Raw genomic sequence first — 144,179 nt, forward strand, 5'->3', positions numbered from 1 at the left:
GAGGGTGGGTGGGGAGGGAGGAAGGGAGAGAATTTGGAACTCGAAGTTTTAAAAATGAATGTTAGAAATTGTTTTTATGTGCAACTGGGAAATAAGATATGCAGGCAATAGGGTATAGAAATCTATCTTGCCCTACAGGAAAATAGAAGGGAAGGGGATAAGGGAAGGGTGGGAGGTGATAGAAGGGAGGGCAGATTGAGGGAAGGGGTAATCAGAATGCATACCATCTTGGGGTGTGGGAAGGGGAGAGATGGGGAGAAAATTTGAAACTCAAAATCTTGTGGAAGTGAATATTGAAAACTAAAAATCATTTAATGAAAAGGAAAAAAAAGAAACATGCTATCCAACTCCAGAGGAAGAGAGATAGATTCAGAGTTCAGACTGAAAAGTACTTTTTCTTTTGACATGGCTAATACAATAATTTATTTTGCTTGACTATACATACTTATAATGGGTTTTGTTTTTCCTACTTTCTCAGTTGGTGCAGGAGGGGAATGTAGGAAAGAAAGAATTCAGAACTGAAAAAATACAATTGAAGAAATTGGAATCTAGCAGTTGGTGGCTGCATGCTTCATGCAGTGTGTGGGGTGAGAGCTGTTTGGCTGAGGAGAGCTAATTACTTCCTCATCATGATGACTTCATTCTCAGTTCTGAGGCAACTTCGCTGTCTCTCATTGATCTGTTGTATCTCCAAGCAAGGTTTATTTCTTCAAGCAGTCCCCTTTCGGGTCTCTGCCTTTGTTCCCACAAGTAACATCCCAGGGGATAGCAGGCAGTGGCAGTGACTCAGGACATAGGACTACAGAACAGAGGGTAGCCTGGATCCTCTACCACCTCTCTGGGATCTCCTTTCTCCTTGAACTTACATTGTCTCTCATTAGGCTCTTTTTAAAAAATATTAATTAATTAAATTTTAGTTTTCAGCATTCACTTTCATAAGTTTTAAATGTTTCTCTGCTTCCCCAAGACTGCATGCAACCTGATATAGGCTATACATATACATTCTTATTAAACATATTTTCACAGTCATGTTGTATAGAATAATTAGAACAAATGGGAGGGAACACGAGAAAGAAAAAACAAAAAAGAGCTAATAGTAGGCTTTGATCTGTATTCAGACTCCCTATTTCTTTCTCTGGATGTGGATGGATGGCCTTTTCCATCATAAGTCTTTTGGAGTTGTCTTAGATCCTTGCAGTGCTGAGAAGAGCTAAGTCTATCAAAGTCAGTTATCACACAGTGTGGCTGTTACTGTGTACAATTTTCTCCTGGTTCTGCTCACTTTATTCATCATCAGTTCATATAAGTCTTTCCAGGTTTTTCTGAAGTCCCCCTGCTCATCATTTCTTACAGCAAAACAGTATTCCATTACATTCATATACCAAAGTTTTTTCAGCCATTCCCCAGCTGATAGGCATCCCCTCAATTTCCAGTTCTTGGCCACCACAAAAAGAGCTGCTATAAATATTTTTGTACATGTAGGTCCCTTTTCCATTTTTATGATTCCTTTGGGATACAGCCCTAGAAGTGGTATTGCTGGGTCAAAGGGTGTGCACAGTTTTATAGCCCTTTGGGAATAGTTCCAAATTGCCTTCTAGAATGATTGGATCAGTTCACAACTCCACCAACAATGTAGCAATGTTCCAATTTTCCCACATCTCCAGCATTTACCATTTTCCTGTTTTGTTATGTTATGATAGGTATATTGTGGTTAACTAAGAGTTGTTTTGATTTGCATTTCTCTAATCAGTAGTGATTTAGAGCATTTTTTCATATGATTATAGATAGCTTTAATTTCTTCATCTGAAAACGGCCTGTTCATATCCTTTGGTCATTTATCAATTGGGCAATGACTTGTATTCTTATGAATTTGACTCACTTCTCTAAATATTTTAGAAATGGGGCCTTTGTTAGAGACACTGGTTGTAAAAATTCTTTCCCATTTTTCTGCCTCCCTCCTAAACTTGATTGCTTTGGCTTTTTTTGTGCAAAAGTTTTCACTTTAATGTAATCAGCATTATCCATTTTGCATTTTATAATGTTCTCTTTCTCTTATTTAGTTATAAATTCTTTCATTCTTCATAAACATGACAGATAAACTATTCCTTCCTTTCCTAATTTGCTTATAGTATCAGCCTTTATATCTAAATCGTATACTCATTTTGACTTTATTTTGTATATGGTGTAAGATGTTGGTCTGTGCTCAGTTTCTGCCATACTATTTTCCAGTTTTCCCAGCAGTTTTTGTCAAAAAGTTCTTATCCTAGAAGCTGGGGCCTTTGGGTTTATCAAACAGTAGATTACTATAACCACTGACTACTGTGTTGTGTGTACCTAACCTATTCCACAGATCCACCACTGTATTTCTTAGCCAGTACCAAGTAATCTTGACGATAGCTGCTTTAAAATACAATTTATGATCTGGTATAGGTAGGTAGGCTCTTCTTGAACTTGCATGGTCTCTCATTTGCTCTTTTCCCCTCTCTTAGGAAGAAGGGGTACTGAGTGTTCACTCACGGTATCTTAGTTCTCAAAAGGTTCAAGTAGCTAGGTACGGGTAAATTTCTACTTTCTCTCCTACTTCAGAAATTTTGTATTCCCTTGGAAAATCAGCCATATTACACTTGATATATGGAATTACACACCACAGCATCAAAATTAACATTAGTACTTAAGAGAATAAGAATAAGCCCATGTGTACCACCTATAAATGTGGCACAGAAGGATGGGAAGTTATATATGTGTGTAGATGACTATACTTTGAACCAAAGAAGTGGTGTGATACACTCTGCTAAGAAATCAAGAAGCGCTGGATTTTCTATCAAGCAGCTAGAGGTTCTCATTGGCTGCTCCTAGGTTCCTGTGGCAGAAGATGAGAACTCTGCTTTCATCTGCTTGGCTGGATTTACCAGTTTGTGTGTATTCCCTAAGCATCTTACCCTTTCTAAAGACTAATGAAGTAAATAATTGGAGATATAAATTAGATGCAAAGACGACATAAAATTGAAGCTATGGTGGTAACTAAAGGACTAAATGGTCAAAGCAAATGGACAGGCATCCATGTCATTGGGAAGACCATGGAAGAACACAAGGAGAAACTGATTAAGGTCTTGGATTGTCTAGATCGAAGTTTCTTAATGTGGGATCAGTGATCCTTTTTATAAATATTTTGAAAATTAAATTTTAATATATTTGGCTTCCTTCATATTTCTACATATTTTATGTGATGCATTTTAAAACATTATTCTGAGAAGGAATCCCTAGGCTTCATGAAACTGCCAAAAGGGTCAATGACAAAATAAAAGTTAAGAACCATAGTCTAGAAGAAAATGGTTTGAAGCTTTCCATTGACTAGTGCCAGTCTTGTCACACTTCTGTCAAATATATAGGTTACATGGTATCCCAACAACTTTTGTGAACTGACCTATGGAAGACAAGTGCTTCTGACTTGGCCATGCCCATAGAGCCTTTGAGAAGTAAGGAGTTTTCTTGGATTTGGCAGGTATTATCACAAAGTTGTTAAGATGTTGCCACTGCTAAATGACTGAAAGACCTCACTTGTGCATAGATGACTAAAGAGGCCCAACAGAAGATGGGCAGGAAATACAAAGTTGTATTAATATCCACAAAGCCCTTTGGAGAGTGATAGACAAATAGATATGAACAAGTTTTAGAAGACCACCTCTCAATTCAGCAGTGCTGGACTATACAGATCCAAACAAGCTTTTAGTCCTACTCGTACAGAAGACAAGCTTTTTGTTCTACAGCCCAGAAGACATGGGCAAAAGTTATAAGAAGGCAATGGGCACCACAAACCAGTCACATTTGCCAGCAGAGATCTGAATGACAGTGAGACTTATTACACCATAAACAAGATGTAGTTCTTGACTTTGAAGCGGGCTATTGCAGAGAAGTTTAAGGACCAAGAATATGGACGGACAATATGGAATAGACAACAAGTAATCATAGCTTAGATTTTGATTGACCTCACTGACTTACCTTCTAATCAATGACAAGTTAAATAGTGCTTTCGAGGGATGGGTAGCAGCATTAGATAATTACATATTAGCATATGCTACCAATTAAGGTGGACTAATGTGAATACAGACACAGTGTCCTGAAGACCACAGAAGATCGAAGAGAATGTGAAACATCTCATCAGAAAAACAAATGATCTGGAAAACAGATGGAGGAGAAATAATATAAGACTACCTGAAAATTACAATAAAAAAGAATCTTGATATAATATTAAAAGAAATTATCAAGGAAAATTGCCCTGAAGTTTTAGAACAAAAAGTCAAAGCAGAAATAGAAAAAAATCCACCTAGATCACTACCTGAAAGAGATCCCAGGAGGAAAACTTACAGGAATGTTACAGCCAAATTTCAAAGCTCCCCATTTAAGGAGAAAATATTGCAAGCAATAAGAAGGAAACAATTTAAATATCACACAGCTACAATAAAGATTACACAAGACCTAGCAGCTTCTACTTTGAAGGACATAGGTCTTGGAATACTATATTTTGCAGAGCAAAAGAGCTGGGGTTATGACCAAATGTAACTTACTTGGCAAAGTTAAGTATATAACCCTGTATGGAAAAAAGGGACATTTAAAGAAGTGAAAGACTTTCAGGTACTTGTGACAAAAAACAAAACTTAAGAGAAAATCTGATATAAAACATCCAGGAGCAATATAAGGTAAACATTAAAGACCAATTGTAAGGGACTAAATATGGTCAAATTGTTAATTCTTATATGTGAAAATATCAGCACTTTTATGACTATCATCATTATTTGGGTAGTTTGAAAGAAAGGCTTGGGCTGAGCTGAGTATGATGGGGTGCTTCTAAAAAAGCTGTGCAGGGAGAATAAAAAAGGACTAATTATCTCTTACAAATGAGGCATAAAAGGAAAAACTGACAGAAGAAGCTAGTAGAGAGGAGGGCAGGTAGTGCTTGAACCTTACCCTCATTGGGAATGGGTTAAAGAGGAAACAACATATATATCTAGAAGGGTATAAAAGTCTTCTAAATTCAGAAAGAAATAAGACAGCAAGGGGATGGAGTGGGGAGAGGATAAGGGAGGGATTCTTGGAGGTGTGGATAGTTTAAAGAGTACGAGGGCAAGGTAGTGCATAGAAGTAAAGCAGAAGATTGAGGAAGGGAATAGGGAAAGAAGGATGGTGAAGAGAAACAGGAAGGGGGAAAATAGACAACAAGTAAATAGCTTAGAATGTGAAAGGGATGAATTTACCCATAAAATGGAAACTGATAACAGATTAAAAAGTTGAATTCAACAATATGTTGCCTTCAGGAAATTCTATAAAAATGAGACAGATATACAGAAAGATAAAATAAAGGTCAGGAGTAGAATTTATTACATAAAAAAAGCAGAGGTAGTAGTCATGATCTCAGGCAAATTTAAAGCTAAAATAGATTTAATCAAAAAAGAAAAACAGGGAAACTACAGTATGTGTCATCAATGTTATTTAATATTGCTTTAGACCATTTAAAATAACCAGACAGTATAAAATGCTTGAGAATATACCTGCCAAAACAGACACAGGAACCATATGAACATAAACATAAAACTCTAAATAATGGAAGTAATAGTTATTGTTCATGGGTAGGTAAAGCCAATATAATTTTTAAAATTCCAATTTTACCTAATCTATTGATTTAATGCCATCCCAATTAACTTACTAAAAAATTATCTTACTGAGTCAGACAACATAGTAACAGAGTTCATTTGAAAGAACAAAAGATCAGGAACTTCAAAAAAACCGGGGAAAAAAGATGTAAAGGAAACAGATTCAGTAGTATCAAACCTTAAACTGTATTATTAGGTGAAAGCATTGTTGAAGTATAAAATGGATAATTTTGATTGTTTTAAATTAGAATTTCTCTTGCTATCAGTAAAACCTATGCCGCCAAGAACAGAAGGAATGCAGAAAATTTGGAAAAACTTTCATAGACAATCTCTCAGATAGGATGTGGTTGGGTTAGAATATTGCTCTGGTGTAGGAAATAAGCTGGTTGATCTAGAAAAACATGGCAAGACTTAGACTTATGAAGGAAGATACTGTTACCTTCAGAGAAACAGATGAGAGGAGGAAATAAGCATAGCAAGGTCTTATATATATATATGTGTGTGTGAATGCGTGCATATGTGTATGTTTAAAATGTCTATGTAAATGTATGTATGTGTATATATATATGTATATATATATACACACACATGTGTGTATAATACATACATATAATTCGCTTTTAATTGTAGCCTTCTTTAAGGTGGGATGGGGATGAGGGGAAAAATAAAGTAAAAAAGTACACAGCAGAGAACAAAAGAAAAACTACAAGGAAACAAAGAAAATCCAGGCAACTTTGAAAACAATGTGTAGTATTTATTATATAGGCTTTCTTGAAATAAAAATTTGTTTTATAATGAACCCTCTCATGTTTTACAGTGTACATGGCAATGCTTTTTTCTTTTCTCATTTTGTATTTAAAATACATTTTAAAAGTTTACAAAATAAAACAAATCAACAAACCTTTTCAAATAACATATAAACCATCCAATCAATATATTGGTCCACAATTATAATTATACTCAACAAACTGACCAAAGTGAAGTCAAGTGGACTTGCAATATTATGCCATTATTAATTCAAGAAGCAATTCTCTAACAATTACGAAGGTAACAATGAAACAAATATGCAAATAGCAGTAATGACAGTATTTCATTTGCAATCTGAGAGGCAATTATATCGCATTTAATGTCAATATTGTCATCACAGAATTCAGACTTTCACACATAAATTCAACGTAAGAATGCAGCCACTGAATGCAATGAGAGGAAATTACAGATTAGAGAATTATCAACCAATATGATAAATAAAAATAAAAAAGATCAAAGCAAAATAAAAAGACAATTTTTTTCAGGATGAGCTTTTTTTTTTTAAAAAAAAATTCTTTTTTTAACATTTTCTTTTTTAAATTTTGAGTTTCAGATTCTCTCCCACCCCTCCCCCAGCCATTGAGAAGGCAAACAATATATCAATTATACATGTGAAATCATGCTGAACATATCAAAAGAAAATTTTAAAAATGAGAAAATTATACTTCAGTTTGCAATCAGAGTTCAGTTCTCTCTCTGGAGATGTACATTTTTTTCATCATGAGTGAACTTTCACTTCTAATAGTGGTGGCACACTTCTGGCTAAAAGCCACTTTTCTGGGTTTAGCATCCTTTCTCCCTAGCCCTGCCCTCTGAATTGTGATTCTCTTACTCAATGACCTTGCCCCTGCTGTAATGGGCATGTTTTTTTTAACTTGTTCAGGATGAAAAAATGGGAAAAGAGAAACCTGCCTGAAGGCCCATCAGGTATGCCAGGTATATCCAGCATCAAATAATTTGCCTCATTTTGTGTCCAGATTAAGATTAACTTTTACTTTTCTGCTTTGAGGAAACTACATTAGTATGTATTGATATAAACCATGATTCTCGAGGACCAAAGATGAAGCATGTCCCCCAACTCCTGTGAGAGAGGTGATGGATTTAAAATGTAAAATATGATTTTGGGGCCATTTTTGGACACATCCAATGTGGAAATTTGCTTTGCTGGACTAGGCATATTCATTATGAAGCTTTTTTTTTTGCTTTCATTCTTCCCCAACTTTCCTTCCTTCCTGAAGAAATCTTCATAAGACGATCTTATTTCCCAATACTTTGATTCAATTACAAAACACACATATAGTCATTTTAACCACCTGCACAACAGTCCACAGAACATTAAATGTAAAAGAATAATAGCAGGATATCAACCTATCCCAGGACCATTTCTATCTGAACACTGCAGAACTAAGATGAGAAGAAAGTGATAATAGTAACAATAATGTTAAGAGTTGACATTTAAATTTACTTTAAATTTTGCAAAGTGCTTTATATACATTATTTCATTTATCTATTAGGTATCCAATTTTTAATAATTTACATTGTCTTTGACTTTATCTTAAAGTGAAACTGTATTTAATCTGCTTTGTATAAGCAATTATTATAATTTACAACAACGGAACAGTGATCTCATAAATGCAGGTACTTCCTCCACTGGTGTAGATTGTAACCAGCAGTGCCTTTCATCCTATGCTTAATTACTGTCATGCTACTTTACAGGTTGCCCATAGGAGGTCAGCCCAGTGGATTAGAAACCTTCCCCTAGATTTTAAAATGTTCCAGCTGGCTACTAGTTACCTCTGGTGCTCACTATACAACAACTTTCTTTTGCATCCACACATGTCCTTAATAGTGTAATTCATGTCACTTCTTACACAAAGTGCATCCTAGGTGATACTCTGAAGGTGCCACACATCCTTCTATTGTGCTTTGGGTTACCTGACATTTTGATTCTTATGAAATCATGGTTTGACATGAGTCATACCCCTATGGCATTATCAGGATGTTAAAAACATGGAGTTATGTAGCAAGACCAATTTGCAATGACTGAAAATGCTGCAGAAATCTCCAGATGCAACCCAGTCTTCTCTCTTCCTCCTTTTCAATTCAGTTCAAGTTATCAACAACCATATATGCTTACAGTGTGCCAGGTTCTGTACTTAGTTATGGAAATACAAATACAAGAAGAAAGACAGTGCCTGCCCTCAAAAAGCTTAAATTCTAATGGGGGAAGATAACACATACAAGGAAGCTGGTGGGGAGGTGTGTGGGGAGAAAAGAGATAAATGTAAGGAGTATGAGATGGACAGAAATGAACGCATGGTTAGCATGGACATCCTCCTTAAAATGGAGTTTCTGAGAGGAATCATACAATCAGAGGGAGACGCTTCAGGAGCAGAGGGTACTTCTAGTATGTGAAGTCCAAGGGTGAAGTGAACTTCCAGGGTGAAAAGGTTTCTGTGGTATGGTAGAGAAAGGCCAGATAGTCAAGAATACAGTCTGAAGAGTATTAAAACTCATATTTCAATTCAACAAATATTCAGTCTACTGCCAGGCACTGTAGGGGGGAGTACAGAAAGAAATATGACAAAACATTTGACATTTATGTTGATCCACTATCAAACAATACAAACTATTACACCAAATGGTAAATGAAATGTAATAAAATACAAATACAGAATGCAACTTTAAGTGTTAGGAGAGGATCATAGTGATCAAAAATATCATCGAGGAGGCAGAGCTTGAGACAGATCTGTTGAAGTCAAGAGGAAGAAGTTGCAGGGAGAACATTCAAGACGGTAGGAAAAGCATGACCAAAAGCATAACAGTAAGGATAAGAAATAGGAAGAGACATTTAGAGATGGAGCAAACCTCAGAAATCATCTAATTGCAGCCCCTTAATTTGACTGATGAAGACACAGAAGTCCAAAGACATTAAATGATTTTGCCCAGGGAACATAGGTAGCAAATAGTGGTGTTGAAATTTGAACTTGGGGTGTTCTGACTTCACATCCATTCATCTTTCCACAACATCACAATGTCTGGTTGAGTTGCATGCCCTGTTGTTTTGCCATTATGTGATGTAATGCCATAAAGAGACAAACCTGATTAGAGTGGAAGGGTACAGACTGGGGAGTGGTGGAAGATAAGGCTAGATTGATTTTATTTCCTCTCTTATAAGTACAAATGCCAATTACAGAAAATAAAATAAATCATCATACCATATTATTGCATATGCCTTTTATTAAGAAAGAAGTAATATTATTCAAAGCAATAAAGTTATAAGAATCTATCAAAATATATATACAAATATATGTAGTCAAAATTAAATATGTACATATCATTAATAAAATGAAAACATATATTATTCTCTGAAAAAATACTCATCATATCAAGGTTACTTAAATTTTGCTATGTACATAAAGGTCAAAATTAATTTTTCACTAAGGTGAAAACTATTCTGACAGCTTGTACTCCTCACTGTCCTAACACTGTCTTACTTTTACCAATCTGGATACATTGCATCTCTCCTACAAGACAGGGACTGCATTTGGTTTTTGCCTTTTCATCCCTGATTGCTTGAGTAGAAGAGGCCCTGCCTTTTCATCCCTGATTGCTTGAGTAGAAGAGGCCCTCAGGAAATGCTTTTTCAATTGAATTGAATGGAGACTCCAACATTTCATTTTCAAGTTGTTCTCTCTTCGCTGACAATTTCTGCTTCATGGAGCTCTTTGGTTTGTGGCTCATGTGCATCAATGCTCCCTTTTAAGAAAAGTAAGCACCCTCCTATTCTCTTGGGCATTTGTTAGTGTCCCACTGTCAGATGTGAAGCATGTCTTGTAGCCCTGAAGATGCCCCTTTCCCCACTCAATACAGCATAATGGAAGCTAGAGTCATTGAATTGTTTAGTGAAAGAAATGAAATGTTAATTGGGAATCCTGCTGTACTTTTTTATATTGCACAAAATATATTATTATACTAGTTCATTGTCTGAAGTTTTCAGCGGAGCAGTAAAAAAGAAAAATCCTTACAAGTTATTGCAACAGAGGAAACAGGGGGTTGGGTATTTTGTTTTTTTGGCACATGTAACCTGTTCCAGAAAAAAGGCAGGCGCATGCACGTCCAAGTAGTTATCAAGTAGCTTTTGTTGTGAATTGTCATCTTCTGTTTCGTTGGTTTTCTTCTGTCTACTGGTGCCTGCAGTGGAATTGGGTAGAATTCAAGGTCACTTGCTCACGGTGCCATGGTGCCAGCATAAATACAGTAGCTTCTGCCATGGAGACAGATAACTGTGAGCAGATAAAACACTTGGAGAATGCAAATGAAAGTTGATCAAATTGTGGGGCTTCCATACCATTACAGTTGTTTCAGTGCCCGTTGGCATTCACGTTTAAAATTTTCCTCCAGCAATTCCTAACATCAGATATCAATTTTTGTATTAAGCATAAACATTTATTCTGTTTTCTTGATTCCTTGGAAGATTTTTCTCCCTATAACGACAAATAAAAACTTCTATAGCTGTCATCTTCACATGCAACACAAGTTATTTGTTGTCGTTCAGTCATTTCAGTCATGTCTGACTCTGTGACCTCATTTTGGTGATTTCTTGGCAAAGATACTGAAGTGGTTTGCCATTTCCTACTCTAGCCCATCTTATAGATAAGGAAACTGAGGCAAACAGCATTAAGTAACTTGCTCAGGTTAACAGAAGTAATAAGTCTCTGAGGCCACGTTTGAACTCAAGAAAATGAATCTTCCTGGCACAATGCACCATCTAGCTGTCTGTGATTAAATATTTTTTCCTCTCCTCAAATTATCATGTGAAGGCAGCTAGGTCATGCAGTTGGGAGTCAGAAAGACCTGAATGCCAATCCTACTTCAGGTATGTAACAGCTGTGTGACCCTGCGTAAGTCACTAAACCTCTCTCAGCCTCACTCTGTCACTTGTAAAATGGGGATTATAAGCGCTTACTTCCCAGGGTTACTGTGAGGGTCAAAGGAGGTTACATACAGAAAGAGCTGCTGGGTAAAACTTAAGGTACTCCAGAAATGCTAGCTATTATTTTTGTCTTTATATATCTAGTAATAAGCTTGCATTTGTGTAGCACTTTAGGTTTTCAAAGACATAAGAAGGAAAAGCAATAGGAACAGGGACTAGCACTGCGATGTCCCTGATACAGGCAAAACTCAGGGGAGGAAACTCCCTTTGGTTTGCAACTTAAAAGTCATTTATACCTATGCAGATATAGCAACACATACATGTATACACATATATGCACAAATATATGTATAGATGGTTACAGGTAGGCACATATATATATGTGTGGGTGAATGCATATACTCAGGGACAATATGTATGTATGTATGTATGTATGTATGTATGTATGTATTGTGACCACTATGTAGAACAGGTACACAGGTAATCAGTCCGACCATGGTACCAGTGAAAAACTGCTCATTTCCAGGAAAAGTTACACTAAGTACAGAGAAGTTAATTTCTGAGAGAACAGCCAGCAGGTTACACAAAAGTACCACTTTAAAGTTTAGGTATGTATAAATTCCATATATATCTATAGATATATAGATATATCTATATATCTATGTATATATATAATATATATGTATGTATGTATACACACATACACATATTTATGTGTCTGTGTGTGTACATATACACACATACACACATATGTATATGTAGACACACAGAGACACGCTTATCCTAAATAAAGGCTGAATAGCTGAGAATGGTCATGGAGGAGGGAGGATTCTTGGAAGATGGTGGAGTAGGTCAGAAAACTTCAGGCTCTCCAAGTTTCCTCCACAAAAAAACGACAACATCTCAAAGTGAATGTAGAGCAGCAGAAATAAACAGAAGTCATGGCAAGGCAGCAGTCCTAAGACAACATAAAACCCCAGGAAAGACTGAACCTCCAGGGATGGAGGCTTGGCCTGTATAAAGTGCAAACACCTCCAGGGAATCAATAAATAAGCCCTGGGGCAGCTGGGTTGGGAGGCAGCCTCAGCAACTTTCATCTCATGAATAGTGTTGGGGTTGGAAGGCTGATGAGGAGAAGACTGAAGGACCTTCCATTGTCAAGGGACACCAAGCACAGCTGTGCTGACTATTCAGGGTCTAGGCTGCTACGGGGGAGAAGGAACTAGCACACACCTGGACAGTGGGGTGGCAGAGGGGCAGGGACCCTGCTGGCTGTGGGCACTTACAGGAGGGCAGAGACCCTGGTTTTGGTTCCAAGGCAAAGTTGCAGCCTCTGGAGGGACCACAGGGAGCAAGAGCTTTTGCAGGACAGTGTGGCTAGAGGCCCTAGCTTTATGGGTGGAGAGGAGTGCCCAAGGATGGGGCCCCAGAGAGAGCCCAGAAAATAACAGTAAGAAGGACCCGAGGCCTGGGGCATTGTTCCCCACACGTTGGGAAGAGAACCTGAATATCAATAATAAGCTGCTAAAAATAAAATAAAAAAAAAATAAAATAAAATAAAAATGAATAAGCCAATGAGAAAGAACCCAACCAGAGAGTGCTACCATGAACTTTCATAGACAACCTCTGAGATAGGATATGACTGGGATGGAATACTGCTGTGATATAAGAAATAATGAGCTGGCTGATTTGGAAGAATTATGAAAAGACTTGGACCTATGAAAGAAAATACTATCTACCTCTAGAGAAAGAACTGACATCAAAATATGCATAGGATGGTCTTACATATATGTATACATGAATATATATGCATATACATATATGTATGTGTATGATTATAGATGTGTATGTAGATATATATATATATACACACACACACACACATATATCTATATAAATAAAATATATTTGTCTTTAATTGTAGCCTTCTCTAGGGCAGGGGGTTGGGGGAGAAAGGAGGGAGGAAAAAAAAGAAAATAAAAAGTACACAGCAGAGAACAATAGAAAACCTAGAAGGAAGCATAGAAAAGCTGGGCTTCTTTGAAAAACATATTACATATGTTTTTGTGAAATGGAAGGTTATTGCCTTATATTGAATCCTCTCTTATATTCAACTGTGTAGATGGAAATGTTCTTCACCACCCCCCATATTATATTTAAGTTTAAAATGAATAAAAAAAATTTTTTAAATGGTCATGGATGAACTGCACAGGGTTGAAAGCTGCCACTAAAGGGGCGGAAGGGAGGGCCCCATGAGAGCCCTGCACGGACAGAAGCAGGAAAAATCACGGATCCAGATTTCTGTGGAAGGAGCAAAACAGGCAGGGGGACAGAAGACAAGTTCTACATTGGATCTACAGGAGGCTCCAGGTTGGCAGACAAAAAGCCTGAATACCATTGTAGGCCATGGTCATTCATGCTTTGTACAAGTCAGATTTGAGGAAGGAAAGCATGACTATTTTATGACCAATTACCACGTTAGGAAAAGTTCTCAAAGATAAATATGGAGTAGGAATTTCTATGTTCTTTGTAATGAGGACGCCTGAGCTAAGTCAGCTATGCTATATAAACATCATTGCTATCACTTTTTTTTCTATGACACCAAAGATGAATGTTAAAAACATAAAAATCAATGAGAAAGAAATTTCTCCTGTATTTTTTGGAACATGTTCTTTTCTTTTGTCTTCCTCCCAAGTTCTCTTTGTAATTTAAAAGCATAACCAGTCTGAGAAAGGTTGCTAAGCCCCAGTCAGAAACTTGAAAGCAGTGATTTTGACATGTAAAATGTGGCATGTTCTCTGTGGGTTAGAGATATCATAGGGGCACTTTGGGGATGATTGCTCCCACCCAGGGTGAATCCTGAAGGGTGTAAAGATTCTTCAGGTAGGCAGACTGTTTCAAACAGGCTGTTGTGGGAGCACCCTTGCTCTCTTAATCTCTGGCTCAGTTTTTAAAATTTTAAGTTTGAAAATAATGCAGTTCAAAAAGGGCTCCTCTTAATGAGGCAGGGTTCTCATTCCTTATATAAAATCATATATAATTCTTTGTAAATTATATACAGAAAAACAAAGTTAAAAGAAACACAGGTATGGGTTTCTTTTGAGAAATTAGGATGAAAATAAGGATATTAACTCTTACCAGGATCCTAAAGCAGGGTCCTCCTGTCCTTTTCCCTGTTCCGTTCACCTAGGGAAGAAAAATATGTCATGGTCAAGATATGATGCAGGTCACAAAAAAAATTGTATGACAGAAACTGAAAAAGAATGCAATTCAAAAAGTGCCCCTTTAATGAGGATGGTTTTTCAGCTCATAAATAAAATCACAAGGAATATTTTATGAATTATATACAGAAGAACAGAATTGGGGTGAAACATTGACATGGATTACTCTCCACAGGGAGTATGATACAAGGCAAGAGCAATGGATTTGAAGTTAGAGGACCAAGGTGCAAATCCCATTTCTGTCATTAATGACCTACGTGACCTTGGGGAGGTCATCTGAATTCTATGGTCCTCTGTTTCCTCATCCAAAGAATGGGGTGGGGGAGAAGGGTTAGACTATATGGTCTGTGAGGGCTTAAATTTATAATCTTAGGAAGGAGGCCGAATGAAAAAAGAGAAGATGAATTCTTACTGAACTCTTGGTAGGAGAGACTTCACTAGTAGAATGGATTCTTCCTGTCTTTCTTTCTACTTTTTTTTCTTTCTCCTAAAAACAAAACCAAACCAAACCAAAATGTGCCATAGTTAAGATACTGATCATCAAACTTTGACTTTTTTTGTTGCTCTTTCTCTGATAAGAATGGCATCTCATATTAGTTTAGTTCATAGTCCTGGTGACAAAATGTTAACTTAAGTGGCTTCTCATCACCTTTAGGATCAAATACAAAAGCCCTGTTTGGCATTCAAAGCCCTTCATAACCTAGCCCCTTCCCTCCTTTCCAGTCTTCTTACACCTTCCTCTCCAACATAAACTTTTTGATTCCACAACACTGGCCTCCTTGCTGTTCCATGAATAAGATGCTCCATCTCTTGGCTCCCAGCATTCTCCCTGGCTGTCCTCCATTCCTGGAATGCTCTCCCTCCTCCCCCTAGACTACTGACCTGCCTGAGCTTCTTTTTAAGTCCCAACTAAAATCCCACCTTCTACAAGAAGCCCTCCATCAGCCCTTTTTAATTTCAGTGTCTTCCCTTCCCTGGCTCCTCTTAATTCCAGTGCCCTCCTTCTTTATTTCCTATTTATCTTGTATGTAGTTTTCTTTGAACATATTTGTTTGTATATTGTCTCTATCCATTAGATTGTAAGCTCCTTCAAGTCAGGGACTGTCTTTTGCCTCTTTTTGTATCCCCACTGCTTAGCACAATGCCTGGAACACAGGAGACTCTTAATAAGTGTTGACTGATTAATGCTGGAACAGGCCAGCGAAGAGGAGCAGGAAAAAGAGGAACTTAGTCCCTGGGCTATTTTCTGTAGGCTATTTCCCTGGGCATTCCAGTATTATTTAATGACAGTAATCAATGAATTATTTCTTGATCCCTCATGATGTGCCCAGCGCCATGACAGGTGAAATAAGTACTTCCTATGAGTTACAGGGAAGAATTATAAGATGAGATCTCTGGGTTGCAAATCAGTTGGAGTTCAGTTAGAGAGGCAACTCTGAGTCACATAAAATAAGAAAACAATTCCAGAATGGATTCTGAGGAACCAACACCCTTCCAGCTAAACTGTTACCTAAATTTTATTTTTATTTTTTTGTGGTTTTTTGGAAACGTGACTTACTTTTCTATTACATGTTCTTGGACTTTTTAATTATTATATAGAGATGGCTATGGTTTTGTGGATTTATTTTGTGTCCTGCCACTTCACTGAAGCAATTGCTTCAGTGACTTTATTTGCTGACTTTTGGAGTTTTCTAAGTAAACTATCATGTCATTTGTAAATATAAACAATTTTTTCATGCCTTTGCCATACTTTTAATTTTTTCTCTTCTTTAATACTATTGCTAGCATTTCTAGAATTATGTGAAATAACAGTAGGAGAGGGAGATCCTTGCTTTACATCTCTATTTTTAGGAAAGCTTTTTAGCATTTCTCCATTGCACATAATATTAGCTTTTTGTTTTAAATATATACTTTTTATTGTATTGAAATTGACCATTCTATGCCTTTTTTTAATTGCATGAATGAGTGTTGTGTTTTGTTGAAGATTCTTCCCCCCTGCATCTATGGATATAATCATAAGGTTTATGGTATTTTGGCTTCAATAAAGTTAGTTATGTCAATTATTTTCCTAATATGAATCAAATTCACATCTCTGGAATATATCCACTTTGGTCACAGGAATACTTTTTTTCCTCCTTTGGCTATATTGCTAATATATGCTGTTGAAAAAATTTATACCAATATTCATTAGTGATATTGGCTTTTAGTTTTCCTTGCTTTATCCTTACCAAGTTTAGGTATAAAGGTATTTGTCAATCAATCAATAAACATTTATAAGATGCCACCTCTGTGCTAGGAACTGGGGATATAAACACAAAAAATAAGAAAGAAACATTTATAGCAATCAAGGAGCAATCAATTCTATAACAGGAGATAAACTAATATGCTTTACAGAATAAGTATTTTCTGACTTTAAAAAACAGCTTTGTAGGTTTTTTTTATTTTTCCATTTGTGTAGAATAGGTGTTAGTTACTCTTAAAATTTTTGATAGGACTTATTATACGTTAATGCATCTGGACCAGAGGACTTCCCCTCCTCCACCTCGGTAGTTCATTTATGATTTCTTCAGTTTTATTTTATGTGAGTAGTTTAAGATCTTTATTTCATGTTCTGTAAATTTGGATATTTTATATTTCTATAGGTAAGCTTCCATTTATTTTACATTTTTGGCTTTGGACCATATAACTGTGCACTGTTGATTCTGATCATTTTTTTTCTTTCTTCTCTGCTGTGACGTAACCTTGTTTTTCACTTTGGTAATGTGATTTTTTTTCCATTTTTATTCTTATAGAGTTTGCAAAAAAGTTTATTAATTCTGTTAGTCTTTTCAGAGAACCATCTTTAAGTTTCGTCATTTCTACCATCATTTGTTTTCCATTTGATTTATCTAGTTTTCAAAATTTCCAATTTTGTGCTTACTTTGAGTTTATTTTTTATATATTTTAAGTTGCATACTCTATTTGTTCTTTTTATTCCTATTAATTTATGTTCCCAAAGATATACTTTTTTCTTCTAAGAACTTCACTTTCATCTCAGAAATTTTGGTGGATTTTCTTACTATTACCATTTTTTTACATAGCCATTATGAATTTCTCTGATCCATTCTTTGATTCACTCATTATGCCGGATGTCTTTATTAGATCTCCACTTAGGTCTCTATCTTTTGTTTGTATTCTTTGTATTAATTACTATTTTGTCGCATTATTTTCCAAGTATTTGATGAATATTTCTCATTTTAACATTTATTTGGAATTTCTCTTTATCCGTATTCTCTTTTCAGTCATTAATTTGTTACTTTTTAAAAATTACACTACTTTGATGCTAATTTATTCCCAATAGAGCTCCCCTATTCCTGTTACCTGTCCTATCCCAAGTTCCTTGAACAGGCTTAAATTGTTAACTTCTTTTTTTCACTTATTTCCCTATCTTTTGACCATTTTCAATCAGCATCTAGTTTAAAATGTCTTGGCTTCTTCTCTCCTCTAATCTCTTGAGATTTTTGTTTTTACAACAGTTTTCTTTTAATTTGGACATTTTAAATTATGCTTAGATTTGTAGAATACATTATTTTTGGGTGCAGTTTGAATTCCTTTGCTTTTTGGAATAAACTACTTCATTCTCTCTGATTTCTTGTGACTACCAAATAATTATAGGTTATTCAAACTAATGTGAAGTTTTTTTTTGTTTTGCATTTGAAGGTTTTTCTCTTGGCTACATGTACAATTTATTTGTTGTTAGAATTATGAAATTTAACTACTATATGTCTTAGTATTTTTCTAGGTAACAATCTGTGAATTAAATTATTTAGTACTTTGTTGTTTATAATAAAAGATGTCTGAACAGTTTTATTTTGTTATTTCCTGAACTATAGCAGTTTTTTAAATATCACGTTATGTTATTCTGGGAGATACGTGATCCCCAAGTTAATCCTGTTCATGCTGTCTTAAAGGTTAGTTTCTTTGCATTGTAAAGTCGTATTCCTTAAACTTGTTGCCTTTTGCTTCTCTTCCATTTCATTCACTTTTTCTATTTTCATTTTTCATTCACTTTTCTATTTTTGTGTTCCGAATCTGTTATTTTCTCTCAAACAGAATCTACATTGGTGACAATTTCCACCATGTAGTCAATGTTTATTCTGTCTTTGTAGTTTTGAATTCGGCATTGAGAAGGCTGATTCTCAACTTGATTTCAATCCTAATTTTTTTCAGTGTTCTCTCTGAAATTCCTTGCTCTTGTTTCATGGTCTCTGGGGAATCCTCAGGATTCTTACTTTCTTTGGTTTTACTTTGTAATATACTTGTTCAATGTGTGCTGGACTTTCTTTTTTCATTTTTACTTAGCTTCTCTGTTGGTTTATCTCACTGTGAGCTAGATTTTTACTGAGGCATTCTCCTTTAGCCCTTTTAGTTTTTCAGGCCTTCCCTTTTATTCCTAGTGACCTATGTTTTTTCTCATTCTGTGACCCTTCCATATCTTCCATTATTGCACATGTATCAAAGATGGGTATTTTCAGCCTCCCCACTTTAGGAATTATGGGGGTCCGCTTAGTTCTTTTTCTAGAGTAACTTCTCTGTGAGGAGGACTGAACCTAGGTGAATTTCTACTTCCCTTTTCCTTTCCCTCAGGCAAAGAATCTCTTTTCCCTCTTAATTTGGCTGTCTACCATGCTTCATGCTATCTATGTCTTCCTCTTCTATTCTAGGTGCTTTTTCTTTCTTTCCACGGTCTTTACTGACTCAGTATCTGATGCCTGTACTGGGAGGAGGTGAAGTTTTAGTTGAGTCTTCTCAAGGTGTGACCCTGATGCATAAGCCTAGGATGTAGCTCATGCTGGCTATGCCTGTATCATGAAGAGCTGGAAGATGATAACTCTTAAAGGGTGCTCTAAGTATTTAAGATCTCTGAGATTATTGTCAAGGTTTTAAAGAAAAATTATTTAGAATTTCTAGCTTCTTTCCTTGTAGATTCAGCTTCAGTTACTCTGTATCTTAAGCATGATTTCTTTTTCTATTTGATTGTGGGGATGTTTGGGGAAAACAGCTACTCAGCCGTCTTGCTGATCACTTGATTTTTTAATGACATCCTGCATTTGTTACAAAGCTTTTGCTTTTAGTGGGCATAAATGTTGCTTCTTAAATACAAAATCACAGAATTACAATTACTGAATTTAAGACTTGGAAGGGATCTCAGCTGCCTTTTAGTCTAATCCATATCTAAATGGAATCTCAAGTATAATATACCCCAAAAGTAGTCAACTGACCTCTCCTGAACATCTCCAAGAAGGAACTTATCATCAGAGCTGTCATTAGCAACACATCACTGTATCTTATTACTCTTTCTCTCCAATTAGAACAAGGTAGAGGCTAGAGCTATATCTGGTAAGAATTTAATGTGAACTACACCGTATCAAGTAAGGGAAGGTACAGGATCATCTCTATGAAAAAAATTAAAAGCACTGGAAGTTTTTGTCTTTGGTGCTTTCTTTTTTTGTTCCCCCAGTCCACTAGCACCTCTTAGTACCCTCTTTTTTCATGCTCCATGAAAAGAAGCCTCTTCTGTTGCTCTTTGGCTATAAATATTTTTGGGCTCTTACCCCATCATTTGCCCCTGGCTATAAAACTCAAATTATGTTCATGCTAGGTACTAAATTATATTATTATATTGATCTAAAAACGGCTACTTTTTTGTATGCTGTTATACTGGCCAAGCATCCTTTTATGACTGTGTGCTTTATTTGTTTCTTATGTTAAAGACTTGAACTGATATGTTGCTAGGGAAAAAAAGGTGTTGTCCTTTCAGCTTCTTAGGAAGCCCTAAAATCAACTTCTCTTGAGGCAATAATTTAGCTTTCCTCCTAAGGCACTGAACGGGAGACAGTGACTGGTAAGTTCATCTGTCCTCCAGATACTGAGAATAAGGAGAGGGAAGATGCTGGAGTCCTTTGGCTTGTAGTGTAGCATCCCTGCTGCTGCTCTTGATTGCTTTGGGTTTCTGGACCCAAAGATTTCTAAGCATGTGATTTCAGGAATAAGTGGTGCTGCAGGAATGGAGAAAGGCAAATACTGTACTGACTCCCTAAAAAGGGAACAATATAGCATCTATACATACCAGTGTATTGTTAATGCAATGGGAAGTTCTTTCCCATCTATTAATAGGCCCATGTGACCTGCCTGGGCCTCAGTCACATGAGTCTGAGCCTGTGGTGGGAGGAGCTTGCTGAAGGGTGGGGCAGGAAGGGGTGGAACAAGAAGTAAGACAGAGCAGTCACAGCTGGGAAGGAGAGAGCAATCAGAGGAGCTAGCGCAAGTGAGAGGGAGTGATTTTGCTTAAGGGAGTAGTTTTGTGTGGAGACCTGACAGAGGGAAGGCTTGGGGATGGTGGTGCCCCCTGTGTTGATAATGTGCATAGATTTCTTTGTTGCCATGATGGATTTGGCTCTCTGGTGTTGGGATTTGGCTTTCTGGTGTTGGCATAAATTTTTTGGTTTCACCTTCAACGAAGAGAGTCTGTCATATCTTGCAACTCAAACCTGGGAATTTGCTTACATGTTCATAACATTTGCTGTGGGTCCTGAATTGGGGATATAACCAGTGAGCATGAGTTTGATTCCTGGCAAAATTCTAAGAAATATTATTAAAAAGATGATTAGTGCACACCTAGAAAAATAAACGGTGATTACAGAGAGGCAGCACGGCTTCCTCAAGAACAGGTTGTTCTAAACTCACTTATTGTCTTTTTTTAAAAGGTTATTAGAAAGTTTACCTGTATTTTAGCAAATAAGAAGTTTCTCAAGCTATGCTTGTGGATAAGATGAAGGGGTGTGGGCTAGATGTTGGATTCACAACTGGCTAAATGGTCAGGTCCAAGCAAAAGTCATTCAGGGCTCAATGACAACTTGGAAAGGAGTTTCTAACGGAGTGCCTTAGGCACTTCATGGTCCTATGGTCCTATGATGTTTAAAATGTCTGTCAACAATTTGCATAAATACAAAGATGATCTACCTGTTAACTTTCAGATAATACAAAGCTAGGATTGACAGGGAACAATAATGACGGAATTAGGATCTGGAAAAAATGACAAGTTTTAACAATAGTTAAGATCAAATAAGATGAAACTGAATTGAGATGAATATAAAGGCTAAAGTTTGGATTAAAAAATCTTCAAGGTGCAGATATGTGTCTGGTTAAAAGTTCATATGTAAAAGATCTGGAGGTTTTAGTGGCTAGCAATCTCCTTTTAAGTCAATAACACGATATGATAAAACCTAATTCAACCTTCGAATAGATTAAGAGAGGTGGAATCACCAGAAATAATTCAAAGGTGATAGTTCGACTGTTCTCTAGCCTTATTAAATAATATCTGCAGTTCTGTTCCTTACAGAGAAACAAGCACTGGCTTTGGAGTAACAGGACCTGGCTTCAAATGACAATTTATATAGTTTTAAGTAAGTCATTTAACCTCCCTTAGCCTAGTCTCAGCAAGTAGGGAGAGACAGCTTGCAAGAGACAGGTAGGATGCCTGCCTCAGATAAATGACTCTTAGCTTTGTCAACCGAGCTTTCCAGATAGACTGCCTCCCTGTTAAGACTATATATGTGGCTGATCACTGTCCTGAAGCTGCAGTATGTCTGACTGGTGGTTATCTTAGTCAGGGCCAGCACCATGGGTATTGTCATTAGAAATTGACAATTTTTTGGATAGCAGTAAAACTTCTGGCTCTAAGATGTATTCTAAAGTAATTTTATAACAAAGAGAAATAATTCTCCTGAGGAAGGAAAACAGGAGTTTTTCATCAGAGAATCAATGTGGATGCATAGAAAATTTACCAATCAAATAGATTTTCAAAAAGATACACACAGAACATAAACTGAGGTTTGTCAAGAAATTCTAAGCTTTTTTTTCTTTTTTAAAACCTATATTGAAGAAAAGAATTGACTCAGAAAAGGGCTGGGTCTTCTTGAGGTGAAGGAACTAATAACTGACAACAGAGAGAAGATAGAAGCTACTCCATTATTGATTTCTTTCTATTTTCTGTGCTAAGGAAAATGACCTTTGCATTAAAAAGACAGAAGAAAATGGTTTATTGAGAGTTGATGCCCCAAATAAGTAAAAAGATGGATAACAAGAGAGAACTTATTTTCCCTTGATGGATTCAAATCATGACTTCACAGGCCTATATCCTGGCATAGAATGAACTACATCCTTGGATGTTGAAAAAACTAGAGGATGGAGCTGGTCAGCCCCTGTCAGTGATATCTGAGAGATTGGTAGAGAAAAGGAGAGTTATCAATGAACTATTTTTACTTTATTTTTAAAATGGATAGAGAATTGAATTTGTAAACTGTAGGCATGGAGTTGGATTTTAATTACTAAGAAAACTCTAGAATATGTTATTAATGAGATGGTTGGTTCTCATACACACACACGTATATATGTATGTATTAAAAAGATCCATTCTCTAATGGATAGGTGGTCAAAGAATAAATAGTTCTTAAAAGAAAAATCATAAAATAGTGAACAGCTACATGGAAGACTGTCCCAAATCACCAATGGTAAGAGAAATAACAATCAAAACAACCCTGAGGTTTTGCTTCTTGAAGCAAAGTTGACATAAGATGGTCGCAGTCAAAGTTAGAAGGGCTGTGGAAAGATAGGCACATAGTGGTGGAGCAGTGAATTGGTCCATATCATTCCTGAAAACAATTTAGCTTTATGCCAAGAAAGTGACTAATACCCTCTGAACCAAAAAGATCCTTCTATGTCTGTATTTCAAAAGATCAGATACTGAGAGGGTCTATATATGCCAACATAATCATTACAGCACTTTTTGCATTGGCACAAAATTGGAAACAAAGCAAATCTGAATTTATAAAATAAATTATTGTCCCAAATGTAATGGGATATTACTGCAACTTAAAAATGATAAATATGAAAAAGTCAGAGAAAAGCGTGGGTAGACATATGAACTCATACAAATTGAAGGATGCAGATGTGGGAAAATAATATACATGACACCACTTGCTAATGTAAGTGAAAAGAACAGAGGAACAAAGGACGTTGAATGCTGGGTAACTGTAATGAAGAAAATGAAGAAAAGATGAGAAAACAGTATTCTTTTTCCTCTTTGCAAAGGGCAGATAGGCATGGACCATGTAATATACTGTTAGACTTGGTCAATGTGCTGATTAGTTTGCCGAACTGATTTTTCTTTTCTCTTTCTTTTTTGCTCTTTGTCACAAGGGATAATTTTCTGGAGGGTGGGGGAGGGAAAATTCTGGGGGAAAAGGCAATATAAATAATTTTTAAAAAATAAAGAAATGGTTACAGAATGTTTAGAAAAAGAAGGGGTGATCATAAAGAACTATCATGATTAACATTTTAATTTAAAGTTTTGAGTTCCAAATTCTATCCCTCCCTTCCCTCCTCCCTTCAACAGTAAGCAATCAGATATAGGTTACACATGTGTAATTATGTAAAAATTTCCATATTAGTCATTTTGTACAGGAAGACTTGAATAAAAGAAAAAAGGAAAGAAAGTGAAAATAGCATTTTTCAGTCTGTATTCAAACAATATCAGTTCTTTTTCTGGATGGTGGATAGAATGCTTCATCATTAGTCCTTTGGAACTGTCTTGGATCATTGTATTGCTGAGAATAGCTAAGTCATTCACAGTTCCTCATCAAACAATATTGCTGTTACTATGTACAATGTTCTCCTGGTTCTGTTTACTTCACTATCAGTTCATCTAAGTCTTTGCAGGTTTTTATGAAATCATCATGCTTGTCATTTCTTATAGCACAATAATACTCCATTACAATCATACACTACAGCTTGTTTAACCACTCCCCAACTGATGGGCATCTATTTAATTTCCAATTCTTAGCTACCACAAAAAGAGCTACTGCAAATATTTTTATACAAATGGGTCCTTTTCCTTTTTTCTGGATGTATTTGGGATATAGACCTAGCAGTGGTATCACTGGATCAAAAGGTATACACAGTTTTAGAGCCCTTTGGGCATAGCTCCAAATTGCTCTCCAAAATAACTGGATCACAACTCCAACAATGCATTAGTGTCCAAGTTTTCCCACATCCCACTTATTTTTTAGGATTAGGTTATTTGATTTCCTATTAAACTTTAATCTCTTTCCATTGTCTGTTATTGAATGTAGTTTTTATTGCACTATTATCTGAAAAGGGTGCGTTTTTAAAATTTCTGCTTTTCTGCATTTGGTTGTGACTTTTTTACGTCCTAATACATGGTCAATTTTTCTGTAGGTGCCATGCACTACTGAGAAAAAGATATATTGCTTTCTTTTCCTGTTCAATTTTCTCCAGAGATCTTATCATATCTAACTTTTCCAGAATTTTATTCACCTCCTTAACTTCTTTCTTATTTATTTTTTGGTTAGATTTATCTAGTTCTGAGAGGGCAAAGTTGAGGACCCCACTAGTATAATTTTACTATTTCCTCTTGTAACTCATTCAACTTCTCCTTCAAAAATTTAGAAGCTATACCATTTGGTGCATATATGTTTAGTACTGATATGACTTCATTGTCTATGGTACCTTTCAGCAAGATATAGTTTCCTCCTTTATTTCTTTTAATTAGATATATTTTTGCTTTTCCTTTGTCTGAAATCGTGATTTCTATCCCTGCTTTCTTTGCTTCAGCCAAAGCATAATAAATTCTGCTCCAGTCCCTTACATTTACCATGTGTACCTCTCTGCTTCAAATATGTTTCTTGTAAACAATATGTTGTAGGAGTTTGGTTTTTAATCCATTCTGCTATCTGGGTGAGTTCATTCCATTCACATTTATAGTTATGATAACTGCGTATTTCCCTCCATGTTATTTTCACTTAACACCCTCTCTCTTTTACTCCCCACTCTTTCCCTCTTCCCAAGTGTTTTACTTCTGATTAACTCTCTTTCCCAATATATCCTCCCTTTTATCAGTCCCTCCTTCCCCTTCTATTATGCCCATTCTTTTTTTTTTTACTTCCTTAGCAGGTAAGATCGATTTCTATATTCAACTGAGTGTGTATGTTATTCCCTCTTTGAGCCAATTTTGATGAGAGTAAGGTTTAAACTTTGCCCATCACCTCCCCGCATATTCCTCTCCAATATATCTCCTTCCTGCCTCTTTTATGTGGTATAATTTATCCCTCATTCAATCTCCCTCATCCTTCCTCCAGTGCAATTTTCTTTCTTACCCCTTTATTTTGCTTTGTTTTTTTTTGTGGTATCATCCTATCATCTTACATCTACAACCTCTTTCTATATATACTCCTAATTATTCTTATAGTAGTAAAGTTCTTAAGAGATACAAATATTATCTTGCCATATAGAAATATAAACAGTTTAACTTTATTGAATTTCTTATATTCTCTCTTTCTTGTTTCTTTTTTTGCGTTTTTATGTCTTCCCTTGAGTCTTGTATGTGGAGGTCAAATGTTTTATTCAGTTTTGGTCTTTTAATTAGGAATGCTTGAAAGTCCTCTATTTTGTTAAATATCCATTTTCCCCCTGAAATATTATATTTGATTCTGCTGGGCAGGTGATTTTTAGTTGTAATCCTAACACCACTGCCTTCCTGGGCAGGTGATTCTTAGTTGTAATCCTAACACTACTGCCTTCCAGTATATCATATTTCAAGCCGTGTGGTTCTTTAATGTGGAAGCTGACAAATTCTGCATAATAGCTCCATTATATTTGAATTGTCTCTTTTTGGCTACTTGCAGTACTTTCTCCTTGAACCAGGAGCTCTGGAATTTGGCCATGACGGGAATTTTCATTTTGGAATCTGGTCTTTCAGGAAGTGACTGGTAGATTCTTTCAATTTCTATTTTGCCTTCTTGTTCTAATATATCAGAACAGTTAGATAATTTCTTGAAAGATATTTTCCAGGCTTTTTTTTTGATCATGTCTTTTAGGTAGTCCAGGAATTCTTATTTTATCTCTCCTGGATCTATCTTCTAGGTCAGTTGTTTTTCCAACGAGAAATTTCACCATTTCTTCTTCTTCTTTTACTTTTTTATTTTCTCTTTTTGGGGGGGGAGGAGGGAGGGCCAGGCAAATGGGGTTAAGTGACTTGCCCAAGGTCACACAGCTAGTGTATCAAGTGTCTGAGGCTAGATTTGAACTCAGGTCCTCCTGACTCCAGGGCCAGTGCTCTATTCACTGCGCCACCTAGCTTCCCCTATTTTGTTTTATCATAGCTAGATGTCATTAGCTTCCACTTGTTCAATTCTAATTTTTGAGGAATTATTTTCTTTAGTGAGATTTTGTACTTCCTTTTCCATTTGGCCAGTTCTATTTTTTAGGTAGTTATTCTCCTTGGTAAATTTTTGTATTTCTTTTCCCAAGCTACTGACTCTTTTTTCATGATTTTCTTGCATTACACATTTCTTTTCCCAACTTTTCTTCTACTTCTCTAATTTGCTTTTTAAAATTCTTTTTAAGCTCTTCCAGGAATTCTTTTTGGGCCTGAGGCCAAAATACATTTTTCTTTGAGGCATCACATGTAGCCATTTTGACACTATTATTCTCTTCTAAGTTTAAGCCTTGATCCTCCCTGTCACCATACTAACTTTCTATAGACATGTTCTTTTTTTTGGTTTTCCACAAGAAAAGTGTAAGATTGACTTCCAGTGCCAAGATGGCAGAGTGAGGAAGGAACCCTCTGGAGTACTCCCAAATTTCCCTCCAAACAATTAGAAAGCCACCTCAGAATTAAGTTTTGTTTTGCTTTTTTGTTCATTTTTTTTTTGCCTTTTTTTGTGACTTGGTGTTTTTATGTGAGAGTTGGCTCTGGTCCTGCACTGTCCAAAGCTTTTTGTGCTTGAGCTTCAGGGCTTAGCTGCTTGCTTTCACTGAAGGGTAGGTTACCTTTCTAGCTTGTATGGGGGTAGGGGGTGTGGGGGGTGAAGCCTACCTGTTGGCCTCCCCTGGGTGTAAGTGGCCTGCGCATGGGTGGGGCCTTTCTGCTGGGTTGCTATGGAAACAGGGCCTCTCTGTTAGCAGGCCCCAGGAGGTGAGGTTTTGCTATTGGCTAGCCTCATGGTGGTGTTTCACTATTGGTCAGCAATGGGGTCAGTGGGGCTTGTGCTAGGGCTGGGGTTGCTGGGGTGGGGCCTTGTTGTGCTGCCCAGACTGCTCACCTGCCCAGGGGCCTGCTGGTCTGCAGGGGAGCAGGGCTTACCCAGGAAACTGCCCCAGCCTTGGAGCCCTGCTGCAGGCCCCCTGCTGCTCTTGGACTTTGGCTCACTCAAACCCCAGTGAGACCAATCCTTCCTGATGTGCTGGCATCATTCCTCCCTGTTCCCAAATCACTTCTGAGGTGGCTTTCTAATTGTTTGCAGGGAAATTTGGGAGGGCTCCAGAGGGTTCCTTCCTTACTCTGCTATCTTGACATTGGAAATCAATCTTACACTTTTATTGTGGAAAACATGGACAGGTGTGGGTTATATGATATACAATTAGATGGATGGAATGGGTTCAATGGCCAGGCCCAAAGAACAGTTATTAGTCATCGTAGTAGTAATTTAGATCTGAAGATCTTTCCCACCCATTAATAGGCCCTGTGACCTGCTTTCCTCACAGGAAGCCTAAGTTACATGGTGGGAAGAGCTTCCTGACAGGAAAAGGAAGCTATGTCACAGGGAAATGCTGAGAGAGAGAGAGAACAAGTGAGCTGTTACGGCTGTTAATGACCATCGTAACTGTTAGAGCTGAGGTAACCCAAGTCGACCTCTGATAGCTGAACAGAACCTGTACTATGAGTTTGTTTTTGGGAAGACCCCAGCAGGGGGTCAGAGAGGTTTTGGGATGGTGAGGCTCCCTGCTGTGATATTATGTATTGAATGCTTTACTGCTGTGATGAATTGGGGAGATGGTTTATGGAATATGGTTCTCTGGTGTCTGAATAAATGGTTTACCTCTTCTACCTTCTATGTGGAGATTCTCATATACTTCGCAATACAGAACTACAGCGGCATTTTGACAATTATCACCTACATCGTTATTATTGCCTTACTGATACAATCATTCCATATGAACTTGTGGGAAATCTCCAGTGTTCAAGTAGTCTGTACTTAGCCTTCTGTTATTTAACACTATTATCAATTATTTGGATAATATAGATATCATCCTTTATAAAATTTGCAAACAAAGCAAAACTAGGAGGATAGTTAACACTATGACAGTCAGGATTTGAAAATATCTTGACAAGCTAGATCAAGGGGATGAATCAAATAAGATGAAATTTTAATAGGGAAAAATATGAAGGTTTACATTTATTTTCAAGAAACTGACTTCATAAGTACAAGATCTGAGGGTTTTAGTGGATTGAAATGAGTCACTGTTGATACTTGGCAACCAAAAACGCCTATCTGAATTTTGGCTTGATGAACTGAGACAAAGCTTCCAATAATAAGGAAGTAGTGGTCAAATTCTACTCTCCCCTGGTCACAAGATATCTGGTGCACTGTATTGAGTTCTTAAACCACAGTTTAGAAAGGACATTCATCAGCTGAAGGACACTCAGAGGAAGGCTACCAGAATGGCATAGGGCCTCAAATCCATCACAGATGAGGACTTGTGGAAGGAAATGTAGGTGAAACAGAGGCATGGGGGTGGGGCAAGGTGGGGCAGGGTGGGGCATGACAGCTGCTTTCAAGATCTTGGGGGAAGAGAGATTAGACTTGTTCTGTTTTGCCCCAGAAAGCAGAACTACAAACACGTGGAAAGATGAATTGACTGAAGGGGAGGCAAATGCAAAGATGTATAATTAGAACCGATGTCAATAAGAAACCTTCTAATAACAAGCTTGCTGAAGGCAGAATGTGCCGCCTCTTTACAGTTCCCAGATGCTGGAGCAAATACTGTACCATTCACACAAGTGGGTTTGTGTTGGGAATTCTTTTTTGACTGTGAGTTGGTGCAGATGACCTCTGTGTTAACTTCGAACACTGACAATCCATGATTCTGTGACTCTGCTATACATTCATATCCCAGAACAGGTAGGATGGAAGTACAAAAACAAAGAATGTGCTGACACAAGAAAATCTTTTCTATGATTTTCCATTATCAATACTATTGTCTGAACTCAGATAATGCCAGTTAAGATCTCCACAATAAAATATTTTCATGTCCTCTTTGTTATCTTCACATCAAAATCTTTACCTAACATGCCCTGATCATATTACAGCGCAGTTACAGTTTTCTGAAACTTGAAATGCAAAAACATTCCTTAAAAAGTTCAAAACAATGGGAAAAGAGTATCAAAAGTTGTTGGAGAGTAGTACTAAGTAATATGAGGGTAGTAAAGAGGAGTAAATGAGGTTAATGCCGAAGGAGTATTTAGGAAATCAGGAAAATGGAGTTCTATCCACACTTAGCTTATTAAGACTACAAATATGGAAAATAAGCACACACATGCACTATAACCTCCAAATGCCACCTAAATGTGCATTTAAAAGTATTTTAGATTACTTAATATGTAATAATTAATTGCTAAACTTAGTTATGTGTATTATAGAATCAGTTATAATGTATTATTGAATGAATTGAGCATGTTGTAGTGAAACGAATGCTGGACAGGCAATTAGAATGACTTGGGTTCAAATTCTGCCACTTACTAGCTGATTCCAAGCCAGCATACTATTCACTACACCATGCTCGTTGCTCAAGTGTCTCAGAGCTAGAGTATGGTAGCTTTCTACCACTGAGGGGCAGTTTCTTTTGTTGATAAAAAGATATCACTCAACTTACCTCATCACATTTGCATGGCTTCAGCATCTCTAATGCATGATGTGAATATGCTTCTAAGTAATCGTTAAAGTGCTCACTGATATTAGCCTTCACAAGTTGCTTCAACTTACATGTCACATGAACTATAAACATAACTTCCTATTAAAGAGAAAACGGAGAAGTTCTGTCATTCACCTTAGGTCCTCAGAAATTATTAGCTCCGCTAAGGATTCTTGAAGTCCAAAGCTGCCACAATTAGTGATGGCTTCCTCCCACTTTTGTTCTTTATTCCAATAAATCATGTCACTCCTAAAACCACCTGCTCAGTAGACAGCAGCAGGCAATCCTTCCAAACTGATTTAAAAATTACATAATACTTAAACAAATTCTTCTAGTTTTGCTTCCCTATGTTAAAGTATTGTTGCTTAATCTGAGTCACCAAATGATAGTGTTATTAATTTTTAAAACATTGTAATCAAAAGAAGACTTTGGGAAGTAGTAACAGTAACTGCCTACTGGGTTGGGAGTCCTCTCTTCTTCCTGTATTCCGAGCTTCATTCTTCTCCTCCCATTTCTAAGCTCCCTAAGATATAGGTAGTGATCTTCCAACAATCAAGTAACAATTCAAATCCACTGTAAATGAGATTGTTGAAAATTTTAACTTTTCAAAAAATAGTATATAATGTAAATCTTATACAGAATTTATGAAGTGAATTTCGCAATGATGATTTGGAAAAAAAAAACATCAAAAATGAGTACTTAAAAAAAACCCAGATCTCTGGAGGTTTTAAAAAATCACTATTATACCTGTTAGAGGAGACAGTGGTTTTAAAGTTTAGAGAAAATGTTGATGTTTAGAGAAAAATTTAGAGAAAAATTTTCGAAAGCAGGCATCTGAGTTGTACTCATGAAATCAGTACGTGCATGTATATGTAGCTATAATATTTTTATTAATAACAACAAACTTGAAGGACTGCAAAACACTTTACCTATACTATTTGAACCTAACAATTCTGTGAGGTAGATGCTATATTATCCCCATTTTATAGATGAAGAAACTGAGGTTGAGAGAGGTTAAGTGACTTGCCCATGGTCACACAGCTAGTACGTGCAAGAGGCAGGATTTGAATCCATATTTTCCTGTCTCCAAGTCCAATAAATACTCTATCTGCCATACCATGCTGCTCTCACAAGTACTGTCCTGTACAATCTAAAGTTTAAGACACATGACTTCCTTGTTGGTATTTTCAGGTGAAACACTGTAACTTGAGATACAGCAAGCAAAATTTCTACCCAGTCAATACATGACTGCTGATAGATTAAAACTATAAAATAAATCTAAACTACATGTAGACAGAATTGTAGGAATTATGTGTCTAAAAGTACAAATTCCATAAGGCCTACTAAATAAATTGTCTGATAATGCTAACGTTAAAAAAATAAGAAAAAGAAGAAATCTCTAGAGAACTGATTCAGAAGGACATACAAACTCTGAAAAAAATTATTTACCTTATTATCATCACATGTGTGATTTTTTAATGAGCTATATTCTTTATTCGAGCAATTGCTAGCATTATTTGTCATTTTCTCCTGTAACAAATCATATAGAAATGGCATGGTTAACATGAAAAACCTCTAATTAGTAGCAGTTATAAAGTAACAATTTATAACTGATTTTAAAATTATAACTTTAAGGAAAATGTTTAGCAAAAACCTAAATATGCAGGTATATAACAGAACAATCAATTGGGTGAAACATGTGACAAAGTGCCTATATTGGTGCTTATTAGTAAGATAAAGAGCTATGGAGGCTTTAAATTTTAGAATCAAGACTGAAAGGACCTAAAGTCATCACATATATCTCCGTGCCACAAACTTTCAAACTATAATTATAGGAAAATAGAATTAAAGAACTTCCGGCCAATAAAAGTAGTTAAGCAAGCAAGGATTTGGTGGATTACTTCTCTGGCATCTTTAAAAAAAAAAGGACAGAATTATTTGTCTGGGATGTAGGAGTATACATATGAATGATTTTGTTAAGTCTTATTGTCACTTCTAAATGGGATGGTTCAAGGAAAAATAGGCTTCAAATGAAGGAGGGATTTGTAGGAATGTCAAATCAAGTTAACAAACATTTAAGGGCCTACTATGGACCAGGCATTGTGCTAAGCAGTGGGGATACAAAGAGAGGCAAAAAACAGAACCCTACGCTCAATGAGCTCACAGTCTAATGGGGGAGACAACATGCAAACAATTATGCACAAACAAGACACAGATAGGTTAAATCGAAGATAATAACTAATAGCACATATCTCATGCTTTAAGTTTACAAAATGCTTTACATTTATTAAGTCATTTGATCCTCACAACAATCCATTTTACAGAATAGAAAGTGGAGGCTGAAATGTTACACGACTTGCACACAGTCATACAGATAGCTGAATGTCCAGATAGTATTTGAACTCGGGTCTTCTCGACTCCAAGTCCTAGATTCTATCTACTATGTCACCTAGCCACCCCACAAGGGGAAGACACTAAAGGTTATAGAGATATTAGGAAGAATTTCATTTGAAGGAATGACTTATGGAGTTGTACTCTCTCCGTTCAGCAAATTGGATACATTTCCATCGTGATAGACTACTGGGTAGAGATCCTAGAGGCAGGGCTTCTGTGGAATTAAATTCAATTTGACAGATATGATTAAGTGCCTACTATGAACCAAGTATGATGTTAGATGCAAGGAACAGAAAGACAAAAATGAAACATTCCCCGACGTCAAACAGTTTACTTACTAATACAGTGGAAATAAGGGTTGGGAATGTAGGTAACACATACATATAAGGTAAATACAAGATCATTTGTGGAATCAAACACTTTAATGAACAACAATCCCCTCAAGGAGTCATGCACCTTTTGTTAAAGACTTCCAAGAAGAGAGAATTCCAGAAGTGGTCTATTCCAATTCTGGATAGTTCTGATTTTTAGGAAGTTTTTCCTTACACTGCACTTGAAGGAAGCAAGAGCACAAATAATTGTTAAAGTTGGAGAAGAGGATGATGGAAGTCTTCATGAATGAGTGCTGCCCTCTGATCATACACTCCCTTTCTGATCCTTCATCTCTCTCTGTCCAGTGCTTCCTTCTCTATAGCATACAAAGAAGTTCAGATTTCCCTGATCCTTAGGACAGAAAATAATCCTTTGTTTCTGCTCCTTTTTCACATCCAAACTTTTATAAAAAGATGCTTATACATATTACCTCTACTTCCTCACCTCTTATTCATGTCTTGACCCTTTTCAATCTAACATTCCAACCTGAAACTGCATCTGAAAGACACTCTTGGCCAATCCTTCCTACTCTCTGTGTGCATGTGTGTGTGTGTATGACATACACTGAGGTTTCCTTTCCTGTTTTCACCATTCCTTTTCAGTTGTTTTTTGTTAAAGCCTCATCCTGCCTCCTTTGTCTGGGCATACTGTAGGATTCTGGGCCCTACTGTTTCCTCTCCTCTTCTCTCTCTCGTTTCTATACAGGTCACTCCCTAATCTAGATATGCAGTACACATCTCTCTCTGAACTCCAATCCTACATCAACTACTGTCTGGACAAGTCCACCTGAATAATCCATAACAACCAATCAAAGTCCTTATTAAGCACCTGTATGTGGTACTGTGCTGGGTGCAAAAAATGAAACAATCCCTACTCATAAGGGGCTTAAATTCTAATTGGGGAGGCAAAATATATATTGCATAAATATAAAGTTACTAAGTACAAATATATATACCAAGTAGTTGAACATAGGCATCTCAAACACAAAATTTCCACAGGAGACTGTGGTTTTCTCTTAGAAACTTACTCCTTTGGCAAATGTTTCTATTGGTCTACCTGTTCTCAGTATCTCCCCTTTCCAAACCACATTCCACATGGTTGATAAATCGATATTCCTAAAGGACAGGTGTGATCATGTTACTCACCTTATCAAGAAACTTCAGTGGCCCTCTATTGCCTCTAGTATAAAGTACAAATTCCTTTCTTTGTCATTGAGAATCCTTCACAATCTGACTTCAACCTATCTATCCAGATTAAATCGCATATTGCTTACTCCCATTCACACACTGCCCATCCCAGCTAAACTTACATGGCATTCCATTTCATCCTCTGCCTTTGCAGGAAAGTTTTCCCTCCTTACTCTCATCTCATAGAATAAACAGGTTCCTTCTAAGCACAGATTGGATTCCCTCTCCTACAGAAGGCCTTTCCTGATTCCTCTCTCTGCACAGTTTTTAGTGGGACTACCACCTTCCTACTTCTGGATAATGTAGCCCAAGATCGCATTAACCACTTTGGCAGCTATGTGACACCATGCATATTGAGCTTAAAGTTCAGCAAGAAAATGCTTGTTTAGTTATACTTCCCCTATTGTTTACTGGTGAGATTTTTGAATTCCAAGGAAAACTTGTTAGCCCTTCTTCCTTTTAGCTACAACTTCCATCTGCATTCTGGCTTTCTTTAGCAAAATAATGTCAATATTGTTATGGTTCAATTCTTTTAACAGAATTTTCATTTGTTGATCACTGGGCAAAAAGGTAGATTAACAAATAAGTTGATGTTTATAGATGACCCCCAATCTGTGGCTTTTAGCACCCTCTGAGCTTTTTATTTGCTATTCTACCCTTGTTACTGGAGCAACTAACCTACTGGTGATGACCCTCTCTGAACCTAGTCTTGATTTTAGACAGTGGTCTGTTGCTGGTACCATACTCAAAGCTTCTTCACAGTAGTAGAGCCTGCTAGAGCATTTGCTAGGTTGGTGTACCCTTTGAAAACATAGGGTCACCTCTAAACCATGATGAGGCACTGCAGTGAGATTTTGTGAAGGAATACCACTCCCAGTTAACCAGTTTTTATATAGCACTTTAAGGTTTATAAAGTGATTTCCTCTTAGCAACTCTGGGATGTTGGAAACCAATAATAAATATCAATCAACATGTATTTACTAAGTGCCTACTATGTGGTAGGTATCACATAAGAAGCTGAGGATATGAAAACAAAAATGAAGAGGTTCCTATCCTCAAAGACACCAGGGTGCAACAATATACATGCATCCAAGAATATGGAAATACACATGTAGAGCAAGGTAAAAATTTTTTTTGGTGGGAGGTGCTGGCATTTGGGGAGATCAGAAAAAATTTCATGTAGAAGATGGTACTGAATTAAGTCTTGAAAGAACCCTTCAAAGAGGCAGAGATAAAGGAGAATCTTCCAGAGATGCAGTCTATATAACCTCTGCAAAAGAATGGAGATGGAGGAGGTAGAGTGTCCTGTGTTACAAAAAGCAATAATACCAGTTTGACTAGTTAAAAGGATGCATGAAGGAGGCTTGATTGAAGGAACTGGGTATGTTTAGCCTTGAAACGTGAAGCCTGAAGAGGTACATGATAGATGTCTTCAAGTACTCAAAGGGCTGTCATATGGAGAAGGGATTAGACATGCTTTGTTTGTAAAGGGTAGAACTAGGAACAATGAGTAGGGCCAACCTTTGGCTACATGTCAGGAAAATGGACTGAAATGCCTCAGTAGGCACTGGGTTCCATCCTCTGAAGGTCAGCAAGTGCAGGCTGGATGACCCCTTGTCGGGTATGTCATTATGGGGATTCCTTTGGTGAACAGCTGCTGAGGAAGTTTTCAATGCTCAAACTCTGTGATTCTCCATGACTCTTAGGCGAAGATGACTGAGGCTATGAACCTGAATGACAATGAGGATGTTTTTGCCTTTGACATCAATAATAAAGTTAAGGAGTTTGGAAGGAAAGATGTGTTTGATTTTTGGATGTAGTTTGTTTGAGATGCTTGGGGCCATCCAGTTTGAAATAAGTAACTGGTTATATGGGACCAGAACTTAAGAGGAAGACTAAAGCTGGATCCAGGAGTCATCTGCATTGATATAGTAATGAAACCCACGGAAGCTGATGGAAAGGGAGAGAGAAAGAGGGGGAGAGAGAGACAGGGGGAGGGGGAGAGAGAGAGGTGGGGAGGAGAGAAGGAGGAAGAGGAGGAGCAGAGAAGAGAGATACAACAAATGTCTATTGTTGAGTCATTTTTCATTCATGTCCTACTCCATGACCCCCCATTTGAGGTTTTCTTGGCAGAGATACTGGAGTGGTTCACCATTTCCTTCTCCAGCTCATTTTACAGATGAGAAAACTGAAACAAACAGGGTTAAGTGACTTACCCAGGGTCACAACTAGTAAGTGTCTGAGGCCAGATTTGAACTTAGGAAGAGGAGTCTTCCTGATTCCAGGCCCAGCACTCTATTCACTATACCAAAAGTTAGAGAATGATAAATAGATAATGATCTAGGAGGCAGACTGAGGAGAGGTCACATATATAGCTGCACTAAGACAGAGCAGTGTCACCAAAAATGCCAGAGGAGAGACTATCCAGGAGGAATATCAAATCAAATGTTGCAGAGAGATCAAGAAGGATAAGGACTGAGAAAGCTTCAGATTTAGCAATTAACAGACAATTGGTAATTTTGGAAAGACTCATTTAAGTTAAATGATGAAGTTGGAAGCCAGAATGTAAAGGGTTGAGAAGGGACCACTAAGATATATATATATATATATACACACACACACACACACATATATATTCCAACTCTCAAATTCTATGATTCCATGACAATGTGCCATACCAGGAATTCTTAATGTGAGGTCCATGAGCTTGTTTTGAAAAGTATTTTGAGAACTTTATTTCAATATAGTTTCCTTTGTCATCCTATGTACTTTATCTTATGCATTTAAAAACATTATTCTGAGAAGGGGTCCATTCTGTTAAAATGGCCCATGACACACACAAAAAGGTGAAGAACTCTGCTCCATGCAAAACAGATGTTTGATAATGTGTATTGGTGCTGACTTTCTGTAAGGACTTCTCTCAACACCAATCTTGGTTTTTGTTTGTATTGTTTAATATCACAGGACTGTCACAGTTCATATAAAAACCTGTCACATCAAAATCACATCCTTGGCGTCAACTGGATAAATTCGTTAGCTGTCCTTGGAAGGCATTTAAGTCATATAAATTTGTAATCTGCCAGTAGTTTCCTTAGCACTCTAGTCAAAAATTAAAATTAATTTATATAAACCCAAAATAGTACACTTCTGCTTCTTTGATCCCGTGACTTTCTTTTCTGAGTATACTGCTTACCACATTCGAATCACTTAGTCATAGAACTTTTACAGCTTGAAGGACCCTAAGAGATCATGTAATTTAAATCTCTTTCTTTTGTAGTTACTTGCATATAACTTTGATGTTCTCCACTAAAGGCTAAAATCCTTTACAACAGGGGCTACATTTGTTTGTCTTCATATTTCTAATAATGCCTAGCACAATACTTAATAAGCACTTACTCAATAAATGCTAAAGTATTTATTTAATGAATGAAAAATGAAGGGGAATTTGGAAATAGGATTGGCTCCATGGCCTAGGTTATGTTCAATAAATGTTTTTTTTCATCTCTCTTCATTGTTTCTCTTTTTCTACTTTACTGCCTCCCAAATGAAGGACTGAAGTATGATTCTTGGGACAATACTTCATCAGATCCATTCACATGGTTTCTTCTTGCAATAGACAGAACAGTGGTAACAAACTCAAATGAGAATAGGTTGGTGGAGACCAAACCAGACATAAGGTTCCCTGCAACCATATATTGACTTAGAAAAACATATATTAACATAATCTACACTCTATTGCAGTTTTATTTATTTTGTTAAGTATTTCCCAATTATATTTTAATCTGGTTTGGCCAGCTGGCCACATTTGTTTCCTCTGGTGTACATCAGAGCCCAGCCACATCTTCTCATCCTATTTAGTCCCTGTCTTCCTGTACATCCTCCACAAAAAGTCTACCAAAAGTAGGAGGTGGGAGGTCTTCTTCTAGGTCTCTTAACATGTCATTTATTAGTGTGACACTTATTGGGTCCATTTGCTAACCCTCCCTCTTACTATGTGACTGCCCCCTCTCCTTTTCCAAGAAAACCTTTCCTTAATATCTTTTTGCTACTCTCAGTATTAATCAATTGAGAGCATTTATTAAGTTCAATTATGTGTCAGAGATTGTGCTAAACACTGTGACCACAAAGACGAAAACAAATCAGTATACTCTCTAGGAACTTACATTCTAACTCAAGTAATCATTGACCATATGCTGCAGTAGCCTACTTGCAACCTTCATACAGAATCTCTTCCTTTGAGCCATCCACAAGGTTTGCTTCTTTGAAGACTGTGGCATATCTTGATTTACAGTCACAGCATCACTGGGAACATCACTAGGAAAATAACTTAATGTGCAAGTTGGGATGGGGGGGAAGGTAGTTATTCTGACTGTCCACTCCTACAGTGGAAGCCATCACAGAAAGCACAAGGGCAGCTATTAGAAACATCGAGGTATTAATGTGATGATATACTGTGTCTATGTTATGAAGTGTGAAAATTTCATTAACTGGATTAGAAGGGTGGGGTTAGGGGACTGGCAGGCTGAATATTGGTCAGATCCATTGAGATCTTCAAATGGCTAAGCCTGCAAAGACCTTGAGTCATTTAACATGATTTAAGAGTTTAAGAGTATCCAGGCACAACAGCTTTATGGAATGGGTTTTGCTGAGTTACTGTTGAGTTGTTTCAATCATCTCCGACTCTTTGTGACCCCATTGGGGTTTTCTTGCCAAAGACACTGAAGTGGTTTGCCATTTCCTTATCCAGTTCATTTTACAGATGAGGAAACTGACACAAACATGGTTAAGTGTCTCCCAGGGTCACACAGGTAGCAAGTGTCTAAGGCCATATTTGAACTCAGGAAGATGGGTTTTCCTGATTCCATGCCTGGCAATCTATCCATTGTGCTACCTAGCTGCCCCTGGAATGAGATCACCGAAATTATACAACAGGAGATGGGCAGAGGGGGTTTGGAGAATGGGAGATGCTCTCTGCCTAATCTGACATAACATTTAGCAGGAGGAGACATACCATCCAGTATTTTGAGAGTTTATCAATTTGAGCAAGCCCAGGAAGCAGCCAGCAGCTTTACAAGAGATACATACTCTTCAGACAATCATAGACATCAAAAGGCAGGGACTTAAGAGAGGGATTATCTTGAAGGAAGGATCATGATCCCTTAGTAGTAGAGAAGAGAGAAGGCCATGGATTCAAGATAGAACTAGCCCTGGAAATGGAGAATCAGGCTTCAGAGGGAAGCAAAACCAGTGAGCCTGGCAGAAAAGTGAACTCAGTGAGGAACTGCATGAGGATGTCATAAGGAGAGAAATGATACTGGAGAGCCATGAGTCGCCCTGGATACACAGACTTCCTTACTACCTTCCTTACTGTCTACCACTACGTGTGCCTCACTACCACTCCAAGTTTGTGACCACTCTTCTCATGAGCATTGTGTATACTTGTGAGACAGTATGTCCCAGACTTACGGGAAAATATTTTGCAATGAATTTTGCTGTGCTATCTTAATAAAAGACTTTGCTTTGAGCTACTTTGAAGTTTCCAGCAGACTATCAAAGGTAATCTCACCAGCAAGGGTTTGTGAGCTATAGTTTTGGGTGCAGCCACTTATGGGGTGCCCAGGTGAGGGACTCAGCAATCAGAAGGGCCCCAGGGTGGAGACAATTCTAGTGCGGAGAAGGTAGCTAGCCATGATGTGGAAAAGTCTGGCCTGTTATCCTGGCCTAAAAGGCCCTGCTCCTGCCTTAGTACCTATCCAATTCTTCCCCTCCTTTGAGCTCTAATTCAGGTCCTATTTGTTCCATAAAATCTAATCATTTAATTATATTTCTACCTTGTGCACTTAGGAAAAAAACAGAAACAAAAAACTTTGAACATGTATACATTTTATTCATTCAGTTCCCAGTGGTAGAAGCCCTGTCCTGTACCAAACAGACATGGTACAGTTAGTACTCAGTAAGTATTTGCTGAACGAAAGCAAACAATGGCTCTAATCTTGCACAAGTGATGGTTGATATCAATGCTTATGGTATTAAAAAATGTTCTACTGCATTTAAAAATATCCTTTAATGCTTAATCCTGTGTTTTAGAAAAGTCTTGAGGTAGAAATTCTGCTTATAGTAACATTATCCACGCCCCAAACTATAAATGGTTATCCAGCTTTGATTGAAGACTTCCACCAAGCCTGAACCTACTGCTTTCTGAAGCAGGCCATTCCACTATTGAACTACTCTCATTATTAGCAAACTGTCCAGCGAGACAAACCAAAACCTCTTTTTCTGTAACTTTTATTCTGAGCCTAATCCCTTTTCCAGATGGAAACTGCTCCAGTACTTGAAGACATACATTTAGTAAGTACTTACTATGTGCTAGGTGCTGTGCTAGGCACTGAGGTCACAAGGCAAGGCACAAACGTGGTCCTGGACCTCAAGGAGAAAACATTCTGATGGGGGGAGACAATTGTAAGGTTAATGGGGAATAAGATCTTCCCCAACCATCAACAGGCCTCATTTGGAGCCCATTAAGGGAAGCTTGCTTGCTTGCAGGAAGGCTTACACACCTTTTTAATTTCTAATTAGGCACTGACCCTAAAGAGTATATATTCTGAGAAGTGAGCTTTTACTCTGGGAGCTCGCTTATGAGAAAGATGTTGTGATTCCCTGGTTGAGACTCTCAGTGGCCGTATGTTTAGAGCTCCCAGACTTCTCCGAGGTAAAGGCTCTCTCGATTCAGTGGTAGATATAAAGCTTTGATTCAGGCAATAAGGCCTTGTCTGTTGGTTTTTATTTCTCTTTATGTTTTTTTCTATGTAATTAAAGAAGATCATTGACCCCTTTTAAGTTGCTTTCCTTAGTAAAGCACATCTAAGAACCTGTAGTAGCAGCCATCCTGGGTATGCCCGTGTGGTTGCCGTTACAACATGCAAAACATTGTGTATATAAAAGACATCTATATCTATATATAATGTAAATATATACATATATGTATACATACATATATTTGTGTGTGTGTCTATGTGTATATATGCGTGTGTGTGTGTATGTGTGTATAGATCTATCTATCAGCTAGGTGGTGCAGTGGATAGAATGCTGGATCTGGAGTTAAGAAGACTCATCTTTGTGAGTTTAAATCTGGCAGAACGCATTAGCAGTGGGAGGAATTAGGAAAGACTCCTTGCAGAAAGTAAGATTTGAGCTGACTTTTGAAGGAATCCAGGAAAGCCAGGAGACAGAGGTGTGGAAGAAGAGCATTCTATGCACAGGGGAGCATTAAGGGAAAGGCAGAGTGTTGAGATGTAGTGTTCTGTGTGAGGAACAAGAAGAAGGTAGTGTTAATGAACTGTAAAGTTTGTGAATGGGAATAGAGTGTAATAAGGTTAGAAAGTTAGGGAGGGGCTGCATTATGCCAAGCAGGATTTTAGAATTGATCCTGGAGGTAATAGGGAGCAACTAGATTTTTATTTATTTATTTACTTCCTACCCCTAAAATAAAATCTTTCCTTCTCCAGGATATACACTTGCAGTTTCTTTAACTAAAACACAATATCCCACATGCATTTTCATGCTTTCTTATTCTTTTCCTCCAATCTGTTTCAAAATGTCAACCTCACAAGTATAAAACAGGTGAGTGGGGTATAGCTAGATAGCAAGTTCACCTCGAAAAAAGTTGTAGGTTTTAGTGGACTTCAAGCTCCTTATGAATTAACATTGTGATATGGCATTCGGAAAAGCTAACACAATCTTATGTTACATTATGAGAAGTACATGGATGAATGTCTTTGGACACAAAAAGCACAGACTAGGATCTGATCTCTCTCTTAGTCTAGTTCATTCCTCACAACTCTATGCTCCTTCTTGTACTTCGTTCTGATAAAAGTATTAAAATGGTTTACTATCTGTAATTCAAGTCAACACAACTTACTATGACAAGATTTATAGCTTTAGTGCTGCATGGCCTCAGAGGCCACTCCCCTCATTTTAGAGGTGAGGAATTTGAGGCCCAGGAAGATTAAATGACTCTCACAGTGTCACACAAGTTGTAAATCCTAATGAAACCAAGTCCTTTGACTCCTTCCATCATACCATACACTTCATGGCTCTTAAGGGTCTACCACAAGCGTTCCTGGCCCAAATCCATTTACATGTGCTAGATGGTGTCTTTTACACTACTTCTTGAGTGTCAGACATAATGGGCAATATTCCACAGCTACATACCATGAATCTTTCTATTGCCTTTTGAGCCACCACCTGCCATTTTGATTTTTCTAAGATTTCCATGGTTCAAAGCCATACAGCATCTAGGCGAGCAGTGATGTTCAAAAGATAGAGCTGTTGTGGCAGGAGAAGTGTGGAATGTTTGAGAACAAAGAGCAGTTTCCCAGATGTAATCCTGGCTATTTGCCACTAAAGCCCAATTTTGATGACTCACAGTGCTTTGGAGCTTACCTTGTGTACTCAAAGGCTAGGCATGTTCTGCAATACCTTGACAAGCAGAAAAGTCTTTTGAGCATGGGCCTAGTGATAGACAGTTATTTCTTTTGTCCAAGAAGCAAGATAAATAATTTCAAAGTGGCCCATTACATCAAGGCAATGCAATTTTCAATCATGACAACTCTTGAAGATCATCTACCAAGTCACAGATGGGGGTGAACACACCATCAAAGTCACAGATTCCTGAACTACTGAAGAAGTTGCAGACTTCTCCCTTTTATTAAATTCTGGGCCTATCTCATTCCCCACTTTCAGTGCTAACTATAGATTTAACAGAGAGGGGCTCTGTAGTGGTCTGAGGCTTAATGAAATTAATACCATGTTTTCTGAAAGTATTAAAACCACCAGAGGAAGTGTACTACCATATTGAATGAATCCTCTATGGAGAATTTATTTTTTTTGACAGGGCAATTGGGGTTAAGTGACTTGCCCAAGGTCACACAGCTAGTACATGTGTCAAGTGTCTGAGGCCAGATTTGAACTCAGGTCCTCCTGACTCCAGGGATGGTGCTCTACTCACTGCGTCACCTAGCTGCCCCTTCTATGGAGAATTTATGACAAGATATGGAGAAGAATTATATCGTCAACCAAGCAATCAATCAATAAGAAGTTATTAAGTGCCTACTATGTACCATCATCGGTACCACAGATACAAAAATGAAATTGTCCCTGCCCTCGAGGAACTTACATTCTATTGAAAGATGAAGCATGTAAATTTATAAGAATTTAAAACGTAGACAAAATAAATTCTGAGGTAGTTTTGAGAGGGAGTGCACTAGCATTTGAGGGGGGAGCATTAAGAGAGATTTTCATGCAGAAGGTGGTTTTTGAGCTGAATCTTGAAGGAAACCACAGATTCTGAAAGGAAGAAGTGGTGGAGGGGAAGAGTACATTGCACAGGCATCAGGAGGAGCCAGTACAAAAGCCCAGAGATGGGAAAAGTACTGTATATGTAGGAAAGTAGAAGGGCATGGCTGAATTGCAGTGTTTGAAGAGGAAAACATATATATATATATATATATGTGTGTGTGTGTGTGTGTGTGTGTGTGTGTGTGTGTGTGTGTGTGTGTGTATATATATATATATATATATATATATATATATATATATATATATACACATACATAAATACTAGTAAGGCAACAGGGAGAGAGGGTGTGGAGAGATGGAAATGCCTAACAGAGAAGTTTATATTTGATCCTAGATCTAATAGGGGACCATCTAAATTTATTAGTAGGGGGAATAACATGGTAGAACCTCACTTTAAGAAAGTCACTTCAGTGGATGTGTATAGGATGGGTTGGAGTGGGATGATGCTTGAGGTAGGGAGACCAAAGAAGGCTATTACAATAGTACATGTGAGAGGTGATGAGAACCTAAATTAGGTGGCTTTTGTGTGACTTGTAAAGGAGGATATATATGAGAGACACTGTGGAGAGAGAAATGATGAGATTTAGCAACTGATTGGGTAGGTGGGATGAGTGAGAATGAAGAGCTGAGAATGACACTGAAGTTACAGATCTAAATGACTGGCAGGATGGTGATGCTCCTGTGAGTAATGGAGAAATTCAGAAGTGGTTGGTTTTGGAGAAAAGCTTAGTTCTATTTTTGATGTGTTCTGAGATGCTTACAGAGTATTCAGTTTGAAATATCCAACAGGCAGAGGGAGATGTGTAATTATAACTCAGGAGATAGACTAAAGTTGGATATATGGACTCAGGAGCCTTTGGAACAGAGATGGTGAGATTACTTAGTGAGAGAGTATGGAGAAAAAAGAGGAGATGGAATAGGACTGAGCCTTGGGATATAACCACAGTTAGCGAGACACGGCTGTTGAAGGGATAAAGGAAAATGAAGAATGATCAGAAAAAAGAGGAAAAACCAGAAAAGAGTAATGCCATGAAAACCCTGAGAGGAAAGACTGCCCTGAAGAAAAGGCAGTCAACAGAGAGGTCAAGGACGATAAGTATTGAGGATTTAAGATGGCATGGATGACTAATGAAATCTATATGATTGAAAAAAGAGAGAGTACCCAAAACAATGAGAGCATGGCTCCACTGAGATTTTGAAGAATAAAGTCCATCCAGGATGTCTGGGTGGACGAAAGACCCACTGTCACTGGGGCAACCCACCCACCCCCAGCCTTTGTTTTCCTCCTTTGACTCTTCTTCTGGATGGATCCACCTCAAAACCATTCAAGCTGCTTTACTGCTCACATGGCCTGGATGAGATGGAAGTTACAAACTCTATTCCTTCTAAGGAGATGAAGGACCACTGAGTCTTACCTATGCCTTGCCACTGTTTCCTAATGTCGTCTAGACTTTATCATATGCCCTGATGTATGCTACTGATATAATTTGAACCTTGACATCAGCCACCACTTCTGCATTTAGGATTTATGAGCCTTTCCATCTGCTCTCGTGAATTTTCTTTTCTGTCCCTAATTAGGATGTGAGCTCCTTGAGAGCAGAAACTGTCCCACTTCTTAAATTTGTATTTCCAGTGTTTAGCAGACAGCAATGCATTTTAATTCATCCATCTATCCATTCATTCATTTATTCATTTATGATACTGTGATATGTTATTCAAGCAACATTAAAAATATAAAGCAGCATAGGATTCATTGGTTAAATGAAGCTAACATTTATCTGCCTCAAAAGAATTTACTCACTGTTACCAACTTAAAAGGCAGTGTTGTGTGGTTTATAGAGTTGGCCTTAAAAGCCTAGGTCTTCTATATCTAAATCGCTTTTCACAACAAACGAATGGGACAACTAACAAATAACAAGTATTGATTCACATACTGCTAACAACAGCAATTCTAATCTGTGTCTTACAGTTATTTCACTTTCTTGCAAAGAAATATACACCACCACATTTTAAATATCTAAGGACCAATTTTAAAATTATTAACAAATAAAAATATTAAAAAGACAAAACAACTACATACCAAATGTTGAATGTTGACATGTAAGACATTCATATATGCTTCTATTGTATTATTTTTATCTTCAATCTCACAATCGGAAGAAGTTGCTGGCAACAGGACAAGGATCAGTGAAGGAATTCCAAAGATAGACCTAAAAAAAACTAAATTTAACATCACATAAGAATTTTGTGTCATAAGCCAATTTCCACATTCCATAAAGTGAAATATATGCTATGTAGTTACATAATTCAAGTGGAATTTATCTATTTCTGATAAATAAAAGTCCATCTTTATTGGCAGAGATCATAAAGTTCTCTTTACAAATCAATCCATCATTATGAATAGGGCTGCCATTTTGGAATGTAGCTTTCTTTGACTGCAACTGAGCAGATATGATTTACTCAGATTAGTCTGATTAGGAATGACAGAGGCGAGGCAATCAATGCTTTTCTTAGAATCCAATGCCTATCTGGAACTGAAAGATAAATTCTAGGGATAGGATGTTAGTTTAGTCTTTTTAAATTTTTTGGTTATCTATCTATCTGTATGTACATGCACACATATGCACAAACATGTGCATATTACATATGTATATGCATGTATATGTACATTCAATGTGTATCTCTCTCTCTCTATATATATATATATACACACATATGAGTACACCATACATTGTTATCCCTTCCACGTTGTGACTTTCTCCATCACAGTTTTTTGATATATTGTGGGTTGGCAAAAGAAATTAAATGGGAATTTCTTGAGAGTGTTGTAGGAGCCACAGATGACACACGAAGCCCAGCAGATAGTACAGAAAAAGTTTAGAAACTCAAAACTGCATATAATATATGTACAGTATTGTATAACATCAACACATTTTATCTTTAATACCAAGATAGCTCAGACTTCTTCTCTGGTATGAAGGGAGGACCAAGAAAATTTACGAAGATCTTCCGGTACCACACCCCTAACTTGTGGAAGGGATAAACTGTGTGTGTGTGCCAGGCACTGTGCTAAGTGCTTTACAATCTCATTTGATTCTCACAAGAATCCTAGAAGGTAAATGCTATTATTACCCCCATTTTACAGTTGAGGAAACTGAGGCAAACAGAGGTTAAGCGACTTGCCCAGGGTCACATAGATAATAAATATCTGAGGTTGGATTTGAACTCCATTCTTCCTAACTCTATGCCTGGCTCTCCATACAATGAGGTACCCAAATTATTTGTTAAAAATACAAATTTTTTAAAAATTTCGGTTAGTACTGGGAACAAAAAAATGAACTTAGCTGGTTGTTTTACAACTACTTTCGGGATGATACTGCTTATTGTTTCCTTTCAAAGTGTATGTAGTTTCCTATTAAGATGTGGGAATGCATAACTAACCTTGCGGCCTTCTGGGCTTGTTGAAAGTTTAGTCTCCATCACTCATTCTCATTTTTTGAAAAGGGCAAGACTAAGCTTATATCCTTTCTCATTAGTTTGAGCCCTGTAGAGCAGAACCTTGGAAAAATTATGTTGCTAGATCTTGGGAATATTGACTAATATTTTAAAGAACATCCTTATGAGTCATCTAGTATAGTCTTTACCCCCAGAAAGAATTCAGAAAATGACAATATGGAGGATGTGAAGCTTAGGGAAACATTACCCACAACTGGGAATTAAAACTTGATAATAATGATCAAGATGATAATAATTAGCTGCTAAAATAAAACAGTAAAAATGAACCTAAACATAGATAGCTACTTTGCTGTTAACGGAAATCTGGTTTCACATTCAGAAGAAGATAGTGAAATAAAAAAAAATGCCTACCCCAAAGAGTAATGTCAAATGATCACAAGCCCCAAAAGAAGTACTGGAAGAACTTAAAAAGGAATTCAAAAATCAAATAAAAATGATCGAAGAAAATTATGAAAAAAGTTAACCAACTGGTAAAAGAGATATAAAATAACTCCTTAAAAACTAGAGTTGAAAAAGTACAACTGAATGATGTTATAAGACAACAAAAAATAATAAAACTAGAAAAACTAGAACAGAATCTGAAAGAATCTCATTAGAAATACAACTGATCTGGAGAAAAGATTGAAGAGAGACAATATAAGAATTGTCAGACTACCTGAAAGTTATCATCAAAAAAGGAATTTGGATATAATATTATAGAAATTATTAAGGAAAACTGCCTTGAAGTTTTAAAACAAGAGGGTAAAACAGAAATAGAAAAAAATCTACCATTTACTACCTGAAAGAGATCCCAGGAAGAAAACTTATATAACCAAGTTTCAAAATTATCAAGTCAAAGAGAAATTACTGTAAGCAAAAAGAAAAAAAAACATTTAAATACTGTGGGAAACCAGTCAGGATTTCACAAGTCCTAGCGGATTCTACACTAAAAGACTGTATGTCTTGGAACATTAGATTTCGAAAAGCAAAGGAGCTGGGGTTGCATCCAAGAATAACTTACCCAGCAAAGTTGAGTATAATCCTGAATAGAAAAAAAAAATGGATATTTGATGAAATGAAAGACTTTCAGGTATTTGTAACAAAAAGACCAGAACTCAATGAAAAATTTGATATAAAAGATCCAGAAGAAATATAAGAAAATCGTTAAAGATTAATTATAAGGCACTGATAAAGGTCAAACTGTTTACTTATGATATATGAAAATGTTATCAGTATTCTTAAAACTTATCATTACTAAGGTAGTTTGAAAAAAGGTTGGGGCTGAGTTGTTTATGATGGGGTGATTCTAAAAAAATAAAACTGTCTAGGAAAAGGTAAAAAGGAACAATTATTTTGTAAAACAGGGCATGGAAAGAAGAACTAATACAGAGGAAACAGGTGGGAGTGGAGGTCTGGTAATGTTAGGAACCTTACTCTCATCTGTGTTGAAGAGGAAACAAAGTATACATCTTCAGACGTTTAGAAGTTTGAACATCTAGAGAGCTGAGAAAACTGAGGGACAGGGTTGGGGAGGGACTTTTTAGAAGGGTGTATAGATTAATATTAAAAGGGTGGGGGGGAGAAGGTAAGGAAGGGACTTTTAAAGAGGGGGGTAAAATAAGGAATAAGAGGGTAAGGGAAAAAGAGAAGGTAATAGGGATATGGTAAAAAGAGAAGCTGAGAAGGAAAATAGTGAGTAAAAGTGAGATGGAGGGAAATTCACAAATAGTAATTATAACTTTGAAATGTGAATGGGATGAACTCATCCATAAAATGGAAATGGATAGCAGAATGGATTAAAAATCAGAATCCAACAGTATGTTGTTTATTAGAAACACATTTAAGAATGAGAGATACAGAGTTAAAATGGAGGGTTAGAGTAGAATTTATTATACTTCAGCTGATTAAAAAAGGTAGGGGTAGCAATTAGGATCTCAGACAAAGTTATGGCTAAAATAGAATTAACTAAAAGAGATAAACAGGGTAACTTCATTTTGATAAAAGGTACCATAGACAAGGAAGCAATATCAATACTTAAACTACGTACACCAAATATTATAGCATCTAGATTTGTCAAAGTTAAATAAATTACGGGTGGAGATAGATAGTAGTACTATAAAAGTAGGGGAATTTAATCTTCCCTTTTCAGAAATTAATGAATCTAACTGTATGTGAGGAGGATTTTGTTATCCTTTTAGAGTTTAGTTTCTCAGGATCCATGGCCCTGGCAATGTCTAGTTTTCAGGTGTTAGACAACAACTCCCAAAATAGCTCCAAGGATTCTAGATAGTTATTTCTAGAATCATAGTGACAGGTAGTCCTACTGAGGCTGTGCTGTGAGATATGGGAATGACATAATTGATATTTATTACACTTTCACAGAATGACAATATTGCTAAAGTTAATCTGTGAGCTTAATGTTGGCAAGATGCCGTCTTTGTTTGTTGCCCTATAAAGCAAGTAGGTCACTGGTCAGTGAGCAGGGAAGCCATGGGTAAAGCATAGAGGAATGTAGGTAACTACCTCAACTGGCCCCCTTGAGGCTTGAGGGGATTTAGGGGTGTGCACAAGCGTGCCTGTCTTGACTGACCCCATTGAGATATGGGGGTGGCTGCCCCCCCTTTTCACCATTAGGGAATGCTGTAAGAGTTGAACTTCTCAACAACCCTTGTGCGAAGACTAGACTAGAATAAAGCTGATTATTAACTCCTCTGAAGCTTTCTGCCTATCTGACCAAATCAAGAGTAAACCTGTTAGAGGCTGGAATCTGAAACCTTCAGTGCCTCCCATGTGTTATCTGTGAAACACTAACAAAAAAATAGACAAGAATGAAGTTAAGGAAGTGATAGCATTTTAGATAAACTGGATATGATAGCTATCTGGAAAGAACCAAAGGGAAATAAAAAGGAATGCATCTTTTCTTGGCAGTTCATAGTACCTTTACAAGGACTGACCATATATTAGTACACAAAAAATTTATAGTTAAAAGCAGAAATACCAAAAGTATCCTCTTCAGATCATAATGTAATAAAAATTATATTTAATAATGGACCAAGGAAATATAGATTAAAAAGTAATTGGAGATTAAACAACCTAATCTCAAAGAATGAGTGGGTTAAGGAACAAATCATAGAAACAATAAATAATTTCATTAAAGAGAAGGACAGTAATGAGACAACATATCAAAACCTATGAGAAACAGGAAAGCAGTGATTAGAGGAAAATTTATATCTCAAAATGCTTACATCAATTAAACAGAAAAAGAACAGACTAATGAATTGGCTATGCAATTAAAAAAACTAGAAAAATGACAAATTAAAAATCCCCAATTAAAAAACAAATTGGAAATCCTAAAAATTAAAGATGAGATTAATAAAATTCGTGTAAAAAACCTATTAAATTAATAAATAAAACCAAGAGTTGGTTTTATGAAAAAACAAATAAAATAAACAACTGGTTAATTTGATTTAAAAAAGAGAAAAGATGGAGAAGGGAAGAATTTATGACCAAACAAGAGATAGGGAGCGTTACGAAATGCAGAATGGATAATTTTGATTATATTAAATTGAAAAGTTTTTGTACAAACAAAGCCAATGCAACCAAGATTAGGAGGGAAACAAAAAATTGGAAAAGAATTTTTACAACCAGTGTCTCTGATAAAGGCCTCATTCCTAAAATATACAAGGAACTGAGTCAATTTATAAGAATACAAGTCATTCCCTGATTGATAAATGGTCAAAGGATATGAACAGGCAGTTTTCAGAGGTAGAAATTAAAGCTATCTATAGTCATATGAAAAAAATGCTCTAAATTACTATTGATTAGAGAAATGCAAATCAAAACAACTCTTAGGTACCATATCTCACCTGTCAGATCAGTTAATATGACAAAAAAAGACAAGTATAAATGCTGAAGAAGATGTGGGAAAATTGGAACATTAATACATTGTTGGTAGAGCTGTGAACTGATCAAACCATTCTGGAGAGCAATTTTTATAACCCCAAAGGGCTATAAAAATGTGCATACCCTTTGACCCATCAATACCACTTCTCGGGCTGTATCTCAAATAGATCATACAAATGGGTACAGGACTCATATGTACAAAAATATTTATAGCAGCTCTTTTTGTAGTGGCAAAGAACTGGAAATCAAGGGAATGCCCATCAATTGGGGAATGGTTGAACAAGTTGTGGTATATGAATGTAATGGAATACTATTGTGCTATAAGAAATGAGGAGCAGACAGACTTCATAATAACTTGGAAAGACTTATGTGAACTGATGCTGAGGGGAGCAGAACCAGGAGAACATTGCACATGATTACAGACACACAGTATCCGTAAGGATTAACTTTGATAGACTTGGCTCTTCTTATCAATGCAAGGTTCAAAGACAGCTCCAAAAGACTCAAAATGGAAAAAGCTGTGCATATCCAGAGAAAGAATTATGGAGTCTGAATGCAGATTGAGGCAAACTACTTGTTCTCCTTTTTTCCCCCCTTCTTTTTTTGATTTTGTTTCTTCTTTCTCATGATTCATTCCATTGGTTATAATTCTTCTTTAGAACTTGACTATTGTGAAAATATGTTTGATGTGAAGGTATATATATAGAACCTATATCAGATTACATGCCATCTTGGGTGGGGAGGAGAAGGAAGGGGAGAAAATTTGGAACTGAAAAACTTGTGGAACTGAAGGCTATAAACTAAAAATAAATAAATTTAAAAGGAAAAAGAGAGAGAAGAAAACCAAATTCCTGGTATCAAACATGAAAAGGGTAAATGTATACTACTAATGAAGATGAAATTAAAGCAATTATAAAAAGTTATTTTGCCCGAATATAAGCCAATAAATATAACAATTTAAGTGAAATGGAAGAATATTTACAAAATAGAAATTGCTCATATTAGAAGAGGAGAGGAAATAGAGTATCTTAAGAGCCCTAGTTCAGAAAAAGAAATTGAACAAGCCACAAATGAGCTTCTGAAGAGAAAAGCACCAGGATCAGATAGATTTACAAGTGAATTCTATCAACATCTAAAGATCAACTAATTCCAAGATTAAATAAATTATTTGGAATTATAGGTAAAGAAGGGATCATACCAAATTCCTTTTATGAAACAAATATGATACTGATTCCTAAACCAGGAAGAGTAAAATAAAAAAAAATTATAGACCAATTTCATTAATGAACATGGCTGCAATAATCCTAAATAAAATGCTAGCTAAAAGTTTGCAGCAATATATTACAAAGATGATACATAATCTATTTGTATATAATCTAACATCTTCATTTTACAGATGAGGCAACCTGACTCCCAGATGGGTAAAGTGATTTGTCCAAAAAGTGGCAGAGGTATTATTTGAATCCAGGTCATCTGATTCCAAATCCAGTAACCTTTTCCTTGTACTATTCTGCCATCTGTGTGGAGCCAGGCAAGTTCCCCCAACCTCTCTATTCCCCAGGTTCCTCACTTATAAAATAGAGATAATAATAATTACATTATGGATCTCTCAGAATTGCTAGAAAAAACCACTCTGTAAACTTTGTGTGTTATTGGCACTGTTAATACTCATCCCCTCAGCTCTCTCTGTGTTTGGCAACTTTTATTTCCTCTCCAACTTACCACACCATCTGAAGGAGGTTGTACCTCCACCACAAAGGTAAAAAGTAGAAAGAAATACTATCATCTGAAATGCTATATTCAGCGTGCCTAGCATAGGGTATGATGCTGTTGGAGAGTGGAAAAGAGGAGGAAGAGGAAAAGGATAAACAAGAAGAGAAGGGAGATTTTGCAGCCCTTCCAAATCAAATCAATGAACATCTATCAAGCATGGAATCCTACCCATGACACTATATAAATTATTCTTTTCTGACCTGTAGTACGTTGACATTTATGTAACCCCAGGGAATTAATTATTAACTATTAAAAGTATTGGGACAGTTTCTCAAACACACGACATTGTAACATATTTTCCTTGTGTTCACTTCTAGAACATTATTAGAAGTGCTCCCTGGATAATTTAGTGTCATGCTACTACAAATTAGGTATTTCTATTTTTTTTAGCTTAAGGGCAATTAAGCAAGATGGATGAGTTGGGGACATGGGAGTTTAATCTTTCAACTTCACACCTTGATCTTTATGCAATCATTTACTTAAGACCTGCCGTATTAGTGGTTAACAAACTGATCCCATCTACAAGATGCAATTCTTTGAAAGGTAACTGGACTTCAGAGGTTAAATAACTTGTTTTGTTTTTATAGGAGTACCACACCCATGTCTGATCACATTATTCTACTTTTCAAAAGCTTTTAGTGATAATGATACTGATTTTAATATGATTCCAGTAAGTAAGGTCTAAATTCCTTAGTGCCAGTCAAGACCTTCCAAAGTTTGGCTCTAACATATATTTTAGGCTTACATCATAATATTTCTCCTCAAGTGCCCTACAGTCTAGCCAAACTGGACTATTTATGTCTCTTCATATCTTATCAGCCTTATTAGGGTCCTTGAAGGCAGAAACCATGTCTTACTTATATTTTCTCACATTGCTTAATGCAAAGCACTGGAAAAAGCTTAATTTTGCTATGTGAATGAATGAATGGGCAGAGCCCCACTTGTGAGGGCCACTGTGCCTTAATAGTTTAGGACCATAAAACTGTAGATGTAAAGCAAGAAAGGACCTAGGTTTATATTTACAGATGTAGATCTGGAAGAGTCTTCTTTATTTTACAGAAATTAAGTGACTTGTCTAGGGTCATATAGTATGTTTCTTGCAGGGGGGGTTGGATCTATGCCTTTCTGCTCACCCCAGATCCCATTCTCACTCCATTATACAATGCTGCCTCTGATCTTAGACTTAGAGTCAGAAGGTAACTTAGAGGGGATCTAGTCCAACTCTTCATTTTACAGACTGAGAAAGTGAGGTTTAGAGGGGTTAAGTTCAGATAAAGGTATCTGTCAGACAGCAGAGCCAGAATTTGAAATCAGGTCCTCTTGACTCCAAAACCATTGTTCTTTCCATGGTAAGACTCTACCTGATCAAACTGATAAACAAACCCTTTGCACCTTTGTTCCAACCTTAGAGGTGACACTAGACAATAAAGATCGATAATACGAAAGACTTTAAATGTTGTCTAGTCTTATCCCTTCATTTTACAGATGAAGAAACTGAGGCCCTGAGAGGTTAAGTGATTTGTCCAAGGTCACAGATTTGACCTTGGTCCTCTGACACCAAATTTGGCACTCATTCCATGACACCATTCAGCTTCTTATACAGACTGCTACTGCATATTTAGCTGTCAACAAAATTGAAAGGAACTCCTACAATGTGGTTGGGCAGATGTTCTAGAACCTTGACTCTAACACCCTGACTCTTAGCAAAATATGGCAGGGTTATTTCTCTAGGATGGGCAAATTCCCATAATGGAGAACATTTGGCAGACTTTCCAGGCTTGTAACAGTTCCTGCTTTCTGCTGCTTGACATCCTGGCTCCTTCTCTCCCACCTCTCCCCCTCACACCTCCTTTCCCGCATCCCTTTCTCCTTAATAGAGCGTAACATTAAGGTCACTACACAATAGTTGTTCTTTAGTCATTTTTCAGTCCTTACTCTTTGTGACCCTTTTGGGGTTTTCTTGACAAAAATACTGAAGTGGTTTGCTATTTCCTTCTCCAGCTCATTTGACAGATGAGGAAACTGAGGAAAACAGGGTTAAGTGATTTGCCCAGGGTCGCACATCTAGGAAGTGTCTGAGGCTGCATCTGAACTCATGAGGATGAGTCTTCCTGACTTAAGTCCCATTACTCTACCCACTAAACCACCTAGCTGTCCTAAGGTTAAAACACACCACTTCAGACAGTAAAACCCAACTGAGAATTCTCAGCTATTCCCTAAGAGGTGTATTAAAACACATAAGCAGACAAGGGAGATTACTGTACATCTTTTCTAGTAGTCAGAAGTAGTTTTTGGTGATAAACTAAATAGATAAAAATGGTTTCTGGTCATTCTTCTGATCTTGAAGGATGGAGAAGAATTGACTGTAGACTTCCTCTACTCTCTAAGATCACCCATCACTAAGACAGTGTACATTCAGATGGAAGATTTCCTTACAGCTCCTGAAAATGAAAGTGGGATTCCTAACTGACATTCCACCAGGATGCTACAGGGAGTTTTTGTCATCTTCTATAAAGGAGAAATTTCACTTAAAAATCATAAATAAGTTGTTCATCACTGTCTGTCTGCTGTCACTGGCTTCCTTATGAATGAATCAACATTAAAAGTGCCCTCTCCCTTTCAAATTATCTTGTATTTCCATGTCTTTGTAAATGTTACACGCCTCAAATAAAATGTGTGCTCCTTGAGGATATAGGCTATTTTTCATTTTTGTCTTTGCACAGACAGCCCCTAGCACAGTGCTTACACATAGTAGGCACTTAATATATGATTGTTGAATTAAATAGAATTGATTGAATTAGCTCCTTTCATGGCCCTCTCCCACACAGATGATGAAACTTTCAAAAACTTTTTGTGACTATAATTCTGAAAATATGAATGCTAAATTAAGCATCAACTTAGCATTTTTTTCAATTAATCACTGTGTTTGGTGACACTCCTGGGCTCACTACCATGAAGACAGTAGCTCATAGTCCTTACAATTTGTAATTTGCAAAGTACAGCCCGCAGACCAAATCTATCCAGCCACTATGGCCAGTGAGCTAAGAATGATTTTTACATTTTTTAGAAATAAAGTTTTATTGTACTTAAAAGTACAAAAAGCATTCTCAGCTAGTGGGCTATACAGAAACTGATGAAGGACCCTTTGGATCTCAGGCCTTCGTTTACCAACTCCTGCCATAAAAACCTGTTCATTTTATGATTAGTAACAGCCATGACCAATTATGCACAGTCACATAGCATGTATGACACTCTATAGACGTGTGGAAATAAAAACACTAAACTGGGAGTTAGGAAACAGAGGTTCTAGTCCTAACTCTGACATTAGTTACTTATGTAAACTTGAGCAAATAATTTCCCCTCTTGAAGCCTCAGTTTCCTCATCTGCAAAATGCAGGAAACATAGATTTATAGTAGGAAGGACCCTTTGAGGACATTTAATCCAACTTTGTTATTTTAAAAATAAGGAAACTGATACCAGGACAGGTTAAATGATTTGTCTAAGGCAGAGGTTCCCAAACTTATTTGGCCTACTGCCATTATCTATTTCATGATCCATTTGGCCTATTGCCCTCTTTTCAAAAAAAAATTACTCAGCGCTGCCCTGTAAATCTATTTTCTTTAACCCCTTAAAAATTTTTTAAAAATTGCATCATTTCAAAAAATATAAAATATATTTTTAAAAAATGATACATCTTAAATTTAATAATGTATTATAAATTTGTGGGTCTTTTCCTGCATTGAAATGTTGATGACTGCAATATTGTATCCTATAACCATATACTATTGCATTGTAAACAAGTCATTACACGCATATATTTCTGCCAATGCACGCTGGACTTTCTGATAATGTGCTCTTCCTCTACTGTCAACACTTGCTTGTGAAGACCTGTTGGTGGACTTGACCACTGATCAGTTAATAATTTGCATTTTATGTGTTTATTTGGAAAATAATGTAATCACTACAACTCTGAACTACATTACACAACAGATGAAACATGTACGAATGGTTTTTCAAAATTTTCTTCTTTTTCTCTTCTTTCCTTTTTTTTCCTTTTTTTTTTTAAATGCAATTTATTTATTTAACATATTTGGTTTTCAGCATTGATTTTCACAACAGTTTGAATTACAAATTTTCTCCCCATTTCTGCCCTCCCCCACCCCCACTCCAAGATGGCTTATATTCTGGTTGCCCTGTTCCCCAGTCAGCCCTCCCCTCTATCACCCCCCTCCCCTCTCATCCCATTTTCCCTTCCTTTCTTGTAGGGCAAGATAAATTTCTACGCCCCATTGCCTGTGTATCTTATTTTTTAGTTGCATACAAAAACTTTTTTTTGTTTTTGAACATCTGATTTTAAAACTTTGAGTTCCAAATTCCCTTCCCTCTTCCCTTCCCACCCACCCTCCCTAGGAAGTTGAGCAATTCAACCTAGGCCACACATGTATTATTATGTATAACCCTTCCACAATACTCATGTTGTGAAAGGCTAACTACATTTTGCTCCTTCCCAACCCATCCCGCTTTATTGAATTTTCTCCCTTGACCCTGTCCCCTTTCCAAAGTGTTTGTTTTGATTACCTCCACCCCCATCTGCCCTCCACTCCATCATCCCCCCGCCTTTTATTTTTTTTTTTATCTTCCTCCCTCTTCTTTCCTGTGGGGTAAGATACCCAACTGAGTATGTATGGTATTCCCCCTCAGGCCAAATCTGATGACAGCAAGGTTCACTCATTCCCCCCTCACCTGCCCTCTCCCCTCCTCCCATAGAACTGCTTCCTCTTGCCATCTTTATGCGAGATAATCCACCCCATTCTATCTCTCCCTATCTCCCTCTCTCAGTATGTTACCTTCTCATCCCTTAATTTCATTTTATTTCTTTTAGCTATCTTCCCTTCAACCTCAACTCACCCTGTGTCTGCTCTCTCTCTTTTACATATATATATGCACATACATACACATACATACATATACACATAGATACATACATACATACACATTCACTTATATATATACATAAACATATATATACATAAACATATACATATATATATATATATATACATATATATATATATATATATGCATATTCCCTTCAACTACCCTAATACTGAGGTCTCATGAATCATACTCATCATCTTTCCATGTAGGAATGTAAACAAAACAGTTCAGCTTTAGTAAGTCCCTTGCAATTTCCGTTTCTTGATTACCTTTTCATGCTTCTCTTGATTCTTGTGTTTGAAAGTCAAATTTTCTATTCAGTTCTGGTCTTTTCACTGAGAAAGCTTGAAAGTCCTCTATTTTATTGAAAGTCCATATTTTGCCTTGGAACATGATACTCAGTTTTGCTGGGTAGGTGATTCTAGGTTTTAATCCTAGCTCCATTGACCTCCGGAATATCACATTCCAAGCCCTTCGATCTCTTAATGTAGAAGCTGCCAGATCATGGGTTATTCTGATTGGGTTTCCACAATACTCAAATTGCTTCTTTCTGGCTGCTTGCAGTATTTTCTCCTTGATCTGGGAGTTCTGGAATTTGGCAACAATATTCCTAGGAGATTTCTTTTTGGGATCTATTTGAGGAGGTGATCGATGGATTCTTTCAATTTCTATTTTGCCCCGTGGCTCTAGAATATCAGGGCAGTTCTCCTTGATAATTTCCTGAAAGATGGTATCTAGGCTCTTTTTTTGATCATGGCTTTCAGGTAGTCCAATTATTTTTAAATTATCTCTCCTGGATCTATTTTCCAGGTCAGTGGTTTTTCCAAGGAGATATTTCACATTGTCTTCCATTTTTTCATTCCTCTGGTTCTGTTTTATAATATCCTGATTTCTCATACAGTCACTAGCTTCCACTTGCTCCAATCTAATTTTTAAAGTAGTATTTTCTTCAGTGGTCTTTTGGACCTCCTTTTCCATTTGGCTAATTCTGCCTTTCAAGGCATTCTTCTCCTCATTGGCTTTTTGGAGCTCTTTTGCCATTTGAGTTAGTCTATTTTTTAAGGTGTTGTTTTCTTCAGTGTATTTTTCAGTATTTTTTTGGGTCTCCTTTAGTAAGTCATTGACTTGTTTTTCATGGTTTTCTCGCATCCTTCTTATTTCTCTTCCCAATTTTTCCTCTACTTCTCTAACTTGCTTTTCCAAATCCTTCTTGAGTTCTTCTATGGCCTGGGGCCAGTTCATGTTTTTCTTGGAGGCTTTGGTTGTAGGCTCTATGACTTTGTTGTCTTCTTTAGGCTGTATGTTTTGGTCTTCTTTGTCACCAAAGAAAGAATCCAAAGTCTGAGACTGAATCTGGGCGCGTTTTCGCTGCCTGGCCATATTCCCAACCAACTAACTTGACTCTTGAGTTTTTCAGTGGGGTATGACTGCTTGTAGATTACAGAGTTCTATGTTCTACATTTGGGGGGGAGGTGCCAGCTCTGTCAGAGCCGCACTCCTCCTTCCCCAAGGACCCCCAGTCCAGGCTGGGCTCAGATCTTCGGCAGGCTGTGCACCCCTGCTGTGATCCGCCACATAATTCCCCCCACCAGGTGGGCCTGGAGCCGGAAGTAACAACAGCTGTAGCTGCCCCACCTCCGCTGCCCCCGGGGCTGGAAGCCGAACCGCGAACTCCTTCCACTCCCGCAGCTTTTCCCACTAACCTTCTCCGTAGTCTTTGGTGTTTGTGGGTCGAGGGGTCTGGTAACTGCCACAGCTCACATATTCAGGGCGCTAGGGCCCCCTCCGCCCGGCTTCTGGTCTGGATGGTCCATGCCGCTCAGGCTGGGCTCTGCTCCACTCCGTTCCCAGCTCCCAGCTCCCAGCTCCCAGCTCCGTGTGGAATAGAGCTCACCCAGAGACCATCTGGGCTGTCCTGGGCTGGAGCCCTGCTTCCCTCTGCTGTTCTGTGGGTTCTGCCCTTCTCTTCTTTCCTTAATGCTTCCACCATCCCCTTACTTTATTCAATGCCCTGCAATTGTATCCAAGGCTACTATTCCCCTGGATTGTTCCAGCTCCTGCCAGGGGGTGGTATTACTCACTTTGGGAAACCATGGAAGGTAACCCAAGTAGCAAGTGAGAAAGACAGGATTTGAACCACAGTTCTCTGCCTCTAGACCACTGTTCCATGATGCCTCCCAGGGCGTGGACAAGACGATGCCTAACGTCTATTCCAGTCCTAACATTCTATGGTATAATGATAGTTTCTGCATGGAGGGAGAGCTACTTTTTCACATAAGAAGAATTCTTTCTTTCATTTTTCTGATGCTCACTGGTCCCAAATGTGCTCCATCAATAATCAAGCAACATTATTGACAAAGCCTATTAGCACTGTGCTAAGAGAAGTTTTTGAATTAAGAGCTCTAAAAAGCTGGGTCCTATCCTCAAGGAGAAAACTAGGTTTTTGGGGGGGCAAAAAGCAAAAACGCATGGAAAAAAGAAAGGGAAAAAAGACCTTATAGGAAGGAGTGTCTAACTGTATGGTATACATGGTAAATGCTCTAGCAGGCTACGTAAATACTTGGAATTCCTAAAGCAAGGCTTTTTAAGCTGAGATCCATGGATTCCCAGTGGGTCCATGTATAGATTTCAGGGGTCTGTGAATCTGGATAAAAAAAATTACATCTTTATTTTTACTAACTTCTCTGATGTGTCAATCATTGTAAGACTCAGAGCTAAATGGGATCATTGGATTACTGATTTAGCTTTGGAAGGGTCTTCAAAGCTGTTGAGTCCAGCCTTCTCATTGTACACAGATAAAGCAACTGTGGCACAGAGGAGCTAAATGGTTTGGCCAGGGTCACAGAGCTCCTAAGTGTATTGTGTGAGATGTGGTGCCCTTCAGATGCTCTAACACTAGCCACAGCTGCCCCACAGTGCTGATGATGTTTCCCATCTGCTAGCCTTCCCCTTTAACTACTCATTTTCATTGTACTAGAACTCTTTCTTTTTTTCAAAACATATTATGAAACATGTTCTCTACATTTACTCTATCCCTCTGCAAGGAGAACATTTTTTGTTTTTACTAGTCCAAGGGGCATAACATGCCCAGAACAGAAGACTCTCCAGATTTGTGGTTTTGTAATTTCCAATTCTAAAAACAGCTACTCTGTTGACTAGTCCATGGAACCAATGTGCTAGAAGTTCATGGTGCAGCTCACCAGGGCTAATTTCTATTGTTAACATCTTTCAAAGTGGTTTCCTCAATTAAAAGCCTTTTATTCACTCCCCATAAGCCCAATGCAGTGTTTACATACAACATTGGCATCTTTTAAACACATTGCTCATAACTGAGGCCATTCCTCTTTTTTTCATCTCTATTTGCATTCTTACTATGTCACTGTGAATATATAGCCATAATTAGATCAAACAATTGTTTTCTTTCCAAATTTTACTTTCTGTGTTTGGCATTAGGATCCAGAAGATTCATTTACTGTAATCACATACAACAAAGGAATAAGAAGCTTGGGGCTCTGGGTGTGAAGTCACAGCAACAAAACATCAGAGGCCATCTAGTCCAATGCCATCATTTTACTGGCGAGAAAACTGATGCCTTGGCAGGTGAAATGACTTCCCCAATAGGCTGTGTCAGAGGTGATATTTGAACCTGAGGATTCTCACTTCAGCATCAGCACTCTTTATTAAAATTCCTACAAAAATGATTCAGCATAGAGACATCTCTTCAAAGGCAAAGTTCATTACAGGAGATTAAGCCATAGACATTTAGACAATGATATGCACTAGTAAGTGCCTAGCTAAGTCCTACCTGCTCCTTGTGTGACTAAGTTATATAGATCAAGTGATTCTAAGTTTGGCTCCATACTCTCCCTAGCCTCCTTTTCATTTTGTTTGTTGTATTATTCATCCTTGACATTAATTCAGTTAATTAAATGGTAAAATAAAAGAAAACAATTGAAGGATTTGCAGGGGGGAAGGGTGTGTTGGTAAATCATTCAAGTTGGGACTTGCTTAAAGAAAAAAGAAAGTGTACTTTTAAGTACTTCTAACTGCATGTTGCTCTTATCCATCGACTATATTAAAAACTTGATTACATCAAGTTTTCCATCTTCAACAAAACAAGAAAAAGGAGAAAGAGGAAAGAACAAGATTCTCAAAACTCCACAAATTATCTTGATTCCAAATGGTATCTATCTGCCCCACTGTTATGGAAGTATGTCCTAGATTAGCTGCACACTTCTTATTACATTTGCTTTCAGAAAACAAGAACTTATAAATATTTTTCAAATAATGTTATTTGGTACTTTGACAAAAGTCTGCAATATGTGAGCATGGGTACAATGATGGAGATCTCTTCCAACCGTACATTTCTAAGATTCCATGAAATAGTCTTTTTCATCTTCCTGCCCCAAATAAAAATGTCCAAGTTACTGTGGGAGATAGTGTTTTGAGTGGTGTTATGAACAGCTCTATCCTGTCATCCTTTCCAGTTCCCTGTATCCCTTCCAGTTTCAGTGTCCCTGTCATCCTTTCCAGTTCCTTCCCTATCTTTTTTTTTGGCGGGGTAACACACTCCCATATTCTCAAGTTATTCCCTCCTCCTGCTTTTCCCTCTTCTACCTCCTAAGTCAAAAAAGAAAACAAGAAATTTTAAGTTGCAAACTATCCTAAATGATAACGGCAGGAAAAATAGTATTGAAACTCATTCATTTCTATCATTATCCTCCTTATTGGGCATAGGATACTAACCTTTCTTAACAATTGAAAAAAATCCATATATAGTACTCGACTAAGTCCAGATTTGTCTCGTATGTCAACATATTCACAATGACAGCATGTATTTTAACCTCTTCTCCTTCTGTCTATTTTATAACAGAGTCAAAGTCACAAATGGATTTCGGGGCCGGTCAGCAAAATTCTCATTGGAGATTTGGAGAAAAGGCTGAGACTTGAGATTATGATGAATTTCTAATCTCAGTAGGAAAAAAAAAACCGCTAGGATTCATATTTCAGATTAACTTCCATCACACACACACACACACACTCTCTCTTCTTTTTTTTTTTTTTATGGCTACCCAAGAGCCTCCTCCTCCCCCAAAACATAGACCTACCTTTTCTCACTGGATGGTTTTGATGCTGTCCTTTCAATCCACACAGTTTGTTAGATCAGATGGGGTGCAATTCTGACCTAAAGAACTAGCCAGGAAATGAGAATGATCCATGCCTGCATTGTTTCCTTCATCCTCTCCTTTGAAGGCGATGGGACTTAAACTATTCCACTCCCTGTCTGCAGCGCTATATCACCTTTCTTTCTCGCCTGCCCTTTCTCCTTTGGGTGCCATAAAGCTGCTGGCCCTTTGTACTGTCCGTAACAGCTGTCAACAGAAACAAGCCAGCCTGGACTCTTTCCTTGCCAGTTTTATCCAGCCTCCTCTTAACTCTTCAATCCATTCTAGCTTTCAGTGGGAGGAGGGGGTGTAAAATTCCGAATTTCATTCATGCCTCTAACTCTGTCTCCGATAAGGAAAACCAGTACGCTGCATGATTCTGCCCCCACTGCAAACCTCGTGGCTGGGTTCCGGGCAGCACGAGCCAAGTACAGCCCTAATCACGAAAATCGCAATTCTATTAGGGGAAAAACCCGGGATTTTCCAGTGACCTGCCAGAGTGGGGTTTAAAAGGGCGCCTAGGGGAAGCGGTGCTTTCATTTCGGCGGAGGAGCAGTCGGAGAGCTGCGTCGGGTGCCAGTAAGAAAGTAAGAAGGGACGGGCGCAAGGGGGCAGGACGCTGGTCTGGTTCGGCGTTGGGTGTCTGGTGTTGGGACTGGGGATTGGGTTAGGAGAGGGCGAGGGGCTGCAGGCTGACCCCGCCGTAGGAGCGGGGGCGCCCGTGAGCTTTCTCTGGGCAGGAGGAGCAGGCTGCCGGAGGGCGCTGCTCCCAGCTGCCCTTTGCTGCCTGCCAGGGGAGGCGCGGCCCCAGGTGCCAGAGGTTGCACCTCGCGCGCACGACCGCCCGCCGGGAACGCCGGCTGGGAGGGAGAGAGCCTGGGCTCTTGGAGAGTGCAAAGTGCAAGGTGAGGCTGCAACAGAAAATCGGTGGTTCGGGGTGGGGACTGCACGAAGCCGCCCGGAGCCCCGAGGTGCCCGGGACGCAGTACCTGTCACGCTTACCATGGAACATGGTCTGCGTGCGCTGCAGGAGCCAGCTGCGGTCATGTTGGTGGCAGCAGAGTCTCATGGCCCATGGTGGCTGCCTGCCTCCGCCTCCTCCTCCGCCGAGGTTCACGAGAGTGTGCACTGGGCCACACGGGCTCTACAGCTGGCTCGTCTCACCCACGCCGCGCCCGTCGTTTCATCCATCCCGGGGGGCGGTGCACGCCACCAGCGGGCTCTGGGCTTCGCTTGCTTTTTCCGTGACTTCCGTGTGCCTGGTCAGCGGTCTACTTTCAGTTTCTACTTTGGGGCTTGTTCTGAGGGAGCAAACTTCGGGTTCATCCCTGGAACGCCTTCCTCCCACCCGCTCCCTTCTCTCTTACACTCTTCCCCTCTCTCGTTTCTTCACCGGCGTGGCCGGAGCACTTCTGGCGACTTTCCAAGCGACTAACCCCAAGAGAAATTGTTGGCACAGGAAAGTGATGGCCCCGTTAGTAATCAGAGCGATCCGGGTCAATCTTTCCAGATGACCTCTCTCACATTAAATACTAGGAGGTTATGGACTTAGGGTATCTGTTTTTCCTGTAACCAAGGAAACTGTTTGTACAGCATGCAGGGGTGGGATCCCAAGATCAACTTTACCAGTCTGCTGCTGATGCTTTGGGAATTCCCAAGCTGTACAGTAAAAAGGGAAGGTTGAGTAGGATTGCGTGACTGATGTTGGTTACACTCTTTTCTCCACCCTTAAACTATATCACTTTACACGCTGAGTTCTGTACGTGTATCCACTAATAGCTCCAGTGCCTGAGAGGGACTTATGTCTCATCCCGAACATATGGGTGTCTTTGGTTCAAGAATCTTAGTCCAAAATAAAGTGAACAGACAACTCTCTCAAAGACAAATTTTTCTGAATTAACTTTAATTGAATCACTGAGATGTTTGTTAATTTTTTTTTTGAGTTTTGAAGCTGCTTCTGAGTAGGGATTGTTTTATCTTTTACATATCCAGTGCTTAGGACTATCCTAGGCTCATTGGTAGGCACTTAATAGATGCCCGTTGATTGATGTGGGCAGAAGGTCAGATATCTAAATACTTAGTAACCGAGTGCCATTGTAGTGGAGAGAACACTGGATATGGAGTTGGGCTATATGTATTATAATTCTAGCCACTTATTAGTTGTGGGATTCAGGAAAAAGCAACTGGCTTTTTCCTGTCTCAATTTCCTCACCTAGCAATTGAATTCAATTTATTTAGATGAACTCAAGAGGCAAATTTGACTTCATAATTATTTCTGCAACTTGGTGTCTTTGAAGGTATGTGCCTTATTCAAAGAAACAGGATAGGTAAAACGTAGGAGGAGGGGAGAATGGTACTGTATATTAGGGCATTTTTTTTGGTCAAGGCCTTGAAGAACCAAAGTGGGGTAGCATTTGAAATAAGATTAATAGGAGAGGGAGGAAAGTGATATTTTAATAATTTTATTAATGGTCTTCCTGGACAGAAAGAGGAAAAAGATGAGGAATTTGAAAAAACAGATCCCAAGCTTGTCACAGAAGCATGACATGGTAGTGGGGGTTGAGGGGAGAAAGACTTCAATTACCTGGGAATAAACTCTAACTCTTTCCCTGTCAAAAGCAGAAGTTAATAATTTCTTGAGTTGTCTTAATGGTAATTTATGCTTCAAAAGGTGGAGGAACCAATCCGGGTAGATTTTATTTTGGAATCTGATATATAGTGACAAGAACTGGTTGCTGGGATGGAAATTATGGGAACTTTTGGGGCATGGAAATGATAGAGTTTCTGATGCAAAAGGAGAAGAAAACTGAGATGAGTTTGAGATTCATCCAACATTTTGAGAATACAGATTTCAGATCCTTTCAGAGAAAGGGTAGACAATATACCGCTGACTCCAATTCTATGGAAAAAGTGAGGCTGGTTAGAAAAAGTGAGAAGCTGGCTAGAATGAACTTCTGAAAACAGAAAGACTTCAAGGAATGGACAAAGGGAAATGATTAATGAGACTGATGTGAATGTAAAAGAAACTCACCAGCCAACTTGCTTTAAAATAAAGGATATCTTTTGTTTTTATGTTACTTAACATATCCAAATCCATATGTCCTTCTCCTTTCCCAGAGTGCTATCCCCTATAACAAGGAGTTAAAAAGAGGTGTGCATTGAGGGGGGCGGAGGGCGGGGAAGGATGAAGGGCAATTCAACACAATGTACCAAGATATTGAAAAAATCAAACATTATATGCAGTGTTCCTCACCCATAGCTGACTTGCCTTAAAAAGACATGTAAAAATAAGAAGCAAGAGAATAAATACAATAGAGTAGCATGATCCTGTAAAAATAGTGTCTTGGCTCAGAATGAGCCAAAAGGGAAACGAAGGATAACAAAACAGGTTTTTTTTAAAAAGCTGTGTTTGGGAAAACAGATTCAGAAAAGAGTAGTACTGCTGTTGATGGTGGATGGGACAATGAATGGCAGAGGTAAAACTATTGAACTCTTTTTCTTCAGTTTTCTTTATGAAGGAGAGTAATCTTTAGAATGGAAAAGAAGGAAAAAATATTATTAGAAAGTTGATCCCCAAAGATAAGTAAGGAGAGAGTAAGAAACTGCCTGACTAGATTTAAATTTGCCTGGGTTACCGAGAGAACCAGCAGATGTGATTGCTGAACCTCTGAAAGATCATAAAGAACTGAAGAAACAAAAAAAATGAAAAAGGGCAAGTTTTATCCCAGTTTTCAACATAAGAAAGAAAACAGAATCTTGCAAACTCTGCAAGGAGAAATGATGCATGCAAGTTTGACTTCAGTGCCTGGATCATTCTAGAATGTGTTATCATCATGGAAAAGGGAGTAGTGATCAAAAAGGGCCTGCATTACTCCAGCAAAAACACGTCATACCAGACTCCATTTAAAAAACAAAATAAAACAAAACAGTACTTGGAATATACCTGGCATTCAATGAATGTGGATTGATTGGTAGGATGTAGAAAACATAGAGATGAGAGTTGGATAGTAGGATTAGGTAGATGGAGCAGACCCAGAGAGTTTGATGTGAGGTTAGCAGAATGGCTTCAGAGGAGTGCCCCAGAGATCTCTGCTTGATCCTGTGCTACTTAATATATTTTTTAACAATGACTTGTATAAGGTCATAGATGGCATGTTTATCATATTTACAGATGACACAAGGCTGGGAGGGATAGCTAACACATTGGATAACAGATTCAGGATGCAAAAATATTTTGACAGGTGAGAACATTAGGTCACTCTGGATAAGATAAAATTTAATAGAGGTAAACAAAGTCTTACACTGGGGTTCAAAGAATAAATTCCCAAGTATGAAATGAGGGAGTTATGGCTAGATAGCATTTTATCTGATAAACATGGGGTTTCTAGTGAACTTCATCATGAGTCAACATTGTGTTAAAACAACCAAGAAATTTCCTGTGATCTTAAGCTGCATTTGGAGAAGTAGAGTACCCAGAACTAGGGAAGTGATGGTTTTCTCTGCCTTGGTCAGAACACATCTGGAATATTGCCTGCAGTTCTGGCTACCAAATTTTAGGAAGGATATTGAGTTGGGAAGGAGCCTGAGGAAGGTAAAGAGTATGGTAAAGGATCACAGGATCATGCTATGTGAGGATATGATGAAGGAGCTGAAGATGTTCATTCTGGAGAAGAGAAGGCAGGGTGTACATGATAAAACTGTCTTCACATATGTGGAAGAGGTATTAATCTTGATTATTTTGGCTCCAGGGGAGCAGAACCAAGAGTAGTAGGCAAAATTTGGCAGAGATCAATTTAGACTTGATGTCAGGAAGCCCTACCCTGCCCTCCTGTAATTTCCTAACAATGAGAACTATCTCCAGTTTAAATGAATGAATTACCTTAAAAGGTGGTAGATTCTCCCCTCCTCGGTGTTTATAAGCCTTCTGGATGCCTATATGTTAGGTATGATGTAGAAGTGATTCTGGTCTGGGTTCAAGTTGGACTAACTAGATAGTGGTAAGGGCCGTGGGCTTGTCTTTTTGAGTTGTCATATTTTCCAGAAACACTGGACCCAGAGCAAGCAAGCAGCCCTTAATGTCTTAATGCATCCAGGATGAAGCCCCAACCCCAAGATGATGTAAGTTGTTGTTTGCACCTGAAGTTGGATTCCCTGTGTGTCCTTGGGAGGCAACACAGGTGCCAGCTAGTCTGTGCCAGGCTGATAAAATGCTTGTGCAGCTGGGGTCCTTTGCAGGACCCTCCTATCTTCATAGTTTAGTGGTTCCCAAGGGAAAGGAGTGAAGCTTTTGCCATCACCTTGCTCCTGCCCATCAGGAGGTCTTTTCCTCCCCTTTTCCCTACCTTTATTGCACGTTTCCCCTCCCATGCCATGCCCCTTCCTGTTTTCTCCTCCTCCTTTTGCTGTGCTGTCATAAATATGCAAACTTCTGTAAGGACTGTGAAGTCTTTGGGTTCCACATGCATGGTTTATTTCTCTTGTAATAAACCTGGTTGTCACATAAGTCTTGTGATGTGATTGCTTTTTGACAATGGTTAATGAAGTCTCAGCTCTGAAATTTAGTGATCTATAAGACTGGATGGACTAACCACTTTAGAATTCTAAGGAGGGGATTGGTTTATACCTGTGGGAAACACAAGGATGAAGAAATAGGTGTGGAAGGAGAGACAAGTAGAATTAATCTGGATGTTCCTTGGGGGATAAAAGGGATTGGTAGGGAAAGAAATGGTGCATAAAAGTTAATTACATTCAGAAGATGGTATAGTAAAAATACATGGCACAAAATATTCCCCCATAACCTGAGATGGACTCCCCATACATTTAATGTCCATAGTGAGAGTGGTTCCGAAACAAAGTAAAAAGCTGCACATTTGTAGAGAACACATATGGTAAAGGAGTACCTCCTACTCCTGGCCCTGGAAGTCTTTTGTCAGGGAGTGGCATCTTTGCTAGACTGGTCATCTGATGTTGAGCCAGTCTCCTTTTCCTTTGGGTTGGGCTACTCCACTGCTGCTGGTAATATTCTCCCCACTTTCCGTTTAGAGGAGAAGGGAAAGTGCCAGCAGTTTCCCAGTGACCTCTCCAGACTTTGCAATGAAAACAAGCTGCCAAGATTGCTGCCCGGGCTCACCCAGTTCAGAGTTGCTGTTGAGTCACCTCCTGAATTCTGTGACTACTGCTGTCGGCTCTGTTGGACTGTTGAGTCTCTGGGCTCTTCTGGCTTCCAGCTTTGAGGGAGAAGATGCACCATTCTAAACTTTCTTAAAGTCTCAAAGGGAAAGAAGACTCTGGGAAGAAGCCAACATGTAGAGGAGATGGAACTTCAATCATATCCCTATTTCTAGCTTAGTACTCTAGAGACTTTGGGGAACTTCCCTTTGGGTGGGATCTAAGGCTCAGTTGAGCTGAGTTATCTTGCTCTCAGTGGGAGAGCTCATTCACTCTGTATTGTCTGGTATATATTCTCCTATGTATATTTGATCTGATTTCTGTTTTTCTATCAACTTGGATAACTGGGTTTATCAGCTACTTACCATGTATGTTCATTGTGGAATTGGCATTTGGTGGGAAGGAGATCAAGCCTTAGATACTTAGCTTTGGCCCTTCTTTTCTTGTTAAGGGGAAGGAAGCAGGTGTATCTCTTGAACATCAAAATTACTTCCCTTAGACTAAGAATGTTTAAGGGAGCAGGTAGAGATAATTCTAGTTTGGTATCCCTTCTCTCTAAGGAGAACTGAGTGGTCAGCTTCTGTACCCAGCTTCTTGTGTTGCCTTTGTTCTCTCTCCCTTGCAGGAATCAAAGTGTGTATTAGGGAAGGGAAGGGGAGGAGACACTGAAGATGTCTAATCTTTTTTCCCTGTAAGCCACATCTAGATGGACAGTTGCGAACTCAAATAGCCTACATAGGGAAGAACCACAACACTCCTACATGCCATCTACCTATACTGCTCCTCCCCCCACCCCAAAGGCATTAACAGTTCCTGCTCTCAAGGAACTCAAAGTCTAATGGATCTTATCCAAACTAAGCTTCTATCTCACAGCCAGGGTCTGGAAACAGACAAAAGAAGTTTAGTTTGGAATCTTAGAAGATGTCTTTATATTCAACAGAGGATTCTTAGGATTTCCTGTCAGTGGGTGTGGATGCCCCATTTGCCCATAGATTGTGGGAACAGCTGGTAGTTTTTAAGCCTTTTTAGGAGAAAGAAGAAGTGCAATAATAGCTTGAATCCCTAAGAAGATTTGCATTGGGCCTGGGAATTGCCATCCTTTAAAGTGGAGGTTATGCAACTCTGCCTGCTGAGGATTCAATTGGACAGGATTTTGTAGCACGATGTGACTGAGGCAAATGAATCTCAGGATCTCACTTCTTATCCTGGAGCCAACATGAACTGCTACCACTTCTTTTTGTTATTGAATCTCTGGTACCCAGTTTTAGGAATGATTGGTCCCAGAGATAGAGCCCTGAAGCTGAAGCCCTTTATTTACAGTTAGGCCCCACCTTCAAAACACAAATCACCTTCTCTGACCTGTTACCAGAAAGTAATTGCAAGTCATTTGAGATTTCTGATGAAATCTGTGATGAAAACTGGTATAAAATAAATTATGCCATTAGGATTATATCTGGCTCTTAGAGATTAATGATATAGTATGCTATGAAGGAACTATATTTTCAGTTACATGGGTACTACCTGCAACTTTTCTAGTTTTCTTGAGTTTAATTTTGCAGGATAATCTATAGTAGTTCTTGACCTAAGGTTTGTGAACTTGTTATATCTGCATGTGTCTCTATATATCCTCTAAATTTTTTATCTGTAGTTCTGTATATCCATATCTATTTATCTATATTATAGCTCTGCATATCAGTATATAATCATATAGCTCTATATCTATATAAAAACATATGTATGCAATTATCTGTATCTGTATATATTTGTATACCTATATATATGCCACTCATGCAGATACTTTCATATATTATATCTATATGCCATGTGCATGTGTATGTATAGCATATGTACATGTATAACATGTGTCACACATGTACATGCATATCCTATATATTTAGGTGGCATATATAGAACATCGGTGTGTATACATGTATAGTATGTGTATCCTATGTGCATATTTTACGTTGTGTATTTGTATAACATCTGGCATTTATAGTACTGTATTAACATGTGATACATATCTATAGCTGAAGTTGCATTTTGATATGACTGTCTAATCCTATACCTTTTATTTTATTGTTTTAAAAAACAATACTCTGAGAAGTCTGCTAGACTGCCAAATCTTAAGTTTGCTAGACAGCCAAAAGAGTCCACAATAGACACACAAAGGCTAAGAACTTATGATTTAGTCTAAACTCATTTTGCATAAGAGGAAAGTGGACATTATTGGCTTAAATGAGATGAAAAATTGTTCACCTGTTGGGTAGCCATTGGATGAAGAAGCTTCTACAAATTTGACTAGGTTGGTCCACTCACAGACCCATATTCTCAGCCTTTCCAGCTTGGTAAGGCCAACCAGAACTTGTACCCTGACGGCATAACCTCCCCAAATTGAAAGTAAAGATTGTTGCATTTTTTGCATTTCTATCTTCAGCACCCAACAAAGCGGCTCCTACGAAGTAGGAGTTTAGTATCAGGTTACCTCCTGGATATTCAGAAGCATACAAGAAGGAAGACAGCAGTATATCAAGCTAGATGATTGAAATTCTAACAGGAATTCTTAGAGTAATAGAAAAAAAGAAAGGATCAAAACTAGGATCATGATAAAAGCCTGGTTGCTCAAAATTTAGAGTGGATCTTTGACCACAAATGTCTAAGGATGGAAAATTAGCATTTTATAGATGGATTCAAAATATCCTAAAGTTTCAGAAACTAGAGAAATGTAGCTCTTACTATTACGTGTGCCAGAGTCTTAAGGCACCTATGTAGAAATCTTTAAAAGATTCAATCTAACAAATATTATGTAAGCTCTGTAAATTTTAATTGATAAAAATTTGGAACCCCAGCAAAGCTATCTCTGTACGTGTTTAGTGTAGTATTGAGTTGCAAAACTTAGGAGAAAATGGCATTTTAAAGAAAGGGCTGTCACTAAATCAACAAGCATTTATTAAGTGCCTGTTATGTGTTAGGTGCTGGAGATACAAATGCAAAGACTGAAAAGAATCTCTTCTCATACAGAGGGTATATTCTAATAGGGGAGACAACAAGTATAAATATACAAAAAGTATAAAAGTAAGGTAAATAAATATAAATATATGTGAAATAATTAAATACTGGGTAAAATGTCAGTCAGTCAATAAACATATTAAGTATTTGTTATATATTAGGCACTGTGTTAAATACTGAGGATACAAAAGGAGGCAAAAAAGAGTCCCTGCCCTCAGGGGGCCCAAAGGGGAAGACCTGTGCTTTAGGAAAATCACTTTGGTGGCTGAATGGAAGATCTATTATTTGTGTGGGGAGAGACTTGAGTCAGGCAGACCTATCAGTAGTAGGTTATTGTAATAATTCAGGTGTGAGGTGATGGAGGGGCCTAAATCAGAGTGGTGGCAATGTCAAAGGAGAGAAGGAGGTGTATTTAAGACATGTTGCAAAGGTAAAATTGACTGGCTTTGGCAACAGATTGAAAATGGGGGTGGAGTGAGAAATAGTAAAGGGTTGAGGATGACTCCTAGGTTGTGAGCCTGAGTGATAGGAGCATGGTATTGTCCTCTATAGTAATATTGAAAGTAGGAGTTGGGGAGGTTTTAGGGGGAAAGATAATGAATTCGGCTTTGGATGTGTTAAGTGTGAGATGTCTACTGAACATCCAGTTTGAGTTGTCTGACATGCAGTTGGAAGTGTAAGAAGTATTAGCTTTTGGGGAAAGCTGGGTTGGATGAAGAGCAGTAGAGTTTGGGGAAATCAGGAAGGGTTCTATGCAGAAGATGGTAATTGAGCTAATTCTTTAAGGAAGAGAGATACTCTGTGAAGCAGATTAAGAAGGGGTGAATATCAGGCTTACAGGACGGTCAGTGTAAAAAAGTGGAGATGCAAAATGGAAGAAGAGAGAGGGGCAGTTTGGCTGGCTGCCAGAATTCAGAACTCTCATATAATAATGCCCAGTGAGGCTGGAAAGATAGTTTGAGAAAGTTCTGAAAGGCTCTAAAATGTAAACAGAGGAAGCAAAAGGAAGACCTCGGAATTGACAAAATAAGGAAGTAACATGGTTAGAGCTGAGCTCAATGAAAATTATTTTGTCAGCAGTGTGCAGAACAGACCGGAATAGTGGGAAACTTGAGTCAGTGAGACTAATTGGCAGGCTTTTGCCAACACACAGATGAGAGGTGATGAGCGCCTGATAGTTCTGTGATTGGTGAGAAGGGGTCATATGTAAGAGGTGCTGTGGAGGTCGAAAGGGCAGGATTTGACAACTAATTGGATCTATGGGGTGCAGAAGAGTGAGAAATAAAGGATAATGCTGATGTTAAAAACCTGAGAAGCTAGAAGTATGGTGGTGACAGAAGAGGGGATGATTCTGGGGGATAGATAATGAATTCTGTTTGAGACATTCAATTTGAAATGTCTAATAGGTAAAAGATGATGTGGGACTAAAGCTGGGTATATGCTGTATCTTAATAGTTTGAGCCTCCAAGACCTAACTTCCTTAGATATGCAGTCACTGTTTACATGTAGACAAATATCACATAGAAAAGTTCAAAATCTAGTTAAATAAAATTTATACTGTTCAGTGTGATCCCAGCTGGTTCCATCTAGTTTCAGAGTTTATCTGTGAGAAAATAACTGATATAATGAAAAGGTCATTAAATTGAGAGTTGTAGACCAAACCCTGCTAATAAGTAGCTGTATGATTTTAGGCAAGTGACTAAACCTTTCTTGGCCTCACTTTCCATCTTTGAAAAATTCGGAGACTGAACTACAGTTTTCCCTTCCATATCTTGGGGGTTAGAGCATGGTGCACCCCCAATCTGGAAAATACATGTAAATTTTTTTGGCCTTCCTTTCGTACCAGAAAAGAAGTCCGAATTTTTTTCCTCCCTCCCTTCCTTCCCTCCTTCTTCCTCCCTCCCCCCTCACTCTCTCCCTTCTTCCTTCCTCCCTTTCTTCCTTTCTTTTGGAATATTTACAGCACCTTATAAACTCTGGGTTATGGCTCTGTGTCATCTGCTGCCCTTCGCTTGTCATCTATATCTTTTACAGAACTCCCCCAAAATTCCCATTTAATTTCTAATGCTGACCTGTGATAAGTTGAAACTTGGTGGGGAAAGTAGTGATGTGGAAGGGATAACTATAAATGATCTCCAAAGTTTTTCCCAGTTTGTCGAATCTAATAAATCACCAGTTGTTGGAACTCAGGATACGTTTTACCATAAAAAATTGTGTAAGTACATATATATATATATATATTTATACATACATATATATACATATATATACACATATATATATACATATATATATACATATATATATATAGCTATCTAGTTACTTAATAGTGCACGCACAAAACCAAAAGTAACAGAACTTCAGACAGCATTGGAAGGGGACAAGAGAGCAAATACCTTTTCTTTTTTTTCTTTTTGGTTCTTGTTTATTGTCCATTACCTTGGGGTCTACTTAGTCAAATGATAAGGTTTGATGTTAGATTTTATTCCTTCTTTTGTACTTTATTATATTTATTTTCAGTTGATATTTATTGAATCTCTTTTGGAAGTATTAAACTGCTACTCTTCGACTATCTATTAACGTGTATTTATAGTTTATTTTCTGAGGCCCCCAAGTTAAAATGTCTCGTAGTTGTTGTTTTGTTGTTGTTCAGTCGTGTCTGACTCTTTGTGACCCCTTCCGGGTTTTCTTGGCAAAGATTCTGCATTACCTAGTCATCCTAACATGTTGTACAGCAAGTTTTATTCCCATTTTCTTGATTAAAAGCAACAGCAACTTTTTAGTACTATTCAAACACTGAGGTAAGTTTTCCAATCCCAACTGCTGTTTGATATCTTCCCTTTGGCACAACATTCCTTTTCCCTTTGTCACTGATAGAAAATATTATTTTCAAATCCCTCCCCCGAACTCTGATTCCATCACTGATTTGTCTAAGTACATGTTATGGCAGCTTCTGAAGGAAATATGTAACCAAAAATCCCCTAAAAACTGGATTCTGAAAGGAAATGATCTGTGAAGCATTTAGCTGCTGTAGTGAGAAACGCTACATTAATTTAGTGGCCCCAGACTGAGTATTATCTTGCCAAAATATTACTGAAATGTGTTTGTCTGAGGAAGGAGATTCTGGAGTCAATGAATGGCATAGGCCTAGGAGGGATGTGGAAAGTTACATAATTAGATTGGGAAAGTACATGCACACATATGAAGAAAATAGAGCAGGTGGTAAGAGATAAATAGAGTTCAGTGCCAAAAAGGAAACCATCAAATCAGAGGCCCCTGAAATAATGGATTTCTTTAATTCCTTGCTGATCCTTAAAACGTTCAATAAATGGAGGCTCTGAAGGGCAGTAGCAGTGCTCTACAAAATATTCTAGTGACCTGTGACCAATGAGGTTTTCCCAGTTTTTATTTTTTGGATTTTCCCCTGTTGACCTTCCTGCTCAGATGACTTCTTTTGTAACTCTCTAATATATTTATCTTACAATATTGTATATTATTGCTGTTTGTAACCACATTGTATCTCCTGTTACACTGTTAGCTCTCTGCAGGCAGGGATTGTGTCTTCACTAATCATAGCTCCCCCAGTGTCTAGCACACTGCTTTATACCCAGCAGGCACTTAAGTGTTTTTTTAATTGAAAAGCCAATACTTTCTGGTACAAACATAATAAACTAATAAACAGATAGCATTCAGGAGGCACTGCTTTGTTTCACATTGAATTTAGAGGTAGGTTGACCAGAGACTTGAGTCATGATTCTTCCACTGAACTAAGATGAACTGATGCCCTGTACTTCTGAAGAAATAATTAGCATATATTCCTTTCAAATGGCCAGGGTGAAATCCTTTACCTATTTACCCAGGTACTTATTTTATGAAGAAATTGCATCTGAAGGCCTTCTGTGCACCATCTAAACATACAAGCTTTGACTTGTGCTTACATAAAAATTCTGCTGCTATAGAGATATTAGTGCTGCCAACCACTAGTTGGCATGTAATGATAAGAAATCTGCCTCAAGTAGGCCCAATTTGACAAATATTTTAAATCACATTTATTCGTGTCAAGGTTCCTTATTGAACCATAAAGCGTTCTCACATTTCATTTTTGACTGTCTTCTTAGAAAGAAATCAAGATCAATATGCAATTCTACTAAGAGTGAACACATGAATAAAAAAGCACTTCTTAGGCACTTACTGTATGGAAAGCACAAATACAAATGGAAGAGAGACACACTCTGCTCAGCATAACCAACTTCTACTACTTCCTACCTATGTGACTGTTGTCAAGCCATTTAATCTTCTGGGGTTCAGGTTCATTTGTAAAACCAACGAAGACAGAGAGTTGGTCAGGATAACCAAAGAACCTGATTCTGTGACTTAGGCAATGAGGAGAACAGAGCCTAAAAGGTTCATGACTTTTCTAGAGACCAGAACATTGAGTTATTTGCTTTTTTATTCCAGAGGGAAAAATGTCTTCACACAATGTGGGGGAAAATTCAGTTGAATATCTATTCAATAACTGGTATTCATAACTTTCTTCCTAATACTTACACATAAACATGTTATACAGAAAAGATTTTATTTCCATATTCTTGATTAAAAAATGTCATTGTTCCAAACATCGAGATAACTAGATTTATAATCCTACTTCTTTTACTTGATATTTTCTTTCTGACATAGCATTCTTTTCCCCTTTGTCACTAGTAAGATAATTGTTTTCAAAATCCCTCTTAATCAATGAAATGTCAATTGATCTAATTGTTGCACTATTTATTTCTCTCAAAAATGCATATTTTGATTCATGGAAAACTTTCAGATCTCTAAAGAACTCACTATGCTAGGATTCTTTTTAAACTGTAGGGGTAGAGTAGGATAGGAGTAGAACATCTACTCCTTATTGAGATCAGTTTTCTCTGACAACTGAAATATTTGGAACCAGGTCTTTGTCCACTGAAAGGCAATTGTATCTCAGAGTATTGAGTTATTTGAGATGTTTCTTCATTTCAGTTTGGCAGTCTAAGTGGCTTGTAATGTGAGCTCAGTGAGAGGGTCCCTACAACAGAGACACGGTTGCGTTTGTTTTCATGAGAAATGAATCCCATGAAGTGATTGCACATGTACCGATCCCACTTCATATTTTCAATGGAATAGAACCAATTATCATATTTTACACAATTATAACCTAAAATCTAGCTTATGCAGGAGACTGATGCTTTTAGGACTACATCTTCTATTTTTTCTGCAGAAGCTAGATTTTTAAGTCTGAAATTTAAAATCAAACCTAAGGATTTTCTGAATAGGTAAGGCAAATAATAATAAACTAACATTTGCATGTCACTTTACATTTTGCAAAACACTTTACATGCATTATTTGATACAACAGCTCTGTGAGGGAGGTACTATTATCCCATTTTACAGTTGAAGAAACTGAGGCGTAGAACAGTTAAGTCACTTGCTCAAGATCACAATTAATATTTACAAGATTTGAACTTGTCCTCTTAATATTAAGTCTAGCACTTTATCCATTATACAACCTATTTTCCAGATACTGAAAATCTGAAACGAGAGACTATTGAGACTCTCAAGAAGGCTATATCTAGAAAGGGCTAGGGGACACAGGTCAAGTATGCTTCTTAATGATGTTTTCCTGATCTCAGTCTTACCCTGGATCTCTTTAGGTTCATAGACCCTTAATAAATACATTTTGACTGGAATTTATTTTAGTAAAATCTTATCCTTCCCTTTCTCGTCTGAAATCCTCATAGGAGATTTTAATTCTATGCAGCAAGTGTGGTTTAAGGGTTTCTTATATACAGAGTACTGAGTTAGGAGTTGCTGGAGAAAACTAAGATGAATGATAGCCCCTGCTTTCAAGAAACTTAGAATCTGGTGGGGGATAAGATAAGTCCAAAAATAACTTGAATACTCATCAGTAAATATCTCAAGAAAAGTTAACAGTGACAGCAACAACAATAACAGATTCTAGAAGTTTTAGAAGTGGATCGATTCATGTCTAGGAATTGAGGGTAGGGGGTCAGGAAAGGCTGCATGAAGAAGGAAGCATTTAAAAGAGACCTTCAAAGATGGGTAGCCTTTCCCATCAGTAGAGGTGATAGGGTAGGTGTTTTAGTGGAGGAATCCCATGAGAAGAGAAGTGGATCAACATTAACCAAGCATTTGGCATTTTTAGTTAATGTTTCATTTGACTGGAGCACAAAGGATGTACAGGGGAGAAGGGAGAGGAAAAAGGCTAGAAGGAGATATTGGGACCATTTCTACATGGTCTTAAATATCAGACTGAGACATTGAGACTATTTGGTAGGTAACAGGCAGTAACTGAAGGTATTTTAGCAAGAAATTGATAGGATCTCAGTCATCATAGATTACCTGTGCTGGCAAGTTGGAAAGTTTGACTTTTTTCCTGTGGTATTTTTTTTTATTGTTTACTTGAGACTCTTCCAGTGTGGTATCATCAAGTAAAATGATCTGGAAAACTGCCTTGCTTGGATTCAACAAGACTAGTTCAAACAGTGCATGTTTCCAACGCACATGCCCCCCAGAAATCATGCAAATCTACATGGCACAGTTTGTCCCAGCAATGAAGTGTTGTCCTGATCAAGATAAAGGCCACATGCATGATAGATTCATTTTTAAAACCAACCCACCAGTAAATGCTCCTATTAATTAGAGCCAACTCTCTACAGATGACTATGTATGTATGGAAAATCTAGTTAACCTTCTTGTCTGGTCCTCTATCAGCTGGAACTCTCTGTTAACCAGGGACTTTGGTGAGACAGTAATACAATCTGGCCTAACCCTGGGCAAAACTTCAAAGGAAGGAATGTTGGTTTCATTATCCTCTGATTTACCTTTTCTACCTTCTGCCAGGTCCAGACAGCTCTGACTGTATTTTCTCCCTGTTCACAATTATCCACATAAGCCTTCTTTTTCCTAGTACTCCATACTCCAAATTGACCTGATGTGCCCTCTCTCCCCATAGCTTCTCAACATCAAAACTCTCATTCCAGCTGAGTAAATTTATCCCCATTAGACTTGGAAGGAACAATCTTATCACTTGAATATACATTAGGATGTAGGGAAGCATTTTGATTTATCTTCTATCAGAATGAGCAGGGTTTGGTAGGAAGGTTAAAGTAAAAAGTTTTTTTAAAAAAGTTTTTGGATTTATTTAAAAAGCTGTATTGGGACCAATTAGACCTAGAATATGTATCTATATCCATGTGTACATTATATATGTGTGTGTGTGTGTGTGTGTGTATACACACACATATATGTGTATATATACATATACATTATATATGAGTATATAATATATTTACATGCATGTATACATACATGTATACATTATATATGTGTGTGAGTATATTATATATTTCTTTGGTGACATCCTTTACTTAATTTCTCCCTGGTAATTGCTTATATCTATCTATCTATCTATCTATCTATATGTGTGTGTATATATATATGTATATGTGTATATACACACACATATATTTGTGGATAGGCTCTCTCATCCATTTAACTGTGTTATAATATGGAAATAAGCCTTCTTTATCCTCTTGGTTTTTCCTTAGGTCAGTTTCTTTTGAGTTGTTATTTGAGTTTTTCAGGAGGTTCTGCTAGGTTCTAAGTCTAGTTGGTTTTAACACAGCCTTTAAAATAAATCCCCGAACTCTTTTTTTTGCATTAGCCTTCACAACCAGACTGCTCATTTTGATAGAAGACAAATCAAAATACTTTCCTGCTAAGCCTTTTATAGCCTACTGTGTATTAATGGAATAATTGAGATAAACTTATACAAGTGGAATGAGAGTTTGAGAAGGAGAAGGTATAAGGAGAGAGGCATGTCAGATGAGTTTGGAGCATGGAGTTCTGATGAGGGCCTACACCAGGATGATGGCAGTGTGAGAAGAGAGGACACACATAGAAGAAATGTTGCAAGAGCAGAATTTATAGGACTTGGTAACAAATTGGACATGGAGAGTGAGGAATTAAGAATGAAACCTAGGCTGCAAGCCTGGGTAATTGGGAGGGTGCTGGTGTTCTCAACAGAAATATAGAGGTTCAAAAGAGGATAGGGTTTGGTGGAAACATAATGAATTCTGTTTTTAACCTGTTGAGTTTAACATGACTATAGGACATCCAATCTGAGATGTCCAACAGGCAATTAGTGATGTGAGATTGGAGATCAGAAAGAAGGTTAGAGCTGTATAAATTATTCTGAGAATCATTAACATAGAGATGATAATTGAATCCTTGAAGGCTGATGACAACATGAAATGAAATAGTATAAAGGAAGAAGGGAAGAGAACCCAGGGCAGAGCCTCGCAGGATATCCATGACTAGTAGGTATAATTTGGATAAATATCTAGCAAAGGAGACTGAGGAGGGAACAGGCAACAGATGAGCCAGGGAAGAGCAGTGTCATAAATAGAGTAGAGAGATGATCAAGGAGAAAAGGGTTACTAATGGTGTCAGAGGCTCCAGAATGGCCAAAAAAGATGAGGACTGAAAGAAGGCCATTGGATTTGGATCATTAAGTGTAGCACCCAAGGTTACACATTTTCTTAAATGGTGGATCTTGTACTCATAAATCCAGAGGTGAATAGAATCTTAGAGGTGATTTGGTCTCATTCTTTCATTTTATGGATAAGGAAATGGAAGCCCAGAGGATTGATGTGATTTTATTCATGGTCTTACAGGTAACTAGAATTTGAACCCAGGTTTTTGACTCTAACTCCAGAGACTTGCTGCTGCACCACACTTCCTCCAAACTGAGGTAGTTGGATTCCAGTGCAGTGTGGTTTCCAGTATACCTTTGTAGCACATGCCACTTTAAGGCCAGCCTTTGAATGGACCAGAAGTGCTCGTTTATAGCTATTTGCAAAGTTTACAAAGCGTGGAGGAGTAATGAACACACTGGACAATAGATTTAAGTTCTAGAAGGTCTCCACAGGGCAGTATAATTGGCTGAATAGTTTTCAATTAAATGAAATGCAATAGCACTCAATCTAATGTCTTACATGTTAATTTACAAAACTAGCAGCACCAGTATAGGATAGGGAAAAATGGGGCTAAGTGATCATTCATGTAGAAATTACTGGGGGCAGAGGTAGCAGGGGGAACATGCGGGAGTTAGTGGAGCTTAATATGAGTCAATAGTACAACATGGTAATTATATTAAAAATATTGCGATTTTAATCTGCTTTAACTGAAGCATAATGTTCAGAATAAGGGAGATGTGATAGTCCTTAGCCTTGGTCAGAATTTTCACAGGGAATATTCTGTTTGTTCTTGGGTATCATAAGCTGAAGCATATCCGGAGGAAAATGACCAGGATGGTGAAGAGATTTAAAACCATACCATGGAAGAATCAATTCAAAATGGAAGAGGAGAGGGAAAGAAGATTGACAGCTCTCTTCAAATATTTGAAGAGCTGTCAAGCAGAAGACGGATTAGAGTTATCCCCTGCCCGCAGAATGAGTAGTAATGGGTGGAAATTGTAGTGGGCATATTTGGGCTCAAGTCAAAGGAAAGTTTCCTAATGATCAGTGCTTTCCAAAAATGTTATGAGTTGCCTTGAAAGTCTTTTAATGGACATTATCTTCAAATATTTGAAGACCTTATAATATAGAAGGGGATTAGACAAATTCTTATTGATCAGAGAGGGTAGAACTAAGACCAATGATTGGATACAAATTTAGGCTTGAAATCAGAAAAAAAAAAAACTACAGAAGTAAAATGGATAGTCTTATGTTAATGAGGTCTCCCTTACTAGATGTCTTCAAGGAAAGGTTGCTTGACAACTAGATGTACAGGGGTTTCTTATTCAGATATGAATTGGCTTAGATGGCTTCTGAGGTGTTTTCCTACCTTTGATCCTGTGATTCTGTTATGATTTCCGGTAATGTTAATCAGAAGCTAATGTTAACAATACTTTCTTGTTGGCTAAACATGATAGGCAGTCTTCTTAAACTTTGGTCCTATAAATTTGGAAATATTTAAACATTAAACTTAAAATAGATTGAAAATGCTGTATTTATAGTACTAAAGTAAACCTTGGGTTGAACATTTTTTATTTGCTTTCATGGGAAGTTCATTGGTAAAGTGAAAGTTGTTTGTCAAATGTTTTTAATGACAGTGGTTTCTAGGCAGTATTGTAATCAAATAGTTGCCAATGTCTTGGCAAATGAAAAGTTATATTGAGTAGAAATGAGTAAATCCATCAAATTTGTTTTAGAAACAAATGTGGGAGTTTGGTTATGGAGTTTTGTAAATCAAGAAGTATTTTCCACTTGGGAGTTATGAACTGTCGAAAAATCTAATTTTTTTAAACTAAAATTCTATTAATGTGTTAATGTATGGCTATGAGAAGAGGAATAAAAAAAAATCTCCAAAGAATTGAAAAGGAATAGTACACAGGGAATAATGGAGAGACTGAGGGGAATGAGCAGATTGCCGCATATATAATCAATGAAAAAGATTAAAGAACAGATGTAACCAGTAATACCAAGGAAATGTGTGAGGTGAAAGAAAAAAAATGGAATGATATCATGGTGTGTTGTTTTTTGTTTGTTTGTTTTGTCCTTCGTCCTTGAGGAGGACCATGACATCAGGAAGACGATACCATGACATCAGGAAGACGATGCCATGACTCACAACTGAATTGGATTTGAGTGACAGAGGGCTGTGTAAAGTCACCAGCCTCACTTTCTCCTCCAGAGCCATCTGGGTCCAGTGGCCAGATATGGATAAGGAAACCTGGAGATGGCCCTCTCATGGTGAAAGTAAGAAATGACAGGTGGACAGTTTGAAAGTACAGTTGGTACTCTCTCAATATAAGAAGAAAGTAAGGGGATTGTTCGACACATTTTGGTGTATGTCTTTTGGCCCACTTTTGGGAGGCTAAGCACACTATGGAAAGGCATGGATAGGTCACAATCTGCCTCATCAGAGGTAATATGCAAATTTAGTGAGATTGACAGATTCATTGGAGTATCACACTATTGATTCATTTTGTTTTCACTAAAAGTACTTAACACAGTGCCTGGTACATAATAGGTACTTAATAAATGCATGTTTCCTTTCCTTCTCTTTCATCCCCGTTCCTCTCCTCCTCTCTCCCCAAGAAGCTCTGGATCTAGTTCCATACCTTATGCAGGTACTCAGCATCATATCAAGGTCAACATTTTCTCTACCAGTCTAGAGTCACATCTTTACATACAGAGAAGCATAAAAACATATCCTGTGCTTAGACAAAAGCCTGATTGCATTCCTTTCCTGGGCTGATTTTTTTTTTGTAATTCCTTAATAAATCAGCTAGGTCAAGCTGTAATTATATAAGATAAACAACAAATATTAGTGCTTTAAAACAGCAAGGTTGATTTTTCTGGCATCCCAAGTGACCAACCTACTGTACTAATGAAAACAAGAAATAAAAAAATTAAAATGGACAATATAGAACTCAATGACTCCATGAGACATCAAGAAATATTTCAACGAAGTCAAAAGACTGAAAAATAGGAGACAATGTAAACAATCTCATAGCAAACAAAACAAACAAAAACCCTCCACTGACCTAAAAATCAGATTGAGGAGAAAACGTTTTAAGACTTAATGGGCTACCTGAATGCCATGACCAAAAAGATCTTAGACATCCTATTTCAAGAAATCTTAAAAACTGCTGAAATCTTCTAGGATCGTAGGGTGAAGTGGTAATAGAAAGAATCCACTGGTTAGAGATTCCCAAGTGTAAATTCCCAGGAACATGATAGTCAAAATCCATAACTTCCAGATCAAAGAAAACATATTGCAAATAGCCAGAGAAAATAATTATAAAGTATCAAAGAGCCACAGTCAGTATCACAAATGATTTAGCAGCTACCACTATAAAGAAGTAGATAGCTTAGAATACTATATTCCAGAAGGCAAAGAACATAGATCAAAAATATTTTACCCAGAGAAACTGAGTATAATCTTATAAGGGAAAAAAATGGATCTTTATTTTTGATGAAAAGAGCAGAGCTGAATGGAAACTTTAAAGTTACAATAAGAGTTAAGAGAAACATAAAAAGTAAACATGTATAAATAACCACAAGGGACTGACAAGGATAACTTAGATACATTCAGATGTGAAGAAATGATACACGTGTCTCCTCTGAGCCCTATTATCATCATGGATGATAGAGGGAGTCATTAGACAAGGTCAAGCAAAGCTAGCTAGCTATAACAATATTATCGATAGGCTCTTATACGATATATAACTCAACTATAAGCATTAGTGTGTATATATATATATGTATACGTATATATATACACACATATGTAAACATTAAACAGATGTTGCTATAGCAGATTGTTGTTGGGTCAATTTTCAGTCACGTTCAACTCTTTGTGACCCCATTTGGGTGTTTTTGGACAAAGATATTGGAGTGGTTTGCCTTTTCTTTCTCCAGTTCATTTTACAGATGAGGAAGCTGAGGCAAACGGGATTAAGTGACTTTCCCAGGGTCACACAGCTAGCAAGTGTCCGTGGCTGGATTTGAGCTTATGAAGATGAGTCTTCCTGACTCCGGGCCTGGCTCTATCCACTGGGCTACCTAGATGCCCTGCTATAAGCATAAACACAACACACGGAGGGGGAACCTGCAGCTTTGAGGCCACATGTGGACTTCTAGGTCCTTGGGTGTGGCCAAGTTTTGGAGAATTGTAATGACAATTTAGATCTGAAGATCTTTCCCACCCTTTAATAGGCCATGTGACCTGCTTGTGTCACAGGAAGCCTAAGTCACATGTGGTGGGAAGAGCTTGCTGAGAGGAAAAGGAAGTTGTGTCACAGGAAATGCAGAGAAAGGGAGCAGTTAGAGCTGAGGTAGAGAGCAGATGTGCCGTCTGTGATGTGAGTGATTGTTGGTGGGAAGGTTATGGGATGGAGTGGTTCTCTGCTGTGACACTGTGTATTGAATTCTTCGCTGCTGTGATGGGTTGGGCTCATTGGTTTTGGGATCTGGTTCTCTGGTGTCTGAATAAATGGTTTACTTCTACCTTCTATAGGAGAGCCTCTTATATTTTGTGATACAGAACCACATGGGCATTTTGACAGTGATTGACTATGTTGTGATTATTGCCTTGCTAATGCAAGAACAAATCCTTTTATTAAGGGGATTTGTTCTGTGACTTTTGGATTCAGTCCAAGGGCCGCACTTGAGGACCTAGAGGGCTACATGTGCCCGTGAGGCCGTGGATATCCCACCCCACCCATAAGCAAATATGTCCCCAACGTGCAGCAATTAGCATGAGCAGCAATGGACATGTATTTCCATGCAAGGCACATTTCACATGATCAATTGGTACTTTGTCACCTGGATGCATGTCTAATCATTTCCTCCAGTTCACTTCCAACGTCACTTAGTCAAGTAACTGGTCTAATAAGAAATTCCGTGTAATGGAGGTAAGGACAGAATTCATTCCAGCAAGTACAGCAGCACTGAGGTGGGAGCCAGAGTGATATGGTTAAGGAGCAGAGCTAAGTCCAGTTGGGTTGGGCTGTACAATGGAGGAAGGAGAGTGATGTAAAAAGAGGCTAGAAATGTAGATTGGGGCTAGGTTGTGAAGGGCTTTTAAAAGCTAAACAGAAAAGTTTATACTTGATCCTAGAGAAAAATGGGGAACTCTGGAGTTTATTGAATGGGGAACTGAGTGGCTTGCACTTAAGAAGGATCGTTTTGTCAGCTGTGTAGGGGATTGATTTGAATAAGAAGGGACTTGAGGAAGGGAGATCAGTGAGGAGGCTATTGCAGTAGTCTAGGAAAGCTGTGATCGAAGTCTAACCTAAGGTGTTTGCTGTGTGAGAGGAGAGAAGGTGATTGATGTGACAGATGTTCTGATGATAAAAATGGCAAAGTTTGGCAATTTGATGGAATGTGTAGGATGAGTGAGGAGTCAAGCCTAATATTATAATAATGAACCTGGAAGACTTGAAGAATGGTGGTACCCTCAACAGAAATAGAGAAGTTAGGTGGAGGGATGAGTTTTTGGGGAAAGATAATGATTTTAATTTGGATATGAGTTTTAGAAGTCTATGGAACATAAAATTTTAAATATATAATAGGTGGATAGTAAATTGGAACTGGAGGGTCAGGAGAGATAAATTGGTTATGTATGTGTATGTGTGTGTATGTGTACATGTATATACACACAAACATACACATATACATATATACATATGTATAGTTTTATATATATATATATACATATATAGTTATAGTTACATAGGAGTCATCTTTGTCAAGAGTACAATTAAATTCAAGGGATCTCTCATCAGTCACCAAATGAAACAATATAAAGAAAGAAAATCTGGCTCAGGATAGCATCTAAGACGTATGATATGGATGATGTTCAGCAAAGAAGACTGAAAAGGAGGAGTCAAATAGGAGAAAATACTATCACAAAAAAAGAGAGAGATAAGTAAGTATGCAGGAGGAGAGGTCAACAGTGTGAAATACTGTAGAAGATCCAGAAGGATAAGAACTGTGAAAAGACCATTAGATTTGGCAATAAAGAAAGTATTGATAACTTTGGTTTTTAAAATGTATTTTTAATTAACAAGTATTTATTTTCTCTCCCTTCTTCCCATCTTCTTCTCCCCTCCCTACTAAGCAAAAAGAAAAAGGAAAGTGAAACACTCTTAGTAAATATGCTTAGTCAGGAAAACAAATTTCCTCATTGGCTATGTCCAGAAATGAATTTATCGTTTTATATCATGAGTCCGTCATCTCTCTGTCAGGGTTTCGTTAGCATACTTTATCTTTGGTCTTCATATTTCATCATCACATTGCTTAGAGTTTTCAAATCTTTCAGAGTTGTTTTTCATTACAATGTTGTTACTTTTTGAATTGTTCTTCTGGTTTTCCTTCACTCTAAATCTGTTTATATAGGTCTTCTCAAAAATTTTTTTTCCTGAAGTGGTCCATTTTGCCATTTCTTATGGTATAATAATAATTCCATTATGTCAACAGACCATACTTTGTTTAGCCATTTCATAATAAAGGGTACTGTCTTAGTTTCCAGATTTTTTTTTTTGCTTCTACACAAAAGACCTGGTATAAAAATTTTTGTACATATTGCTCTTTTTTCTTTTTTTTAATCCCTTTGCAGTATAGATCTAGTAGTAGTATCACTGGATCTAAGAGTATACACGATTTAGTAACTTTTGGAGTTGTTTTTGTTGTTGAGTCTCTTTGCAGTCATGTCTGACTCTTTGTGACCCCATGTGGGGTTTTCTTGGCAGAGATACTGGAGTGGTTTGCTTTTTTCCTACTCTAGCTCATGTTACAGATGAAGAACTGAGGCAAACAGGGTTAAGTGACTTGCCCAGGGTCACATAGCTAGTCAGTATCTGAGGCCAGATTTGAATTCATGAAGATAAGTCTTCCTGATTCCCAGTCTAGTGCTCTAGTTCAAAATTGCATTTCAGAATGGTTGGACCAATTCTTAACTATCTCAGCATTGCATTAGTGTGCTTATTTTCCTGTGATCCCTCCAATAATGACATTTCTCACCCAGGTGCACTCACTTCGGATGTCTTTGGCTTCTCTACTATGCTCCCAGTAAACTCATCATTAGGAAATTTCATTACTTTGCAAGATCCAAGCAGTCATGTTACTTACACCTCATCAGTACTGTCTGCCCCTCTGATTGGAGAGTGGAGCTGAAAACTCCTCCAATTAAGGAGAGGGAATAGGATTGACATTTCTTCATTTCCCACCAGGTACTACACATTTTGGACTCCTTTAACTTCTCCACTAAGGTCCTCATGCAAAATCTACCCCACCCCAACATTTTTAGCTTTCTTTTGTGTTTTTTTCTTTCCCCATTTTATTGGAAGCTTCTTGAGGGCAGGAGCTGCCTTTTTCATATTTGTATTACCAGTGTTTAGCATAGTGCCTGGCACATAGTAGATACTTAATAAATATTTGTTTACTATTAAAATGTTTAATGACTACAATTATAATTTTTCTTTTTAGTCTTTTTTTGGTCAATTTGATGGGTGTGACATAGAACCTCAGAGGTAATTTAATTTGAATTTCTCCAAGTATTAGTGATTTGGAATTTTTGTATATGGTTGTTGATAACTTGGATTTCTTCCTTTGAAAACCACCTGTCTAGGATATGACAGAGATCCACATTATCTGAGGACTGTGTCACATTACCACCCTTCTGTCAAGGTTTTCCAGTACATTGAGGGGTTGAGAAGGGCCTCTCATCTTTTCTAATGGTCGATGTCCTCATGGATTGCATTCCCCCAACTTTTGAGATCCAAGCACCTCAGTTCCATTTAACTACTTAACAGATTAATGTTCACAAAGATGTATTTTCTCCAAAAGTCTAGTCAGAACAAAAATACAGGCATTTCTTTCTAACATCAGGGAGCATAATCCTATCTATACCATTTTGGTCTCTGGTGAGGGGAATTAGCTTCACAGTTTATCTTGGTTCCTACATAACATTAATCCTACCAGTTTCCAAATTCAAATCCTCCTCTAGGCTTCTTTGGATCCTGGCTTCTCAGGTCTTTTCTACTAGACTGGTTGCAACATATGGCCTGGAATCCTGGGATCCAACATCCCAGTAGCTCATGCTCCTGGGTCAGGGACTTTACTCTCTGCACCTAGAACTGAAAAAGACAAATAAAATAAGATCAAAACCCCAGACCCATTTCCTGAGGTCACACAACATCAGGGAAGAGGGGAATGTGACACTCAGACCCTTCTCCACTTCATGTCAACCCTGCTGTGAATGAATGAATGAGTCCTTCACCTCCCCATGGGGCAGGAAACAGAGATTGTCCTCAGTCATAATGAATTATACAACCACTTCTGTCTGTGCTGCCAGTGGAATGAGGCTGCTCTCATAGGACGCTTTTCCAGGAGAATGGTCCCTCCAAAATTAAGCCAATATAAAGAGAAGTTCATTTATGTGAGGAAAGAACAACTTATTTGTCTTGCATAAAGCAAAGTTAGATTATAGACTAGATTTTTTAAAAGCAACAGCTACCAGTAGAATAGTGGTTCTAAACCTTTTTTTGGTCATGGATCTTTTTAGCAATCTGATGAATGGTACTATGGTAATTTGTTGCTTAAATTTATAATTGGAGGAAATATTAAATTTTTGTTAGAGGTTAGTAAAACTAAAGATGACATTTTTCCTCATTCAAATTCATGGCCTTCTTGAAATTTATCCACAGATTCCTTTCTGGGGGCTCCAGAGACCCCAGGTTAAGAAGTCCTGGCCTAGAATTACTGACTACAAAAAATAATATGGTGGTGGAAACAGTATTGGTGCTGGAGTCAGAGGCCTTGGGCTGAAATCCTGCTTCTGCCCATGTGACTTTGGACAAGACAGTGTCCTATACCCTGGTTTCTTCAATTATAAAATGAGGGGGTTGAACTATATGGCCCACTGAGATGACTCTAAATCTCTGGCTCTGTGATAATTCAGCAATAATGAAGATCTTCCCAGAATATAATCAACCACATTTGCTGACAAAAGGCAAAAAAGCAAAAACTAAGAAAATATGAATAGGAACTCATCAGCAAATCAAAGTTGTTTAAGGAATTGAGGGAATTGGGCAATGCTTTCTGAAATGTCAACTCTCAGCAGATTAAGTATTGCTAAGACAGTCTAGCAAGTTTAAGTCTGTATTCATTGGTAGGATTCTATTTTATTCTTGATGTCTGTGAGGGACAACTTTAAGTATATATTTACATATCACAGGTATCAAAAGGTAGCATTAGTTTAACTTGGTGATTTTACATATCTGGTATTGGAACACTTGATGTTGGGTCACCCTGGTGGTTTGTACCCAGACCTATACTAACACTGATACTGATGCTGATGCTGATGCTGACACTGATACTGACACTGATACTAGGCAGGTAGGTGGCACCTGAGTCAGGAAGACTCGAGTTCAAATTTGGCCTCAGACACTAGCTGTCTGACCCTGGGCCGATCACTTAACCTTATTTACCTCAGTTTCTTCATCCGTAAAATGAGCTGGAGAAGGAAATGGCAAACTACTTTGGTATCTTTGCCAAGAAAACCCCAAATGAGGTCACAAAAAGTTGGACATGACTGAAAAACGACTGAACGGTGATAACAAAATAACCATACTGACATCAAAAATAACAAAACATTTACATAGCACTTATTATGTTCCAGGAACTGAGCTAAGGGCTTCACAATTATTATCTCCTCTGATCCTCACAACAACCTTTGTAAAATGTTCTCTTTTTCTACTCTCCTTTTCTGGAGTGGTCCTAGTTTTGAGTTATAAGAAAAATCATCCTTAGGAGCACTTAGGGACTATTGCTCCTCAAAGGTAAAATGAGCAAACTGAGACAAACAGAGGTTAAAGTCCCAGAGGTAGTAAGTGTCTGAGGTCAGATTTGACCCCGGGTCATCTGGACACCAGGCCCAGAACTCTATCATTGTGCTGCCTGGCTGTGACTTAAGCTGCATAATTTTGGAGCCAGGATCCCAAATATTGTTAGACAGGGTTCAACCTAGGAAATCCTGTCTTATACTATGAGAATTTAGGCTACTTTTTCTCACATTCATTGGCTCCTTAAATTCTTTACTTCATGAGCTATGGGAACAGACTTTCTTATGATTCACAACTAGAGTCTCTACAGAAAGGGGAAGTAGAAAAAGAACCATGTGAATCAGGTATGGGATAAGTAATTCATTCTTAACATATGGAAGGAATGAAGACTAACCAGGGGGCAGTTATAAACACATATTAATAGAAGTGCATTCAGTAACCTCACTAATAGCTATTGATACCATGTTATGAGACAATGATAATTAAATTTGATCACAACATAAGGCAGTTTGTGGCATTGCTGATTAGGCATTTTATATTTTACTTGACTGCCCAATTACTACCAGAATTTGCTCTGAACTTTGTGATCAGTGGCATCTGCAGTCAAGGGCTTCTGCTGCCACCACAGTAAACCATTCCTCTGCCTCCATTCTGGTGGAAGTTGCAACCCGGCACTAAGAAAGTCCCAGATCTTTTGAATTCACAAGGTCACCTCCAAGCCTTTGCATGTTCATCTTAAGGTTGGTCTTAGTTACTTATCCAGAAATGGAAAGAAAGAGGTAGCCCTAATTTAGGCAGCCCTAAATTGCCTATCATACTTGTATAGGAAGGACGTGTACTTTAGCTGGGATATGCTCATGGCTACAGGAGGACCAGGGTTGAGGAATAGGGCCAACCGCCACTTTCCCACCAGGCTCCCCAGAACACAAATTAAAACTCCTTGAGGATTTAAAGTCAGAAAGGAAGGCTGAGGGAGGAAGAGGCCACTTTGTTTTGTATACCTACTGATTTGTCAGCTGACGATTTACAGCTCTGCAGCCAACAAGGGAATTCTTCTTTATCTCACCGCTCAGGCCTCTCAATGATGAGTCATATGTGATTAGAAGCAATCCTCACCTCCCTTAGCTTCTTTGTGGCCACTTGGAACCAGGAATGATGACTCTGAGGATACTCAATGGTGGAGTGTGTGTGGGAGTGGTGGGGGTGGTGAAGGGAGCATAGGAAGGAATGTGTGTATATTATTATTATTGTTATTATTTAATAGGGCCTGTGATTTCATCTGTGTGGGAAGCTCCTCTATCAATGCCAATTTGCACCTTCTCTGCAATTTGATCTTAGAGAGGAGGCTAGAGACAGAGAGAGGTTAAGTAGCTGACTTATGCAGATTCACACATCCAGGATTTGGCAGAGGTGAGACTTCCACCCAGATCTTCCGCATTGGGAGGCCAGCTCTCTATCTGTTATGCTAAACTGACCATTGTGATGATAATCTAGGAGCAAAGAAATGCTAAAATGCCTAGTTGTAGTATGGCAGTAACCCCAAGTTTTCCAATACCATGCCATCATAGGATAAGCTCTAGGAGGTTCTACTAAGTTGGATCCCATTGATTGTACCATTTATTTTATTCCTTTTTCCCCTCCTCCATCTTGTCTACAAAAATAATGAGCACTTTTGCTAAATGCTTTGTTAAAATCTAGGTAGCTTCTATCCACATGAGTCCTGATTTTTACTAACAAAAAAAGAAAATGAAATTAGTTTGGCAGTACCTAAATTATAGCAAAGCACTTGATGAAGTTTCTCTTGTTACACTTGTGGAAAAGATAGATGTGAACTAGAGGATGCATGTGTGTGGTGCATGGCGTCAGTGATGTACATGTAGTAATGTGGCTTCAGTGGTTGAAATTGTTAGACTTGAAGAGTAATCATTAATGGTTTGGTATCAGGTAGGAAGGAAGTATCTTACACAGCACCCAAGAGATCTGTGCTTGGCTTGTGTTGTTTTTAATATTTTTATACTGGGTAAATCACTTAACCTTCTAGTACTCCTAGGAAACTTTCTAAGACAATAAGATCTAGAAAAGTTGCTGACCAGCATTGATAGAGTAATTTTCTTACCCAAGGGAGTTCTTAAGGAAATTACTCATTCAGTCCACATCCCTATTCTTCATCAAGGACTTGAGGTGGTACTGCATAGTAAATTAAGCATTGCACTAGAAATTAGAGGAACCCATCTCAGATACTTGCTAGCTATGTGGTCATGGGCAAGCCATTAAGTGTCTCTTAGCCTTAATATCCTTATCCATAAAATGGGAATAATAATAGTACTTAATCCTATGTCACAGGGTCATTATAAGGATCAAATGAGGTAACTATGAAAGTACTCAGTGCTTATAAGTGTGAACTATTATTACTTTATAGCTAGCATATTTCTTACATTTGCTCATGACACAAAACTGAGAGAGAGAGCCATGCTGTCTCATCTCAGAGGCACAATTTAAGAAGATCTCAATGGGCTAATATACTGAACAGAGCCTAGCAAGATGAACTTCAATAAGCATAAATGTAAAGCTTTATACTTGGGTGAAAAGAATCAAGGTTTTAAATGCCCAAATACAAGGTGGGGGAGTCATGGCTAGATAGAAATTCATCTAAAGGGGCTCTAGGAATTTTAGTAGATGTCAAGCTTGATATAAGTCTAATGAGTTTGATAAAGCTAACAAAAATTAGCAAATATATGCTTAATATAAGAAAAATTTTCCTTCCTTCCTTCCATCATTCATTCTCTCTCTCTCTCTCTCTCTCTCTCTCTCTCTCTCTCTCTCTCTCTCTCTCTCTCCCCCTCCCTCCCTCCCTCCCTCCCCCTCTCCCTGTCCCTCTTCCTCTCCCTCCGTCCCTCCCTCCCTCCTTTGTCCCTTCCTTCCAACAATTAGAGCTATCTAAAAGAAGAATGAGTTGCTTTGGCAGGAAATAGGTTTCCCCTCACTAAGGGTCTTCAAGCAAAAGGTAGGGTACTTGTCCAGTGTGTTGCAGAGGGGATCTTTTAAGTAAGTATTGAACTTAATGATCTCTGAGATCCCTTCCAGTTCTGAGATTTTGGTTCTATGGTGATTTTCCAGCTTTGGTCTTCGACTTATCAATTAAAAGAGAACAAGCCAATTTAGTTAAACAAACCAAACTATCAGAGGGATCCTTTGTAGAGCTAGAGAAAATAACAGTTCATTTGGGAGGAAAAAAAAATCTAGAATATTAAGGGAAATCTTTTTTAAAAAGTAGGAAGAGAGGGGGAATAGCATTTTGAGACCTTTAACTATATAATAAAATGCAGTCATCAAAGTCATTTGGTGCTGTTTAAAAAAACAAGGCAAGAAAGAATGAGAAAAAAATCAAACTCAATAACTCAGTGCTCAATAAACATGAAATACAAATTACATTGAAAAGAACTGCTTTGATAAAGTAATTTGACAAGAACTGTTGGGAAAACTGGGGAGCAGCAGTCTGGGAGGAATTAGCCCTAGACCCAATTCCTTCCCCAATAAATATTCCCCGATAAATTCAAAATGGATATAGGACTTAAATATTAAAGATCATACCATAAAAAGGAGAGAAGCAGAATATATACCTTTCATAGATATTGATAAGGATTACTTCTTAATGAAACAAGTGAAAGAGGTAATTAAAGACAGTAAAATAGGTAATTTTAAGTACAAGAAATTGGAAAGCTTTTCTACAAACAAAATCAGTGCACCTAAGATAAGAAGGGAAGCAGTCAACTGGGAAAAACCTTCATATCAAATTTCTTGAATAAGGGTTTGATATCCAAAATATATAGAAAGCTAATAGAAATATCTAGTTCTAAGCCATAGACAGGGATCATGTCCTTGCCTTTCTTTGTGTCCCTAGGGCTTAGCACAGCATTTGGCACAATAGTAAATTCTTTAATAAATGCCCGTTGCCTGACTTACAGCATGAATAAAAAGACTTATGGAAAAAAAAATCTCTTATGAACTGATGCAGAAGGAAGTAAATAAAGCCAGGAAAACAATATACACGATGATTGCAACAATTTAAATGGAAGGAGCAATTGTTGCAAAATATAGAAACTGAATATTGGGAAATGACAAGGAACAAACTTGTCTACTAAGAAGAGTTATGAAAAGGTACCTCTCTCAATCTTTAGTAGAGGTAAACGATCTGTGGATGTGGGACATGGTTGAGAGTTTTTCAGTGTGTTGACTGATTCATCCTCTTTTCCTTTGTTACAAGGGGTAGCTTTCAAGGAAAATGAGGGGAACGGATATAGAGGAAAATTTAGGTAATATAAAAATGAAACATATCAAAATTTATTTTAAAATACTTCAGAAAGTGGACAAGCCATTTCTCTTTGAGTTTTAGTTTCTCATCTCTTATGAGTATGCTATAATTTATATGTAAAAGGGAAATTCTGAGGATTACTGAGCTCATACCTGCTAATTATTCTGAACTCTGAAATTTAAACAGTGATCTTATCTCTTGTATTTGAGAGCTCACATGCATAAATAAATATAGGAAAGATCTGTGATTTTATTAAGGTGCAGAACTCCTGCAATGGGAATTCTTTCCATGAACATAATTTAAAAGAGAAGTAGTAATGAGTTACTTGAGACACAGAGAGTTTAAGTAACTTGTCCAAAGTCATGTAGCTAGTATGTCTGGAGGTGAGATTTGAATGTTGGTCTTCTTAACTCCAAGCCTAGTTCTTAATCTACTATGCCTTGCTGCTCAGTTTAAGAACTTAGCTCGCTGAAAATTTTTTTTGTTGCTACAGTACTTCAGTTCTTCAGGGATGTGTGATTTCATCTTTGGCAGTTCTTCCTCCATCAGTGCAGAACACAACTCCTTACACCCTTAGCTGATATTTGATAGTTGATGTAGATGAAACATCCATTACTTCTACAACCAAGATGAAGCATTGGAGTAAGACTTGGAACATATGCAGTACTCATGGATGCATGACTCATATGTATGACTCATGAAAAGAAATAACTTACTGATCCCTCAATTGCTAGTGCCTTCCTTCTCTATCTTGTATTTATTCAGGATATAAATACAACCCAGAGTTCAAGCCTCCAGCATTTGCTTAAGACTCTCCAACTTGTATAAGGGGCAGAGGCAGTGAGAGTTTGTAGTTTCCAGAGAGGACATGGACACGAGTGGGTAACCGGAGAGGCCCTAGGAGAGAAGAAACTGGAAAGAAGCAGAAACATAGAGGAGCTGGGGTCTTGCTTAATCATATACACACCCATGCATATATGGGTATATGAATATATACACATATGTAGTACATATATACAAACATACATTTTATAGACACATACATTCATATACACCTGTGTATACACATATGTACATATATACAAATACATGTATCCTCCAATAGAACGTAATTATTTGAGGAAGGGTACTTTTCTCTTTTGGGGGAGGGGTAGAGTTTATATCCTCAGTACCTAGCATGGTGTCTAGCATATAGCACATGCTTAATAGATGCTTGTTGATTGATTAAGATTTACACTAAAATATAGTGAGGGAAAATTAAAAAGAAATTGATTTATTTTCTATATTTACTCCAGGAGGATCATAGGCAGCCAGATGGATCATCTTTCCCACCTCCCACATAAACCTTTTTACTCCTTTTGGGAAAGAGAAACAAATAGAATTCAATATATGGATGTCTGTGTGGAAGGGTAAAGAATGGAGTGGTTGGCAAACTTCTTTCATTTCCAAGAAATGTCCAACAATCACAATAATAGTCTCCTTTACCTTCTAACTCCTAGTTCTTCCATGAGTCACCTTTAGTAGTTCTGAGATAGTTCCTCCTAACCAGACACCTCAGTTCCTTTGATGTAAGGCTATCAAAAGAGGCTTTCATAAATAAGAAGTTCAAGAATACCTGACATCCTCTATGATTCCAACCAGAGGTCGATGTTAGGTAGTGGAGAGACAGCTAACCCTTCTCTGCTATCCTGATCTCTGATACAGTAAGATTTTAGAATCTTCTATCTATTTTCTAGAGAAGGCTCAGACACCCCCTCAAGGATCTAGAGAAGAGAAGTGTTATCTTTCTTTAATTATTTGGTTGGTTGTTTTGTGGATGGGAGTGATGGTGGTTAGACTCGTTCTGTTTGGACACAGATGGCAAGACTAGAAACAGTGGATGAATAGATGCGGAAGATCCAGTGGGGTAGATTTTTGTTTAATTGTAAGGAAACATTCAGGGGCATACTGTGGCCAGCTCTAACTTATTCTCAGAGAGCAGATTATTAACTTTTTAGTATGAATATTTATACTTTTGAAATCTGCAAAGGCTATGTATCTGGGCTTGATTTATTTTTTATTGATTGTCTGAACTTAAGAAAATGATGCACAAAATGTTAATAATACAGATAAAATTTAAAAGGGAGGGCTTGTTATTAAACATCTACCAGCACACCTTTAACAGAGTAGTAATGGTAACAATAATAACGCAATAACAATAATAATAACTGACATTTTTATATAGCACCTACTACCATGCTGAGCATTTTACAAATATCTCATTTGCTTCTCACAACTCTAGGAGGTAGGTGTTATAGTTATATTCATTTTTCACTTGGAGAAACTGAGGCAAACAGAGGTTAAATTACTTATTCAGGGTCCGCCAGATAAGTTTCTGAGGCCATATTTGAAATGAGTCCTTCCTGATTTAAGGCCAGTGTTCTATCCATTGTGCCACTGCATGGCCCCTTTCCAAAAGTGGAATGGACCAGCTCAGGAGGAAATGGGCTCCTCCTCCCAGAGGGCTTTAAGTAAAGACCATATTACTGTTTGTTGTGGATTTCTATTTAGAGACAGTCTGAACTGCTTGACTTCAGAGATCCTTTTCAGCTCTCACCCTGTGATTCTGGGTATCTGATTTGTTTGTGGCATGGGAATTTGGGCAGAGGTAGAGTTAAAGTTTCGAAAGAGTCACTCTCAACTTTAGTTTGCTTTTTGTGGGAGAGCAAGTAGTAGAAATTAATTTTCCCTAACTCATTCAAAGCTTCAGAGGATTTCTCTCATTAGGTTTATGGTAATCCCAGTCATAAGATCATAGAATTGTGTATTGGAATGAGAAAGGACCCTATTCTAACCTCGTTTTACAGATGAAGAAACTGAGGACAAGAGGCAAAACAATTTGCCTAGGTTCATACAACTAGTAAGCATTAAAATCAGGATTTTAAATCCTTTTAGTTCAATACATCTTTATTTTCACTTTACCACAGAGCCCCAGTAGACTTAGAAAGGTATTAAGATCAATATATAGTGTCTTTCGTTCTTAAGAAATGAACTTTCTCAGAGCCTATTAAGCTATTCAGATACTAAAAATTACTTTCAGGTATGATAGTGTTTTCATGAGGTAGAGTGGAATGAATCTGAGTGTTAAAAAACTTGGACCATAGCTCTATCTCTGACCTGAACTCACCTTGGGGGCCTTGTCCAGACACAATCCCTTTCGGAGCATGTCTCCTCATGTATGGTAAAGGAGTCTGGCTAATCGTTTTGTAAAGTCCCTTCCAATTCTCAAGTTCTCCCTGTGGAATGCTGACAATATTTTATTTAGTATAACCACTAGAGGGAGCCAAAATGATTCTTGGATTCCAAAAGGAAAAACAAAATGAATAGGAAAACCTATGGATTGAATTGCTGAACAGCAAGCAAGAGTTCTACTAGCAAGTATTTCATAATTCCAAGGGATCAAAGATCAAATCTCTTGTCCATGTTACATAAAACCAACTTACTGTCAGGTGATTACATTAATGGTAACAAAATAAAAGTAGTCAATTAACATTTATTAAGCACCTACCATGTGCCAGGCTCTGGACTAACCACTTAAATACATATTAAAGAGTGCTTTTTTTCTTCTCAGAAGTTCCAAGTGTTACATGTATTTTGAGCTTAGTCGACCCCTTCACATGGAGGACAATGTTGGCAGCATATTCTTCTAGAAGGGAGGTTAGCAGGATAGTACTTCCTGAAGCTGTCCCTCTCCAGGAGAGTAAAGGGAGTCAGATGATTGTGTTTCAGAGAATTGGAAATATTTACTAGTATCTTGTTATTATCCTCCTTTATCTTGCTGTATGATCTGAGAGTACTCAGTAGCATTGCCCAGCTTGTTATTCTATATTTTTGTCTGTACCTGTGATTTCCATTAGTGTGAGGGGACTCTAGAAATGTATATTACCAGAGCAATAACTAGGGCATGCTAATGAGACTTTGGTTCAGAGTGGGCTATTGTCCAAAAAATTTGCTTCTGGTTGGGAGATTTACAGGGCCAGCTGACAAGTGATTATGGTTCTCTAAGGAAGAAAGTAGGAGTGGGGCCTGGTGGTGTGATGAAGCCTGGTGGTAGGGTCTGGGGAGTGGAACCTGATCTTCCCCAGGCAGAGAGTTAGGCCAGTAAGGCTCCTGGGATCCAAGCTTTGGCCCAGCCTACAAGGAAAACTCATAGCCTATCCTGGCCCATCCAGTGGTCTTCTTACACAATGAGCTCATCCCTGCAGTGCTAACAGAGGTGGTCTGTTAGGGGCCACTTTGCAATAAATCTTGCTACTGGGGGAGAAGGATAACCTGGGGACCACTGGCAGTCTGGAAAGGGCTCATCTTCCTCGACCATGGTTGGACTGTGGAGAAGAGACTCTCCACATTCTGGGGACTTTTGTTTTCTCCCAAAGTCATGCTCTCCTCTGAATCTCAAACTTTGCCAAACCCCCTAGAACTGGGCAGCAGGTTGAAAGTGTGGTGGCCTACACAGGAGGGGACTAGAGGAGATTCAGGGATTCCAGGTACCTGTAGGACCTTTACTGTCATAGGGAGGATGAAGTACTTCCCCAAGACTAGGAATTCTCTGCTACCTGTTATTGTGGTCTGCACTGAGAGCCTTGAGAGGAGTGGTATATGGGAGATGTGGGTATTTGAAATAGGGCAAGATGGAGGTGTGTGTGTGTTTGGGGAGAAAGCCAGCTCCTGAGTCCCTGTTGGAATGCTTTGCCTCCTTAAGAGTCGCACTGCCATCTCATTCCCTTGACTTTTCATTCATTTAATCCTTGACCCTCATGAGCATTTTCTTCACAATAATCCTTGTGTGTGTAACTAATACCACTTTACAGAGGAGGATGCTAGATCACAGAGGTTATTAAATTCGTCCGTGGCCAGACAATTCTAATGTGTCTGAACCACAATTTCATCTTTTTTTTAATCTGAATTCGGCTCCAACACTCTTTCCACGGTTTCTCATCATATCAAATTTGTTCATAGGATCAGAGATGAGAGTGTCATAGATACAGAACTCGGAGAGACCTCAAAGATTGTCTAGTCCATTCCTCTTATTTTATGGTTGAGAACCAGGGTGATTATTATGTGACTATGGTTATCATCTGAGGTAGGATTTGAGCCTGGGTCCTCTGACACCAGAGCCAGTTCTGTTCATGTTCAGCTATTTTAATAAAGAGTTACTTTTTTAAAAGGATAATGAGGAATGGCTGAACAAGTTGTGGGTATATGATTGTGATGGAATACTATTTTGCTATAAGAAATGATGAAGGAGGATAGTTTTGGAAAAACCTGGAAAAACTTTTAGGAACTGATACAAAGTGAAGTGAGCAGAACTAGGATAACAATGTACACAGTAACAGCAATATTGTAATGATGTTCAACTATAAAAGACTTAACTACTGTGATCAATACAATCGTCCATAACAATTTCAAAGGACTCATGATGAAAAATGCTCTCCACCCTCAGAGAGAGAACTGATGAACTTTGAGTGCAGATTGAAACATATTTTTTTCACTCTGTTTTCTTGCTTTTTTTTCCTTCAGTGTGGCTAATATGGAAATGTGTTTTCTTTGACTTCACATGTATAATGTGTAACATCGCTCACCTTCTCAATCAGTGGGAAAGGGGCTGGATGGAAAGAGAGAATTTGGAATTCAAAATAAAAAAGAATGTTAATAAATAAGTATAATTTTTAAAAAGGATAATGAATAAGAAAGCATGATAACCTCTCTGCTAACCATACTTGCATATGAAGTCTAGTTCTTTAGACCACAGGGACATGATCAAGTCAACTGACAACAGTTTCAGGTACATTTAAAAGTTTAATTATATTTAAATGGTTTGAAATGTCGATTATCCACAGGAGTTTTGGTGTGGAAAGCCATTTATCATGCTATTTTAATGCCCATCCCTGCATCACACAAATAAGCTTTAGTGGCAAAAGGCCACTAAAGGAAGAGGGAACAAAAATATTTGATTCTGACAGTAAACCTATGGGGCAGGCAGAATAGATATTATTATTCCCCATTTTAAAGATGATGGAGCTAAGGCTCAAAGAAATTAGATAACTTGTGTATTTACATAGACTATCAGCGATAGAACCAGAATTAGAATTTAAATGACCTAAATGGAGGTAAAGAAGGTAGAAAAGTGAGAGGATGGAAAACTGCTGTTTCTGCCAAAGTGTTTCACTTTATGGTAATATATTTAATTCTCAGTAGGCTAGTTATGTAAATTGGACAGTTGTAAAAAAAACATATTCCTTCCAGGTCAGTCTAAGTTCCACACTTCTTTAAACTCCTATCTGCTCCCAAGTGACAACACTAACACATGGAGTGATAAGCTTATTAGAAATACAATGACTATTTAGCAGTCCTTGGTTAAGAAAAACCGACCTGATTACTCTATTTCATGTATTATAAACCTCTTGTTATTATAGCTCTACATTTAGAAATATTTGGATGCTAATAACTTCAGGCTATGTGCATAATTGAAAAGCCTTATGCAAATAGAATCACAAATTAAATACATAAAAATCCTAATGTTGACTTACACTCATCTACCCACCTTAATTCATATCCAGTGCATGAATGGGCTGTTTAACAAGCTATATGTTTAGAGAATGACTATAGCATTAATTTTTTTTAAATGAGCCTTTTTCTCTTCCTTGAGCTTAGGAGGGTGCAAGAAACATGCCCTACCAAGAGGAGAAAATGCTCCTTAGATCCCCTTCTAACCAGTTTTGTAAAAGCTATTCAAAAAGCAGGCCAGGAAAGATGCTTGTAGTAAAGAAGCTTCAGTAGACAGATAGTAAATGATGTTGGTTGCCTAAATTTAACTGTTCCCTATTTGAATAATCCTCTTATGAAAGAGGGATTAAATCTCTTACTGCATGGAAGAACTAGGAGCAATGGGGAAAAGATACAGGACAACCCAAAAGCCAGTGCATTTTTAAGTGAGTGGTGTTTAAAACTTTACTATGTCTTTTGGAACACACCGTATAGGAAGGCAGATTTTGGCTAGATATAAGGAAAAAGTCAAAACAATTCCAAAGAGAAACGGGTATGGAACAAATGATATAATGCAAATAAAGGATTTTGCAGGCTTAAAGTGTTATCTATACTACATGTGAATGATGATGGTGATGATGAGGATGGTGATAGTGATGGTGGTGGTGGTGATGGTGGTGGTGATGATGGTGGTGGTGGTGGTGGTGGTAGTGGTAATGGTGGTGATTATCCTCATCACTGGAGGTCTTCAAGCCTAGGAGTAATCAGTCATCTGGGGAGATGTATTATAGAGCTGTGGATTTTTGATCAGTTGAATTAGATGACCTTTGCGGTCTCTTCCAACTCTGAGATCCCATAATTCTAGGATTTAATGCCTCCCATAGGTGTCATGTATTTGTTGAAGTCTTAGTAGTTCCTTACAATCCACACACAAAGAAAGAGGTAATGATAGAGATTACTGTGTTTATTATAGAAAATATTTCATGTTTTTCAATTTCCATCTGTTTGTTGCCTTTCCAAATTGATCCTTAAATCTCTTTAGGATGTTTTTTTCTTAGTGGATCTCTTCCTAGGCTTTCAAAAAGCTTATTTTATCTTTTACTTTTTTGCTATTTTATGAGGTCATATTTTAATGTTATGTCTTTTCCTTTATCTCTTTTCCATTCAACAATAAATCAATCAACAAACAAGCATATATTTAGTATCTACTTTGTGCCTGGCACTGACTAAGCACCGGGGATACAATATAAAGAATGGAACAATCCATACTTGTAAGGAATTTTCATCATAATGGGGGAGACAGAAAGGACATGTGTAAGTATATAAATGAACACCACCAGTTGGAGTTGCTGCAATTTTGTATCATATCTTTGTCTCATTTTTATTCTTTTTTCTATTTTAGTTCTAGTTTGATTTTTCCTCTAACAACTCATGGTCTGACTGTACATAGTTGATTCAGAATCAACTTTCACAGAATTAAATTAGTTTTTTGCTTTAAATATGATCAACTTCATTTTCTCGTGATAGTAAATTTATGTGTTTATGTTTGTATATGTGTAGTTCAATCAAATAATAAACTTTTATTTAGTGTTTGTTATGGACCAGGAACAGAATTATGGGATGCGAAGATAAAAATGAATCAGTTTTTGCCCTCAAGGAGCTTAAATTCAATCAGAGGAGACAACACACACATATAAAAGCATAATACAAAATACATACAAGATAATTTTTTGTGAGGGTAGGTAATGGTTTGTGGGTTATTAGGAAAAAGGTCTCATGTAATATGCTCTCTAGAATAATTACTCATTATACAACAAACTTGCTTTCAACTTAAATCTTTTCCTTACCTTCTGCTTCCATCTTTGGGTTCTGATTGAGACTTGGATGCCTCCTGAAGACACAGACTCTCTGGCTGCCATTTCCCACACTGGCTGTACTTTCACTCATTCTCCATAACTCACTGATCAAGGTGGGGGAATTGGAATACTCTCTGCTCCCCATTATCACTTCCAGGTTCTCCCCCTATTTCCATCACTTAGTAACCTCTCCTAATTTGAGGTTCATGAAATCCATATCTACCACCCAGACAAATGTTGTCTACAAACTTCTTCCTTCTTTAATGAGGTCAGTATCTGGCTTACAGTTTTTCTCTTCTCCCCAACTCTTGCTTTCATACTAAAGGCCTTCAACATGCATATTGATATTCACTTAAAAACTTTAACTGTATAATTCCTCAACTTAATCATTTCCCATGACATACTCATCCAGCCCAACTCAGCCACACATAAAAATGGTGATACCCTTGATCTTCCTATCACACACAAATGCCCTACTTCCATGTCAAGGATGCTGAAAATCTCTTATCTGATTACAATCGATTAGCATTCCACCTCTCTCTGCTTTGTAATCCCAAACTATGTTCTTTGTCCACACTGTAATCTCTGATTCTTCAAACCCTCAGTTCTCTCCGAGACCATTACCCCTGTACTAGTTACACCCTCTTCCTTTCCTCATTTTGACCCCATTGTGGACTAGTTAAACTCTGCACTGTCCTTGCCCTCTTATCATATCTACAGTTGTGACTGCCAAGCCTCAGCCTTGGATTGCTCCTGCCATTCATACTTCTATGCATATGCTGCTGAATGAAAACTAAACAAACCATACAGGCCTCCTGACTGAGTCCACTGCAGATTTATGTTGCATAACCTTAACTGATCCCTCACTGCTGTTTGGCAGTCCCTTTACACATGATCTCACTCACCACAGTGATTCTTTGAAACCTTTTTCATCCCTTCTCAAACCTCTCATGATTACTCTCCCCCATCCCAGCCTCTCAGCTCAGAATCTTGCCTCATTTTACCAAAAAAAAATCAACACCATTCAAGAAGACTTCCTCTTCTTCCCTCCTCTTCATCTCAATATCACTCAGATGCCTTCTTCCTTCACTCCTGTCTCACAGGAAGAGGTGGCCTTTCTTGCCAAGGCTAACCCCTTTACATTCATAAATAATCCTATTTCATCCCACATTCTCCAATAGATTGCCTCCTCTATAATCCCTCGCTCTATAATTGCTACTCTCAGTTAAATCCAATCTCTCTCTGTCTATTGGCTGCTTCCCTGTATTCTACAGATGTGCCCATGTCCTCTATCCTCAAAAAACCCTCACTTAAGTCATCCATCTTGCTATTATCCCATATATCTCCTCCTTATTGTTTCTAAACTCCTTCTCCCCTCACTGTCTTCTTAACTCTTTACAATCTGACTTCTATCCTCATCTTTCAACTGAACTTGCTCTCTATAGTGTTACTCATGACCTATTAATTTCCAAATCCATTGTCCCTTTCTCAGTCCTCTTCTTTCCTAACTTTTCTGCAGCCTTTGAGACTGTTGATCACCCTCCTCTCCTTGATACCGTCTTCTCTCTAGGTTTCCAGGACACTATTCTCCTGGTTTTCTTCCTACATATTTGGCCACTCCTCAGTCTCTTTTGCTGCATCTTCACCCAGGTCATACCAACCAACCATGGGTGTCCTTCAAGACTCTGTCCTGGGCTCTCTTCTCTTCTCCTTCTGTAATATTCCACTTGGTATTCTTGTTAGCGTCCATGGATTCAATTATCAGCTCTGTGCTGGTGTCAGATCTAATTATCCAACCCTAACCTCACATTTCCAAATGCCTATTACGAATTTGGATGTCTTGCAGATAACTTAAAGTCAATAGGTTAATTTTTCTTATCAGCCTTCCCCCTTCCAAACTTCCTTGTTACTGTCCTATATCTTCCTAGTGTCCTAGATTTATAACCTGGTGTCATCTTCAACTCCTCACTCTCTCTCATCCCCCATATCCAATCTGTTGCAAAGTCTTATTGATTTTACCTTTGTAACAGCTCTTGAATTAGCCCCCTTCTGTTCTCTGATATTGCCACCTCTCTAGTGCAGGCCCTCATCTCCTCACACCTGGACTATTGAAATAGCCTTCAGGTTGGTCTCCCTGCCACAAGTCTCTCCCTACTTCAATCCATCCTCCACTCAGCTGCCAAAGTGATTTACCTAAAGGGTAGGTCTCTCCATGTTATCTCCCTACTCAATAAACTCCAGTAGCTCCCTATGACCTCCAAGATCAAGTATAAAATCCTCCGTTAGGCATCCAAAGCCATTGATAACCTAACTGCACCCTCACCTTTCCAATATTCTTATACTTGGTCCCTCCCCACCCTGTCCTTTTTGATCCAGTTACGTTAGTCTCTTGCTGTTCCTTGAACAACACAACTTCATCTTCTGGATTCTGAGGATTTTCATTAGTTGTTCCTAATGCCTGGAATGTTCTCTCTCTTTAACTTTGCCTCCTAGCTTCAAGTACCACCTAAAATTTCACCTTCTACAGAAAGCTTTTCCTTATTTCTCTTAATTCTAGTACTTTCTCTCTGTTGATTATTTTCTATTTATCCTGTACAGATCTTGTTTGTACACAGTTGTTTGCATATTGACTCTTCAATTAGATTATGAATTCCTCAAGGGCAAGGACTGTCTTTTGCCTATCTTTGTATGCACAGTACTTATGTTTATTGATTAATTCTAAAAGATGGCCCTTTATTTGAGCTTTGAGGGAAACTCAGTTAATCTTTGAGAGAGAAATTCAGAGACAGGGCATCCCAGATGTGGGGGACATAGCCTATGGAAATAGGAGCTGAACAAATGAATAAACAAATGCATTAAGAATTCCTTAAGTATTTACAATGGGCCAAACACTGTGCTATGTCCGGGGGGGTGCAAAGGTTAAAAAAGAGGCATTCTCTCCCCTCAAGGAGCTTATATTTTAACAGAAGAGAACACATATAGGGGAGAAATCACTAGGGAGGAGAATTTTGTTCTGGTCCATTGGGGAGAGTGCTGGTCCAGTTGGTGAGGTGTACCTCATCATTGGAAGGCAGGTGGCCTGGAGATGGTCTGGATTGATGTTTGTATATGGATAGGATATATAGCCTCAACACACTCTGGCTTCTAGGGCCTGTCACTAGATATAGTTGGCTAAGTAGGCTTGTGATAATCTGGTTATGCACATCTGACCCCTTTCCCTATTTTTTGTGGCCACATACTTGATTAATTATTTAATTAATTAACTAGTTGGGGTTTATAGTATAGTGTTTTACCATCAGGTATTGGCTGCTATGTTCTCCTAACAACCCAATGGCTATATCAGAAGGTAATCAGTGTAGATATGGGAGCTTTTCCCATTGTCTACGGTCTCCTTCACATCTCGCAAGATGAATCTCTGGCTACTTGTGCTACTCCTGTACTGTTCTAGAGAGCCTTTGCTCTGTAGAGCTGGCAGCTGCAATTGACCCCAAACACTACATAGATCTAGGGGTATGACCTGGAACATGCTAAAAATTTAACAAGCAGTCATTCTCCATCATCTCTGCTATAAGAATTCATTTCCTACATTTGGAAACTTCTTTTTCTTTGTGCTCCTAAACTAGGGATACTCCCTGCAGCAATGGGAAAGAGGGGTCTCTGTGTTTAAGGAGTTTAAAAATAAGGACATTTGATGAGATTCTCCTACTTGTTTCAGTACCTTCAATTTGGTGTCAAATTCTTCTCCAAATATTAGGCATTATGTGATGACCTAGGATTTGCACTAAAAAGGGGAAAAGAAAACCCATATACCATACTTATATATCCAAAAGAGGTTTATTAGGATATTCTTTGAAGCTGGCTAGAGATAGGAGTGGATGCTGTTGACCTGTAAATCTGTGTCCAGCTTGAGGTGTTGTAGTTTACTATGGTGGTGGGGCAGGTCTAAAGATAGCTTAGCAGTTTACACATTTTCTGGGAAAAGTTCCATCTCTTACCTGTCTTAGAGGTGATCCCTCCTTTTCAGACATTCCAGGAAGGTGATTGATAGAGGGCAAGGTATTTTTTTAGTACTTATAGTTTCAGATCTATGCTTTAGTGTCTTTTAGCATGTTAATTTGTTTAAGGAAATTGTAGCATGAAATTGGAATGTTTTCCAATTGACTCAAGGTTAGCTAACAAGGGGAATCTTATCTATGATGCCAGTTGCTATGGAGATGTTTGAGCCCAGATGGACCCATACGTATGAAGCTATAATTGGAGAAAGAAGAAGAGGTATTTTCAGCTTTTTTAAGGGTAAAAACAAAAGAAAGAAAGAAACAATTAACTCTTGTAGGATACTAGTCAACTGATTTGACCATGAATCTTCCCAGGGAGTTTTGGCTCTTAAGTGACTTGGCCAGTGTGTGGGGAGTGGTATTTTTCAGAATGAGAACTAAATACTTTATGGGATTGCTTATAGCTTTTTCCCTCTTAGGATTCTATGTATGAATGCTAATTCAGATTATATAGAAAGAGAAAATCAACTTCCAATGAACAAAGATCTTAATGAGGAGAAATTTTAATTAATATTACTATATAGAAGTTTGCATAAGCTTGCATATATTTTGTATATATGTTCTAGCAAGCAAAATCAATTTATTTACTTTTCCCAGGATGAGGAAGGCTAGCATTTGCAGTTACAGAATTCAGAAAAGCAACCGTATCCTAATACGTACAATAAGAAAGGGTAATAGAAACCATTAGCTAGGCACTATGTAATGAATAGAGCAGTTGTAGTTTAACAAGCACTCCAATAAATTCCTATTCATAAGATTCGACAATTTATTTCATTTTTTCTCAGTGGCCTTAGGGATCTATTGATGTACCTAAAACAAACAAAAACGTAGTAGCATAGCAGGAACCAAACAAAAACTATTAGATAAAAATTAGTATTACTGTGATTAACCTTTCTTTCTTTCTTATCTCCTCCAACCAGTAGAAGGGGAGAAAGAATAAGGAGAAGGGGTTTAGCATTTTTAAGAGCCTGCTGAGAGTTCCTTGGCAACTGCTCTGAGGAAACACAGGGTTGGGGTAGGAGCTGGAGTTGGCTCCATGTGGTGCATAGCGCACACGTCTTCCTAATCCAGAGGCCCCTCCCAGGTGGTCTGTTTCCATTCTGCTTTTTTTTTTTTTTGGTCTGCTTCTGGGCTGTAGAATTCCAAGGATCCTTGAAGATCTCCCTGCTCTACAAGAGGGATCTCATTTCACACTTCGTTCTACCCCACCTGACTGCGGTGGCAACACTGCCTAGTAGAGGCTCCTTCATTTAAGCAGCTCAGAGGGAAAACCCAAAATGGAGTCCAGATGGGCATCTCTTTTCTGCCTCAAACCTTTGACATTTGTGGCAGGATGTTTCTTAAAGGGTGAAGGAAACAGAAACATGAGGACTGAGAAATGTCTGCCCACATACATTTCCTACTTTCCCCATAGCCTCATTAATCCATTACACTTGTCATTTCTGACAAACATCAGAAAAGCCCTGTTTTGTGTGTAGTATATGTTGCAGAATCACAAGATCTCATAGTTGGCCTCATAGTTCATCATTTGCAACCCCTCTATCATCAAGAAACCCTTCTACAACATCCATGACATTTTTTTTGTCCAATTGCCTATGGACATCTCAACCTAGATGTTTCACAGAAAACTGAAGCCTAATATGTCCAAAACTGAACTCATTATCTTTCCTCCAAGCCTCCCACTAGCATATTTGACTATATGAAGACTGTATGACATCAACAGTTCCATCAATTGTCAATTTTTCTTTCGGAAAGATATGACTCTGGACAGGAATAAAATATTTTCCTAAAATTCCAGCAACTCGGATGTATGAATGAATGGAATTCAAAGTCCCCCAGTTGTTAGAGTACCCAAGAAGAACATTCTGTCATAGAAACCCTTACCCCCAAGGAGAGAATCCCAGGATAATTCCTTTTAACTTTCCTCTTGAGTTCCTATTTTTCATTCTTTGGCATCCATCTTTAGAATCTTGAGCAGCAGTCCATAACATTATGCTGTGCCAAATTTGATAAGGAGACTACAGAAAATTTCAAACTCAGATGAATTGAGTGAGTGAATGAAAATGCATTATTAAATGCTTACTATAGGCAAAACGCTGGGCTTGGGAAACATCACAAAGAAGCATCACTGCTGATTTTCTCTCTGAATTCACATGGCTTTGTTATACAAATTGGATTTCCTACATTCATTAATTTTCATATTCTCTCAGTATTTTCCCTGGGCCATTTTCCCCACATAAATGACTAGATCTATTTGTTTCTCCACCTTCTGGAGAGTTTACCTTGTATTCTCAAGAATCTTGCTTGATAGTCACACCACATTAGTCACATACTTTCCCATAGAAGCTGTTCCTTTGTGCTCTAATGAAATATATCCACAAAATATAAAATTGCTTTGAAAAATAAGACCTTTTTCACAGAAGCAAAGGCAATTATTTGTTAATAGGCCGTAACTGTGTTTTTGTTCCTTGTCCCTAAGGTTAAGATTAGACATCACTACTCCTCTTTCCATAATTAAATGAAAGACCTTATGTACAGCTATTTTTTTTCTGAAATGCACCATGATGCCTCCTGAGATTTATAAGCTGTTTGTTGATTCAAGCAGAAAGAAAATCTGCCAACATATTAATAATTACTTTCTACTTCATGGCAAAGTCTTAGAGAAATATAATCAATGTTTACTTGAGAAAATACAGAGCAGTGCTGACCCCCTTGGACTTCTCTTTTATGTGCCCTATTCAGTTGGCAGCATCATCACCATTCACCATTATGATCACAGAAAGGAAAAAAAAATCTACCCAGTGTTCATTTAATTATATCCTAATTCTGAGACAAAACTATGTAGCATGGACACTTTGCACACAAGTGGGCTTATATATATCAGATGGTTGAGTGAACCCCACAAAGTTGCTTCCCACTTGAGGATACGTAGGTGGAAGTTGATTTGACAAACTATGTTGGAAATCAGCTCCCTTACCTGCACCAAAAATCTTTGTCATAGAAAGGTTTATACTTAATCTTCTCACAGAAGAAGTTAATCATCTACAGATGGTTATGAAGAATGCATTGAAGAGTTTTTTTGATTTCATACTCATTTAGAAGCATCCTAGAACTCTTTGTCCCAAAGTGCTAGGAGTAGCAACGTCCCTCAAAATATTGTTCCTGTTTCCACCCTGGCCCAATAGCTATCAGCTAGTGATCCAGTCTCTGTGGAGAAGGGGCTTGCCATCTGCATCAGCACCAATATCAAGCACTGACTAACTGCTGCTGATGGACTGATAAGACCAAAAGCCCCAGGGATAACAGAAATCCCTAGAGGTACCACCCAGATTCCACCCTTGCTTAGCTGTTTTCCACCGTGAGCAACCTTTGTATTGCTATTGAAGCTGCTGACAGCTACTGAAGATTTGTAAAAGAAAGTTCTTAATTCCCAAATCCTTAGCACTGTCATGTGACAGTGACAATGCAAATGACACCAAAAAAAAGATGCATTATTATTTGCTTTGCCACTGTACTTTTAACTTGAATTCAGCACTGTACGAAATTCTTTTCTGAGCCATTTCTGGGCAGAGCATGGCAAAACATAACCTAATATACTGGTAACAAATGTGAAACAATGAACACAAAGACAACAAGCACGAAAAAGCGGGAAATGCAAATTAAAAAAATCCACAACCACTGTACAAGATGCACCCAGTTTTTAGACCCCAAATTTTTCGAAAAAAGGTGCCTCTTATATGAAATACGGTAAGTCTTTCCAGGTTTTTCTGAAGTCTGCCTACTCATCATTTCTTATTCACAATAGTATTCCATTACATCCATATACTACAACTTGTTCAGCCATTTTGCAACTGATGGGCATCCTCTCAATTTCCAGTTCTTGGCCACCACAAAAAGAGCTGCTATAAATATTTTTCTATGTATGGGTCCTTTTCCCATTTTTATGATCTCTTTGGGATACAGACCTAGAAGTGGTATTGCTGGGTTAAAGGGTATACACATTTTTATAGTCCTTTGGGCATAGTACCAATTGCTCTCCAGAATGGTTGGATCTGTTCACAACTCCACCAACAATGCATGCCAATTTTCATTCCAATTTTCCCACATCTTCTCCAGCATTTACAATTTTCTTTATTTTTCATGTTAGCCAATCTGATAGGTGTGATGTGGTACTTAAGAGTTGTTTTGATTTGCATTTCTCTAATCAATTGTGATTTAGAGCATTTTTTCATATGATTACAGATAACTTTAATTTATTCATCTGAAAACTGCCTGTTCATATCCTTTGACCAATTGGGGAAGTGTCAAGGCAGTATTTTTTGGAGGGTGGAAGGCAGGGCAATTGGGGTTAAGTGACTTGCCCAAGGTCACATAGCTAGTAAGTGTGTCATGCATCTGAGGCTGGATTTGAACTCAGGTCCTCCTGACTCCAGGGCCAGTGCTCTACTCACTACACCACCTAGCTGCCCTTGTCAAGGCAATTTTAACCTAACCTCTACTTAGGCACTCATAAAAGTAGCTGTGTCCCACTCCTTGCCCCTCCAGCATGCCCAACTCTTCCCCAGGGCACTATTTGGATGATGCGAGTGACACTCTGAGCTCCTTTTTTTGTTTGAGGTAGGACAGAGAGCATTACATAGGATGAGTTGGCATGGATGACTTTTGAGCTGTGTCTCTTGACATCTCTTCCCTCAAACCTGTCTCACTTTGGACCCTCCCTATTATTATTATAGTCAGTTGCACCCCATCCTTTCAGTCACCCAGGTTTATAATTTGGTGGTATCCTCCATTCCTCACTCTCATTTTGTAAAGTGCTTAGCATGGTGCCTGGCACATAGCAGATAATAAATGCTTATTCCTACTCCCTTTTTATTCCCTATCTCACATACACCATCGGTTGCCAAATTTTGTCATTGATTCTTGTATGACATCACTTGCACATGTCCCCTTTTCTCCACTCACATAGCCAATACTCCAGTTCAGGCCCTCATCACCTCTCTACCAGATTTTTACAATAGCCTCCTAACTGGTTTCCCTACCTCAAGTGTCTCCACTCTTGATTCATCCTCCGTATATAGGTGACAAAGTGATTTTCCTAAAGTACAGGTCTGACCATGTCAGTCACCACAGGTGATGTCTTGCCTTGTACATAGTCATCAGCCTCACTCTCTCTTCCAGAGTCGTCGAAGTCCAATGGCAAGACAAAAGTCAAGATGACAGGTGATGGTGCAGAATGCAGGGGGTGACTTTGGAGTCTTCGATGTGTGACCAAGCTCTAAGCAATCCATGGCACCTGCTTCAGCTGCTTTCACGGCCGTTTGAAAAAATTGTTCTCATCTGCCCATTCTGCTGGGGGAAGTCTTCACTGATGAGTTTGAGGCCTGTCAGTTACCCTGGACCTGGTTTTACTGCGGTGTGGCTGCTGTGCATGCTACAGCTTCTTAGAACCACAGGTGAGAGTTGGATGATGGATGAGTAGCCCTAAAAAGGGCTTGGCAAGCCCTCACGCCAGAGGTGCTAGTCCTCCCTGAATAGCCCATACACTCTGGTGGAAATAATAGCACCCACCTTGCAGGGGTGTGTTGAGGATCAAATTAAATGATGTTTGTAAAGCATGCAGCAGAGTGCCTGGCACATAGTAGGTACCATATAAGTGCTCACTGTCTCCCCTTCTAATTTTGCCACCCTCCTCCAATAAGCTCTAGTAACTACCTATTGACTTTAGGGTCAATTATTACTTCATCTTTGTCTCATCCTTTTTCAGTTTCTACTTTTATGTAAGATTTTGATATATAATCATTAATACAGTAGTACATGTATATATAATATAATTAATAAATAAGAACATATGGGGGAACATGCCCAAAACTGTTTTATTGATAGGGATGGCATTTCAAAAATGTTTGGAGACCATTGCTCTAGGTTACGAAATTTTCAGGGTCAGCCCATTCTTTTTTTCCCTTTCTACTTATCTGCTTTATCTTTTTTTTCCCTTTTCTCATTTTGAGTAAAAGTGTCTGTTGAGAATTTTCTCAGTAGAGCCTTCTAGATTCACCTGGAGAAAGGGGAACAGAATCACAATAAAAACACACCATCCATAGCCTTTAAAATGAATGAGCACCAACACCTAACATTGTCAGTTAAGGTAGCTAATAGACCTTAGAGAATTATCATGCACATTTGATTTGAACCAGACCCTTATAGCATCACTTATTGAGATGAATATGGTATTGGTCTCAAGCCAAGACCAGGCTAACTTTAATTAGAAAATTTGATTTTTTTTAATCTTTGCCTAAAAGGAATAGTCAAAATAATTCATGTCCTCATGTAGAAAACAAACAGAATTTATTTGAATTTTATTTTCTCCTTCTTAAAAAACAGTCTGGTCATTCTTGATATTAGCTATTATATTCTTTTTTTCAATTATTCCCATCAAGCTCTACTAAATTTTGTATAGTAAAGGGAAAACATGAGAATAATTTCAGGATATGAGTATATAAAAATCTGAATCTTGAAGAAAATAGGAGAAACTAAAAAATTTAGTTTTTATCTTAAATTACCACAAAATAATACTTTGCTTTTTACCATCCCCAAGTATAAGGTGATATAAATACCTCAAATTGAGCCAAAGTGACTTTCAGTATCAAAATAAAAGCAGATTGCAGTTTATTTTTCCATATGCCTCATTAACATGGAATTGACAGCTTCTTTTCTGGTATATTGACTTGGATGATGAAGTATTAAACAGAAAGAATAGAACCTAGAATAGAATTTTTGGAAGAAGGAGGGGTCAACAATTTGTTTTATCAGTGTAGGGAACTCCTGGTAAGGAAAAGTCCTTCCAAGGCGAGAAAAATCAACAACTGTTTTGTGATGTATAGTCTTAGTCAATTGCACAGGGCACTGAGGAGTTAAGTGACTTTCCCAAGGTCGCACAGCAGTATGGGTCAGAAGTTACATTTAATCCAAGTTTCCCTGATAGTGGGATTAGATTTCTGTCTATTATGCCATACTGCCTCGTGGTATCTAAAAAAATCTAAATTTGAATTTGACCATCTTGAATCCAGAGGTGCTGAAGAATGAGGTGGTGAAAGGGTTAAGTGCACTAGCCAAAAATGAATATGCTTCTAATCTGGAACCATGGGAGGGTAACCAGTAACTGTGATGACTGTGTATCTCTACTGATGAAAAATGACCAACCGGTGAGGAGCAAATGTACTGGCAGAAAACAGAAAGCAGACACATAATTCACAAACCAGACAGTGAGAGAGACGCTGCTGAATAAGAATAAGCGAGAGAGAGAGAGGTTGTGCGTGTGAATGAGTACAGAACTGTGGAGGGACAGAAGCTACCAGCCCTATGAAATGTGAAATGGTGTCCACATCCCTGCTGACCGTGGCTCATTTTAGTTACTTAAGGGCAATATAGAATGTTCTTGTGTGTTGGGGGATAGGGTGAGTGGAGAAGGCAGATATTGGAATGACTTCCAAGAAAAATAAATAGAAGACGCAGCTACAAACAATGACCTGGAGTCAGGAAGTTGTTTTTGTTGAGTGTGACTCTTCATGTCTTCACTTGGGGTTTTCTGGGCAAAGATCCTGGAGTGGGTTGCCATTTCCTTCTCCAGCTCATTTTACAGATGAGGAAACTGAGGCAGTCTTCAGTGACTTGCCCAGGGTCACACAGCTTGTAAATGTCTACGGTTGGATTTGAACGCAGGTTTTTCTGCCTCCAGGTCTGGCACTCTATCCACTGTGCTGTCTGGCTGCCTGGGAGTCAGGAAGACTTGAGTTCAAATGTGGCCTCAGATGCTTTCCAGCTGTGTAGCCCTGGACAGGTCTGTAAAGTAGGGATAATAGTAGCACCTACTCTTCAGGGTGTTATGGGAATGAAATGAGGTAATAATTGTGAAGTACCTAGGACATAGTAAATGTTATATCAATATTAGTTATTATTATTAATCATCTAGGCGTCCTAGTTACCTCTAAGTCCAAACTACTTACACTAGCACTCGAGGCTCTCTAGAAATACTTCACAAAGGATATGACTGATTAATTCCAAAGTCAGATTTATTCATTTATTCATCCCTAGGTTCAGATCCTGCCTCTGATACTTACTACTCTACATGCTAGGTCAAATCACCTCATGACCTTCCTCTCCAGTTGTCACATCTGTAAAATGGAGACAGTTGGGAGATATGGCCTCTGAGGTTCTTTCCAGCTCTAAATACACACTGAAAATAAATAAATAAACTTTGAATATAAATATTTAAAGCTCCTCCTCAGAGGAAAGTGTCACAGGGACAGGCTCTCTGAAAGAAACAAAAGTGAGTAAGACATAGTCCTTGACCTCAAGGGGTATATAATCTTGGGGAAGAAATCAAGTTGAATAATGTACTGAGAGATGCAAAGGGGGATTGGAGGTCAAAGGAGGAGAAAATTCACTCATCTTAGATGAGGGAAAGGTCAGTTCTTCTGATGAGAAGCTGTGGAAAGTTTTTATGAAAGAAGTGACATTTAAGCTGGATGCTGAAGGAAAGCTGTCACATTAATAAAGAGGAGGAGGGGGAGGACACATTAGCTGGAGGGAATGATATGAGCCTAAGCACAGTGGTGGTGAAAACAGAAGATATAAGATGCAGAAATGTTTAGTCTGGCTGAAGCAAAGAGTTCATGATGGTGTATAAAGGAAAATTAAGCTGGAAAGTAAAGTTGGAACAGATTGTGGCAGTCCTTATACAGGCCTAAGGAATTTACTCTCCATAGGAAGATAAATTTTTATCTGCAAGGGACCTCAGATGTCACCTAGACCAACTTTCTTATTTTACAGATGAAGACACAGGCCCAATGGGATGAAGTAATATAGACAAAGTCACACAGGGCATAAATTTGTCCACTGACTCCAGATTCTTTATCTCAATCTATGGAATTCTCCTTTATTATCACTGATACAAGCCTGAAAATTTAATCTGATTGGTATTCCTAAGTCGGAATTTTGTCTTCTGTGTGGATTCCCAAATGACCCATTGTGACAATAAAAACAAGACGAAAAGGACTTGGGGGAATGATAAGATGTGCCTGAAGTTTGAGAAGTAGCCAATGCAATGACCAACCACTGTTCCAGAGGATTGATGATGGAGTACTAGTCGATGCAAAAGTTATGCTCGTGATACTGAGTGAGACATAGTCTTGGATGTGGGGCAATGCAGGAATTTGTTTGGTTTGATTTTGCATATTTGTTACAAGGGTCTTTTTTTCAATTGAGGGAAGAGATGAGAAAGAAGATAGATTTTTTTTTGTTAACTGAAAAAAAATTTAAAACCAAAAACAAACAAAAAAAAATAGCCAATGGAGCAGCCATATTTTAAAAATGGAAAGGGATAATTGAAAATCAGAGAAACACGTTTAATGTCTTACACCTTTAAATCAGAAAGGCACTGGTACCAGAGTGGATAGGGTAATACACTATGAGTCATGAAGACTTGGATTCAAACCCTGTCTCACAGAATAGCTGTGACGCCTTGGGCAAATCCCATAATACTAACAACAACAACAGTAATAATAAAAGCAACTAGTATATATATATATATATATATATAGATACATATCTATATATACATATATATCTTGCTTCAAGTTTTGCACTGTGTTTTAAATATATTTTTTCATTTGATCTTTACAACATCCTTATAAGGTAGATGCTATGATTATCCCCATTTTGTAGATAAGGAAACTGGGGTGGACAGAGGTTGATTAACTTTGCAAACATTAAAACAACTTAAAAATGTCAGCTACTATTAGTTATGGCTTTAAGAATGGAAAAGTAACCACAAACCACTCTTCAAACAACTTGATGATATAATGTTTTTTCAGCCAGATTGCTCAAAATTTGGCTGAAGATGCCCAGTTTCTAGAGACAATATTTGTAAAGTGCTTTACAGACCTTAAAGTGCTGTGTGAATGTTGGCTATTATGATAATTGGCTATTTCATTATTATTATTAGTAATGATGTTTTCTTTGATAATTTCTTGAAATAGGATGGCTAGGCTCATTCTTTGATAAAGGCTTTCAAGTAGTCCAATAATTCTTAAATTACGACTCATTGATCTATTTTCCAGGTCAGTTATTTTTCTGATGAGATATTTCGTATTTTCCTCCATTTTTCATTCTTTTGATTTTGTTTGATTGCTTCTTAATATCTCATGAAGTCGTTAGTTCCAGTTGCCAAATTCTGATTTTTCAGGAATTATTTTCTTCAATGAGATATTGTGCTTCTTTTCCTATTTGGCCAATTCTGCTTTTTAAGGAGCTCTTTTCAGTGGATTTTTGTGCCTTTTTTGGTGAATTTTGTTTTTGAAGATGATATTTTCTTCAGTATTTTTTGTGCCTCTTTTATCAAGTTGTTGACTCTTTTCCTTTTTTTAATTTTATTTTTTCCCAATTGCATGTAAAAAGAAAATTTGACATTAAAGTTTTAAAATTTTAAGTTCCAAATTCTCTCCCTCCCTCACCTTCCTTATGCCTGAGATGGTAAGCAATTTGATATAGGTATGCACATTATCATGCAAAACATACTTCCATATTAGTCATGTTGTGAAAGAAAACACAACAAAATGTGCAAAACCTTTTTAATTTGATATAATCAAAATTATTCATTTTACATTTTATAACACTCTCTATCTCTTATCCATAGGCCTGACTATTCCAAGATCCCCTAGTTTGTCTACAGTTTCACCCTTTATGTCTAAATCATGCACTCATTTTGACCTTATCTTGATATACGGTGTGAGCTGTTGGTTTATTCCTAGTTTCTGTCAAACTATTTTCCAGTTTTCCAGAAGTTTTTGTCAAATAGTGAGTTATTATCCCAAAAGCTTAGATCTTTGGGTTTATCAAATACTAGATTAGTATGGTCATTTGCTACTCTGTATTGTGTTGTGTACCTAATCTGTTCCAATGATCCACCACTCTATTTCTTAGCTAATACCAGATTGTTTTGATGATTACCACCTTATAATGTTGTTTGAGATCTGGCACTGCTAATCTACCTTCCTTCACATTTTTTCCCCATTAATTCCCTTGATGTTTTTGACCTTTTGGTCTTCCAGATGAATTTTGTTATTATTTTTCTAGCTCTATAAATAATTTTTGATAGTTTAATTGGTGTGGCACTGATTAGTAAATTAATTTAAATAGAATGGGCATTTTTATTATATTGACATGGCCTACCCATGGACAATTAATATTTCCCCAGTTGTTTGGAGCTGACTTTATTTGTGTGAATAGTGTTTTGTAATTGTGTTCATATAGTTTCTGGGTTTGTCTTGGGAGGTAGACTCCCAAGTATTTTATATTGTCTATTGCTATTTTAAATGGAACTTCTCTATCTTTTGCTGCTGGACTTTGTTGGTAATATATAGAAATGCTGGTGCTTTATATGGGTTTATTTTATATCCTGCAACTTTGCCAAAGTTGTTAATTATTTCAACTGTTTTTTTTAGCTCATTCTCTGGGATTCTCTAAGTATGCCATCATATCATCTGTGAAGACTGATAGTTTTATTTTGTCATTGCTTGTTCTAATTCCTTCCATTTCTTTTTCTTCTTTTATGGCTATAGCTAGAATTTCTAGTACAATATTGAATAATAGTGGTAATAATGAGCCTCCTTGCTTCACCCCTAATCTTATTGGGAATGCTTCTAGCCTATTCCTATTACAGATAATGCTTGCCGATAGTTTTAGATAGGCACTACTTTTCATTTTAAGGTAAGCTCTATTTATTCCATTATTCTCTAGTGTTTTTAATATGAAAGGGTATTGTATTTTGTCAAAAGCCTTTTTTTCATCTGTTGAGATAGTCATATAATTTCTTCTTGCTTTTGTTATTGATATGGTCAGGCGGAGAGTTTTGCTAATATTAAATCAGCCCTGCATTCCTGGCATAAATCCTACCTGGTCTTAGTATATGATGCTTGTGATATATTGCTATAATCTCCTTGCTTATATTTTATTAAATTTTTTTGTATCACTATTCATTAGGGAAATTGGTTTATAGTTCTTTTTCTCTGTTTTTACTCTTCCTGATTTAGATATTACCACCATACTTGTGTGTTGACACTTTTCATAATTTTTTGTATCATTCTCATTTCTTTTCTGAATTTTTCCTTCACCTCTCTTATTTGATTTTTAAAATCCTTTTTGAGTTTTTCTAGGAATTCTTTTTTTCTCTTTTGGGGGGGGGGCATGTTGTATCCAATTGACATTTCTCTTTGAGGCTTTGCATTTAGCTGTTTTGACTTTGTTGTCTTCATCTGTGTGTGTCTTGATTTTCTGTTACCGTAGTAGTTTTTTATGATCAGGTTCTTTTTTGTTGTTTGCTCATTTTTCCAGTCTATTTCTTAACTTTTAACTTTATGTTAAAGTTGGGCTATACTTCTGGTGTAGAGGCGGTACTGTACTAAGTGCAGGTTTTTCAGGCTGCTGTTTCATAACTAGTTCTGGGGGTCTGTAAGCTTTTGGTTCTTTCAAGGTAGTATGATCTAAGGAGAGGTGTGGTCACAGCTCTCTTGGCCTGTATTCTGGTCTGTAAATGACTATTAGCACTATTCTTTGCTCTGGAACTGAGACCAGGGCCCCTATTCCCTTGTGGTCACAAATGTTATTGCTTCTTTTATCCCTGGAAATGTGACTCAAGACCCTGCTCTCCTGCGCTTGCAAATGCTAGTGCTCCTTTCTGCCTTGGACCTGAGACCAGGGCCCCTGTTTCCTTGTGATCAACCACAAGCACTCTTCTCCATCCTGGAACCAGCACCCTTGCTCCACTGTGGCCGCAAGCACCAATGTTACTCTTTAACATGGGACTATGTATAATTAATGCAAGAAGATTTTGCACCCAGTGCCAGCAAAAGACTGCCTGTAATCTCTTTCTGAGCAGTTGTCTTATCCCCTTACCATCATTGGGCTGAGAGCTTTCAAAACTGCTGCCGCCTCTGATGCAGCCCCCTGCAAGGCCTGCTACTATCTTGCCAGGGCATGACCTGGGCTGTACTGCTCTCTAAGCCTTCACTCTGGAATCTGATTTGAGACATTATTTTAAAGTTGTTTGGAGGTGAGTTTCTGCCTTTACTTAGCTCCACCTCAAGATGAGAATTTAGTTACTAGCCACAACCTAGCATGGGGGATCATTTGCAAAGAGGACTCAGAATCAGAACTCATAAAGTTAGGAGAGATGGAAGCACAGATTTCAGAATTATGTTAAAGAGTTCGTAACTCTTTATTATCACTTGTTACTGTGTTGAATGAATGCACAATGTGATCCTGGAGTACCTCTACTCCTACCCTACTCTCTACTCCTACCTGCTGAAAGAAGGAATAGAGAGACAATTTATGCTCCCAATAATCATTTTCTTCTGAGAAGAGAAGTGAAAACAGGAAGCGATTTCTCTGAATTGTCATCTATTGTTTCAGATAGAGAAAGAAGAATCCTGCAAAGGAACAAATTTTGAGAGGTTTCTGTCAACTTTCAGATAAAGGTAATTATGTTTTTCCAGAAGAGCTTAGCCTCACTTCAGCTGAAAGCATCAGCCAAACCTAAGTTGGAAGTGATGTGTGCCACAGTTGCTTTTGAGGAGCATGCCCAGCTCAGTGGAGGAAGAGCTTTGAAGTAGAGAATCAGCTACTCGGTATGTTGACTAGATTAGATGAAACAGCATGTCCCATGATGTTTTTAGTCAAGCACTTCATGGATTAACTCAGTTTAGCTGTGGAAATATCTAGTTAACAAAGAAAATATGTTCATTAACGAGCTTTTGTTGACAGTTTTTGAGACTGAAGGAGCACACTCAAATTTACAATTCGAAAGCAATGACTTATCTACCCTGAGCCCTGGGTTTTCTTCATTTGTGTGCTTCTTTTTAAGCTTTCTCTAAGTATGGACTCAATCTTACCTCGGCATACTAAGTGTATTTGTGGCAATGTGGTCTGCACTAATATGTAGAATTAGTTATATTATTCCTGTATTTGCCTCATATGAGTATCTGTGATATTATTAGTGATTTCACTTTATTGTTAAGTACCTGGTTGTGTCTAACATGTCACCATTTTGAATGGCTAGGATTGTGTAAATTAAAACACATCAGGGTGAATTTGAGAACTATGTTGTTGAGTAAGGTAGTGTATTTCCTCCCACAACAAGGTTGCCCATGGATGTTTAACAGAGTTTGAGTGTTGTCTAATGGTTTCACTTCTTCTCTCTGTACACACCTGCTAGTGTGAAGGTAGGTTTGAGTAAATGAGCTAGTCTGGAGAGTAAATGTGGGGGCCTATGCTAGTAGAAATACATTATGCAGGGGATTACAAAAGCAAAGTAATTTACTAATTACTTTGGTAATATTACCATAATAATAATAGTAGCTATAAAACATTCCCTCTTTCCTACCACAGATTCATATAATGTCAGTGGGAAGGCACAAACTTAGAGTATGCTGATGGTAAGGCACACACATAGAGAATGTATAGTGAAGGCAGCTCATACCTCTGATACTCAAGGTCCCCAATGTCTTTCTTTCCTTGTATAGTTTTTACACTACTCCCTGATGGCTGTGGCATCTCCGTTGGTTAAGCCTCTCACTTGTACACTCAGGGTCTGTTCCTCTCTGAAGCTTGACTCAATTTCCAGGGCGAGTCTCTAATTGCCTCAAGTGACACCAAGGCCTAGAAATTTGGCTTTGTAAAGGTGATCAAGGGTGCGGCCTATCTATCTCCCATCAGCTCAATAGTGAACTGTCCCTCTGATTCTATCAGAGAGAGCTTCATGCATTTCATAAATAGGTAGCAAATTGTTAACATCTTGTTATAGTAATACATCATCATCTATCCTTTAATTTCTGTGATTATATCTCTTTATATTTAGTTTAGCATCTTGTTATTTGTTATCAATTGCTACTTGGCTCTGGGTCTGTGTTCCACAGAATTTGTGTCTCTGGTCATTTCTGCATGTGTCTCAGGTATGCCCCTCTCTAGGCAAGTATCTCTGCTACTAAAAACACCATGGTGGAGGACAAAGAAATCCCCTGTCTCCCATTCCACAAAAAGGATGAAGAACTAGTCTGGGTTTGGATTAAATAGAGCTGGCATGCTAGCTTCTAAGGACCACTGTGGGCCTGGTCAATCTCTGTCCAACTAGTAACCAGCTTTCTCTTCAAGTTCAATTAGAAGTTTTTCATACTTCCTAAAGAAAGGACAGGGTATGATCGTATCTTTTCAGTTAGTTTATTATTTCATTTTCTTCACCTCTATGTGATTAGCACTAAAAGAATCCTATTTAGTAGGAGAGATAATATGTATAACAGAAAGACATTTCAAATGTTACTACTTCTATGAAATAATACATGTTTATATGTATTACCAAATAGGATTCAGTGAGTGCTATAAGAGAGAGACAAATGAGGTCCTATGGGTGTTCAGAGGAGTGATTGAGAGATAGGGAACAGGGAAGATGTCTTTGAGGAAGTAGCATTTTAAGTCAAACTTAAAGGATAGGCAGAATTTTGACAGGCAAAAATGTGTCTAGAGGAGAGAGGGAAAGGAGTAAGCAAAAGCATAGTTATTGGAAATCATGGAGTTTATTTGGAAAACAATAAATAATCCAAGTTGATTTAAGCATAGGAACAGTAATGGGAGACATTTGGGTCAAGGAATAGAAAGCCATGCATTTATGCATACATTCAACAAATGTTTACATAAAATTAATGCTTAAATCAAAATCAGTACAATTATTACTTTAGATGACAGCGTTCTCTGATTAGTACAGTTCTAGCTAGTCTCTTCTGATTTTTACTGCTTACTTACTGCAATGGAAATTTTAAATACCACCTCCCACCAGGGCCTATAGCGTTATTATAAGTAACATGTCAATTTTAAGCAATCAGTTTCTATGAGACATGGAATAAAGAGAAATATGGAGGAAAGAAGCTATGTAGCACACTCTCTGCTTTCAAAGGGATGGTTTTTAAAGATACTGGGAAGTAGAAAATCACTGCGTTATTGTTCCTGACACAAAATTCTTGTGACAGTTGTTTCCTTTTTCTACAAAATTCTCCCCTTTTCAATGTCATTTCAATACCTCTGTTTCCATCCTCTGGGAACACTAAATTAGGTCCTCGGAGTCTGTAGCAATGGCTAATCTCCCTTTAAGTCTTTGCCTGGGGCTCAGGACTGTACAGCAAGCATAATTAAGACAACCTGGTGTGAAGGTTTGTGAAGGAAATGTGAAGGTAGCAGGAAGGAAGAGGTGGCTCAAGGGCTAGATCATCCGTAGGGAGTAAGAAAAACTTGATTATTTGAATCTTACATTTTAAAACTTCAGATCCAGAAGTATTCTCTCTACAAAGAAACATGTTCCCTCATTGACTGTGCTTCTGGATCATATCGATGACTTACCTCTTTCCAGCTTTTATGAGTCCATAAGTCTATGAGTCCTATGACTAGCTATGAATCTTTCTCTATTAGAGATATATTCATATTATATGAGGAAAAAGTCCTTACCAAAATCATTATGCTTTCTTATTCTGTTGCTATCTTCCGGCCAGCCCTAAAATTGATGATATAATTAATTAAGTGTCTTTATAATACATTTCTGCAGATTAGATTTTTGAATGTCAAAGAATAAAATTTGCATGTAGTGATAGTTTTAATTTATGTAGTGCCTTCTAGAAGCTCTGAACTTTATTTTAGAGATTAGGAATTTATAGCTACAGTGTTCATTTATTCTTCATTAATTCATTTGTTGAACAAATTTATTTAGAGCCTACTATGTGCTTAACACAATGCTAGGTTCTGAGGAGCATATAAAGATAAAAGGAATCTGGTCCTGATGCAGTTGGGGTGCTGAGAACCCCGAAATGCAAGGATGCAGGGCGGGTCTCCCTCAAAAGAATTCGACTACTCAAGCCTTTCAGTCAAAGTAGTGAGTTTATTGTGACTCCAATAGAAGCAGGCCAGATTCTAAGAATCTGCACAATTTAATGGGGGCAAGATTGGTACTTTTATACAAAAAAAGACTGTGAGAAAATTTGGATGGGATTAAGGAGTGGTAAATAGCCTGAGGTGGTCTGGAGGTTACAGAGAAAGGGTCTAGATGGGATTAAGGAGTGTCAAGTAAACTAATTAAGTAATCAAAGTGGGCTGTTATGGGCCAGATGCTGAGGCACCACTGATCTGGGCTGCTGAAATGTATGGGAAAATTCAGGGACTGGGTTGCTTTCAAAGACATGGTCTTTTCCTTTTAGGTGTTCAGGTCCCAGGATCCCATCAGTCCCTGCCCTCAAAGATCATATAGTGTGGGAAATGAAAGAAATGTGCTGATAATATCACATAAAATAAAATGCATCGTATGTGGCATTATATAATCCATGGAAGATACAAGCATGCTAACAAGTGCTGAGAGAAGAAAGAGAGAATATTTTTGTTTGGGGGAGGGCAGAAGGGAAGGATCAAAGAATACTTTATGAAAGATCTGGTACTGGAAATGGACCTTGAGGGATGGATGAGAGGAAAGGGCATTTTAGCTTTGGAGAATGGTGTGAGCAAAGGCTCTTAGGAGGAAGGAAAGCTTAGGATGTGTTTGAGGAAGGCTTTAATTGGAATATAGATGATCTGAAGAGGAGTAAAAAGTTGGCTCTAGAAAGCATTTAAATATAGGTTAAGGAATAGAAAGTTGGTTTGATAGGCAATGAGGAACAACATTTCCAAGCAGTGGAATAACATGATTAGAAATGATAATGTGATAAGATGTATAAACAAATATCACATAAAATGCAACATATATGGAGTTACATAATCCATGAGAGATACAAGTACACTTATGAGTGTTGAGAGGAGAGAATCCTTTTGTTTGGGACAGGGTGGAAGGGAAGGATCAAGGAAGGTTGCATGAAGATTCTGGCACTTGAACTGGACCTCAAAGGGTAGAGAAGAGAGAAGGTTATACAGGAGCAGTTCTTTGTAGGATGGATGAGAGTGGGAAGATATTGGAGGTGGTCAGACTAGTATTGCAGATTTAGAATTGGAAAGAACCTGAGAAATAGTTTAGTTTAACTTTTTTCACTTTATAGATGTGGAAGCTAAGGCCAAGGGACGTTAAGAGATTTGACCAAGGTCATACATATAGTAAGTAGTATAACCAAGATTCAGACTTTCCAACTCTAAGTCCGGTAACCTTGCCTTTGATAGCACCTGGACAATCCAGGTAAGAGGTAATGATGGCCAAGCCTAAGGGTAGAGACAGTGAACATGGAAAAGAGTGGACAGATGAGAGATTTTTGGGTTTTTTTGGATGTTTAGTTAACAGGTAATTGAACAAAATCATCTCTGTTCGACAGTTTTATAGTGAATCTTATACAATAGTGGCATTTACTTGGAAAGGGCAATACTTTATTAGATGAAATCTATCTATCTATCTATGTATCTATGTATCTATCTATGTCTATCATCTAGCTGTCTGTTTATCTATCATCTATCTATCTGGCTGTCATTTATTTGTCTATCATCTCTATCTCTATCTGTACCTAATTTATCTATACCTAACCTATCTAAATTGACTTGTGATCTATCTACATAGATATCTAATCCATCTCTGTCTCCATGTTTGTATCTATATCTAATCTATCTCTCTGTCTTTCTCATCTCTCTGTTTCAAGGAGAAGCAATGTGGAGTACTCAGTAGAGTAGGGGATTTAGAATCCAGATCTGGTTTTGAATCCCTCTTCAGACACTGGCTGTGTGACTCTGGGCAGTCTTCAATCTTCCTTATCCTTATCCTCTGTAAGTAGAGATATTTTCCAGAGATGCAAGAATTAAATGAGATTATGTAAAGTACTCTGGCAACCTTAAACCACTCTATAACTCTTAATCATTTATCATCCACAAGATATAAGCTTTGTGAGATCTAGTATTCTCTGTATTTTTCAGTCATTTGTGTGACACAGATCTGATCTACTATATGATATGAATTATAAAAACCTGCGTGTCCGTATGAATCCCTACATCCAGGATGCCTTTTGAACCAGAATTTTCAAAGGACTTTTTGCTTGTTACTTCCTAGAACTATTCTGGATCATTCTTCACTGAGGGCCTGAATGAACGAAAGAGCTGATGGGAGACATTGGGAGACAAGAAAACTTTTTCTACCTTTCTGCTTCCCAGAAGGAAAGGGTGATGATGATGATGATGATGATGATGATAACTAACGTTTATATAGTGCCTACTGTGTGCTAAGTGCTTTACAATTATTGTCTCATTTGATCCTCACAATAACCCTGGGAGGTAGGTACTATTACTATCCCATTTTACAGTTGAGGAAACGAAGGCAAACAGATGTTAAGCAACTTTTCCAGCATCACACACCTTAGGGAGTATCTGAGGCTAGATTTGAATTGAGGTCTTTCAGACTCCAGGCCCTGTGCGCCCTCCACTGTATAATAGTCATTGCCACTTCATACTTCTGGTGAATGCAATTGGTCTCTGGCAACCATTGCTTTCTTAGTACTAGACAGCTCTGAAACAGTTCAGATCAGTCCACGTGGAGAAAAAAGGGTTTGCTGGCTTTTCGGTAGGCAGGATTAAGTCCCTATAGCCTTTTTCATATTTGTCTGTCCCCAAAGACTGTAGGTTTTAAGACTATTGCCTTTTTGGCTCTAGTTCTCTATATTTACAGTATTATTATCTAGGGCAAGGCTGTCCAAAATGCGACCAAGGGCCAGTGTGATTTATGCAGCCTGTCTACAAGCATAGGAATTTACGTAAATGCTTTAGTAAAGGAAGCCCAGCTACTACAGAGCTCTCACTAAAATGGCAAATCAAAATATATTTTGTCTATTGTTTCAATAAAAACCAAAGGTTGGACAGCCCTGATCTAGGGCACTGCCACCCTGCCAGTCCCTAGGGTTTATCTGCCTTGATGGAATTCAGTTTTGTGCTGATAATAATAATCCAAAGTGCTTTTATGATGCCATGAAGGCTTTTTATGGACCAAATGTCTATGTTGCATCATAACTACTCAGTGCTGAGGGAGCAGCATTGATTAGTGATAAGGACATGATCCTAGAGAGATGGGCTGAACACTTCCGTAGTGTTCTCAACAGACCTTCATCAACCAATGCTGAAGTCACTCTACTTCAGGTTGAAGTCAGTCCCTCCCTAGCTGAAGCTCCAACTGAAGAAGAGGTTTTGAATGCCATTAGGCTCCTTTCATGTGGCAAAGCACCTGGGACTGATTCTATTCCAGCTGAGATTTACAGGGTAGGGGGTCCATTGCTCATACAAAAGCTGACTAAAATTTTCCAGGTTATATGGCAAGAGGGGGTTATCTCCCAGGAGTTCAAGGATACCTCCATTGCCCATCTCTACAAAAGGTAAAGGAAATAGATTGTCCTGTGACGATCATGGTAGGGGACTCCTCTCTATTAGTCGTTGCTGGCAAGATTCTTACTGATCCTTTAACTGGAAGATGGTCATCTACCTGAGAGCCCTTATGGCTTCAGAAAGGTCAGAGGAATAGTCTATAGGTGGTTTGCTTCTTGTCAACTACAGGAGAAATGCCAGAAGCAGAACAGAGGTCTGTACACAATGTTTCTAGATCTGACCACAGCCTTTGATACTGTTAATCATGAGAACTTATGGAAAATTATGTAAAATTTGGTTGCCTGGAGAAGTTCATCCTCATTGTGCATCAATTCAATGCTCTCGTGCCCCCCTAATTACCCATGGAGTGAAACAAGGCTGTGTGCTTGCTCCCATGCTTTTTAGCATGATGTTTTCAGCCATGTTGCCAAATGCTTTCAGTGAGGGTGAACATGGCATTAAGGTCAACTATCGCACTGATGGTAAATTCTTCAGCTTGAACAGGCTACAAGCCAAGACCAAAGTGGAGAGAGTGTTGGTGCACGATTTTCTATTTGCAGATGATTGTGCACTCAGTGCAGCCTCTGAAGCTGAGATGCAACAAAGGATGGATCACTTCTCTGCTGCTCATGATAATTTTGTTCCGACAATTGACACTAAGAAAACACAGATGCTCCATCAGCCACTACCACACCATCCTTATGTGATGGTGGAGAATTTTTGAATGTTGTGGATAGGTTCATGTGTCTTGGTAATGTGCTTCCCAGAAATGTAGGCAGGCATTGATAATGAGGTTGATGCATGCATTGCCAGAGCTAGCTCAGTGTTTGGGAGGCTCTGAAGGAAAGCATAGGAGAAAAGAGGTATTTGACTGATTACCAAACTGAAGGTCTGCAGAATGGTTGTGCTGACCTCATTGTTATATGCCTGTGAAACCTGGACAGTCTACCAGTGCCATGCCAGGAAATGGAATCTCTTCCATTTGAATTGTCTTAGGAAGAGTCTGAAGATCACCTAGTAGGATAAGGTACCAGACACTGAGCTCCTTACTTGAACTAAACTGCCAAGCTTTCAAACTCTGCTTCAGACAGTGCAACTCTAGTGGGCTGGCCACATTGTTCAAATGCAAAATGTACGCTTGCCAAAAAGGCTCTTTTATGGAGAACTCACACAGGGCAAGCATTCACATGGTGGTCAGAAGAAGCTATACAAGAACACTCGAAAACTTCGGAATTGATTGTGTGACATGGGAAACACTGGTGCAGGACCACTCAGCATGGTGTGCCCACATCAGAAAAGGTTATGAGCACCATAGAATTGAAACAGCTCAAAGGGAACACAGGATGTGCCCAAATGTTCACATGGACTATTTGTATCTGACCTGTGGTAGAGCATTCTGAGCTCATATTGACCTGGTCAGCCACAGTTGGACATGTTGAAACTTAACTCTAGCATAGTGATGTCATTTTGGTCTTTGAGAACGAAGGGCAACAACCATACCATACCCTAGGGTTCATGAGTTGAAAGTCATCCTTAATTCCTCACCATCTCTCACCCCCTACATCCAATCTGTTGCCAGAATCTGTCAATTTCACCTTTGCAACATCTTTTAAATATGCCCACTTCTCTTCTCATCCACTGCCACCACTCTGGTGCAGGCCCTCATCACCTTAATTGTGGACTGTTGCAATAACCTGATTGTGATTCTGTCTGCCTCAATTCTCTCACAGCTCCAGGCCATCCTATTCGGTTGCTGAAATGATTTTCCTAATTTGTGGGTCTGATGATGTCACTTCCCCCCAACTCCCACTCAGTAAATTCCGGTGGCTTTCTATAGCTTCCAACATCAAATACAATATCATCTTTTTTGGCATTTAGAGTCACTCATAACCTACTCTTCTCTTCACCACACCCCCTTTTCAAGTCTTCTAACTTGGGGTTTAGTAGCTAGATTTCTTTCTCAAAGACCAAGCCAATTCACTCTAGATCTCATGGATTGGAAAACAATAGATCCCTGCCCAAGCACCACTTAATGGTTATTTTTTGGGCTCTCCTGGCTCAGAGTGAATGTAAATAATAACTCTCTTTTGGCCAGCAACCCAGAGGGCCTTTCCCTCCCAATTAGATTTTTTTTTTAAAGGGGCCATCCCTTGACTCACTTCTTAAAGAGAAGTTCACTGAATGGGTGTTGCCTCACTCAAAGTGAGAACCTGAAAAGACCTCAGCTTAAAAGGGGCCAAGGTCTCTCACTATATCTTGGGCCATCTCCAGTCTTCCTGATAAGATATCTGGCTACTGGACCCAGATGGTTCTAGAGGAGAAAGTGATGTTGGTGACCTTGCACAACCCTCCCTCACTCCAATCAAAGTCAATTGCAAGTCACATCATCAATCATCTCCATGATGTCATGGTCCTCTTTGAGAATGAAAGGATAAAACCACAACTACAACAACCACAATACTTTATAATCTTTGATCCACTGACACTTTGATCCAAAGTAAACAAGACACTCCATCTTTCACCTCTAGATATTTTCTCTACGACCCCCATGCCTGAAATGTTCTTTTCCCTTATTTCTACCTTCTGGATTCCCTGGCTTCCTTCAAATTCCAGCTAAAATCTCACTTTCCACAGGAAGCTGTTCCCAATACCCCTTAACTCTAGTGCCTACCTTTTGTTATTTCCAGTGTATCCTGTATATAGCTTGTTCATTCATACTTGTTTGCTTGTTGTCTCCCTTGTTAGATTTTGAGCTCTGTGAAGACAAGGACTATCTTCTTGCCTTTCTTTGAATCCCTAGTGCTTAGCAAAGTGTCTGGTGCATAGTAGGTGCCTAATCAATGCTCATTGACTGACTGACAAGTCAGGTCATTTAATGATTGGGAAATAGTGACGTAGTTCCTACCAACCCATAACAGTAACCACCAAATCCCAGAAGTGTTCTCAGATCTGTAAGATGTTTTGGATGTGGCTGTTTACACTTTGCTGGGGTCTAAAATAACCCATATGGGGTATGTGTATGTATGGGTTGTTTGAATATAGATCTTGGGTTAGTAGGAATAAATACTGGGGAATCTTGCATACACTTCTCTAAGGAAGACTTTGATTCCTGCCTAGAAGGGAGCCAGAGAGGGTACCAGACCAGAATTATATCTATTTATCTCTCTAAATATTGTTACTCTAGGGAAAATGCTTCTTTTCCCTTAGGTTTAAGTTGAGTTCCTGGTTACTATCCCTTAAAGAGGAAGAAGTACCTCAAACTTCTGTTGGTAGGTTTGGTTCCTTTCCAGAAAAGGCTATTTATACCAAGAGTAAAGAAACCCATTTATCCAAGAAAATAGCAATCAGACAAGTAATGCAGATAAGAATATGCTAGAATATACACAAAGTGAATGTGCTCTTCCATGGGAAATCTCAGATCAACCAAGAGAAAGGGGCTCTGGTCTCACTCAAGGGGAAATTCCCTGAAATCCCTAGGCAAACTTGAAAAGAGGGACATGATGAGGTGCCTGCTCTCCTACATGTTTACTGCTTTCCAAAATCTTCCCATTTTCTCTGTGGATTTCTCTCTGAATAGGGTCTCAAACTCTGTGTGTCCTTTCAAAAGAGAATGCCAGAAGTTTTCTCTTCTTTCAGCAGTCTCAGACAGGCACATTCTGAGAAACTATTCCACTGATTTGGAAATGTGCCTAGGCAGCAACAAGCAAAACAACCATTGGCCATCCTCGATGTGTCTCATAAAACTTGAGAAAGTAGGCATATGGATCAGTAGATGCTGATGACTTCACATTTGCCCTTTGAAAATATTAGTATTATTCAAGTTATTTTCTATACCTTTGGTATTCTCTCCTCCTGGCATCTTAATAATATCTGCTCTCAAAATTGTGCTGCCTCCAGCAATATCTTCTGTTATGTACATTTAGTTCAGTCTAACAACTTTTCCCGTCTTGTTCTGTTCAGAATAGGACTTCATGGTATAGGGGATGTGATATGAGTGGCAAGAAGTGAAAAATGACTGTGTGGTCCCAATTGGGGAAAAGCTATAATTCACAGTAAGAAGTGAAAAGCCATTAACTTAAATTCTCTGAAAGGTGGAAGCTTGGACATGGTGACCTGTTAAAAAAAATCATAACTGAATTGTAACTTAGATATGGAGTCATAACTTAGACACTGTGACTGGTACGTGACTGGTACATGACCAGTACCCAATCTTGAGTGTCTGGGCATTTACCCAACTGCACTGGGTAAATGCCTGGATGTCTGGGAACTGGGTTCAGTGCTAAGTATAAACTAAAATATTAGCCAAAACATTAACTAAGCAGAAAAACCCAAAATATCCACCAATCTGCAGTGAAGCACCCAATGGCACCATCTTCCTTTGATTTCTGTAATTATCCCAGGGATTTTTGAGGGTCTTTGCAGGAATCCACTGAATCATCTGGCAGCCATCCCTGTTTTTAAGTACTTACGGTGATTGATTAAACTCCTATAATCAATCTGGGGCCTCTTAGCCTCTTTTTTGGTATCAAACACACCCCACAGTTGGGGGAGGTACAGGCTTTCCCAGCCAGGGGAATTTGGGACCTTACAATGACTCTCATGCTTCAATGACTGGGAGAATAGTAGTGTTGTTTACAGCAAGGAAAGTTATCAAGAGAGATTCACAGAGAGGATCATGGGTTTGGTTTGGAATGAGTTGAGATTGAAGCAGGTGGGACATAGTTGAGATGATGTGCTTTTTTCCAGTTGTGTCTGACTCTTCATAATCCCATTTGGATTTTTCTTGGCAAAGATACTAGAGTGATTTGTCATTTCCTTCTCCAGTTCATTTTACATATAAGGAAATCAAGGCAAAAACCAGGGTTAAGTGACTTACCCAAGGTCACACAGCCAGTAAATGTCTGAGACCAGATTTGAACTTATGAGTCTTCCTGACTCCAGGCCTGCACCACCTAGCTGCCCTAGAGAGATGATGAGTAGGCATATGAAAATGGGAGAACAGGACTTGTTATGCCAGTAATGGAGATACAGTCATATATGGAGAAATTATAATAGAACTATAGAATGGCTGAGATCCTCAAAAGACAGAGTGGAGAGAGAGAGAGAGAGAGAGAGAGAGAGAGAGAGAGAGAGAGAGAGAGAGAGAGAGAAGAAAAGAGTTTAGGGCATAATTTTAGAGGATGCCTACACTTCAGCGGAAAAGAAGGCTAAAAATCAGTGGGGTAGAAAACTACCTTATATGATCCTAGCTTTATTCTAGAAGTCTTTGCTGCAAAGGATTTTAGTCATAAATGGCTGTGGAGTTTTGGTTTTTTTTAAGGTTATTTTCCTAACTACTTTCTCATATGAGTCCTAGGCTTAGAATAACCAACACAGGTTTATCTGCTGCCCAGAGTCAAAGCAGTTTCTATCTTTGTGGAATAAAATTCCTTTTTAGAATAATTTCAGCACCATAGACTTTAGCTATTTATTTTTTTAGAATTTTATTGATGTCTTGTGTTTTTACATCACCTATATTTTCCTGATTTCCAGTCCATATAACAAAGAATAAAATAGAGTAAAAACAACAATTCAACAAAACTAACCAACTCATCGACCAGATCCCACATTATATTCAGAGTTCTGTACACATAGTGTCATTCAACACAGAAGGGAGAGGGATACCTTCTTCTGGTGTCAAGCTTGGTCGTGATCATGTTGTATCATTCAATTTCGTTTGTTTTCTTGTTCTTGCTGTTTACATAGTTGTAGTCATTGGGTATATTGTTTTCCTGGTTCTGCTTTCTGTCAGTTCATCCATGCTTCTCTATTTTCATATTGTTCATGGTTTCTTATAATACAGAAATATTCTATTTTATTTATGTCTCATAATTCGTTGAACCATTTCTCAGTTTATGAGTATCTGTTGTATTTATCATAAAAAATTGTTTAGTTGTTTAGTCATGATTGACTCTTTGTAACCCATTTGAGATTTTCTTGGCAAAGACACTGGAGTGGTTTGCCTTTTCCTTCACATTTTACAGATGAGGAAACTGAGGCAAACAGGGTTCAGTGACTTGCCCAGGGTCTCATAGCTAGTAAGTGTCTGAGGTCAGATTTGAACTCCGGAGTCTTTCTGACTCCCGGGCCAGTATTCTCTCCACTGTGCCACCTAGCTGCCCCACTACAAACAATACTACCACAAAAATTTCATCTATATGAAACCTTTCATTTTATCTTTGATCTCCTTGGCCAAGGATATTTATGGTCAAGGTCATTTACGGAGAAGATTGCTTCAGGAAAGAGAAGCTTTTCTACTTTTTCCTCATCAGCTGATGTTGTATTTGGTTGGCCAATGAAATTGTATTTTATATTATGCTGGTCAAGCTTTGCAGAAACATAAGTAAAGGCCACTTTCTAAGAAAGAGTTTAAATATGGATATTGAGCTAGCAGTGAATTCTTTAGGTCAGAGGGTATAGATAGTTTATTCATTTTCTTAGTAAAATGCCAAATTGCTTTCCATAATGATTGGATCAATTAGTGTCAACACCAATAGTCTTTTTTCCTTTTTTATTTATTTAATATTTTTGTTTTTAGCATTAATTTTCACAAGAGTTTGAATTACAAATTTTCTCCCCAGTTCTACCCTCCCCCCACTCCAAGATGGCATATATTCTGATTGCTCCATTCCCCAGTCAGCCCTCTCTTCTGTCACCCCACTCCCCCCATCCCCTTTTCCCTTACTTTCATGTAGGGCAAGATAGATTAACACCAATAGTCTTTAGCTACCAATTATAACCCACTGAATTCCAATGATGAGAAAAATGCCAGAGATGGGGAACGGTAGAAGCATTGTTTTACTTTTTTTTGACAGGCTAGGTGTAAAGCATGAGTTCACATACCCTATCTCCAGTTCTCTACTTATTCTTCCAAGGCAGGAGGAAAAAGCCATTTAAAGTGGTAAACATGACTACTTCACAGCAGAAACTGCTGTTAACTGTTCGTATTTTATATAATGCTAATACATTAAGATGACATCTGCCAATCATAAATATCTTTAAAAAATAATAACTGACGGCATAACGTATTAGAGTTTACAAAGCACTTTACATACATTATCTTGTTGGTGTATGTGTTGGCTTTCAGTACTTGCCCTGGCAGTTCATATCCAAAAAGTGGCTTTCATATATCTGAAAGGGAGTATTAATGCAGAATGATAGTGAAAGAAAGAGATGTTTTAATTAATTTTTGACATGACTCAAATGGTGCTGGAGGACCAAGTTCATATAAATTACTTCATTTATAATCAAAGACATTATGGTTCTGAGGACATTGGACCTAGAGTCCAGACGACTTGGGTTCAAATTTACCTTTGTGATACTAAGTAAGTTTTCAATCTCCCGGGACTCTAGTTTTCTCATCTGAAAAATGAAGGTCTCTTTCAGCTCTCAAAATCTGTTATTTGAAAAATGCTGAAATTATTGGTATACTTATGCTGACATGTACATTTCTTTAAAGTATTAATCATTGGACTAAATGGAATTCAGACATTGTCCGTAATATACTGACTCAATGTATTTATGGTGAAGATTGCCTCAGAAAAGGAAGCTTTTCAAGTCTCTGTTCTCAGCTTATGTTGTACTTGGTTGGCCAGTAAAATCACATTTTATGTTACACTGGTCAGGCTTTGCAGAAACATATGAAGAGGCTGCTTTCTAAGATACAATTTCAGTATAGATTTCGAGTGAGACGCCACAGAGCTATCACCAACAGAAATCTCTGAGGCACTTTTCATTATGTCAGAGTGTAACGGTCATAGTAATTGAACCTTTATCCTGAATAAAGATGAGATGGCTTCCTCTCCAGGGATAGAGCACTGGAAAGCATGTCATGGGTCAGCACAAGCAGTAAAATTAGACAATCTAAGCAGGAAACACAAGCAGCTTTAGAAAGCTGAAATCCAATCTGTGGTTTTCAGAGAGTTAACACAAAGCGCCACAGACTGGAGTAGGCAGGGTGGTAATGCACATCATAAATATGATGTTATATTATTTGATAGAAAACAGTGTGGCCAGAGAGCCTAAAATGGAAAAGAAAATTAATCTCACTAATTGCTTGGTCCTTACATCCCTACTGAAAATTAAATAGAAAGGAGAAACAAGGACTCAAAACAATTTTGAAGGGAATTAAACTAGTAATTCTTCTGAACTGGCTTTGTCTTGCTACCAACTGTTGAAGTCAGTCTTTCCCCCTAGGATTTTTGTTACAATTTTTGATAATTGTAAAATGGTAATGGGATGAAAATTATCCATTTCCCAGTACTTTGTTAATATGGTCCTCTAGTACTTTTTGGAGGACTGAAAAGCAACTTTAAGATTTACTAAGGTTTCCTAGCAGAGGAAGCTGTTTGTCTGGCTGGAGGATTAAAATGGGAGAAGACATCAAATATAGTATTCTTATGACAGCTGCTATGGATCCTTTTTCTATTTATTCTTTCCTGACTACTGTATGGTATAATGGCTAGAGAACTGGCTTTGAAGCCAGGAAGATCTGAATTCTAGTCCTGCCCTTTACACATACTGGTCATGTGGTTCGAGTAAGTTATAACCTCTCAATGCTGTTGCAGAGAAGGTGCTGACCTACATTCATAGGGGGAATTTCCTCACTTGGGAATTTCCTATACCAATGAAATCATAGGTGTATTCCCTATTCCTAATTGTTTAAAATGATAAACTTCACCCAAAGCAAAGATGATCTAATGAAAATTCCATTTTAAGTATTTGGTCCCTATCCCTGGAGAACATTGAGAAGTGTCTGTGAAAATAGTCAATGATATTATACTGTTAAGATTTTATTTTTAATTAAGAGTCTCAAAATTAATTGACTTCCTATAAAACAAAATCATACTATTTCTGGCAATGACTCAGATTGACATCTGTGGTTTTGAGGACATTAAGAATACTGGATAAGGTTTTACTTTCTTTTCCCTACAGGAAAACCTTCTATAAAATGCTTTATCTTACCTGATGCTCTATCCTTTTTAAAACACTTTCATATCCATTATCTCATTTAATCTTCATAAGGTACTGTAGTTCCTTTTAAGCAGATAAGAAAAGTATTGATGAGGGAGGTTGAGTGAATTTCTAGAGGTCACATAGTTGGCAAATCAAAGCATCGCAGAATCTCAGAGTAGGAAGAGTTTTCAGAGATGATCTATTCTAACCTATGCCTATCCAGCACCTCCAAAAATGGTCATCCAGCCTTTGCTTGATCCTCCAGTGATTTCTAGGTCATATGACCAATAAGATGGAGGACTATTCATTTTGTCCCATAGTCATTAACTTTCAGAAGCTGCCCCCCGAGAGGACTTGTGCACCAGAATTAAAGCAATAATAGCTATCTCAGAAAGTCAAGACATTAAGAAACCTTATGACTTAACAGTAGAGAAATGCTAATTTCTAATGCTTTCACTCAGTACAACCACCTCTCCAGCATCCCCTATGCTATGGCAGGGTACACAACCTAAACTACCATCCCAACAATGCACTGACTTACCAGCTTCTGCTCCAAGATCCACTCGTTAATTTCCATGCTTCTGCTGCAGTCTTCACTGACAAATCATGCCCTGCCCTCACCCCACCAATAAGAACAGACTTCAATTCTGTCCCACTGCTTGTAGAGCAGGGAGACATAAAGGAATACTATAGCACTTTCTTCCAGGGGAGTTCAGCCAGAAAACTATAAACAAGTGAGAACCGGGACAGAGTGACAGCCCAGGCCACACTCCTGAATCTCTGGACTTTCTTTACCATGCCATAGAGACCTCTCCACCCTGCAGTTTCACTTTTCCCCTGGACTTTTTTCTGCTCTTTGTGGTTTCTCTCTCTGACTTGTCCTTCCTAGAACCTCCATTTTAAGGAGTACACCCAGATGAAACATGTCTACATTTCTGTCCAGGATATGCCATTGACTCTCTGGACTTCCTCTACTATCCTCCTACTCTGGGCAACTTCATCTCTTCTTCCTGCCTCCCTTCCTCCCTCCCTCAACTTTTCAGATTGTGTGTGTGTGTGTGTGTATGTGTTATTTTCCCGCATTAAGCTCCTTAAAGGCAGGGATTGTCTTTCTTTCTATTTATATTTGTATTCTCAGAGTTTAGCACTATTCCTGGCACAAAGCAAGTGTTTAATAAATGCTTGTTGACTTGATCCAGCTAGGTCCAGTTCTCCCCAGCCCCAAATCACTTGTTGCAAGGACTGAGACTGGTGAAGATTGAATTGAGACAGCTTTGAGGTCTAGCTCCTGGGGAACCTGAAATCAGAGGTGAAAGAATCAGAAGGTAAGTAAGAACAATAGAAGAAAAAAACACTAAATACTCAAATAAAACCGTAGAGCACAAGGAGATATGTCATAAGGAAAGAGATTAAAACAAAAAGAAATGTGGCTACCAAGATACCTAAACAATTCCAAACATCTCTAAGCAAATATTGCAAGACAAAAAATTGAACCCACAAATGATGAAATAGAAGACTCTGTGTATTCACAAGAGAGCATAGACTCACAGAAGGATATTCTGAAATTGTTCAAGGGAGAAACCACAGTCTTGAAAGGTGTTAAAAGGGAACATATGGCAGAAATTATGGCCTGGACAGCAGAAATAATTAGCAGAACAAAAATAATGGAACCCACAGTGCTGGGTCTCTCCAATGAAAGGAAAGACAGAACAACTGACTGGATATGCAAATATATTGAAGTGAAGGACAATCTGGAAGAATAGAAGCAAAAAAGAAATAATTATTAAAAAAAACACATGGGGGGTAGCTAGGTGGTGCAGTGAGTAGAGCACTGGCCCTGGAGTCAGGAGGACCTGAGTTCAAATCCAGCCTCAGACACTCGACACATTACTAGCTGTGTGACCTTGGGCAAGTCACTTAACCCCAATTGCCCTGCCAAAAAACCAAAAAAAAACCACATGACTTTTATAAAAGCAAAACACATTTATCTCAAGGACACGATGCATTGAGATAATTTTTGGATTATTAGCCTCCCAGAAGAACATAACAAGTCCTAAAAAGCCTGAATGCTATAATGCAATAAGTGCATGAAATTCTGAATGCAGAAAACAAAGCAACAATCAAAAGAATCCAGATTGCCTCCAGCAGATTTCCAATGAGATGTAACCCACTACTCCCCAAGGCAGTCTATTTTGCTTTTGGTTGGGAACCACAAAACTAGCCCCCATCTCTTGACTTTGTCCATGAAAGATGGGGTGGAGGTTGTGGAAAGAATAATGGATATGGAGGGAAGAGAAAAATAGGTTTCAATCCTGCCTTTTACAGTCACCAGACCTTGGCTTTCTGAGCTTCAGTTTCCTTAACTATAAGATGAAAATAACAATACTCTTACTGCCTGCCTCATAGGACTGTTGAAAGCAGTTTGAAAACTTTAATGTCCTAAACAAATGTGAATTATGCCAAATACTTTTTTGAAATCTAGGTAAACTATGTCCACAGTATTCTCTTAATCCACCAGTCTAGTAAATTAAGTGAATTGGAAAGTTATAATGGCATTCCCTACTCTTGGTGAAACCATGTTGGTTCTTTGGGTTCACCTTTCTCTTTTCTAGATGAGCACAAATTAGCTTTTTAAAACTGTTTTACCAAGAATCCATATCAAGATCGTTGGCCTATACTTTGTAGATTCCACCTTCCTTTTTTTGGGATATCAGAATAACAATAACCTGATGTTAGGGTGCTTTTCCCCTTTCTCATGCTTGTTCAGATATCATGGATGGCGGCTCAGCAATCACAGCTGACAATTCTTTTAGTAGTCTGGGATGTTCATCTCTGCTGATTGAAACTCACTGAGGGCAATTAGATAATTTTTTAACTTTATAGTCATCTTGGGTTTCAAGTCTCTGATAAACATCTTTACTTTGTATTTTCCAGTCCAAAGATCATTTTTTCTTAGAAGATGGATATCACTGTTCATGAAGCCAGGATTAGAATTCAGTTCTCCTGACAAACTGGACAAGTCTTCTTTCATTCTACCATGCTATTATTCCTGTGATCATTAAAGTTCTGTGCTGCTTTCCATCATCTGTATACTGAATTCGCCTTTACTTACCATGTGCCTAATAAAAGATTTGAAAATATATAATCATACTCTTCTTTCAGAAAGTCAAACTACTGTCATGGCCTTCTTAGTCTTTTTCCACTACAAGCTTATATGATTTGCACAATATGTGGTGGGTTATTATTAGGTCTTATAGGTTACAAGGGAGGGAACAAGCCCTGTGGAACAGATAGAACGTTAAGGGGGAAGTCCCAAGACTGGGGGGCAGATAATTTCAAGCCAATTAGGAAATAGATGATGCTGCTGATGAGTAGGCCCTACCATATTGGTAGTTAGAACATTTTTTCAAGCTTACCAGAAGGCTTTGCATTGGTGATATAGCATCTGGTTGACTCCTAGAGATATAAAAATAGTACTGTGGGAAACCCTAGGCTTCTTTCAACTTGATGCAATCTTCACCTCTCCTCAGTATGGGACACACACACACACACACACACACACACACACACACTGTAAAAGCCACTCTTTGGTATGTTTCTGTGGGGAGAAAAGGGAGACATTGGGGAAGTAATTATTCACCAGGACCAAGGCCAGAACCAGAGCTAGTTGTATTATTGTTCTGTTTCACAACTGCATTCTTAGCCAAGTAATCCTTACTTTGGTTTTATACCTCTTGCTCATATTGGGTCAGTCATTTACTTCTGATACCAGAGGCGATACTTTGGAGGGAGCTCTGGGCCTGGAGTCAGGAGGACCTGAGTCCAAATTTGGCCTCAAACATTTTCTAGCTGTGTGACTCTGGGTAAATCACTTTAATCTCTATTTGCCTCAGTTTCCTCAACTGTAAAATGGAGATAGTAAGAGTACCTAATTTGCAGAGTTGTTGCAGGGTTCAAATGAGAGGATATTTGTAAAGCACTCATTTAGGATAGTGCCTGGCACTGTAGGTGGTATGTACACACTATCTGTTATTATAATTATTATTTGAATGGCCACCCAAACTATTACTCTGATTGACAGCATGGTGAAAATGGTTCTTTGATTCAATCAAGGAAAAAAGGAGAGCAAAGATTTGCCTTAGGGGGAGGTCAGATACTAACCCATGGCACCTATTACACAAGCGTTCTGGGGAACTTTGAAAAAAATTCCATTAATGAGATAAGATGAGGTGCCCAATGAAACTGGGAAGTGACTGGAAGAAAAAAGTGGGTTTGGGGATTACACACCAAAGACTAAAAAAACTCAGTCTTTTTGGAATTTGAGCTTAACTCCTTTAAAATCAGAAATACCTTGAGCAAGTTGTCTTGTCTTTCTCATAAGGAGTCCTCTTCTTTTATTTTGTTTGTTCTTGTGTAGAGTGAAGGTATTCTGTCAAAAGTGTCTGTGCTCTGTGTTTGTTCATCTGGTCAGGATTCTCTTTGCTCTGGTTCCATTGGTCAAAAAGAAAACAGGTGTTTGCTCTTCCCCCTGTGAAGCAGGGATAAAAGGAGGGAGTTTTTTTATCAGGAAATTTCTCAGCTTCCAGTGAACATGGTCTTCTCTCTATAATTTCCATTCTGGCCAGCTTAGAATGGAGGAGAGGAGAAGAAAGAAGAGACAGAAAGAATAGAACTTTCTCTTTTATATGCAGAAATTTGAGGGTATTAAACCAAAACCAAACTAACCCTAAAATCAAGCTAAATTTAAAGCTTGAGATTATTTAGACACACTCTTTTTATATGTAGTTTTCTAAATGTGATAGGCATGGTTAAAATAACAACTTTATGTGGAATTTCTGTAAAAGTGCCCTCAGAATCCTCTTCCACTGAAAGTGTAAAATGTTGATTGTTTCATGATTTTGGGAAAGGGAAGTGATTTATATTCAGGAGACCTGTCTTTGGGTGCAGGGCAGCCCCTCTTATGGAGGTAACACTCATCCAGAACAAGACCACTAGTAGAGGATTGGGGAATCTTTAATGTTCACAGATAATGTTATCTGTGTACCTCGTTAGCTTCACTTAGGGCAGAAGTACAGATAACGTTGAGTGTCTGTACCAGAGTTCATTGAGGGAATACAGTCTTATTACCTCTCTGAGACAAAAGAAAGCATTGGCTTCTGTGAAAATATGTATGGGAATAAAGAAAGCCTTTGGTGAATTTTAACCTGAGAAGTTCACACTGTAGTATTTAGGAAATTGGCTTTGGGATTTTTTTGAAGTTTATGTTTTATTTATAAGAGGCTTTATACATTTTGTTAATAGATATATTTAAATATGATCCCATTTGAACACATTTCCCTAAGATGACCCCCCTCAAACACTCCCCCCACCTTTGGGAAATGGGGGAAGAGTAATTCCTTAGCAGTTTGTTAAGAGAATGGCTTGAAAGCACTAGATTCATAAATGGCATGAAATATCTTGATTGTAAGAAATGTTGCTTCCAGTATAGAAATAACTTATACAAATTACTGATTATTGTGAATCTGTGGACAGCTGGACAAATTGGTACACTCTAAAGTCTCTCGTTTGCCCCATTTGCTGATTATGTAAGGCTGAGAAACAGTACAAAATAGTGAAAAAGTAGATGACCTTTACATCTTTGTGAATATGATAAAAATTTTCCATTCCTTTGCCATTGATATTGTATAGAAAGACTTTCATTTTCAGGCCTAGACTCACTACTATAGGCCATTGAGGAGGGAAACAGTCCTGAAGCCTTCTAGAAACAGACTATTCTGGGATGCTCAGGCCATCAGAACTGCTCTTAAACATCAGGAATTCCAATCTTAGATAATATTTCTAAAGCTGCTTAACACAGTGCCTGGCACATGCTAGATGCTTAATAAATTCTTGTCCCCTTCCTCATTATAAAAGACCTTTACTGTTTTAGATGTAGATATATCATCCTTGCAGGCTCAGAGACGTGAAGATAGTTTGAGTAACTTTAACAAGTGACTTTCTGGTGTAAGCTCATTGTAAGTAAAAATTATTTTATTCTTTGTATTTTCCGTCTCTAGCATTTAGCACAGGGCCTGGTACATAGCAGGTGCTTAATAAATACTTGCTGATGAACTACCGATTTTGAAAAAGGAACGGTTATAACTCTCCTGTGTTTACTTGTATCTAAAGAATTTCGTAAACCACAGTGATTTATAAAGATTAGCTATTATTTGTTATTTTATTTCTATATTGTCCCAGAATGTGATTTTTTTGATTGTTACTTTTATGATTGATGTTTGCATCAAAATGTGTTAAAGATGACTAAGAAGAAAGAACTGGAAGCTTTTAGAAAACACCTTGTATAGGCTAACTGGGTACAAAAGATGAATATTTTCCATAATTACTATGTATTATGCCACAACTGTGAACTTGTTGGTATTAATATAACTTGAGAAACAGATGTACTCTGTTTTAAGTTGTAATGAGCAGAACTTATGTGGAGTGGCTTAGCAACGTAAAGTTTAGATTGTCTTACTTTAAATTAAGGTAAATATGTTTATATTGCTGAGTCAATGCAAGGAAAGATGCCAAAAACTGCTAATAGAGACTGCTACCTAGCACCTCCAAATTTTATGCGGTTATGTTTAGGTAGATGGAAATTTCTGGAAAAAATTGAAGGATGGCTTTATGAGAGCAATAGTAGGATCCTTTTATATCAGTTTCACCATGCTACTGTTCCACTCTGAATGGGGATTCCCAGCAGTTAAAGATATCCTTTGGGTATATGTTCTGATGAATTTGTCGCAATGAAGTATATCTGAGCTATACCTGCACTCAAACACCATCAAAGGCATTTTCCTCTATAACACCAGTGATAGGTCAATTCGACTGAAAGGGCCAGGTCTGACAAAATAATGATAATAATAATAAATGTGGTGCTTACTATGTGTCAGGTATTGTGTTAAGCACTTTGTGATTATATCTTTTGATACTCACAACAACCCTGAGAGATAGGTTTTATTATTTTGCCCAGGAAAGTGAGGAAAGCAAAGCAAATAGAAATTAAGTGACGCAAGTCACAGTAAGTGTCTATGGCCACATTTGAATGCAGGTCTGATACTCTACCTGCTATGCCACCTAGCTGTCCAGAGTTGATGTTATTAAAATAATTTTCTTCTTCCTCTTTTCAGAGCAAATGCCTCTCAACATGGCAAGAGATATTTAGTGTTTTATGATGAATCATTTATTATTAATATCACCAAGCATCTTGAGTGCACAGTCATGGGGATGCAGGGACAGAAAAAAAAGCCAACAACAACAAAACCCATTTTGACATATTTTTCCTATTTTGAATAATTTGCAACAACCTAAATGCTTTCTGCCCCATTCAAGGAAATTAAGACTTGTTAGAATTCTGTGTTCAAAGGGGTGATCCCACTGTCTTCCCTGAAGCATAAACGATTGACTTGAGGAG

The 144,179-nt window shown here is 38.0% G+C and overlaps 1 protein-coding gene and 1 long non-coding RNA gene across 2 annotated transcripts; one reads left to right on the plus strand and one right to left on the minus strand.

The window, feature by feature from the left end:
- Nucleotides 1-10,054: 10,054 nt before the first annotated feature.
- IL7 (interleukin 7) lies at nucleotides 10,055-64,254 on the minus strand. The gene is made up of 7 exons (XM_036736710.1): nucleotides 64,013-64,254; nucleotides 45,816-45,955; nucleotides 31,875-31,955; nucleotides 30,387-30,524; nucleotides 15,025-15,099; nucleotides 14,530-14,577; nucleotides 10,055-10,942 (listed from the first exon to the last, which is right to left on the minus strand). Exons 1-7 carry the CDS (start codon nucleotides 64,077-64,079, stop codon nucleotides 10,820-10,822), a joined length of 672 nt encoding a protein of 223 aa, XP_036592605.1. The 5' UTR covers nucleotides 64,080-64,254; the 3' UTR covers nucleotides 10,055-10,819.
- Nucleotides 64,255-112,750: 48,496 nt separating this feature from the next.
- On the plus strand, nucleotides 112,751-139,865 carry LOC118834946. The gene is made up of 3 exons (XR_005009359.1): nucleotides 112,751-112,785; nucleotides 137,926-138,051; nucleotides 139,661-139,865. It is a non-coding gene; the product is annotated as an uncharacterized LOC118834946 (long non-coding RNA).
- The last annotated feature ends 4,314 nt before the right edge of the window (nucleotides 139,866-144,179 follow it).

This window comes from Trichosurus vulpecula, chromosome 1, assembly GCF_011100635.1.
Source record: "Trichosurus vulpecula isolate mTriVul1 chromosome 1, mTriVul1.pri, whole genome shotgun sequence".
Classification (NCBI taxonomy): Eukaryota; Metazoa; Chordata; class Mammalia; order Diprotodontia; family Phalangeridae; genus Trichosurus; species Trichosurus vulpecula.

Bases quoted from the DNA above. Each gene is read 5' to 3' on its own strand.
- IL7 (XM_036736710.1), bottom strand. From the start codon at position 64,079: ATGAGACTCTGCTGCCACCAACATGACCGCAGCTGGCTCCTGCAGCGC. The intron at 31,956-45,815 runs GTATGTAGTTGT...GATTTGTTACAG, and splicing joins ATGTCAACATTCAACATTTG to GAGAAAATGACAAATAATGC. The intron at 15,100-30,386 runs GTAAGTTGAGTG...TTTTGTTTTTAG, and splicing joins AGCCATGCAAATGTGATGAG to GAGAAAGAAAAAAAAGTAGA.